Source organism: Lissotriton vulgaris, chromosome 4_1 (genome assembly GCF_964263255.1).
Source record: "Lissotriton vulgaris chromosome 4_1, aLisVul1.2, whole genome shotgun sequence".
Lineage (NCBI taxonomy): Eukaryota > Metazoa > Chordata > Amphibia > Caudata > Salamandridae > Lissotriton > Lissotriton vulgaris.
In genome coordinates, this window is record NC_141691.1 from 346,588,141 (window position 1) to 346,732,319 (window position 144,179).

Here is a 144,179-nt window from a genome sequence, read left to right on the forward strand (position 1 = left end):
TTGTTGATATAAGTCCATTCATTGACATTGTAAGTGTAGTAAAGCCATAAAGAGTATATGGTCTGGGAGTTGGTCATTACGAACTCCACTGCTCTTTAATGGCTTTACTAAAATCTGCGAAGTTTGATAGCAAACTTCTCAGCATATTAAACCCACACTAATGCCATTGTGGGATTTAATGTAAAATGCACTCATAGGGCATCTTAGAGATGCCCCCTGAAACGCGACCAGCCCTGGTGTGGTTCCTGAATGGCTGTCCGCCATTTGCCACTACCAGACAGGTTTCTAGACTCTTGGGTAGAGAGCTGTAGCACTCCAGGTCCAGAAACAAAGCTCATCCTGGGCAGAAGTGTCATGCTTCCTCCCCCAGGATGGGCTGGGTCCATGAAGGGAAAGCTTCACAGGCCTGTTGCCTTTGTGAGCTGTCCCCGCCTTTTGCTGCCCTCAGCAACTGGCTCCTACCAGTTCTGCCTCCACTTTGCGTGGGAGAATTGGTGGGAACACTAACCTAGAAGGAGAGGTGTGCCCACCTTTGCCAAACCCACCATTCAGGTGGAGGAGGAGAGGTGAAGCGCACATCTTAGTCCCCTCCGTCTTGAAGATAAGGGGACCCAACCAATCAGGAAGAGGCTCATACCCCCCTCCCACTAGAGGATTGCATAATAGGGGGTATGCCCACCCCAAGAAAGGCACCAATTGGTCCCGACCAGCTACCCATTTTACTGCCCCTAAATCTAGTATTTAGGGGCCACCCTGAACCTTGCCTCCTCAGATTCAAGGAACAAAGAAGAAGGACTGAAGAGCTGTGCTGACCCAGGAATCAGAGAACACCTACTGCTTTGGCTCAACTCTACCGGCCTTTCCCGACTCCGACCTGCCTACGGCGAAGAACCCAGCATGTCCAGCAGCCTCCCAGAGTCCAGAGGACCTGCCCTGCACCCACATTACAGATTATGTTTCCCGTGAGCACCGTATTTGCTCAACAAGGCTCCAAGACCAGAATCCGATTCTGGCGACTTTGCAATTCTGCACCACAGCCCAAGTTTGAGTGGCGCAACACCACAAAGAGGTCTCCCCAGTGATATGAACCTGGGATATGGTGATCCGGACCTTTAGTGAGTGAATACAATACATATTTAACAAACCCTCTGGATAAGTCTAACTGCTCGACCACACTACCACAAAGAGAGCTGTTAGTACTTACCAAATGTAGCCTCTGCTATACCTCTGTGGACTTCCTGGTCTTTGTGCACACTATACCTTACTTTGGTATAGTATATACAGAGCCAGTTTCCTATACTGGTCAATCAAAAGAGGCTGCTGCCAGGCTTTAGGTAACTTCAGGAAAGAAAGTTCTAATACTACTTTCCTGAAATAGTGAGAATACATCCAACTTTGGAAAGTTGTAAATTGTTGGAATTATTAAAACTATTATTTTGGTACTTTGAACTAACAGCCAGATTCATCAAAGTAAATGTGGCTCGCAAAGGGCCAGATTCTGAGAATCTGGCCCTTTGCAAGCGCTATTTTTGCATTTGGGATTCATCATCCCAAATGCAAAAATCGCAATCATAGAAATCTCTAAATTGTGATGAATTAGGAATCTCAAATTGAGATTCGTTAAATGCAATTCATGAACCATTTAAAAATTGCGAATTCCAATCTGGGGCCGCTATTTACCGTGAAGTTAAACTACGTGGTAAATAGCAAAAACTTTGAAAAAGTGCATTTTTCAAAGTTTCATGTTGCGCACACACATGCCCTAAGGGCACGTGTGTTCGCAACATATGTGCACACATCCATTTCAGGGGTGCAACAGGGTGTCCTTTGGACACCCCTGCACCCTTGAAATCGCAATCTCAATTTGCGAATCGCTAATTGCGATTAGCAAATTGAGATGGTCTTCCATTCCTTCCTATGGGCCTCTAGGCCAATAGGAATGAATGGGGAGATATTCCTTAATTGCGACTCGCAATTAGCGATTCGCAATTAAAGAATTATTTGAAATCGCTATTTTTGGTTGGATTTCTTGATGAATCGCATTTTGCTATTCCTTAATAGCGAATCAGTATTTTTCGCTATTAAGGAATCGCAAAATGTGTTCTTCATGAATCTGGGGGAAAGTTGCTAGCTTACTCCAGTCAAAAGTTAGACTTTTTTGTTGTTTAAAAAAACCTTCCCATGTAAATCTATGGATCTTACAGCACTACAATGGGGGAAAACAACTTTGACTGTTTTTCCATCACCAGGGCATTTAAATATATTTTATAATGCCCCTGATTTTTATCCCAAGGAAACCTACCCTTGGGGCACCTAGGGCAGACCTTAGGGGTTACTATGGTTTTAGATCTATTTTATTAATTTTTAAGAAAGGCAAATGATAGAGATCTACCCAACTATATCACCTGACTGGTGGTGAATCAACAAAAGGTAGACTATGTATGCATCACAGAAGTGGGGAGGAAGAGATGGAAAGGTATGAAGGCGGAGGAACGAGGAAGTGGTATTGCACTGGGGCTCTGCTAGTGACAATGCATGCAAATGTAGACTCGAATGGGTTAGCATGAGTCAGGAAATTCTGTTGCTGTTAAGTGCAATATCTGTAGATAGCGTGGAGAGGACAGTTCTTGATATTCCGCAGATGGGCACTTAAGACAACGTTGCCACATCTTACCAAACAGGGGGAAGCGGTGTGTAGCTACTGCCATCAACTTCTCCATCCCCAGTTTTTCCCATAATTTGTGTAGTCAGTCTAAATGTGTATGTGTGGCCTCTGCACCCCATCTATCAAGGTGTACCTGGTTCCCTGTGTCAGAATGTGCATTGCTAGGAGTCTGCCTGGGATCTCTGTAAATACCTGTTCCATCTGCCCCAGAAAAATGCGCAGCAAACAAAATTGTACCACAGCCTTCTTGGTCACCCCCGATGAGAGGTACTGGAAGTCGAACCAGCGGGACCGCAACCATCGCCAGTCACATTGCAGCAAATGGGTTTCCTGAAACATGCAGACGTCGCACTTAGAATCCCTAAGGAAGGGGAGGAAAGCTAAGCACTTAGCTGGTGCATTGAGACCCCGGACATTGAGTGTAAGTATGAAAAGCACCATTGAGACCTAGAAAAAAGTATGTTTCACTATATACTTGCAGCAGCAGCGCTCTGAACAAGCTCGGGAGTATAAACAGTACTGTCAGGAGCTAGGGAGATAAAAAGGAGAGAAACCTGAGGGAGACAAGGGGAACAGTGAATAGAGAATATCCCCTGCCTGGAGACAACAAGAATCCAAAAGAGAGGATCTATGTCTTAGGCAAGCACACCTGGAACGTTGTGCTGGCAAGGCTGTGGACGTGGAGCAGAGGGGGTTGGGATCAAAGATTCAGAGACAGCTGGCACTGGTTGGGTTGAAGAGGTTCCCCTAGCCTGTGAGGGCAAGCCCAATCTCAGGTGGGAGTCAGAGGTCATCAGAGGTCATCGTCCATACCCACATGATCACCATCCCATTGCAACAGCTGAAGTAGCCCAGAAACGTTTTAAGGCATGGAAAAAGTGATCTCTGGGCCAGGACCCCAGCCTTTCAGGGGACCCCAGATAGATCCAGCTCGGTTCTCAACGCGGTTTTGCTCTGACGACCTTGACTGATTTTTAAACATAGATTGTTAATACCGTTTTCCTCTAATTTGTTTAATACGGTTAATGTGTGCAAGACTATTACATACATTTTGCAGAGAAATGTTGTGTTTGTTTTCCAACACAATGCAACATCGATAAAAAAAAATCTTTCAGATCAAAAACAGGATCTCACATATCAGAAATGGCAGTTGGTGAAAGAAAATATTAGCAATATTATTTGTGAGCTGCTGCTATATTACAGTACTGAAAACACATCTTTATCCCTGGATATTAGATGGCAACACATTTAGGGGCAGATTAATAAGCCCCTTGTGTCACTTTTGCACCGTCATTGCGTCACTTTTGTGACGCAGTGGTGGCGTAAAAGTTGAGGCCCATTTACAACGTGACACATCTAGGGAGATGCGTCACATTGTAAAGCCCTGTGTGACATTATACCTACGTCAGGTTTAATGAATGAAGGGCAGGTGGTGAAACAGGGTGAGAGGTGAGACTTCATGATAAAACCACAGCCTGTGACCCTCAAAGTCGATGATTTTCAAGTTGCGTGTGACGGCCACAATAACTTCCTTCTGGTAGTAATAGTGGAGACAAGTGAGTTTATCCTGGGGCTGGCCCAGTGTATTAGCAGACCATCCTGAGTGGTGCGTGCGATCCAGGATGATGTCCTGGTCCTTCAGGGAGGCCCCATAATGTTTATGTTAGAGCAACAAGATCTATTCTCATGATCTTCAAGTTGCTAGCGTAGCTCCAAGTTCAGGTCAGCTAGCTCCAGTACCTCCCAGCGGTGCCCTCCAATTCCTCTTCCTGAGTGTCCTGTCCCCCCTCCAATAACGCCACTCTCTGGCCTACTGCATCCATGTCCTGGCAGATCTCCCTGATCTCAGCCATGATATCCCACTTGTTCTCTGCAAAGCTGACTCTGATGATCCCAAACAGTTGCTTCAAGAAAGCTGTAGTTATGAGTGATTTGCCCCGGGTCATATCCTCCATTCGTATGTTGTCTGTGGGCAGCTCTGGGGTAACCACTCCAAGTGTTAAATCTGTTTTCTTCGCTTCCATTTTAGTGAACATGTCTTTCACTGTGGTGTCCTTCTTTGTGGTGTAGTGGGCGAACATTGCTGTGCATCAGAGGGATCACCACACATACGGGGCACTCTTCCACCACACCAGTTGCCTCAAATTCCATGGGGGCACTCCGACACTAGACATCCCAGGGGCTTACCGTTGGACAATCCCCCAGGGACCACCACTGGCGGGAACCAAGGGACCCCCACTGTTCCAGGGAGCACCACCTTCAGGATGCGGCCTGTGCATTACCAGCCACTAGGCATAATCTATGTAGGTTTACCAGGCCTCGTCGCTGCAGGCAAGGCTCAACTGCAGCTCCACATAGATTTCTTTGTATTTTGTGTAAGTTTCCTACGTTAAGGGGTTGTGCAAACTTCCCTGCCGATAGAGTCCAGAGTACACACTGTATGCAGGGCTATCCTAACGCTCCCGCCCGGGTGCCAACACAGCAGAGGTCCGCGAGGTAGTGAGCGGGCCATCACTGAGATGGGCCACCCCACCGCCAGTGGGCCGCAGAAGGTCTTAACTCCTTCGCTGCGGGGTGTTTTCCATGCTGGTGACGAGCTGAGCTCGTCATGAGGCACAGCAGAGCTGCCCTCATGACGAGCTGAGCTCGTCACGGCCGCACCCGTTTTTAGAACGTTCAGCACAGCGGGGAATTACCCCCCCCCCCGTGTGAACGTTCCAACGGCCGTGACGAGCTCAGCTCGTCATGAGTACAGCTCAACTGTACTGCATGACGAGCTCAGCTCGTCACAAGCATGGATGAGGTTGACCACTAAGCCTTTCCATGTGGACCCCAAAATGGAGCAAAGGCAGGTAGCAGCATGGATGCGCTACCGCAGCGGGCATCCCTCACGCCTCTCTCTCCTGTCACGTGGCCTGAGCAATCCCACTACGCTGCTGCGTAGGCCGGACAGTCCTCCTTGGGCAGTGCCTGCAGCAAAGGAGCCCCCAACATCCGTAGAAGGCAGCAGGTGGGGGTAAGGTAACGTAGAGGCAGCTCCACTCCGGGCCCCATGTCATCAACAGGAGCAGCACAACAAAGTCTGCAAGGCCCAGTGCAGGCCCTGACCGTGGCCCACAGTTAGGGAGTCCCAAGCTGCGGCCACAAGCATCTAAACCCGCGCACGCCATCCACTCACTTGTAAGGAGGACCAGGGGGCAACAGCCACCGTGGCCAGAGCACAACACTTCAGGTGAGCCGAGGCACCACTGTGCCTCGCAGCGCACAGCCGCCGAGTCTCCACAGGCGCGGCCTTCTCGTTGCTTAGGAGCACCTCCTGGTTACGGAGGATGGCACATCGCTTCCCATATGACCACCATCAATACCCTCAGGAGGTAGCACAGGTGCTTCGTTGGTGGATTGTGGCAGATGTAGTTGCAAGAGTTCCCCTCTGCGTCTGCACCAAAGCGGTGGTGGGGAAATCTGGTGAAGCTCCGAGAGATGCGACTTACTCGGTCGCTATCTCGGACATGCCCCAGGGGTCACTTATATGTAATAAAAAGGTAGTGTTCGATTTTGGAAGTACTTTTAATTCCAAAGTTGCATCCACCACAGAAGTGCACACTTAAGTGCATTAAATACATTGAACTCTCTAAACCTACATTCCCTACCATATACTTGAGACTTACAGGTAGGTTGTATGAACTAATTGTAATTACACCAACTATCATATACCTTTTAACACCTTGGCTGCGGCACAAATTTCACTGCGGCGCTGGACATTCCATTCTTGGGCATGGTTTGGACGGCCCCCGGCCGTTGTGCACACATGCCCACCATGAGGTTGTATCTTTCTTTTTTCTCTTTTGTTTACCTTATTCTCACTGTGTAGTACATAACACCCGAGGTCCTGAAGAATTGCCAGACAGGCAAGAAACATTTTGACCTTTTTAGAGGGTTGACTTAGTCCACTGTAGACTGAGCAGTTCCTTTCTCCCCTCCCACCATTTTAACCAAGTGAGTCAGCCACGTGAATAAAGTCCCTTGTGGACTGACTTACCTTCTTTTAATCTCACTATTCCCTCACGATTACACCTCTACCAGACCCCTTACACGCACTCAAACCATTGGCTGGAACAAAAGATCTCCAACAAAGAGCGCCTACGGCGCCTGTCAGACATTGTAGCGCCAGTCTGACGAGGAGCAGGAGACCAATGATGAAGCATGACACCTAGGTTTCTGGGTGTGTGAGGTCTTCCAGTTCCAACAAGGGAACACTTTGTTCCCTGCTTTCGTTCTACCTCCATACCTTTACACATACTTCCTTTACTATCCCTGGGGAACTTTGTATTCTTTTGCTTAATAGTTGACTGGACACATACTCTGGACCCCGTTTAATATTGTCCACCATTGGTTCCCAATTTTGTACCGAGTAATTACTGACCTTCACTGGATCAGTCCATTTCCCCCTTCCTTTCTCTCCTTTTGGAACGTTCCCACTCAAATGTCAGATGAACTTTCCACAGCTGAGTGGAAACTCGTGATGGTGTAAGAAGTGTGATAAAGATCTCCTGTTTGAACCATCCGTCTTCACTATGTAACACTGGCAACTAGAATGGGAATCAAGCCCACGTGCGCAAAGCGCAATGGGTATAATCCATAATGATCTATGCAGGGGATCGTATCCCATCCTCGTAGCAAGTGTTACAAAGTGAAGAAGTAGGGTTCAACCAGGAGATCTTTATTTCGCTGCTTACACTATCACAAGGTTCCAGTCAGCTGCAGAATAGTCATCTGACCGTTGAGTTGGAACGTTCCAAAAGGTGACCCACACATACAAAGCACAATGGATTAGCAATCCAACCCATCGTCCTTATGACCATCGTTCCAGCTCAGTTTAGACCTAGTCATTTGAAAATCAGTCTTGGCCATGTTCTAATAGAAGTATTTCAGCCCGAAATTCTAAGCTAGCTCCTCTCTGAACTAGAACACAAGTAACCCAAGACCGAATTCCACCTGTTAGGGCCTATTAAGTTGGGTGTGGCTTGGTTCCAGTGGCACAGTTAGCAGGTACAGGTTGAAGTGCTACCCGGGGTGAGTGCCAGTGATTAGACAAGTTAGCAGCATTGCACCCATCCCCTTTTGTGTGTGTTGTTGTTCATTTAAGATCAACAAATGGGAGATGTAGAATTCAAGATAGTGGCCAAACAGGATTTGCCTATATGACAAAGCATTGTGATGTTGCAATAGCAAAACATAATAAGTTGGCTGTAGGTGTGGTGCATACAGAAAAAGTAATGCACACATACAAGTGACGTGGTAAGTGCACATGTTAGTGGTTGTCACTGCAGGTACATGGCTATGATGATAGGCTGCTTCAGTCCATAGCAAAGGAGAGACAGAATAGAAGAGGAAAAATGTGGGGCAGCAGACCGAAGGAAAGAGCTAGGAAGTGTGCTGAAGGAGAAACAAGATGATTTCTAATACTGGTTGAGCTCTAACAACTAATACATTAAGTGGGGGAGTAGGAAGGTTCAGGAGCCTGACAAAGGGTATGAGAGGGAAGTAGTACCAAGTACTGAGTGGGATACATGCTGCGTGAAAGAAGTAATGACGAACAGGGTACAGGCCCTGGGAAGGAGGCAAGTAATTGAAATATATATGCAAGTAGGACACGTAGGAGCACAAGGTGACAAAGACAGGGAAAGTATAGTCTAAACTCATAACTTGCTTTTCACCTTAGCTAATTTCCAAATTTGCTAAATGCATAGCACATTTGACAGGGAAGAGGCAAATAGAGTTGTTTTACTCGTGTCTTTCTTCTAAGGAGTAGCATTTTACATTACGATGTGAACACAGGAAGTTGGTGCGATCTCCAATTTAGGGAATAAAAGATTGGGGTTACGAAAAACACATTGTCCAGAGAGAGGGTTCTGAACAGTCCGCAGGAGAGCAAAGTTAATCTTTGAAGTGTGGTATCGGAGAAAAATGAACATTTCTCAGTATTCCTTTGAGATTTAATTCCTTTGTAAATTCACACTGTCCTTTGCAAGTGATAAATGCTTTAAACACGGGGAGTCAGAAGCATTATTTGCCAGTTACAACTTATTGTCTGTAACACAATTGACATTAGGTCAGATCTTTGATTTTGACAGCAGGTATGACTCATGCCACTGTCCCTATATAGAGTACTATTATACCCATAATGAATATTGAGCTGATGCTCACATTTCTGAAGATTAAGAAGAGTAGGTCCTATTGATCTTGCAAAAATACTAGTATAGTTTTCAAAGTAACTTTTTTCAAAATAAATTTGCTATAGAAAGAGGACAGTATCAATTTTTCATAATGCTGTAAACTCTGCCTCAAGCAACCGTTCGTGAATTATAGTTTTTAATCCTTATTTTAATGATTTGAGATGCGAATGAAATCCTTTTTAGCTGTTTAGAATACAAAGTTCTCGTTTGAGTTTTTAATTTCGGAATACTTCAATATGTAACCATTATTCTGTTTTATTTTGTTAGGTAAGTTGCAATTTTGTTGGCAGCGCTTCCTTGTTGTTGTTTCTCTTGTTTCCCATCTTCTGCTCTTGCACAGATCTCTCATTGTTGCATTCGAGGCGGAAGAGGGTGAGGAACGCACCCCTGCTGGCATGCTGTGAAAACCTGTTTATGTGCAGTTTGATTGTAGTTATTTCTTTGGACGATTTCATTCATTTATTATGTTTGGCATACAATACACCTGTTATTGTATTCCAATTCGTATGGGGCTTGGCTTTCCGCTTAAGAGAAAATGAATTTATTCGGTTCATTTTAACAATTTTTCAATACTGAGCATCTCTAATAAGCTCTCTTTAGTTTAGTTGTTTTGCTTACATTTTGATTTTCAGTGACAACCTACTTTCTGTCGCTCCAGTTTTCCCTCACCTCATTCTTTTGATAGACTTTCCATTGCTGAGGTTGATGGATAAGATAAGTCGTGCCCTCCTGTTCGCCTTACCCCATCCGAGACATGCCTGCTTCTGTTGTGATTCGGAGGCAGTATTGCTACCCTATGGAAGCATCCCCAATTGTATTATCTTGTGAGTACTTCTTGTTGCTCACATTGACCCCGTATGACTTAGATATGACATCAGGTTCAACAATGAGGCATAGCTAGTAAATGCAGGCAATGTCTAACAAAACTGTTGGTCCTGCATAAACAGTGAGTTCTGTTAATGCATTCAAGTCTGCATCTGCGGGTCTCCTACATCACCATTCTTTAGTTCAGCATGCCTGCAAAGGACAGGAAATGATCCTGAACAGTTATTTAGATATGGTATATGTTGTTGAAACATGGTTGAGTCCAGGGACTGGCTACAGAGTCTTCCAAGCTATTCCCACGCAGATTTCACCTCTCCAGTATGGAGCGGAATGGATTTGAGCACCGTGAGAGGGGGGGCTTTTATTAGTAGCGACCACTATCAAGTCACTCCTTTTTATTTTTTAATCTGTTTTTTATTTCCAAATACCACGGGGTGTGGATCAGATAGTGCACAGAGTACATGAAGTGTGATATATATAGTTATTGGGATATCATCTATACCAGTTGCTATGAAATGTAACATAAACAGGTGTGAGCAGCTTACCTTATTGCATCACCGCACCCAAGCCATTGATTATCAGGGATATGCACAAGCAAGGAGAAGAAGAGACCTGAATCGAATCGGTATGAGGAAGTAATCAAAGATAGAGATCTGATAACAATGTGTGATCACATATAGATATTAAATACCAGTAATAGATAAAAAAAGAAAGTCTGGCCCTGATCAAGGTGGTTTGTCATCTGATTTCAGATCAACTTGAAATCAAATAGTGTCCCAATCAGTCAACTCCACTAGCTTCTTTAGACGGATAGGTAACAGTGTTTTGGTTTGTACTGGATGAGATAGCTTTGTTTTAATGTTTTCCCTTCAGAATGCAAATCCAATATAAAAGGGCTGCATCATTGGACATTGGGCTATGGTAAGCCCCTTGTAGTTTCACAGGATGTAAAGTAGCGGATGAAGAAATCTGAGGGGGAGGAGCAAGATGGCGGGTTGAGGCCGCCATGGAGCAGAGTCACACAGAGAGACTCCCGCACTCCATCTAGATTTAGATCTGACGCTATCGATCTGGAGCTGGAATGGAAAAGGATTTTGCTGGAAATGCCAAAAAATGAAAATAAACGGAAATACGGGCAATAATCAATCCCGAATAAAACTTAAACAAGGACACTTACGAAGCAGATTGAATACCCTACACCGTTTTTCTGGATGTGGATATTGAAGGCAAGTAGAGTTGGTCGCTTGCTGCTCGCGTCTCAGCTTGTGCGCTGGAATTCTGGTCTGGGCTCCGTTCAAGGATTGGCAATCTGCTGCCTGGTCTGTCCTGCTCTGCTGTCCCAACGTCCAGGAGGAAGGAAGGCATGGCGCCACCCAAAACTTCTCCAAGTGGTGCCCGGGCTGGACTGACACTCATCAATGCAGCGGGGTCTTTGGCGGTCTCAGGACCTGATACGGAGGCATTGGAGGTATCGGGAGTAGCAGAGCAAGGCTCTATGGCGCAGAAAGCGAGCTCGACTAAACACGCTACTTCAGTAGGTAGGCCACTTATGAAGCTATTGCAATCAGGAAAAGTAATGGAACTTTTATCTTTTGCTGCTGCTGTTTTGCCGGGCTGTTTAATACTGGCAACATATTAACCGATGTGATACTGAAGGCCATTCGTGTGTGCTATAATGTGTCTAATGATTCTCTTCTGCAAGCAGCAGTTGACAGCGCTGAGAATGGTGGCTCAAAGGGAGATATAAAAGGGGGACTTACTGCATCTTTAGTCATGCAAGAACAAGGGCAGGATAATGTGTCACTCGCAGACTCGTCAGTTCCATCAACGGAAGTAGATAATGTGGCAAATAGGGAGGATATTGTAAGCATCCTGTCAAATGAAATTTTATATGGTCTGGTGAATGAGGGAATTGCACAGCCACCCACTCTGGCATTGAGCAGAGAAAGACGGGAAAGACTCCCTAGTGATGGACAGGAGCTTAGACAATTCAATTACTCTGGAAGAAGAGAGAGGGAAAATAAGTGAAGAGCTTGGTGAGCTTGAATCTTATAAAGACACGGAGGGAAAGGTAGACGATGAGTCACAATCGCTTAAGGTACCTATTGGCAGGAAGGTGAAAGCAAAGGTCAAAACAATGAAATTAGGGAAAAAAGGCAACTTATGGCTGTGATAATCTGCGGCAAAATTCAGCACCCTCACGAGCTAAAGTTCTTTCAGACTCTAGCCCTATCCACAAGTGTGTGCAGGCAAAAGGAGGAATCACAACCATGATCACATGACTAACAAGTACTAGCCCTACAGAGAGCTTCTTGACTAGTTAGTGCCCTGTGGAGAGAGAAAGAGAAGGCAGAGGAGGCAGTGAAGGGAGTTTTGCTCCAGTTGTAGGCCAATCTCAGATGACAACTTTGGCTTCTACTTCTAACTTCTCTACTGTCAAGGAGCTACAATTGAATGATAATCAAGCTGTTGATCCACAAGAAAATGTGGAGCCAACTCTTACACCGATCCTTCAATCTCTAAGAGACCAAAGACAGGAAGCTCAGGAGCACTTTTTACAGGCTAGAGCAGATAATCATGGTATACAACAATTATTAGAGGAGATGACGGCCAAAATTGGAAAACTCACACAGGTTGTCTTGGAGTTACAGCAGAGAGTTGTGGACAATGAGCAATTGTCTACTCTTACAGACCATCTTGCCCAAAAGCATGATACTCAGATTTTAGAACTGCAAACTAAGGTAGAAGATTTGGAGAATCGCCAACGACCACTCAATCTAAGACTGTTTAGGGTTCCGGAAGGGAAGGAAGGCTCCGACCCAAGGATATATGTGGTCCAGTTGCTACGGAAAGCTTTTCCTGATCTGTCAGATTGGGATTGGGATTCTCAGCTGCACAGAGTTCATAGACTTCCATTAATTCTGCGTAACCAAGGAGCCTGATTTCTCAGACCATTTTTTGTCTTTTTTGGGTATCTTTGAAAGCGCGACCTAGTTCTCTTGTTACTGTTGAAGATATAACCGTTTTTGTTTGATCTGACCTCTGTAAGGCCACAATGGACAGAAGCTGGAAGCTACGTCAACTAATAGACCAATAAAGGCTCTCGGAGCACAAGTCTTTCTACAGGAACCTGCGCATTTGAAACTCTTGAAAGATGGTCATACGTTCTTTTTCTTCAATGAACAAGAGACTAAGCAGGCAATATGTAAATGGCAAGCTGAGGCTGGAAAAAAGGCTCAAAGGGTTTAAGAAGTCTGAATTCAACAAGGAATAAGGGATTAGGCTGGGTTTCGTCAATGCTTTCTGAATTTTTTTTGTTTCATTTTCTCTAACATTCCAGCTCTCTCTTTATTTCTTGTCACTGTCATAGTCACAGTTTGGGATGGGGAGTGGGGGGCCGCCGTAGTGGCCTAGCCTCCTGGGGGCTGCCTTTCCAGCGGCAGCAGGTAAAGGGGAAGGATTCCTCCTTCATGTGACAAGGTGGGGGTGGGGTCTCTCGCAATTTCAGGGGCAATGGGGGGTAGGGGCAAGTTTGCAGGACAAAGAAGGACAGCATTTGGGCATTTCAAGGTGTGGGCAAGAGGACTTACAATGGTCCGTTGGTCATAGATAATTTTGTAAGAGTTAAAAAGGGCACTATGATTAAAAGCAGAAGTAATCCGGCTAAATATGTATTTTTTCTGTTATGGATAGGATAATATGTATGACATGGAATGTTGCCGGGTTAAATAGTGCAAATAAATGACAACTGGTGCGAGAGGAATTGAAAATATATTGCCCCCATATAGTTTTGCTAACAGAAACGCATCTTGCTTACAAAGACCGTGATCTTCTTAAACATCTAGGCTAAGAGATAATAGTATGTTCTACACAAACGGCGTCGATAAGAAGGTACTGCGATAATTAAGGATAAGAAGCTTGTATGTAAAATAGGAAGACATTGGCTGATCAGAGAGGGAGACGGGCATTGGCTCAGCTGGAAATCAAAGGTACAAGATATGTGTTTTTTTCAGTATATAGATCTAATGTGGATGAGGCTAGTATTTTTGACGCACTTAACATTGAAATGCTTAATTGGGAGGGGAACGAGTGGTTATGGAGGACTTTAACTGTGTCATGAATTATAATATTTATTCTACGAGACAGGGGGCTACTTCTAGAATGCGAGGGACTCAAGCAGCAATTTTAGAGTTGGCATGGCTGCAGTCTTTAAGAGACACATGGCGCCAGCTATATCCATTAATACTGGGCTTTACGTACTATTCTGCCCCTCATAAGTCATATTCGAGAATTGATATGGCCTGGGTCTCCGATAAAGTTATGGGGACTTCAGATATGGAAATATGTTCTCGGGTCACTTCAGACAATAACCCCATTATATTATCTTTTCAAGTCAAAGAGGAGGGTAAGGTAGCTAGATAATTTTCTTTTCCTAGATACAGACGAGGAATATTTGGTTAAAATTACTCAACAGCAGTAGTTTTTTTTTTTAAAGAGAATAGCGGGACAGTGTCCCCATTTGTTGTCTGGGATACTATGAACGATTTTATTAGAGGAGTAACTCAACAATATATATGGCAACAAAACAGAGAGCGAAAAGGGGAACTGGAAGCACTGATTCAAGCCTTACGTGACATCGAGCAGCATCATGCCGAGGCAGTAACGCAAGATAGGCGGGATCAGTTGCTCCTCTCATTAATAGATGCAAACACAGAGATGAGGTGAAAGTCAAAACTTTGACAATCCAGGTGGCTTTTAAACCCTCGCCAGACAACTTTCCCGGCCATGCATGAACCCACTCACAACTGTCATGAAGGCAAAAATTACCAGCTTTCTCACCTATAATCAGGAGATCATGCAAGGGAAGGACAACAGTCTTGTGAATAAAATAACAACAAGAATATTCAAACAAGTATTGAGCATTCCGAAATCTTCATTCCCTGCTCAAATACATATCGAGTTTGGCCTTCAAGATCATTAAGCAGTAGGGGCCGGAGCATTCATCAGGCTGTGTAATAAGTTGCGTAGCTCCAGAAAAGGAAGCCTGGAGGCCCTCCTGTGGCAGAAAATCGCAGTCGGACAACTTGGTAGATCATATTGGCACTACCTACATGACTCCCTAAAATTCCTGGATTCAGAAGAAATCTCGAACTTGAACCCATTGCAACAGGCACTCAAACTTCACATCAAAAGAAACGTCCGCCTCTGGTCCTTTCATTCGGACAGAGCCCAACTGGCCCAACATAAGCATGCCTGGACAATTGTATCATGTTTCAAGCCAGGGATTATGGCCCCATACCTGTCATGTACCTCCTAATCCATGCTGTAGAAAAAAAAGATTCATGGCCCTCAGAATGGGCGAATGGCCATTCTGTATCACCTGCCGAGCTGGCAACGCGTAAATACCAACGTAACAAGCAGGGGGTGTGGAAGTAGAAAGGAATTGAGCATGTGGCATGTCTTTGCCCTGCACTACTCGACGACCCAAAGATCATGGTAAAGAGCGAATGGAATAAACTTTGCGTTTGCACGTGCAGACAGGCCATTTTTGCATCAATGAATCCGGACAACCCAAAGCTCAATATCGGGTTCACCAAGTTCATGACAAGAGCAGCAAGAAGATTCACAATCAGAGAGAGCCAGCAAGTAAACACCTGTCAACAATAAAAGGGAGGACCAACCCCTCTGCTCCATCAAATTGCTGTCTACACAGACGATCTCTTGGCCTATTGTGTGTCCCAGGGCCATTAAACCATCATTTGTAGGGTCTCCACCATATTAATGGACCCGCGCCCACAGTAGTATTAACTTTTTATTCTCAATGACTCTGGTTCTGTTCTGTGACCTTACCAGATGTTAAACACAAGGGACAACAACGGCCCCCAACCGTTTTATAGTACTCATTATGAAGTTGTACAACTTAGACAAAGTTAATTATTTTTGCTAACAAAAATAGATTGCTAGGTCCTTTTTAATTACTTAGAGATTAACTTTATTTTTTAATTCACTGTGATGATACAAATGGACTACAACAGACATTCATAGGAAGATTATTATTTTTTTTCAAAGGAAAATAATAATTTTTTGAGAATAGACAAGTGTTTTTTGTACCATGTGTAAAAACTTTAGTAACACTAATACACGTTTATATTATCACTGATGCATGTTTACCATTGTAATGTGTTTTTAGTAATCAAACAATGAAGTTCTTATCTTATCTAGATGCAACAACTGCAGTGAAGAAAGTATTTAGAGAGAAAATTGCACCACAATATACTAAAAATCGGGTATCACAGTATAAATATGGTGAGCATATTGGTAAGGTCTTGGCATTTAAGGTGGCAAACGAGAAGGCTAAAACTAAGATAGACACTATAAAAGGGACAGATGTTAATCTGCATACTCACCCTCTAGCTATTTTAGAATAATTTTTTCTATATTATCGGACACTTTATTCACATACTTGTATGTCTGATAAGGAAGATACGCTACGGTATTTAAGAGATAGCAATCTTCCAGCCTTGAGTGAGGCGGAAGCTTCTGTTCTGGATAGCACCATCTTGATCGAGGAAACAGACTCGGCAATATCCGCATAGCTATGCTGGGGAAGACTCCATACCTATGGAGGTCTATAAAGTTTTTAAAAAGGTACTTCTCATACCGTTTAGTATGGTCATACATTATACAGGTGTTAGTGGGAGGGCACCCGAGTCATGGACCATGACACATATAGTTTTTTTCTTAAAAAAGGAGAAGTCTCCGGCAGAGTGCAGCTCATATCAACCTATTTTGTTGATCAATGCGGATGCAAAGATTTTTGCAAAAATACAGCAAATCGTCTAGCACCAATAATGCCTGGACTGGTGTTGGAGAACCATAATGGGTTTATTCTCAGTAGAGATACTACCGCTCATGTCAATATAGCAGTGGGTGCTTTCGATCTGGCGGATATCAGGCTAACAGACCTCGGTATGGTTCTCCTAGACGCCGAAAAAGCCTTCGACAGAGTGGGATGGGATTTTTATGGGTTACAATGACATCTTTTGGTCTAGGAGGGCAAATCAGACTATGGGTCCAAACTTTACACTATAAACCACAAGCTAAAATCTCCTACTTATGGCTTCATTCATTAACATTTCGAATCTTGCGTGGGACCAGGCACAGCTGCCCTTTCTCCCCACTGCTATTCACTCTATATATATAATATATACATAATGTCTCATTGCATTTGTTGTGAGTAATGTATATGGTAGATATTGACCATTATAAGATGGAGCTCGCATTTTTTGGGAGGGATGTAGTCCTCTGTCTATGCTCATTAAGAGGTGTAACCCTTGCACGATTCGAATGCTGACTGAGATAAATGTACCTGGTTGTGCGTGTGGACACACACACTGATGAAGGCAAATCGCCGAAACACGTCTGTGGTGTAGCTTGTAGTCAAATAAACTAACTCTGTGAGAAGGAACCTCCCGAGTGCTGTTTTCATTCCTGGGGATCTGCCGGAATTTGACGAGCGCAGTGTTTCGCGGTTTCCTTCGAGCCGCTGACAGCACCCGCCCACGAGTGCACAGGATTTCGAGGGGAAGGAGCGTTGGACGTAGTAGTCTCCTGTGCACCGCCTCAGCGCTAGCAGGAAGATCTATTGGAGGAAGGCCCATGCCCTCTGTGGTTAGTACGAGAGGATGCCGGCTCACCCCGGTCTTCACCCGGAGAAAACTCGGAACAGCGCGGCGGGTAAGCGGACCGTCATTTGACCACTTTTTCTGCATTTCTCGTTGGATATCAAAACGAGTGTAGCGGTTATTGAGGCTGAGCGTCAGGGAGTGTTCACTTTCCGCGGAGTTATTGCAAGCTACACCCATCTAATTGATGCGCCCGGATTCCATCTTGTAACGGGCACTTCTCAACCGGTGCAATGTTCTCAGAGACTGAACGCCGCACTGCGGCACAGGACATGTTCAAGCATCGTGATAGACGAGAAAAGGTCACCGATAACGTGCCATCAGTCGACCCACAGAATATGAAAATAAAAGAAATTATGGCTAAACTAGAAAAACTGCATAAACGCGAGACACGCAAGTGGTGGGAGGCCACCAGCCTCACTAGCTATGTGGAAGTAAAAAGGGTCCATACCCGGATCCGCAGCTGCTAACTGACTGGGAAATGCATACAGCCTCTTATACGGAAGGGACACTCAAGATATTAATTAAATATGCTTGGAGTGACCGAGAGAAATCGCTGGAAGAGATAAAAACTTTGGAGGACGAGCTGGAGAAGGAATCGGATAAAGAGCTTGTGCTCCAGCTCAAAACCCAGATGAAATCTTGTCTGACCAAATACGAACAGAAAATTCGTACAAGAAAGCAAGAAAAGTACGAAAGGGATGAGGACGACTACCTGCAAGGCCGCATAATAACATATGCCAAAAAATACGATGCCTCGCGCCAAGCACTTCAATCCAGCACTACCTCAACATCTGAAATTGTCACGTCAGAGTCCGACGTGACTGGAAATGAATCCGGAGATGAACATCAAAATGTAAGAGTAGCAGCGAAAACACTACAAAGAGCACGGTTTAACATCCCTAATGACAGCGAGAAAACTCCTTTTCATCAGGAATTCGATGTAGTCAAGGGAACCTGGCTACGAGGCGGCAAAACAAAACCACCAGATATGGTCCAACAACAACATACAAAAAAACAAGGCGGACAAGGAGATCAGGCGGCGGTAAGCGGCGGCGCAAAGGGCAGAGGCAGAGCGAAGCCCAACAACTGGGGCAATCGAACCCGCAGCAACAAAAAGTAAATCTTGGCCAGGATACCAACACAAGCCATAATCTAACGGTGGTCAATTTAACGGACAGAATTCTAACTGACTGCGAAAAGAATCTACTTAGCCTTGGACTCACCTTTTGCCCTAATACACCCCTTGAATACACCCAAACCCGGATTGATCTCTTTCGATTTACACGCAAGCTCAAATTACACAAACACTTCAAGCTACGACCTCACCTGAAAGAAATTGGTGACAAGGGTACAAGACTCACAGCTATGGATGCCCTTACGGGCAGAGAAATTGAAGCTCTAGAAACTCTCGAGGAATTGCGGGAAGAAAATCCTGGGCATAATCCATCAGAGATCCTCAATAGAGCACAGAGAGCGCAGGCCCTTGGAATTGAGCAAGATCGGGAAGAGAGCGGGTATAAACCTCCTTCAGTATTCATCCCACAGATGCCTTGGGATGCTATCGACGCCTTTACCGAGGCCATGACTCAAGAACTAATGCAGTATAGAAAAGTGAACCATCCCATGAAACACAACATCGCAGAGCAACAAAAACTGGTTCGACATAACCTCATGAAGGATAATAACATCATAATTAAACCTTCGGATAAAGGGGGCAATGTGGTGTTGCTACCAAGGTACTATTACAGATATGAAGCACTATGCCAGCTTCCTGATACCAACTTCTACACCAAGTGTACCAATGAAATATACCAAGAAAGTATCCGGAATTATAATAAACTTATAGGGAAATGGCATGAATGCAACATGCTGAGTAAGGACGAATTTCTCTTTCTCCGGAACAGCCAACCACTCACACCAACTTTTTACCATCTGCCTAAACCGCACAAAGACAATAAACATCCACGGGCCGCCCTATTGTGTCATCCATTGGCAGTCTCACTGAAAACATGTCCCGTTTCATCGACAAATTCCTATTCCCTTTGGTACTCACTCTACCCTCATATGTCCAGGATACCAAGGACTTTCTTAATAAAATCCGGAATGTGAAATGGGACGATGACTGCCAGTTAATTGTGTTGGACATCACAAGTTTGTACACAGTCATAGAACACCAGCATGGCCTGGAGGCTATACAGCATTTCCTGAACTTGAGACAATTAAGATTCACCAAACACAATACTATGATCCTCGAATTTACTGAATTTTGTTTGAGCAATAACATTTTTTTGTTTGAGGATCAATTGTTCAGGCAGGTGTCTGGAACAGCGATGGGTACCTGCTTCGCTCCCAGCTATGCGAACCTTTTCATTGGCTGGTGGGAGGAGCAGGTACCCAGGAGCTGTATTGTAGATGGCTCAGAGGGCAGGACTGAGGGTTGGTTCAGGTACATTGATGACCTGTTTATTTTCTGGTGGGGCACATCTGAGACAGCACAGGCCTACATCAACCTACTCAATGAGAATGACTATAATCTACACTTCTCAGGGACGGTGAGTCCGGTGACTGCGGACTATCTTGACCTAAAAGTGTTTTCAGAAGATCATCATATTCACAAAGCCCTACACAGAAAAACCACTGCTGGCAATTCTACACTTTTTGCCAGCAGCAGCCACCCCCTGCAACTCATTAAGAGCATTCCTTACGGAGAGCTACTCCGACTCCGGAGAAATTGCTCGAGATTAGAGGATTTTGAGGTGGCGGCAAGGGAATGTTTGAGTAGATTTGTCGCCAGAGGATATGGAGAAGTCCTACTGAACAATACCTTGAAAAAAGTAAGGGCTATCCCTAGAGATTCCTTGTTGACACCTAGATCCACCACAAGGAATGATCCCAAAGCATCACAAGCTGACAACGGAAAGTTTAGACTAATAACTCTTTTTTCCGCTGGAGCTGATGATCTGAGGGCTATGCTCCGTAGAAACTGGCACATTCTCAAGACAGACAACATAATCAAGGAGGACCTACCTACCCACCCACTCATTACCTTTAGTAAAGCCAGATCTCTAGGGGACCACCTAGTAACCAGTCACTTAGAGAAACCTCCTCCGAAGAGCAACACCTTAAAAACCATGAGTGGGTTCTACCCATGTGGAAAATGCAAGGCCTGCGCAGGGAGCAGAAGGGTCCTCTCTATTGAGGTGCCTGACACTGGTAAGAAGTTGCAAATCAAGCAATTCATTACATGCAGCACTCCCCTAGCAGTCTATTGCCTGACCTGCCCATGTGGCCTCCGCTACATAGGGAGCACCATCAATATGCTAAAACTACGGATCATGGAACACCTAAGAGCGATCGATAAAGCAGATCCATCTTATCCAGTCGTCCGGCATTTCGCCGAGAAACATAACAGAGACCGTAGTCAGCTGCAATACTTTGGCCTTGATACCATTAGAAATAGTGTTAGGGGAGGAGATCGCCTACGACGATTACGCAGGCTAGAATCACGCTATATTATAGATCTTTCTACGAAATGGCCTAAAGGTATGAACAGTGGGGAAGAGATGGTATTCCATCTAGGTAAATGATGTAGGTGTCCTCTGCAAGTCTCAATTCATAAAATATGTTTCTGTTTGGCGAACTTCTGTGGAACAATTGCACGAACTGTATATATTTTATGTGCTAACGATAATGAGTAGAACAATTGATCTGATGAATTTTGGATCAAATAATTGTTGTCGTACAGAATTCATGCACATGAATGTCTATTTATGGTTCCAAGTAATTGTTATAATGATTTATAGGATCAAAGGGCTCTTTGATTCCTAGCAGAGCATGACTTCTGTATTCAAACATGATCTAGACATGGCACTTTTCCTTGTTGATTCTTTTCTTAGTTTATACATGCTGACACAGACTTTTTTATCATTTTGGTTATATACCCATTCTAGTGTAAGAGTTGGACCCACCTCTAGTGAGCTAGAAAATTTCTGGAGGACTATTGCCGATCCACGGCTATATCAAATATTGCAACCTCAGCATATGGATGTTTGTTACCTCCCACTATAGCGCGCTTACCTATCTATAGGTTACATAATGTCTCATTGCATTTGTTGTGAGTAATGTATATGGTAGATATTGACCATTATAAGATGGAGCTCGCATTTGTTGGGAGGGATGTAGTCCTCTGTCTATGCTCATTAAGAGGTGTAACCCTTGCACGATTCGAATGCTGACCGAGATAAATGTACCTGGTTGTGCGTGTGGACACACACACTGATGAAGGCAAATCGCTGAAACGCGTCTGTGGTGTAGCTTGTAGTCAAATAAACTAACTCTGTGAGAAGGAACCTCCAGAGTGCTGTTTTTCATTCCTGGGGATCTGCCGGGATTTGACGAGCGCAATATATATATATATATATATATATATATATATATATATATATATATATATATATATATAGCCATTTATTCATGCTATACAACTCAGCGAGGTAATAAAACCATTGGAGTCTGCGCCACTTAAGCTTAAGATCACGGCGTACGCAGATGATATTGCGGTATTCGCAACTAACTCAGCTAGGGCGGTAGTATCTATAGAGGAAGTAGCAATTACATTTTGGGCTATCTCTGGATATAAACTCATAGTGAGCAAAACTAAAGTGATTATTAGCTTTCAACCGGAACTTCCAATCATGGGTGTATGTGCGGAAGCTACATACTTGGGAGTAAAAATTTCAGCCAAGATCGATGTGCCATTATTGAAGGAAATGGCTAAGCAGCTCAAAACCTGGCATAAACATCCCATAGGTATCCTGGGGAGATGTACCTTAATTAAAATGAAAATACTCCCCAAATTTCTATACCTTTTTCGATCAATTCCCTTTCGGGTTCCTAATACTTTTTTTAAGAAAGCTTGAGGGGGTATTCGGTAGTTTTATTTGGGCATATAAGAAGGTTAGACGGGCAATAGATCTGCTCACATTTCCCTATAATTGAGTTGGACTTGATTTTCCTGATTTTAAAGCCTATTTTTTGGATGCTTTTTCCGGCCGATTTCGCAGCATCTGAAGTTTGGATCACAAAATTCAATTTATCACCTGATTTTGGGAAATGATAGTTACTATTTTTATATAGGGCTAACAATTTAAATTACTTTAAGAGAGTCAAGTTTAAGATAGTCTTCAACAGTGTATATGTGGGGCGTGATATGTGGACCAAGTGTAAACTATCATTATATCATGACAAGCTCCCGCTATAGGGTAACCTTATGTTCCCCACAGTGTTTCATGACAACAATGGAAAACTTTGGGACAAGTATGGAATTCTATATCTTGGTGATTTATTTGGCGTAAGTGGATTCCTCTCATTTAAAAGGTTGCAACTTTGTTTTAAGCTACCAGATTATTTTCATTTTAAATATCTACAGATTAGAGAATATCTGGTAAAAAATTTGGCACTATTAACAATAACTCAGTCTGAGATTTGGGACTGCATTTATGGGAGTAAAACAAGGTTTTTAATCAGTAGAATGAACAAACACTTCCATATTTATAGACAGGATAACAGCGAAAAATTTGCATTGCGTGGGGACAAGTCTTGGGGGTTGGAGTAAAAGCTGAGGCGATTAAACAAGCCTTTAGAATTGTTAGGGGTGCAGTCCACTCTGTCAGTATGAGACTTCAACAACATCGTACTTTGTATTTGTTATATTATATGCCTGAAAGAGTGGCAAAATGGGCTCAAGGTAATCAATGGGGGGGACAAAATGCAGTAAGTGTGGCTTACACGCCACCAATATTGTACATATGTTCATAACTTGCCCAAAATTAAATATCTTTTGGCAGAACATCGGTCAAATGCTCCATTGGAAACTTGGACTAGACTCTCCTCTAACTGATCTGGAAATAATGTTAGGCTATGAAGGGGATAACCCAGCACTTACACGAATATATTCAATTGTGTTAAGAGTTGCTCGCCTTGCAATCACACGGCTATGGGTTTCCCCGACTCCACCATCGATTGGCGATTGGTGGATTATTATTAAACAAACATATGGCATGGAGTTAGCTTTGGCTAAAACAAGGGGAGCTCGTTCTTTGCTAACATTGGAGGCAGTTTGGGGAGCTTTGGTAATAGAAACAACATAATTAGCAGGGGGTGGAGTTGCTTTAGTTTTTTGGTCTCTATGTCATGATTTCGCTGTTTAGAAAGTTAGATATGACATGCTCAAGTGATATGTAATGTTTTATGAAATGTCTTTTTACTTTTATGTCTTAGGGAGTCTCCATGCTTTCATGCCTTTGGAGCTTACTTTCTCCTACTTTTTTCTTTATTTTTCTCATTTGCTCAAATCTAATGTAAGCTACTTGTTACTTTATTGTATGATATTTGCCCGTTTTCTGAAAATAAAAAAATATATATTTTTTTTAAAAAGGGATGTAAAGTATCCTTATTTCAGATGGTGTGAGGGATATTTTCAGGAACTGCCCTTGTTAGAAGAAGGGTTTCAGACAGATGTGAATAAGTGGGTGTCTACCATATTACTTTTGACAAACATGAACAACATGTTGGGCAGAAAATAATGTGGTATTGTAGAGGCATGCATTTTTTGCAAGAATGCAAGGTAGAAATAAAAAAGTTAATACATATATTGCAGCATTGGAAGGATTTGCCAACACCTTTGATTTTGGGCTGTTATCAGAATCTCTCATTAGGGACCCGTTAGTTAGGTGCACCAATAACCCCAAAACGCAGGACAAACTTTTAGCGGTCAACCCTGATTTAAAACAAGCTATGGATATTGCAAAAAGTGTGGAACATACGTCTGATTAAATCAAGGACAAGACAATGGGTAATGACACTAGACGTGATGTTAATGTGGTTAGCAAGCAAGAAAATAAACTAGAGAAACAAGAGAGTAGACCCATAAATCAGTTAGATTCAAGGTACAAACCTGAATGTTAAAGGTGTGGCAGTATAGATCACCTGGAGATTTACGATTCAAACAGGTTCTTACGGTAGAATCAGGAACCCATGAAGAGAGTAAATAATGTTTTCAGTTTCATGATAACACCAAAGGCATTCAATTTCCTTTTTGTGAAATTACACTGAACAGTTAGCCCATCAGGGTATTTGCTGACTCCTGTTGGCCTTACACATTAATAGATAAAGGCTTATTCATCACCCTATTTCCAAACAAGCTTAATGAACTGGAGGTCCCTGTCATTAAACCAGGAGGATATAATGGGGATCATAATCGGCTGGAACACATGATCATATTGAAGATTAGTTTTAAATGGAGGGACACAGTGGGAAAGATATCTGTAACCAAGAAAGGATCTAATATTCTTGGGTGACGGCAACAAAAAGATTTAGGCATAACATTAGATCCCAATAGCTCTAATCAAGTGCTTCTAATATATCCCTCAATGTGTGGTAATAAAGTGTGAAATGATTTCCCTGATATTTTCTCGAATGACCTAGGACTACTAAAGAACTACCAGCACAACATCAAATTGAAACATAACGCCAGACCTGTGGCCCACAAGGTGAAACCTATTCCCCATCTTATGAATATTCCTTTAAAAAGGAGTAAGATATATAGGAAGATTTGGGGGTCATCGAATCGATAGCGAGTTCCCAATGGTTGGCTCCACTGTCCATTGACTTGAGGGACTTGAATTCCAATATATGGGTGGGCAAACATCCACTCCCTGAATCCATGAAATACTAACATTAACTAAAGGAGCCAGTTATTTCAAGGTTTTAGAACTTGTGTATTTTTACCATCAGGTGGAACTATATCTAGTATTGCATCATCTCACATCCTTTGTAACCCCCTTAGGAGCCTACCAATACATATGCGTGGCATTTGGGCTGGCTTCAGCAGCTGCTGCATTCCAAAGTATTATGCAACATGTTTTGAGGAAGGTCCCCAATACAATATGATTCCAGGATGATATTATGGTTCAGGGTCAAGGTTCCCAGTTTTTCCGTTTTTAAAGAATTTTACAGATAAATACAGACATAAAATATGTTCTTTTTCTGTTTGCATTCATTTTTAAATGTGCATAAAAACAAAAATTAGGTTGTTTTTGAGTGACTCTAAATACTGTCAGTCATAATTGCCAGGCCAATAGCTGAGCGGATTGACAGGTACTAGGGTGAACAGAAAGAAGGTTTAGTAATGAGACTTGAGCAGCAGAATATGTTCACATTGTTAATACTCAAATGAGCATGTTTTCATGTGAGTGCATTGATTTATCCTCTATGGGTGTTCATATCATGAAAACCTGTCAGGGATTAAAATGAGTCCACATTTATTGAGTAAATGTGGAAATATACTAGCTTCAGCTTGATTTTTTCACAAAAGCAAAACAAATGCATAAAGATACAGATAAAATTTGCAAAAAATAAATATGGATAAATAACAGAAATGTAAAAAAAATAGATACTGTTAGACCTGACATCTTTGGCGGGGTTTCCCTGTCTTTTTGTTTCAGCATCCTGTATTTTTGACGCTGTGCGGGATTTCGTTTTTGCTGGTTTAGATGCTTTGGGCACTTTGCCACTGCTAATCAGTGTCAAAGTGAAGTGCTCCCTGTGTATATTGTTATTGTAATTGGTTATAGATGAGTGAGATGTTTGTATCACCAAGAAGTCCCTAGTAAAGTGCACTGAGTGTGCCAAGGCTAGTGATACAAATGCTACTAGTGGGCCTGCAGCACTGACTGTGCCACCCACATGAGTAGTCCTAAAATGGTGTCTCAGGCCTGCCACAGCAGTGCCTGTGTGCTGTCTGTGAAATGCCATGTCCTCCTGGTCAGTGTCCTGACTGACCAGGTCTAACCCTTCCCTTTCTGTACACATTGGTCACACCTATGGAAGGCCCCAGGTACCCCCTTGGGCAGGGTGCAGTGTATGTGAAGGGTAGAGCATGTACCAGAGCAGGTGACATCTTCTGGTAGTGAATTACAGCCATTTTCGTTTTTCACTATTGTAAGGCTATCTTGCCCATAGGCTATCATGGGGAATGCTGGCAACAGAGGTTACCTGGATATCTTCCCATAGGAGCAAGATAGGACATAAAAGTCTGGTATCCCTGAACTCAGAATTTATTAACACATCTTTTAGGAAAGGTGTTTTTAAAATCCTGTGTTTGAGAACAGCACTTTTAGAAAGTTGCTGTTCTCTTGTCTGACCTTTCTGTGTGCCTGGGCCTGTTTGTCAATTGACTGTCTGGTTTGTGAGTGGCAGTGGCTGGGTGGCTCCCAGAGGCTGAGTGGGCCATCCCTGGGCTGAATAGCTCCATCTGCATCTAGATTGGTGTGAGGGGGTAGCACCTGGGCCTGAATAGGGCTGTGCCTGCCTTCCACAATGCTGGCTCCAACTCCTGCTGGGTGGCTGACGACCCTGCCCCTCTCTCTGAAAGGAAAGGAGAGGCCAGGAAAACAAAGTGCCAAGGAACACCCAGAACTGGTTCAGACCAGGCTCAGAGCCCTCCTGCACAAAGAGAACAAAGACTTTTAGGGGTATAAGTATAGGACCCCAGACTACAGAAAATTAGATCATCCTAGAATCAAGAAGGAACCTCTGCCAAGAAGAAAGCTGGGAGACTGAAGAAGGAAGACTGTCCTGCTGTTGCTTTACTGGACTGACCTGCAGTTGCTTTGCCGCCAAGGAGAGGGGAAGGACTTTGCTTTGTGCTGTGTCCCCTTGCTTGAAGGAATCTCCAAGGGCCTGAAGAAGAGCTTGCTCCCTGTTAAGTAGTCCCAGGAACAAAAGGACTTCACTCTCAGCTTCCCTGAACTCTGCTGAGAGAGTTCTGTCCTTCTTAGAGTGCTTGGTCAAGTTGTAGTGCCTCTGGAAGTTGTACCTGTGTTGGGAAGCTGGAAGCCAAGATTGTAAAGACTTTCTGCAAGTTTTAACACATTGCTCGATTGCAGAGCGCATCCCCGACCGTGCAAGGAAATTCCCGCTGCTGCGAAGGCCGAGATCGTCGCAGTGCCTGTTGCCGCTGCCAGAGTCGTCGCATCCTTCGCTTGCGGGACGCACCAGTCTGGTGCGGGAAGATTACCATTGCTGCGAGTATTGTCGCAGAGCGTGTCGTCACTGGGTGGAATCGTAGCACCGCTTGCTTGCGGACCGCATCATGTTGCTGCGAGAGTCGACGCAGAGCCATCGCATCGAGGGGCCGCAAGAGGAGAAGATCAATGCTGAGCCGCGCATCGCAACACGCCCGCTACGTCCAGCGTGGTTGTCGCATCGCCTCCCCAGGGTCTCAGGAATGACACATTGCTTGCTTTTCACTGCTACAGCTTTCACTTGGAACTTTTGTTGCATCTAAAGGTACTGTTGGCTAAAACGTGACACAACTGTGAATTATTTTAACGCAACCTTAAAAACTCTTTTGAAACCATATTCTTGAACTTTGCATGTTGGATTTTTGTTGTTTTGGTCTTGTGAAGTTTAGATTAAAATACCTTTATTTTTCTAAACTGTTGTACAGTCAGTTTGTGGTGTTTTCACTGTGTTACTGTGAGTGTTGGTACAAATACTTAGCACATTGCCTTTGATAAGCAGTGGCTATCTAAAGAGTGTATCCTCCTTACCCTGACTAGAAGCAAGGGTCCCTATTTGGACAGTGGTACCTACCTCTGCCAACTAGAGACCATACAACTGGGTGCTCTATTCATGGTAAAGATGGAAAGAAGCATAACACTATCCTAAAAGAACTGTTATCCTGGTTAAGGGAGGAAGGGCTCACTATAAAGAGAGAGAAATGTCAAATTGGTGTAGGATCAGTGGAATACGTAGGTCACACAATTTCTCATGGTGGCATTAAGTCCAAATTCAATGTGGTTGAAGCCACATGAAAAACAGAGACTCCCACTAATACTGAAGAACTTAAATCTTTGCTGGAACTCTCAAAGTACTATTAGAAGTTTGTACAAAACTATGCATGCGTAATCTCTTAAGGAAGAAAGTGTCATTTGTAAGGGATGAGGTGAGTTCTAATGCATTCAAGTCAGTGAAGCTAGGTATAATCAAAGCCCCATCATTGGGTAAAATTGATCCCAATAAAGATATTGTTTTAACAACAGACTCCAGCAATGAAGGATTAGGAGCTAGCTTAACTCAAATAGTAGAGGGCACAGTACAGGTTGTTGCCTTTGCATTTAGGGCAGTGAAGGATTCAGAGAAACACCATTGGGTGGTTGAAACGGAGGTCTTGACATGCTTTTGGGTGGTAAGACACTTAAAATATTTCCTTTAGAGGCATTCCTTTTACTACCAAGACTGACCAGAAACCATTAGTGTACACTTTCACCACCAAGGGCTTGATCAAGACCACACCTAGAATAACGAGATATTAGGCTTAGTGGGATTCAACTTCAGAGTGCAGTATGCCAGGTAATGGTAAACAAAATATTGTAGCACATTTTCTTTCACATGCTCCGATGGACTGTACCACAAAGGTTGAGGATGCAGAAGAGAATAATGTTGTACTTAAATTAGTCAGTGTGCACAGGAATGAGTGCGAAGATTACATGAGAGATGATGAAGAAATGAGATTGACAGAGGTTGTGGTGGCAAAAGAGAATGATGTTCTTAAGTGACTCAATGTGAACAGGAATAAGTGGGAAGATTACATGAGAGAGAATGAAGAAATTAGATTGTTGACAAGATACATACAAGAGGGGGGGCCAGATAGTAAAAATGTGATCTCCACCAAACTATCCAAATATTAGGAGGCACTATATAAGCTAAACATCGAATGTGAAATGGTACACCCTGGTAAGACCATAATTTCCCCCAAAGGTGTTAGAGGCACAATCATCAAATTAGTTCACAAAGGTCATTTAGGATGGCGCCTAACACAAAACAAGGCACACTCGGAATATTGGTGGCCAGCTATGGATACTATGGTGGAAAAAAGTGGTGAAAGAATGCCTAGAACGCATAAAAAGTTACAAAACACACCAAGCCAGGAAGCCTCCTCTTTCCCTAGTGGAGGTTCCCAGCACACAGTAGACAAATTAGACTTAGACATCATTGACCCATTAAATCCTAAAACTCCAAGACATAGGTACTCAGAAACATTTTATCGAGGGCCACAAAGTTTGGTCTATGATGTGACCTAGGGCTGCACTGATGCCAGCTGGGGGAGGGCTGTAAAGTGGGTACAGGGGAAGCAAAGCATGGATATTTAGTGGCTGTCTTTAAAAATGAAGGTATTCCTAAAGTTAAGGGCCTGGTTACTTCCTTTCCCTAACTGCAATTAACCTTTAAATAACTGTTTGCTGTATATTTAACTTTTTTTCATGCCAGTCCTGAGTCCAGTAAAGGGCAGCCCAGTGCTGTTGCCCAGGGGGCTGCATGTAAAGGTCAGGACGGCTGTACTTTGAGTATCACTGCTATAAGAGAAAGGTTTACTCTAGTATTGGATGATTAGCATTCACATAGGATCAAAACTAAATGTGTTCAACAGATAAATGCAGAATCCCTAATCAGCTTCCATAGAAAATTATTTGGGGAGGATGGTAGCCCTGAAATATTAGTAACAGACAATGGCATACAGCTCACCTCTAACCTGATGAAACCGTTTCTAGAGGAGCTACAAATCAGTCATCACAAGACAGCCTTTTATTGTCCCCGAGTCAATCGGTTAGTGGAAAGGATGAATAGAATGGTGAAGGGATGTTTACAAAGGGCAGAAGCTACTGTTGTGCCAGCCAAAACTGCTTTTAAAGATACTGTTTTGGGTTACCATATTGCTCCAAATTATGTCACAGAGGTTTCTCTTTTCCTGTCCTTGAAGGGCAGAAACCCTGGAAGCAAAATTACAGCTTCATGGTTAAGGGAAAAAAGTAATGGCTACAGTGGACAGAGAGAAAATATTGAGAAAAATATCCATCCCCCAAAAGAAATACAAAAACAGATATGATGAAACTCAACATGTAAAAGGAAAGGGACTTGGTACGTGTTTGTCGGCCCAAACACCAGAGGAGAGAAAATTCCAGGTTTTCTGTGGCGTTCAAAATATCTTGAGTAGGTAGGAATGTTGTATTAGATAATGGCCAGGCCTCGGGAATGGATAAAATAATATCACATCATTCTGTTTGTGCAAGTTCCCGAAATACAGGTAATATGGGTACAGGTGGACAAGGAAAGAAAGATCAGGAGAGTGTTAAGAGATCTGGAAGAGTAAGTTACCCTCCTCTTTGGCATAAAGATTATATTATTCTATAATGTCCTGAACCCTTGTACCTATTGTACTGCTTTCTTGTATTGTAAATATATCTATTCTACACCTATACATCGTGGTGTATTGTCTGCTCCTATATACTCCACTGTGTAAGTTAAATCTCCTTTTCCTTAAAAGGTTTATTGTTATTAGACTATTGCACTTATAGGCTATACATTATAGTTCTACCTTGTTTGATTTACTGTGTTGCTTTTCTCTTTGTTGTTCCTACCTCTTCACCTCATCTGAAGGTTGTATTTTCTGTTATCTTATTTCCTTCCTTTAGGTTCTAGACAGTTATATTTTGTTATTGTTCTTTCCTCCCTTCTAAGGGAGGTGTGTGGTAATTACTGACCTTCATTCGATCAGTCCTTTCCCCCTTCCCTTCTCACCTTTTTGAACGTTCCCACTTAACTGTCAGATGAACATTCCACAGCTGACTCCAGCTGATTGGAACCTTGTGATGGTGTAAGAAGTGAAATAATGATCTCCTGTTTGAACCGTGCTTCTTTACTTGGCAAAAGTAACACATCATTCTTGCCTATCGGTGTACGTGAAAAAATGTACTCCTCTCCCCTGGTTGAGGTAGGGGTTAGAAACTATACCTGCAAGCCCTTGGACAAAGAAGTGGAAGACAACTAAAATGCCCACACTGCCGTGCGAGGTGAGTGACTACACCTAAGCCCACCTTTGTAGAAGGTGAGATGTAAGAAATGTAGGGGCATATTATCAAGGGGGTTTATCTCCGCTTTTTTGGCTTTAAAAGCCAAGAAAGCGGAGATAAAATTATCTCCCTATTACCAAGCTGTCGCTAACACCAGTTAGCGACAGCTAAAAGGAGATAGCGACCATCTTGGGCCCCGCTTTGCATGTCAGTGATATTTATCACTAATGACATGCAAAGTGGGCGTGCCAAGATGTTAGCGACTGGAAACAGTCCCTAACATCGCTATCTCCTATTACCAACTTTTGGAGATATTCGCGCTAAGCGCAAATATCTCCAAAAGCTAACACCTGCCCTGAGCAGTTCTTAGCCATGTTATCCAATGGGAGGTGGATAACATGGCTAAGAGCATTTGCTCGATAATGCATGAATATCGCTGACTTTTCATCGATATTCATGCATTGCGGCCGTTTTTTATCGCATTTGCGATAAACCTTGCTAATAGCAAGGTTTATCTGCGATAAAAATCGCCGATGTGCGGCGATAATTTTTGTCTCTAAACAAGTTAGAGACAAAAATTATCGCTAGTTGTTGGTAATATGCCCCGTAGTGCCACCCTGCATTTGGCAAGGTAAGGATGTGAAGAAATCCAGCCCTCCCTTCAGGTAAGATGTGGAGAAATATACCCCCATTGTTCGTTCAGCAAGGTGAAGGGAGAAATATACCCCAGGCCTCTTTCCAAAGCAGGGAACAAATATACCCCCACCTATTATTTGGCAAGATAGGAGAGCTCTACAAACCATCCAACTAATAAGCAGGGTGGCTGTATGTAAAAAGTGTTCCTTCGCCCTTAGTCAAGGATATGATTGACAGCAGAATTGCTTCTACTGTGCAATGCACGGTAGACGGGAGGCTCTTTCCTTCCTTTCACAAGCCATCGAAAATTCACATGTACAAATAAAAACAGAAGCACAAACCAGCAGACACACACACATTCAGACATCACATACATTATCATACCCCACCCAACCACTATCTAGCGTCCATACACCTAACATAATATGCCCAGGCACTTCGCACAAACCTACCATAAAACGCATCAGATGCCTACACATATTAATTATATTTACATTTACACAACCATATCCTATGCCCATAAAAATGTCATAGCACGCACAGCATGAAACACCAAAGCATGGTATCAGACCACACCATCATGCATCATTAGACAGCCATGTACACATCAGACAGACACATGTACACCTTATTAAATGCCTTGATAACCACCTACAGATACCCACACACAACCATCAGAAACATCATGAAATGTCCACACACCTACCTTCAGATGCTCATACACCTACCATCAGGTTCTCTTACACATCCACTATCAAACTACCACACACTTATCATGAGACACCACCACTCCCATGATTAAAAGTCTACTCAGCTGTCTAGGTCCCTGGAAACTCCACGGAAACAATTTGAGAGGTAAAGCTACTATTGGTGTTCAACGGCAATATATCAAAGAACGGTATAAGGCACTGAGTAGCATAGCATGAGTTGAGATGCCAGACACAAGCACTGGCGGACAGCCTATGCTGTAGTGGAGTCTACATAGTGGATGTCTTGGCGGAGGATAACCATGCAGCAGAAGAATTCAGTGGCTTCACCAGGCAGTGCCCACTAACCCAGTTAACTACGCAGAAACACATGCTCTCAGTATATTAAAAGAGCACATCAATGTGTAACATGCCTCTACCGCTGACATGGAGCTCTGCTGCAGCTTGGTGTTTTTCTCTCTCCTCCCTACCTCGCTCCTTATCCTCCTCCCACAGCTTGCCATTGTCACGAATTGTTCCTCCAGTATTTACATGTTTGCACCAGCATTGACATAGCCAATAGCGGTTGTCAGTCATCTTGAAACTTTATTTTTTATGTTTCTAAGATGGCTGCCAGGCTATATCTATGTGCTAAGTGGTGGTCATCTTAGATGTATACAAATAACACTCAAGATGGCTGTCCACTGCTACCAACGTTGCCATTGCATACAATACAAAGTATTAGGAAAGCCAACAGGAGCAGAACTTGCCACTTTACAACATTATTTTTTATACTTCCAAAATGACTGACAGGCTGCATCTCAATGCAATGTGGCAGTCATCTTGAAAAGTTCACCATTCCTGGAACATACTTTTTTTTATTTCTAAGATGAATGTCATGTTGTAGCAGCAAGTCTGTTTTACAAGTATACAAAATAACAACTCAAGCTGGCCACCCACCATTCAAGGCTTTACATTGTCAACCTGCCCTGTCAAAGCAAATATCAACAGCAAACTAACATTGACAAAGTGGAACTGATTGTCTTTATCAATGTTTGTTTCCTTTATCATCAACTGGACTAGATATTCAGATTTGATCTCAAGCATGTGTATCTATTTGTTACCATACTAAGAGAGCACAGGAAATAGTTTCAATTCTTATTGAAGAGTCGGATGTACTAACCCACTTCTTCACCATTTATTCTTTTTTCAGCTCTTTGATGTTTCACCATAGCCTTGAAACCATTGACATGCAATCCTCAGAGAATAAAGCATAAGGCTGTTTATTTCTTGAAAAAAAAATCTTTTCCTTTCTGAAAATTGTGTGGTTTGAATTTCACACGTTCATTATGCTATCTTTCTCCTTCACAGCATAAGTTTTAATATAAAATGCAGGATCAAGGAAAATCTTTCTCTTTCTCCCAGCCTCCAGACCCTTCCATACTCCACCTCTTCTTCTTTATCTACTTCGATGCCTAATACAAAATCTTCCTCTCTTCTGCCTGAGAATGTAGTGTGCCTTAGAAAGACTCCTGCATCGTGCACACAAAGTGATTAAAAGTTCATAAGATACAAGAACACATAAGCTTTTTTTTTTAACTCCTCTCTTCCACTGTAACAAATACTTCTTCACGAACTAGAGTGCTTTAATGTTACATGCAACAGCACGGTATCGTTTATATAGCACAACTAATACAATTACTAACAACTAATACAATACTATATAGCACAACTAATACATTTATTAACAACTAATACAATACTAATAAAATTACCAGAATGTAAATATCACTTTTTAAAATAAGAGCCTTGAACTATTGCTTTCCTTGAACTTTCATCTCTATGCCATCTTGCTATATAAGTGGAGCCAAAGGCCTTATCGAATCAGATAGTATTTGCCGGTGACTGGACTAAGAGGCTTCGCAATGCCTAGAAATCTGGCTTGTGAAAAGAAGTTTATCCTACTCTCATGCAGTCTCGTTTGACATGGGAGACAGAACAAATATGATTGTTTATAGTCCATAAAGGCATTTTTGAAAAAACAATTTGTGGTACATTCCTATGACTTCAATTAGAACCAGGTGCAACTTTAATGGGTTGGGGAACTCAGGGGCGTATTATGAGCCCCTTGCGACACTTTTGCGCCGCTGTTGCGTGACTTTTTGTAACGCAGCGGCGATGTAAACAAAGCGCCACATTTTGCCATTTTTACAAGGTGACTCCTCTAGGCAGATGCGTCATCTTTTAAAGCCCTGTGCCACATTATACCTGCGTAAGGTATAATGTATGCAGGGTGAGCCTTCCCATGCAACAAAGCCTTGTAGGAGTGGCGCAGTGAAATCGATCAGATTTCACTGCGCCATTTCTAGGATGTCACTGAGTCAAAACCGTAAGCCTGCTTCATAGCAGGCATCAGGGTGACGCAGTGCTATGTGTGTGGGCCCGCCTCATGCATTTCTAGAGTTGCGTTATACTTGCAACACAACTTCAGCAATGTGTGACTTTTGTGCCAACAGATATGTCAGGATTCCTGACGCATCTGTCACTCCTTCTGACATGGAACGCTATACAGTAAATACAGCGCATCCATCGTGTCACAAGGAGGGCGCACTGGAAACTGTTGCATCGCTGTTTTCACGCAGTGATGCAATCAGTTTCATAAGTAGGCCCATCAAAGTGAAAGGTTTTTACACTGGTGGCACATGGTCTCTATAGAAGTCAAAAATGAAAATCATATTTTAGAAAACTTCTGCAGGTTTATTTGGCAGTTCCCTCCCAAAAAAAAGTCAATTCTCAGAACTTCAGTGCATCGACATTTTTACAGCAAAAGATAAACAAATCATCTTTGGGATTGGAGTTCAAACTAATGGCAGGTAATTGGATTAGGCAATTAACATATTTGGATACCCAAGTTTCCTTCTCAAACTCAGCCAGAGGGAGCATGATTTATAAAGGATTCTGGACATCCTCGATCATCTGCTTAGTGTACAATATCCATTCAAGATATTTTATTTCAAGAAAGTATTAAAAATGTCAATGACTTTTCTCAATATGCTTTAAAAAAGCATAATCAGTTCCTTCCACAAAAATTTTAATTTCCTATTAGCAAAATCTAAACTCTGATTTCATTACTAGAGACAAGAGTGCTAAAATTATCCTGCCTTGGTCATCCTTTTTTCTAGTGTTTTGTAAAAAAAAACATCATTTTACCCCAAATTAGTTATCACAGAACACCTTACATCTTTCTTTTTTTCGTCCTCTAGTAGTCCCTCCATGTTTTTTAAAGTAAGTTCTTATCCAAACCTGTGCAGAACTCCGCTTCCAATGTGGAAGAAAAGGACCCATTGCCTCGGCTAGGGGGTCAGGTTTCCAACTATTTAGCCAGATTTGAAAGAATGTTGGAATGAGTGCTCCCAGATGGTTGATGTACTGCTGTAAGATTGCCTTTTCATACAACAGATCAACAGATTTAATTTCTTGTGATAACATAGGTACCAAAGGAATATGCAAGAATCTAAACAATTTATGTGCAGAGAAGTCTTCTTCCTTTACCATACGCCTCCAGTTCAGAACTCGATACAATGAGATCCTCATCAGGACAAACTAGTGTTTGACTCTAATAAAAGAACTGAGACTAAAACAAATAGTATTCTCACAATCTGGAGCTTTAGTTGACCCAGCCACCAAAGACCTTCTTCCTTTGTTTCCAGGTCTATTATAAGCATAAACTTAATAGCTGAGATGCCGACTGAAGTGGTAAATCTTCAATCTTTCCAAAGTGCTGTAGGTGAGAAGGCCAGGTAAACAACCTAGATTGAAGAAACTTTAATGGATATTGAGGAATAAATATGATGAGTAAGGGGAAATGTGCTTTGAGCCCTTATAAGAATATCGTATTCATATTTCAACATGCACACCATGACATCTAAGATGGGATACCATTGGGCCGAGAAGTTTGGAGAAATGAGCCAAAGAAAGGCTGAATGGAAGAGCTGTGAACAGGAGGATTGAACCCAGCCAATTGAATTGGATACACGTTCTGTGCTTGTTGAAAACTGATACAGACAGGTAAATGTTCTTTACATCCAAATGAACCTACCAGTCCATTGGTTGAAGAGCACCCCAGAAGTATTTAAGAGTATATTGTCATCTGATATGGAGTGGTGAAACATCAGCGCAAGCAGTAGGTTGTCTATTGGAGAACCATTTGAAGGATGTGAAAGTTTGGTCTTCTCTTTTGGGTTGATGTTAGTTTGGTGGTGAGCAGAGAAATAGGGATGGCTAAATTGTCATTCCAATCCAGAGATATGGGTGGTTTGCACTGGATTGTTCATGAAGTTGAGAAGACAGGGTGAGGATGTGCCTTTGGAGTATGAAGATGGCTGGATGATCTTGAGGCCTCCTCCCATCTTATGGTCCACACCATGGATCCAGTAGCTGGTGATGAGAGGGATGTGTAGGAAGTGCGTGGATTTAAGGGTGAGTCATGTTTCTATGATGAAGAAGTTGTCAAGTTTGTGATATTTAATGAGGTGTTGTGCATGGAGTACAGTTAATCAAACATTAATTTGCATGAATTGGAATGTGTGTTCTGTAATTGAGGTTACCAGGTTGGATCTATGTGTTGAACGAATGCTGTGTGAGTGTTTGGGTCCCCTAGTTATGGATGTGATTGTGGGGATTGGCAGTATAGGACTCAAAGTGAGGTACCTAATTGTATCTTACCTTGCAAGTTTCAGTGAAACAGAAGTCTGGCCCAAGGCTCTTTTAAAGATGGTTTTAGCTGGAAATCAATGATCAGTTCCTGTGCATGTGCATAATGGAAAATGTAGTGAAGCCACTTCCTGTACAGCTAGATTAGGGGAGTGGAAGTCCTCTTTACTGGTTTCTTGTTTCAGAAGGGTTTTGCCGGGAAAACAGTGATGTTCCCTTCTGTGCAGATGGATGATGGGAGATGCAGTGATGTCACTTCCTGTGGAATGTTGAATGTGAAAAGAGAATTAATGTCCCTGATAATTGTAACTCTGTTTTGGCTCTCTCAAATCTGGCATCCAGATCTCTTACAGTTGTCAGTGGAAGTTTCAATTCTCTTACCCAATTTCAGTCATTGGTTTTAGAATCCTGCAGGTTGTTTTCAGAACATGGTCCTGTCAGGTAACCTCTGACTAATACCTTGGGAAATATCATGTCTTCCTGGAATGTCCCAGGATATTCACCAGAGTCTGTCAGAATCATTGAACTCATGAATCCCTGGAACTATCAGCATTTATAAATTTGCATGGTCAAGCTGAACATGTTGATGTTCTAATTGGCGAACTTGAAGAACGTCACGATGTTTGGTATTTGGGTCCAAGGCAATTTAAATCTGTTCCACCAGCAAGGTCATCTGAATCTGAACAACACAGTATCATACCAGAATACCCACCGATGTAACTTGAAGTAGAACCGAATGACGTATTTTGTGGAGAAAGACAAACTCTGAATCATAGAATGCGCAACGCCAGAAACAAAATATCAGGAGCTTCTATTTTCTCAGAAAGTATCTTTGAATTTACAAGTTCTTTTGAAAGATTGTGTATTTAACGAGTTTGGGAAAAATATAAATATATTCATAATGATTGCATTGGAGACTGTCCTGAAACTAGTCATACATTCTGTTAATACCAGCATGCTGGGTCTCCTTGACATGTTTTCCAGTATCCTCGACAATAGCCACCTAGAAACTCAGAGACTGATGATTGGTTTCTTAAATTTTTCTTGAAGACAGTCTCATCTATGTCTGCCTCCATTTCTTCCTCAAACATAGGATCATTCATTACAATGAAAAACCTAAAGACTTCAGGCCACCAAGTCAAGTAATCTTTGAATAGAAATATAAAATCCAAAGTAATAACCAACATTACAGCGGTGCAGGTACCCACAAAAAACACAAAAAAGAAAAGTGTGTGGCTTTCAGTTTCAGCTCGACTGAGTTTCGAGGCCCTTGGGGATCAAGCCTCCTGAACAGAAAAAGAGATAACTTTAGAAGGCAAACTAGGGAACATATACATTTCTTCACTGTAATATAAGGAAATCTGAAAGCACGCTTATATCTAACTGCAGGAGCAGCAAAGACGAGACTAAGAGTTAGTATCCTATTTAAGGAACACTAATGATACTCCTGTATAGTTTACTCGGTAGTTATATCCAGGAAAGAGGTGGGTATTCCAGTGTTTTTATTGTTCGTGCTTTCAATATGTTATATTTCTAGTTTCTATTCAATTAAAGTAACAAGAAAGGGATGCATAATATGAGCCCTTGGTTTGGATATACGTCACCCATAATGGTCGTATTCATGTCTTTAGTAAACATAGACTTTTCTGCCATTAATAACTTGGAAAATCATCATTCAAAGTGGTACATTCTGGAACATGAACAAGCCTTGTTATGCAGTTTGCCCAAGGGGGGTAACCCATGTCCAATGAGTACATGGGCAAATAGCTCCCAGCATGGGAAACTGCCCAGCACTTGAATCGAATTGTGGTTCAAAGTTGGCTGTTTGGGGGACACATTACTCTTCCGCATGCATGAAAGCTATCCCGTTCTCTTTATTACAAGTGCCATAGGAAACAATGCAACTGTAAGATGGTGGATGGGATATGGTCGCTTTTGTGGCGAAGTTACCTACTCTCCAAATTCTAAATCAAGCCCTTAGGGCATATTAGCAAGAACCTCGTTAAAATTATTGACTTTTTAGCCGCAGGAAACTGCCGCTAAAACGACGATATTGAGCTCGCTAATATGCATTATAGAATTCCAATAGAAGCCCAGGTTAGATGTGCAGGACATCTAACCTGGGTTTCTATTGTAATTCTATAACGCATATTAGCAAGCCCATTAATGTCGTTTTAACTACAGTTTCCTGTTGCTAAAACGGCGACAATTTTAACAAGGTTCTTACTAATATGCCCCTCAGTGACTACGAAAATGGGACAGAGAAAGAAGCAACGTTAATAAATGGAGGTAAAGGTACCACTGTGTACCGGTCCTGCACATCCTATATTGCTTCCCACCGATGTTCAGTCACAACTCAAGGTGTGCAAAGCTGCAAACATTAATTAAACGTTCTAAAACTTCAAATACAAGGTTGCAACTTCCTTAAATTGCTACATTTCTAAAATGTCGTGAAAATACTGACCTGCAGTAATTTATTTAACTAAATGCCAACTTGCAGAGAAAATTGATGCACAAAGACTGGGTCTGATTTGAGTATAAATTATTCCAAAAGAAAGTGAAAATGATCTCACCAAGAAGCAGTTAGTAGTTAGCAGCTCCAACGCCTTGAGACCCTCGTGGGTGATATGCACGGGCTTTATAAATCCTTGATTTGATGTGATCTCGCGATATGCAGAAATACGTCATACAAGTGATGCAAGCAAACTGTGAAACTTTGACATTTCATAAAACACAAACAGAAAATTCGCCAAATTTTGTTTGATACTAATAGCTACAGCCCATCTGGCTAGTGATGTTTGCAGATGTATCCACTAACTGGTACAGTTGGTAATGTCCTATGGAAAAGTAGATAGTCCTTTTAACTAGTCAATAATTTGGACAATTCATTACTGGATGAGGTTGAGAACAACTCATTTCCATTTTCAGTGCTTGGACTTTAAAAGGAAAACCTACAAGTAGGTGTGTAGTCCACATAAAAAACACGCTCTCTGCCTTGTGATGTTGGGTTGCAAATGCGTAGCATTCGTGAAAAGGTTACAAAATGTTACTTTGATCAATTCAATAATCTCTTCCTTCATGTCTATGTAATTGTCTTCATTCGCAGGAAGCCCATCTGGCTTCTTACCATCACAATATGGCAGGTAGCAAGGGATTACGTCACATTTCAATTCGCTACTCAATATTCTCTGATTAACATGTTGTTTTACCATTTTCCTAGATATGCAGATTTCTCTTAAATATCTATGGGCCAGATGTAGGTAGGCAAATATCGGTCAGTAACGGCCGAAAATACCGAATTTCGGCCGTTACCGACCGGTATTTGGATATTGAGATGTAGGGGCCCAAAAAAGACCGATTCGGTAAATACGAGTCGGTAATTTACTGAATCGGAATTTCCCGATTCGGAATATTCCGAATCGGTATTTACCGATTCGGTATTTTCAGATTCAGAAATTACCGAATTCTTATTTACCGAATCGGTAAATAAGAAATGGAAAAAAATGAGTTTTGAGCTGTAGCAAACTTCTAAAATACCGAATTTCATAAAATTCGGTATTTAAGAGTCGGTATTTACCATGGATTGAAAGCAGGTGGTAACCAGGTGCAGGTTATAAAAAAGGACCCAAAATGCAACATTGTGACCACAATGGCGGCATTCTACGTGATAGCAAGGCGGCTAAGGCTACAGGCAGCAGGAGAGAGGGTCTGGATGAGGGAGGAGTAAGTCTACAGGCAGAGGATTACGCTGTTCCAACTAACTGAGCCAGAGATATTACAAAGGTACAGATTACACCCCCAAACCATCCTGGACTTGATCAGGGACCTGTCCTGCACCCAGTATTGGAGCACCCAATCCCAAGGGCGCATGCCATCCCACCCCATGTGCAGGTGCTCTGTAGCCTATACCTGCTTGCATCTGGGAGTTACCAGGGGGTCATTGTTGTGGCAGGTGGGGTGTCTCAGAGCGGCCTGTCCCATTTCTTCAGGAAATTCCTAGAGGCCATGATGCAGAGGATGCATCATTACATCTGCTTCCCTGACACACATGCAGAACTTCTCAAGACCAAGACTGAATTTTATCAAATTGCACATTTCCCACACATCATCGGCTGTATTGATGGCACCCACATCCCTATATGCCCACCTGCTGCCACAGAGTACATATACAGAAACAGGAAGTCAACCCACTCCATCAATGTACAAGTAATCTGTGATGCCAACAAAATAATCACAGACATTGTGGCCAAGTTCCGAGGAAGTACCCACGACTCCTACATCTTTCAGAACAGTGGGATCTACAAACGCCTGACAGCAGGGGAATTTGGCAAAGGATACCTGCTAGGAAAAACACTGTAACACACCCTGATAGATATAGCAGATGTATGTGTATGTGTGCATGTGAGTAATGGTTTTCTCATTTACATGTAGGGGACAGTGCATATGCCGTCTGCTCATTCATCCCCCTACCTCAACCCTTCAACCCGCAGCCAGAGACGATACAACGTGGCACACAAATCCACCAGGAACGTTGTGGAGCGCACCTTTGGCCTCTTAAAAAGCAGGTTCCACTGCCTCCACAAAAGTAGAGGGGCACGGCAGTACTCAAGAATAATCTGCTGTAAGATGATTGCACCTTGTGCAATGTTACACAACCTTGCTACAAAGAGCGGCACAGAGGTGGATTTGAGCGACTTTGAGGACCACGATGATGAACATGCACTGCCTGAACCAAACACAGCAGGAGTTGCACCACCAACCGATGGCAGACAGAGACGGGCATAGATCACACAGAACTTTTTTTGAGTAAGTAAATACACACAGACAGGTGGAGTATGCACCCAACGTAGTTTAATATTTGGCACTACGCAAGTACTCAAAAGAACAAATGTGCAACACAAATGTCATCCATTCAATAATGGTAGTCCTGTCTCACTTCCCCATTTAAGTTCATGAAAAGTGGGCTCTATGAGTCATTTCCAGGCACGCCTACCAGTGCCAGATGAAAGTGGCTGGCTGTCCTCACTGGGTGTTTGGGGTGTTGGCTCACCATGGCGCCTGCTGCTCCTCCGTGTCTCAACTACAGGGGGGCTTGTCATGCTGCTCCTACTGGTGCTTTCCTCACTTTCCGGTACATCCAGAGCAGCAGTTTGTGCTTTCTGTGCATTAAGCAGCACCTCTACAGCACTGGTCACCCTTGCAAGGTCCCTAGACACCTCATTGCTGCTGTGTGTTAGTCCCTCTTGCATGTTGATGCATCCTCTGCATAGTTTGTTGCTGCGCATGTTGTTTGTCCTTGCGCCTTGCTAACCTGTCCTGGTCCAGTTTACAGCACAGGAGCTGCACTGATTGTGTCATGTCCCGCACACCTGTAGCCATCTCCCTCATACCTGATGCCATGTCTTTATTCTCATCTACCAGTGCACTGATGCCCTTCCCTATTTTTTCCATATGTGTATTCAGGGTCCTCACCTGGCGATGCACAGACTGGATGGCCTTCCCCTGCATTCTTTGGATCTTACCCATGCTACCCTCTAGCGCACGGAAGACACTGGGACCCTCCACATGTTGTACAGCACTGCTATCTCTGGGCCTGCGGCGTCTGATATCTATACGGCCAACCTCTGCACAGGACTGCTGTGTGGCAGTGCTTCCTTCCCCAGCCAGGGTTTGAGTGTCTTTACCCTCCATTTCACCTGCTGAAGTCTCCATTTCTACCAGTGGAGCAACTGCATGCCTCCTGCTCTTTTGAGTTGCAGGTGTTGTTTGCGGCAGTAACACAGGCAGTTCAGGTGAGGACAGTAGCAGAGGAGATCCTGAACGTTCTGGGGACGCCTGCTGATGTGGAGACATTTCAAGGTGTTGCGATGGTGGCAGTGGTGTTTGTGCACCAGTGTCCTCTGTGACATTCTCTGCATTTGTGCTTGCCTCCTGGCTGGCATCCCTCTGTGGTGCTGTGCCTTCCTTCTCCCTGGTACGCCTGCGAGATGTCTCGCCTTTGGACATAAAAGCGTAGCTCTGTGCTCCTGTCTCACTACTTCTACAATTAATTTTTTTCACTCAAACACTGTACATATTGCCTCAGCCTCATTATGACTGATATGTTTAGCCTAACTTCTTCATTGCTGTGCTGTATGACATGGTAGGTATTTCAAATACTGCATGTCCCATGATGCATTGATCCTGTCTAATACTACCTCTACTGCAGTGGGGTAAACTTTGCCACATAGGGAAAAGGGAAGGTGATAGGGTGGGGGTGATTGCTGTGCATGTGTCCTACCTTTCTTGGCAGCAGCTCTGGCTGAGCTGTCTGCATCTCCCACTCCACAGACGCTCTCTGGTTCAATGGTGGACCCCACCAACTCCTCCAGCTCAATCAGGGGTGGTGCATGGTTGTTCCCTCCTCCAGTTTTGTTTGCCTCTTTGTGGAGCTCTGCTATTTTCTTCTTGGTTATGCTCCTGAGGTCATACCACCTCTTTTTCAGGTCGTCTATGTCCCTTGGAGTCACTCCTACAGCATTCCCCTTTGTGCACTGTGTGTGTCAGGGCTAGTAATGCAAAGGCACACAGAAAAGGGAACTCAGGCCTGCAGTGTAGGGCCTGCGCTCAGTTTGCTAATTTAGCATGTTGTCCTGACAAGTGCAACCACTTGTCAGGCATTACTTTCCCTTTTGCATTCACAATGGGCACCCCTGTGGTAGGTCCAGGGTAACCCCTGGGCAGGGTACAGTGTAAGTAAAAGGCAGGACATATACTAAGGTTTGCGTTATGTCCTGACAGTGAAACACACTCCATTTCATTTTTCACTGCTTAAAGGCCATCCTGCCCATAGGACAGAATGGGGAGGCTGAGTGCTGCATTTGTTAGCCTAGTTTCTTATAGGTTTAGAATGGAGAGGTGAAGTTTAGTATAGATAAACTCACAGTATCATAACACCTCTTTCTATGAAAGTGGTTTTGTCACTGTGTGCTCAGAAACCACTCTTTTAGAAAGTGGCTGAGTTTTGTGCTTTAAGCATTTCTGTGTGTCTCTGTTGAATGTGGATTGACTGTCTGGATCTGAGAGGTGAGAGGAGCTGGGGGATTTCTTGACCCAGGGAGGTTTGAGATGGCACCAGGCTGCCCTGCGTCTGGAGAGGAGGTGGAGGAGAAGCCCGGGGGGTAAAAAGGCCTGGGCTAGTGCTATCAACCAATTGACCCAACTCCTGCTGAGTGATAAGGATCCAGACCCCCTGTAATAAAGGGAGAAAGGTGACACTGGGCGGGAGACACCCAGAACTGATTTAGGGAGGGGTCACAGACCCCTGAGCACAACAAACTTCAAAGACATTAGGGGTATAACTATGAGAGCTGTAACCCTGGAACATTGGAATGAAACAGAAATGGATTGAGACTGAAAAGGCTTGGACCCATTTTGTGGTCAAGAGGAACCTCTGCTAAAGAAAGAGCAATTGAAAAGACTGCTGTGGAAAGACCAATCCTTGCTTTGTGATCTGGGGCTGGTCTGCAGTTTGCTGTTCTAACCAAGGGAGAGGCAGTTGGGACTGTGCTTAGAGGTGCTGTATCCCCCTGCTTGACAAAGACTGTGCTTTGTGCTGTGTCTTGAACCCCAAGGGCCGGAGGTGAGCTGGCTCCCAGTTTGGAAACACAGGAACATGAAAGTTTCGGGAGAATTGCCAAGCAACACAGTGTGTGTGTGCTTTTGCAGCTTGAGACCCTTAGAAGTTGTGCTTTTTGATCATGGGCACGCAGGAGTAAGCTGAGTCTCGGACGCACAGGGTGTGTGTCCTTGTGCAAACTAAGGTGATGGTGAGGAGCACCTGGTCGATGTGTGCTCAGGGAGATGAGGTGAGACTCAAGTGCGCAGGGTGCATTTTGTGGTGCAAGCCGAGGCGTTAGTGAAGAGCACCTGGTCATCGTGTGCACCAGAGAAGAGGCGAGTTTTGGACGTGCAGAGTGCCTGTCGAAGTGCAACTAGAGGAGCTCGTGAGGAGTGCCTGGGTAGTGTGTGCACCGAATTCGAAGTAAGGGGTCCATTAGGAGTCGGGCGGTGGCACCACTGCGGTGGTGGCGGGGCGGAAAAACAGCTTTCTCCGCCCGAGAGCAGCGGAACTCACGTCTGCCACATTAGGATAGGTAAACATAGGTCAATTCCCATCTGCCGCGGAGCGACGCGCACCGCCATCAAAGAGCGCCGCCACTGCGGTGGTGGGAGCCAATCGAGACTCTGCGCCGTGCCGAATGACGTCCGCCCCGCTCGACAAATTAGGATGGCCCAAACAAGCTGACGCACCGCAGCGGAGATACCGCCCAGCCTGAGCAGTCGGAAACTTGACAGCGGAGCAAGATAGCCGAGACCCGGTCCTGACCGCCATGAACCCAGCCCTCCATATGCATCCGGTATTGTTCCTCCTACAACACTATCGTCAGACACTCATCGACCGCCAACCAGCAGCAACGTCCCAGTCCAGGTCCCGTCACCGCCGCGGTCAACACATGCGCACTATGCAGAAGACAGGGCAACTCCAAGGCATGGGCAGGGCACAAACGCCACAGGGACACACAGCTCCCAACCACACAGCAACGCACCCCTTCAACCCACAGGCCAGGTGTCCATCCCATGCACCCCCATGCACACCAACAAGCACTGCAACAACAAGCACCATACACACTCTCTGCACCACACAACACACAACCAGGGAGACAGCTACTGCAGGAGTGGCGGACAAGGAGCACACAACACCACTGCCACACAAACTTAGGGCTCACAATCCTTGCCAGCACACACACACACACAAACAAACACACACCCTGGGTGTAGCCACAAACACAACACACACACAGGGATGCCTCAATCCATGCCTGCACAAGAACAACACACAAACAATACAGGAACCCATACTGAACTCCAACACAAACACGCATACCCTGCCAGCCAAACTGAGGAAAATCAATGGGAGAACAGAAACAACAGGACTACACAACAACATCACTCAGAAACAAAACACACACACCATAACACAAATCACACAAGAAGTGCATCTGGACCAACACACACAGCCGCATCAAACCCATCACAGATGCATATGAAACCTCAATCAACAAACACCACAAGACATCAGGGAATGCACATCAGGCAATGCCAAGGCCACATACACACAGCACCGCATGCACGACAACCATTGTCCGCATAACAGGCATAATTGACACAAACGCATCACACATCACAAATCAGCACTGCACAAATACAACACCACACCCTGGAACTGAAGCAATACCACACCCTACATCCACACATCGAACACAACAACTACACATACACCACTCTGGGATACAAAAGCACAGCCACCTCCACCAGAGCACTGGCCAGCACACACAGCTGAAGTGCACATGACTACTACAGAATGACCAATAGCACAAGGACAGCACACATAAACCATTGGGGCAATGTCCAGAGTGGAACTACACTTATGGCCCAAGAACTGCACCACAAAGCACAAGCCCACATATGAAGTAATGGGGAGGCACACGCACATGGAAACAAAGGGGAAAGCTGACATCTAAGTTAAACAGCCTGCATGTCAGTAGCAGACATGTAAGGGGTGTACCACACACAAATAGAGGGACTGAACACCCACAATGGCCAGGCACAAGTGGCACACATAGGGGACGGCCTGAAACCACACACACCATGCCATACAGGAGTGCAAAAACCACCATGTGCCTGCAATGCATGACAAACACAAACATAATGCCAGTGTGGAGCAGCAGGGCCACACAGATCACACAAAAACACCCAAGACACATTGAAGATCAATCAAACACAACACTGATGTGGAACTCACACACTTTGTACACTCCAAACTGACAAACACAACAAGGAGGAGTCACACACAACACCATGTACAAACAAAGACACTGCACAGTGCACTACAAACAGCTCAAACAAGTGCATACAATCCTCTACAGAGGGCAAGACAAAACAAACAACAGGAATGCAACTCCTGGGTGACACATGTGTATCTCACACAATACAGGGGCACACACACATCCACTACAAACAAACACCCTTCACACTGCACACCTCTGCTACACCCAACACCACGCATCTCATATAGGCCATGGCACCAGGACCAAGGCCCAAAACAAGATGACCATAGACATACAAGACTGGGCACACAGAAAGCAATCCACACACATACTTCATTACATATCCCAGCCAGCTTCGATACATTTGCACAGCATCACACCCTGTGCTGGCAGTGTCCCACAACCAGACATGTGAACAGTGTAGGCAACAACTGCAAATCACTAAGAAGATGCCTGCATGCCAGGTAAAATAGCCATCACAGATCACACATTTTGCAGGCTCAGAATGGACTTCAGACCCTGTCACCCCTGCCCAAAATTATGATGGCTGCAAAGAGCCTTGCAATGTTGAAGTGATACATGGAGCATGGTGCACAGGCAATCAAATGTGAACAGAAATAGAACTTTAATTAGCAAGGACACTGACAAAACACACACCAGAAGTTACTGTATTTATTCACATATTGCACAGATGCTGCGTTACAACAATAGTATACAATAGCAAGGCTCAAAATGATGCAAAAATGCTATATACCATGCACAGGTGAAACACAAACAGGAAGGCCAGTGTCCATAGCACAGGTGAGAGGCCAACACAGCAGACCAACAGGGCCAGTGCCATGGCAGGTGAGAGGCCAACACAGCAGAGCAACAGGGCCAGTGTCCATGGCAGGTGAGAGGCCAACACAGCAGAGCAACAGGGCCAGTGTCCATGGCAGGTGAGCCAGCAAGCACATGAGAGGCTGCATAGGGGAGAGTACAGCACAGCAGAGCAACAGGACCAGTGTCCACGGCACAGGGGAGAGGCCAACACAGCAGAGTAACAGGGCCAGTGTCCATGGCAGGGGAGAGTACAGCACAGCAAAGCAACAGGGCCAGTGTCCATGGCAGGTGAGAGGCCAACACAGCAGAGCAACTGGGCCAGTGTCAATGGCAGGGGAGAGGCCAACGCAGCAGAGCAACGGGGCCAGTGTCCATGGAAGGGGAGAGTACAGCGCATCAGAGCAACAGGACCAGTGTCCATGCAGGGGAGAGTACAGCACAGCAGAGCAACAGGGCCAGTGTCCATGCTTGTAAACAATGGTCCGGACTAGCATACCCGTAGGAGGCTCAGGCGCATGAGGGGGATGTCAACTCACTCCTGGAAGTCATGCAGACTTGGACCTGGCTGTGTGTTGGTGACAGCAGGCCCACTTAACTGGGGTGACAGAGCCCCAGGTGATGTGGGGCTAACAGTGGATTGGCAAGCTGGAGGGCTGTGTGGACCAGGTGGCATTGTGGCATGTGGAGGTGGAGTCATGCAGACGTCTGACACAGTGTGGGTGGGAGAGGTTGGAGGGGTGCCCTTCCACTTTTTGGGAATATGAATTGTCTTCCCTGTCTTGGGGTTGATAGGAAGTGTTGATGACCCAACAGGCACACACACCAACTGTCCCACATCAGGTACAGACACTGGCACTACCTCTGGTGATGTGCTGGATCCTGCGGAACGCTTGGTCTGGCTACGCATCAGGACCTCCTTCCCCTCTTTGCCTGGTCTACCCCCTACAGTGCCCTGCTTAGTTTTTTTGCCAGGGGTGGTGTCTACAGTGCCCTGCTTTGCCTTTGTGCCAGGGGTGGTGTCTACAGTGCCCTGCTTTGCCTTTCTGCCAGGGGTGGTGTCTAAAGTGCCCTGCTTTGCCTTTGTGCCAGTGGTGGTGTCTGCAGTGCCCTGCTTTGCCTTTGTGCCAGGGGTGGTGTCTACAGTGCCCTGCTTTGCCTTTGTACCAGGGGTGTTGTCTACAGTGCCCTGCTTTGCCTTTTTCCAGGGGTGGTGTCTACAGAGCCCTGCTTTGCCTTTTTGCCAGGGGTGATGTCTACAATGCCCTGCTTTGACTTTGTGCCAGGGGTGGTCTCTACAATGTCCTCCTCCACCTGCTTCAATGGACTCGGAATTGGGGTAGAGGTGGTGGGTGGATGTGTCCCTGTGCTCTTCCTAGGTGTGCCCCTGATATGCAACACCTCCTCAATGGACACAGACACTGCATGTGTACGTCGTGTGAAGATTCAGTGACAGGAGAGTCTTTTTCTGGTGATGCCTCTGCGGCATGTGAGCCTGATGTCTGCCTCATTGATCGCCTGGCCTTGATCTACCCTGACTGGCTCTGGTCTGTGCATTGTGGGGTGGCCCTGCTCTTCAGTTGGGATGGTGTCTGTGGGCGGGAGTGCCTGAGTTGTGTCTGTTGTGTGCTCCTTGTGCTGTATCTTTTTGGTGACGCAGGCCAACCGTGGTCACTGTCACCTGATGTGGCCACTGACTGGGGGGTGGACAAAGGCACCTGAGCTGCAATGGGAGCTTGTGCCTGTTGAAGGGCTGACGTCACTGTGGATGACAACGCCTGGTCTGTAGGGTGTAGCCCACTCATGTCAGGGTGTATGCCCTCCATACGGAGGCGGTCTGGCCCACACAGAGCTGGCACAGGAGCTCTACACACTCCGCAGTGAGGGCAGCAGGGAGGACAGGTGCAGGGGCAGCGGTGCCAGGTGTGAATGTGACTCATCCCCTCTTAGTGACACGGATACGGGCAGCACCAGAAGAAGTGGATGGGAGACTGGGCACTGGCCGCTGGGTGGTAGATGATGATGCAGACTCCCCATATCCTGTGCCTGCCAGCATGGATGCATCCCCGCTGGCATCAGATGAGGTGGTACTCTGTGTCTCAGCCATGGATTCCTCCTGCATACTTCTGTCCCCCTCAGATGGGCTGGTGGGCTCTGTATCACTGGCCACCGCTGCAGCTGTAGGGCTACTCTCGGCACCACTGGGTTCGGGCTCATGTTTCTCCGTGGTCTCTTGCGAATCTGCATGAGAGAGAGATACAGATTTGTGTAAGTGTCATCATCTGGTCACACGAATTCAAGACAATGCACTACAGGAGAGGCCCAAATCTACATGGTAACCACCACCCCTGCAATCACTGTGCAGAAACACACAACAAAGACCACAACAGTGCCTGCAACGCTGAATATCTGCCATGAGTGAGCCATGTTGATGCCACACAGCACTACACCCTGCCCGTAGATGAAGTGTACAACACACACAACTTGGCCTGCCCACATCTTGGGACATGATGAGGGTACAACACTTCTTACCACTAACAGACCTTCAGGGAACAGGAGAGGACAACACACACACCTATTAGGACATCACAGTCCCCAATGCCACGTAGGCCATAGCAAGCACAATGTGTTAATCTGTGGCACGTTATTAGCAGATGTTGGGGCACCAACGATCATGGTGCAGGCAAAGTTGGCATACATGCATTCACACTCAGCAAGTGGACACTGCTGTTCACCCCATAATAGATCACCCACACCATCCCAACACTGAATGACCATGTGGAGCCCAACACATCTGGCAATGGGAAAGTACAGCAGGGAGTATCTGCTCAGTAAGGCCAGGGTGGCACAATACCTCATACAAGCACACATCACAGCAGCCACTCACTTGACACAGCACAGCACAGCAACACACGCACATAGCATGGTTCACCGCTGCCACAGGCCCTTTACACATGCATCCACTCCAAGCCAAATTCATGCTCCACAGATACTCACCAGCCCTGCCTTGCTTGCCATGCTCCTTCAGATGTGCATCCAGGTCTGGATGAGTCACTGCCAAGATGTGGCCCATCACTAGAGTCATGCTGCGCCGTGCCAAACGCCCTGTGCGTGGTACCATTCCCAATGTCATCTCAGCCACGGTTTTTGCAAGCTGACTGATGTCGTCCCAACTCTTGTGGCAGTGTGTGCGTCGGCGGTTGGATATCCCCAGGGCTCGCACCTTTGCCGCAATGGCCCTCCACACGGCCTTACGCTGGTTTACATTGAGCTGCATGTATGAGTGAAAAGAAGGGTTAATATCCAGTTCCACAATGTCAGGTACCAACATCAATCAGTACAGTAGCAAGACCCAGACTCAGGACCTATTGTAACCTCCCTCCCTCCCAAATTGGGGGACCCCTCACAAGGGCACGTAGCATGGCCCACACAGATGTGATTGCATGCACACATTGGGACATAGAGGGTCCAGGATAATCTCACATATGCAAGATGCATTAACATAATATGCATCAACAGAAGTGTGTAAGTCTGCAAGTACACTGGGCACAGATGTGGCATATCTAATATTCAATGGGAAGGATCTGGTGCAAGGAACATGTAGGTCTGGTGGTGTTTTTCGTTTGTGTGGGCAGCCACTGGTCCGACTCTCTGGGTCACACTGAGTCAGACAACAGGGACACACAGAAATACTCACACAAGCAATTCACTCCCCACTCACACATACAGGTCCAGGCATGGCAAAGAGTGACATTGTGACACACACACTCCCTCGCCCTGGAGACAGCTTGTCTGTCAGTGTTTGACACAACCCCACACCCTCAAACATATACTGCAGCAGCAAAACTACACGTCTGACACCCCCCTGCCCGACAGCTACCTTCATGGTGACTTACCACGACATTGGGACCACCAAACAGCCTTGGGTACTGTGCCAGCACCTCGTCCACAAGGACCTCTAGCTCCTCGCTGGTGAATGGACTGGCACGGATCTTCTCTGTCCTTGCCATCCCTGTGGACATGGAACACCTGTGGCGGAAGTGAGTGGTGAGGGGTCCCAGGCAGCAGGCTCAGGAGGCAGCAGCAGGAGAGGATCCCAGGCAGCAGGCTCAGGAGGCAGCAGCAGGAGAGGTTCCCAGGCAGCAGGCTCTATGAGCAGTGGAAATGTGAGGCTCACTCCCACAAACTTATAGCCCCTTGGGGGCGTCTGTAAGCTGCAAAGCAGCACCAAATGGTTTTCCAGGTCTGCCTCTTTCAAAATCATCCAATGACCGCCTACGCGCTGGCGGTGCACACCTTCCGTGTTTTTCAAATGTGCAAATGCCACCGCGATCATCGCTCCCATTGGCTGTAGGCAATGCTCCATAGCCAAATTATAAAAAACAACAAGGGCACCCAATCGAGTCAGCACAGGACCTCGGGGAACATATGAGTAAAGACAACAGCGGTCCTATGCAAGGAGGGATATAGTCAAAAGGTAAATATAGACACAATGGAAACTATATTGTAAATTGACTTGCCCAGCCGGGCAGAGGTCTAATATTTAATTTAGAACCACAATATTAGGAGATACCTTCAACAATTTCTTGGAGATGGACACAAGCCTGTACCCAGACGTTTACAAATTGTCATGGTTAGCGGAGTGGATAGAAGGTAGAGAAAGGTTTTTAGGCAAAAGCTATTGTTTTATGTGCATATAGCAATAACAGAATTCACATTTACACCATTACTTGAAATATAGTAACAGATACACAACAGAGTATATGGTGTAAAAGTTGTAGACGGCGTTTCGATCCCATTACATAGTTACAGGGATCATCATCAGGACTGAGTAAAGCCTAATAATTCCTAGCCATGATAGCCTAAAGGAAAGGGGGGAGAAAAATAAGGAAGTTTGTCCAAGAGAGGACACATTTTAGTTATCGCTACACACTTACATTTGTAATTTAAACATAAGTAACATTCAGTGTTGCCTTAAGGGCCTATAACAAGGCTTTGTGCACGAGAAGTGAAGTAAAAGAATTTAAAAACTTTGCTTTAAAGCTAATGCATTCATTCAACGTCAGTGTTTTTTTCTTATTGTGCCTGAAAGAGAATAATGACCTTCATACTACCGTGTGCCTAGTTCGTGCCCAGGCCGTGTGCTAAACACCAGAGTTTTGGCGAGATCCTGCAGTAGTGATGGGTGCATGTCCTAAGGCGTGCATAACATGCATGTAACGCACAGGGACTTCTACTTCGGCGAAGAAAGAGCAGCACGTACTCGGTACTAAAGAAGTAACAAGGTTATCGGTGAGAAGTGAGGGGTCACGATCGCCTACCAAGCAATCTACAAGCTTACTGCATTGGGCGAGGCGTACACAGTGGGTGCTGGCCGGTGGCAGGGAGTAGGAGGAAGTCGTTATCTGCAAAGGGACCGGAGGGTCTATAAGTAATCAATTAGTTCTGAAAACAGGAATCAAAAATTGGGCGCTGGCTAAATAACTCACCCGCGGAGGAACCGGATAGTCCCAATTTAAACGGGCAGCTTAAACAGTGATTACGTTTCTGGCAGGGTTGGGTTTCAGGCAGGTATGCCACAGAGATCAATCTCCTAAAATTACGAGAGGGGCCATTAACAAGGTAATGGGAGTCCAGGTCGTTCGTGGTGAAGCGCGTAAGAAAAGAGCTTACCCCGTGGAGTGGTTGAGGCGCCAACAATGGGCTGATTCCTCATGAGCCTGAGGGAATCAAACAAGGGGGAATTTAGGCTTAGTAAGCAAAGGGGTACAAAATGCCTCAAGGGATTGGAGAGGGGCGTGGTGGGTAGCCATGCGCTTACCTTAACAGACGACTGCAAGTGTTTCCTGGGCCGGTGCACAGGCGAGCAACCAGGAAGTACATTTATACCTTGGTGATTGTAGGGAACGGTCACATGATGGGAGTGCCGATAGGGGATGCACCCTGATTGGGAAGGGCAGTCACATGGTCAAAATAAAAATAAAAGAAGGACATGGGGGCGGCCATGATGGGTGGGAAGGGCAGTCACATGGTCAAAATAAAAATAAAAGAAGGACATGGGGCGGCCATGAAGGGTGAGTGAAGGGTTCCTAGGATTACAGTGAAAGTGAATAAAGTGAGAGTGTGATAGCATAACGTGACGCTAAAACCAGTGAAGGACAATTTAAACATGCACAGTTCAAAGTTCCACATATTCGACTTAGCAATTCATTATTCAGAGCCCAACTAGCACAATCTATGCAAGGTTAGTCCAATCCTCCTGCTGATTGAGTCCGGAATTCAAGCTATTAGTCCTTAAAATCCATTTTAGTTCTTCCTTGTTGAGAAGCTTAGACAAATCTCCCCCTCTGGGTGGGAGAATGATTTGGCTGATCACAGTCCATCTTAAATCATTCTCGGTGTGTCCTTTGTCGATAAAATGTTCAACGAGAGGGGCTTTTTCAGTTTTGCATCTGATCCTACTGCGATGTTGCGAAATTCTCAGTTTAATATTTTGCTTGGTCTGTCCCACGTAGATCAAATTGCATGGGCACAAGATGGCATATACCAGGTTATAGCTGTTACAATTGGTAAAAGTGCGCAAAACATTTTTGACCTCACCAAAGGTAAATTCTTTAGATTCAATACACAAATCACAAACCACACAGTTGCCACATTTAGAGTGTCCCCTAAGAGGGGGAAGTTCCCATAAGTCTCTGAGGGTGTTCGCTGGTTTGGTCGAGGGGAGGGCAGCCCTTACGAGATGGTCTTTGAGATTTTTGCTTCTCTTAAAAGCAAACATGGGAGGGTCAAAGTTTAAGTCCCCAGAATTAAGGATGTGCCAGGTTTTTTTATACTCTTGCTAATCTTATTGGATACTGCAGAGAAAGTAGTGACACATACTAGTTGGTCCGATTGCTTTTTTCTTTGGGTTCCAAGAGGGATTCACGCGGGCAGTACCACGCCCTTTTCATAGCGTTTTTGACTAGCCGATGTGGATAACCTCTGAATCTTAGTTTGTCTGCCAGTACGTTCGCTTCCCTAAAATAGTCCGTCTTGAGAAAACAATTGCGTCTCAGACGTAAAAATTGGGAATAGGGTAAGCTATCTTTCAGGGCTCGCGGGTGACAGCTACTGTAACTCAGTAAAGTGTTCCTTTCCGTAGGTTTACAGAATAGGGATGTAAACAATACGCCGTCACTGTGTTGTATACAGAGATCCAGGAAAGGAATGCTAGTTTTACTGTGGGTTAAGGTGAACGTTAGACCATTACAATTATTGTTAAGCCAATGTTGGAATAATGGCAGGCCTTCAACAGGGCCTTTCCAGATCATAAAGACACCGTCTATATAACGTTTCCATTGTACCAATCCATGGTGGAATGGGTTCGTGGCTGGTAAGATGATGTCACATTCAAGCCAGTCCATGTAAAGAATGGCCAAGGTCGGGGCAAAAATTGCACCCATCGAAGTTCCCTTCACCTGCTGATAGTATTCACCATCAAACATGAAGAAGTTCTGAGTTAAGCAAATTTCAAGTAATTGAATGATGAAAAGGGTAGGTACAGTGTGTGGGCGTGGTCGGGTTTTCGCCGAAGTAGAAGTCCCTGTGCGTTACATGCATGTTATGCACGCCTTAGGACACGCACCCATCACTACTGCAGGATCTCGCCAAAACTCTGGTGTTTAGCACACGGCCTGGGCACCAACTAGGCACACGGTAGTATGAAGGTCATTATTCTCTGTCAGGCACAATAAGAAAAAAACACGGACGTTGAATGAATGCATTAGCTTTAAAGCAAAGTTTTTAAATTCTTTTACTTCACTTCTCGTGCACAAAGCCTTGTTATAGGCCCTTAAGGCAACACTGAATGTTACTTATGTTTAAATTACAAATGTAAGTGTGTAGCGATAACTAAAATGTGTCCTCTCTTGGACAAACTTCCTTATTTTTCTCCCCCCTTTCCTTTAGGCTATCATGGCTAGGAATTATTAGGCTTTACTCAGTCCTGATGATGATCCCTGTAACTATGTAATGGGATCGAGACGCTGACAACTTCTACACCATATACTCTGTTGTGTATCTGTTACTATATTTCAAGTAATGGTGTAAATGTGAATTCTGTTATTGCTATATGCACAGAAAACAATAGCTTTTGCCTAAAAACCTTTCTCTACCTTCTATCCACTCCGCTAACCATGACAATTTGTAAACGTCTGGGCACAGGTTAAAGGTATCTCCTAATATTGTGGTTCTAAATTAAATATTAGACCTCTGCCCGGCTGGGCAAGTCAATTTACAATATAGTTTCCATTGTGTCTATATTTACCTTTTGACTACATCCCTCCTTGCATAGGACCGCTGTTGTCAATGCTCCATGGCCATGATGCACCGCGGGTACCCGGGGTGCGCTACCGCAATGGTGCATCATTCAAATATATCCAATGACTGCCTACGCGCTGGCGGTGCACACCTTCCGTGTTTTTCAAATGTGCATCATGCCTCTGCGATCATCGCTCCCATTGGCTGTAGGCAATGCTCCATGGTGGTGATGCACCGTAGGTGCCCCGGGTGCGCTACCGCGATGGTGCATCATTCAAATGTATCTAATGACTGCCTACGCGCTGGCGGAGCATGCCCACCGCCATGTACACATGTCCATATGCCAATGGCTTCCGCACTTGTGAAGGGGTGGTGCTGGTGTCACACCGCCGGGGACAGGCGGTAGGTACCGCGATTCATGCGGCGGAGCATGCCCACCGCCATGTACACATGTCCATATGCCAATGGCTTCCACACTTGTGAAGGGGGTGGTGCTGGTGTCACACCCCTGGGGACAGGCAGTAAGTACCGCGATTCATGCGGCAGAGCATGCCCACCGCCATGTACACATGTCCATATGCCAATGGCTTCCGCACTTGTGAAGGGGGTGGTGCTGGTGTCACACCGCCGGGGACAGGCGGTTGGTACTGCTATATTCATGACCATTAATGGCTATGTCAATCCTGAACACTGTATCAGTACACAACAGCAACATGGTGAAGGGCACATCATTGTACACACAATCCCATAGTTCCATGTCATCCACAGGTGGACGCACATTCAGTGCGACACACTTTGGTCCGTGGTCCCTGCCATGTTACTTATGCAGTTCATGGTTGATGATGCTTGACACTCTTGAGCTGGTGGTCATGATGTGGTACAAATCCATTTGTTGTGGGTCAGTGATGACCTTGACAAGTCTTGTGTTACAGCATTGTATCGTATCAGACTGGTGCATTCACAACAGCTCATGCACACAACTGAACGTTTATCTGATACTGTGATCATTGTGTTGATGGATGTGTGCAGAGTTTAGATGATGCATTGAGGTGTGTCAGGTACAGCAGATGAGTGTGATACAGACATGGTAATTTCCAAAACATTGGCGGATGTTGCTGCACCTTGCCTGTGAATTGTTATCTCCAGTATGTGTGCTTTCACATTCTCCGATATGTTTGTGGCACTTGTGTATTTACAGTGGAAAGGTGTGCCCTCTGTGTGTATCAAAAGGCCAGCCATGTAACCTGATGTGCCATGCATCTCTCAGGCAGTCAATGTTTTTCCATGACATCATTGATGGTATGTGCTGCGGCCATCTCATGATGGGTGTCACTGACATTTTCAATTTTACTTCTCAACTAGGAGGAGGCCAAATCTCCTACGTCACCTGACAGTGCTGGAGGACAAGGAGAATATTGCAATAATTAGGAAATTCTGCCTGGACAGACCAACACTGAAGATCCTGTGTGATCAATTGGAGCCCCACCTGCAGCCTCGCCATCACTACCCTACGGCATTCACACCCACATACAAGGGGATGGCAGCACTCCACTTTTTTGCGACAGGTTCCTTCCAGGAGACCGTGGCTAGCGCTGGAGGGATGTCACAGCCCATGTTCAGCATGGTGCTGAGGGATGTTCTTGCTGCCATGATGCTCTATCGGAATTGCTACATCCATTTCCCTAGGGGAGGAGAATTGGCTGCTGTGAAGGATGACTTCTATCCCCTTCAGCACATCCCACATGTGGTTGGTGCCATCGATTGCACCCATGTAGGTCTGGTGGCACCACAAGCGACGGAGCACATATATAGGAATCGCAAACATTATCATTCCATCAATGTGCAGGTGGTGTGCCTTGCGGACATGACCATTTCTCATGTGTGTGCGAAGTATCCTGGCTCGGCGCATGATTCGTACATCATGAGGAACAGCATGGTGGCCCGGATGATGGAGAATATGCATCCCGAGCCTGCTTTGCTTGTGGGTGAGTATGCCTACTGATATGGTGTGCTGTGTGTTACCAGATGCACTCTGGCTGTGCAACATTGCAATGGGTGTTTGTCATTCACACGTGACTCTGCATATTCCAGTAGGGCATGGCTGTTGAGCCCCCTCAGGAATCCCAGGACCCCTGCTGATATCCGCTATAATGACGCCCATGGCAGGACCCGGACGGATTTTTGGCCTGCTGAAGTCCAGATTCCGCTGTCTTGACAGGACAGGAGGTACACTGGCACACTCGCCTGGGAAGGTATGCAAGATCGTTTTGGCATGCTGTATGCTGCACAATCTGGCCATCCACAATGGGATTCCCCTCCTCCTGGACGATGGTGAGGAACCAAGGCCACCACCTGCTCAAGGACCTGAGTCTAGTGATGAGGACAGTGGAGAGGATGAAGGAGTAGACCTGTGCCAGCAGCTCATCGAACGCTACTTCACTTGAAGGTGGGTGACGAGGTACAACATGTACATTGTGTGGTGTGGTTGCTGTTGTTGTGAAGAGCTATGCGCGGATGTAACAGACAGGCACACGTTCAGTCACCTGTGTGTGGTAAAAGTGACATTGACGTTACATATGTGAACGTATGCTGGACCCTATTTGTTCACACCAGCAGCCCATTGTGTAGTATGCCTGTAGTGTATTGTGTATGTTTTGTGTAGTGTTATGCCTATGATGCCACAATGAGACTAGTGACTGTTGTTCTGTTGTGTATCCCTAGGTGCTACAGACAAATCCTGCTCTGTACATCATTGGACACATCATGGACATTGTCAACATTGTAAATATTGCACTAAAAATAATACTGTACAAAATCTGGTGCATTAGGTATTTTATTTTGACAGTGGACATGTGATTTATGCGGGAATATTTACATGACAGTGGGGAATGAGCAGTGAGTTGACAGTCCTGTTCGATGAGATGCAAGAGTAGAGTCCACATGGATGTGGTGACCCAGTCCAACAGACAGGTGCCATTGTCAAGGAAATGTGGGTAAAGACAGTCCAAACAGTCAATGCAGTAGGGAAGAGGGTTGTCATCACGGCTGGCTACGTGACTGGCGTTTGGCAGGTGCTTTGCCTACGGAGACTCCCAGGCTCTTCTTTGGACGCCCCCTAGATCTTTTTGGCGGTGGGGGGCCTGCTGAATGGCCACCGGCGTGAGGGGATTTGCCCCTCTCTGTTGGCGCAGGGGAGGATGGTGCACTGTCATCCTGCGGCACAACAGGAGGGGACGTAGGTGGTGGTTGGGACACAGGCCTTTCCCTTTGCAACGCCACTTGCTGGCCCATGAGGTCCACCATCTGTCCAAGGCGGTTGTCGATGGACCTCATCAGCAGGATGAGCTCCCTTATTAGTTCATCTGACTGGCCACTTTGTCCCTGGACCTCTTGGTATGCCTCCACTACTCTGGCCCTCCCACCTGCTCTGCTGCCACGGACCTCTTGCCTCGCCACTGTCGGTCCACGCACTCTCTCCCTGCCCTCCACAGTAGTTGCTGTGGGCTGGTCATCCCCTGATACAGGGTGGGTGCTGCAGGTGGTACTGGTGGTACTAGTGGTAGTGGCGGTGGTGACGGTGGTGGCTGCGGTGGTGGCAGAGGCCGTGACAGCAGGGGTCTGCTGCGCTGTTGTTGCAGCAGGGGATGTGGTGGGGAGGATGGGGGCCTGGGACCTCTGGGTCTGTGGCACACCAGATGGGCCGGCCTGGAGCTCTTCGTCCAAACTGTCCTGGGTCTCTGCATCTGAGAGTCCATGTGCCGGGGGTGGAGACTGGCTCTGCTGGTCGTTGGTGTGGTCCTCAGCAGTGAGTTCATCATCATCTGTGGAGTAGATGGGGAATGGTCAGTGTTGGGCACTGTGCCAGTATTGTCTCAGCTGTGTGTAATGGACTGTCTGTACACTACACAAATATGAAGTCAGCAGTAGTACAATTGATGGCGACACTGTGTGTAATTTCATAGTGCAGAGGAACATCATTTACTCATACATGTTGGATGTCAATGCATTGCATGCAATTGTTGCTGCTTTTCGGGATGCAGGTCTCCCACACACACATCAGGAAGAGTTAAGATAGCTACCTACCTGTTAGGTGAGGGAGAACAGTGCAATGGCTGACACATGCTCCTGGGTGGGGGAGGCCTCCATGCTGCTGGAGTGTGGGCCAGGGGGCATGCTGGGAGTAGTGATTCAGGGCCTCCCACCCCCAAACAGTGCTCCAATACAAGATGGATACCTACCTGTAAGTCTGTTTGGTGAACAGTGCAATGGCTGACACATGCTCCTGGGTGGGGGAGGCCTCCATGCTGCTGGAGTGTGGGCCAGGGGGCATGCTGGGAGTAGTGATTCAGGGCCTCCCACCCCCAAACAGTGCTCCAATACAAGATGGATACCTACCTGTAAGTCTGTTTGGTGAACAGTGCAATGGCTGACACATGCTCCTGCGTGTGGGGGGCCTCCATGCTGCTGGAGTTTGGGCCAGGGGGCATGCTGGGAGTAGTGATTCAGGGCCTCCCACTCCCAAACAGTGCTCCAACACAAGATGGATACCTACCTGTAGGTCTGTTTGTTGAACAGTGCAATGGCTGACACATGCTCCTGGGTGGGGGAGGCCTGTATCCTGCTCACCTGTGGGACAGGGAGCATGTTGGGAGTGGTAGTGCTAGACTCCCTCCCCCATACAGGCCTCCTAAGCAAGATGGCTAGCTACCTGTTGTGTGAGGGTGGACAGTGTAATGGTGTTTTGGTTTACAAGGAAGTACTTCTTAGTGTGTTGTTAGGCATTTGTTTGTACTTACCAGCCTCCGCTACCCCGGCTACTCCTGTGAGACTCTAAGGAAGCAGTGTGGAAAGCACCTTCTCCTCCCATGGTGTTAATGGGGACACTGTGAGTGTTTGATTGATTCAGATGCTCCGTCCATCACCACCCTCTTTTGTACCGCTTTTGGCCGCCATAAGTGTGGCAGGGTATGCTCAGACGTGAGTCCCTTGCTCACTTTGCCACTGGATTCAAGCAAGCCGGGCAGAAGACGGCTGGAATGCCAGAAACCGGTCCTCTGAAGTTTGTTTCCGGTCCAGGAAAGACATGGCTTGGCAGTTCGGGCTGGACTGTTCCCATGAGGCACAGGGTCAGACTGATTTGCATATAGCCATGTCTGAACTGGGGTGGCAGAGTGGGCTAAAGAACGGTGATGGATTAAACCCAGATCTTTTGACTGGGTGTGAGTGTTTGATTGATTCAGATGCTCCCTCCATCACCACCCCCTTTTGAATCGCATTTGGCCGCCATAAGTGTGGCAGGGTATGCTCAGACGTGAGTCCCTTGCTCACTTTGCCACTGGATTCAAACAAGCCGGGCTGAAGACGGCTGGAATGCCAGAAACCGGTCCTCGGAAGCTTGTTTCTGGTCCAGGGAAGACATGGCTTGGCAGTTCAGACTGGACTGTTCCCATGAGGCACAGGGTCAGACTGATTTGCATATAGCCGTGTCTGAACTGGGGTGGCAGAGTGGGCTAAAGAACGGTGATGGAATAAACCCAGATCTTTTGAATGGGTGTGAGTGTTTGATTGATTCAGATGCTCCGTCCATCACCACCCCCTTTTGTACCAAACAGTTGTGGCTCTACTCTTACAATCTCATTGACCATGACTGTCAACTCACTGTCTGTGAATTTGGGCATTTTTTGTGTTGTCATGTTGTGTGGTGGTTGAGGTGTTTGTGGGTGCAGGGATGTGGGTGCAGAGGTATGGTGTTGAGGTGTGAGGTGTGTTGTGTGCTGTGGGATTATTTGTGCTGGTGTAAAGGTGGTGGTGATGGTGGTGGTGGATGTGTGTGTGTGCTGTGCTGTTTTGCCTCTCCTGTTAGATGTGGGGTATGGCCTTCTATTCTGGATTGTTGCAAAGGATTGTGGTTTGTGAAGGGGGTGGCTTTATACTCAGCTGTGTGGGTGTGTCCAAGTAGATTTTGGGTGTCAGGTGTGTTGTGGGAGTTGTCCAGGGTTTTAATTTTATTTTTGCTTTATTTGTTTTATTTGTATGTCTGTTTTGTATTTGGGGGATTTGGCTGATTTTATTTGTGCACTGTTTGGCATCACTGTGGTGTTTTGGCATCGTCCGCCATGTTTTTCATGTCCCGTCCGCTGCGGAGTCTATGCTGCAGCTCTTCCGCTATTTTTCCCATTCACTCCTGTGTGCGACCGCTGCGGTCGGTGACAGCGGTTCCGACCGCGACACCCTCGGGGTTATCTTAATTTCCCGTGCGGTGTGTCCGCTGTCCTTGCGGCGGGTTGTAGATTTTCCACAGCTTTTACGACCGCCGCAGTCGATTTGTGGCCATCACCGCCTTGGTCGGACGGCTTTGCTTGGCCCGCTACCGCCGCAGTCGGTCTTTAGTGGCGGTTGGTCCTAATGTGGATGCCGGTGTATCCGCGGTGCAGGCAGGCGGTTGGTTTACACCTCCATGGCGGTCGGGGTGGTTTTCCACCCGCCATCCTAATGACCCCCTAAGTCTCCACAGTGCTGAGGGCAGGTCTCATTGTCCACTGAGACCACCAGAAGGAGGGCCAGGTCATTGAGCCCTCGGAGTGAAACAGCAGCTCCTTAAACAGACAGCCCCGGAGGAGCTGAGCCGCCGGCCCAAACTTGCCGTGCCCATTGACGGAGTTCCAGATCAAGGCCCAAGTCGTTGAAGGAAGAGAGGAGAGTGGGATCGTGCCTCCCCAGGTAATGTGGATCACCACGTGGAGTGGGGTGCGGGCCCGGAAAGACACTCTCCTGGCCTCTCACTTCTGTAAGCTGCGCGACCCTGTTGCTTTGGCTTGGATCTAGGCCCTTGCTGACCCAAGGAGAAGCAGTACTTTTGTGTCATCATAGTTCCATATTGGGGGCACTGTTAATGGAGCACCTAAACTGTCATATTACACTTTGCATTATTGCTGCTAACGAACTATTGAACTGTCGTATGACGCCTGACCTTATTTGTGCCTGAAGAACTACATGCTTGGTGAGCTACGCACTGCATTATTTTTCCCTTGCAGAGTACATGATTGTAACATGTCGCATTGCATTATTTCTTCATCACACAGTACCTGATTATAACATGGCGCATTGCATTATTGCTTCATTGCACAGTACATGATTGTAGTGTGACGCATTGCTTTGTTTCTTCCTTGCACAGGGCATGCTGGTAGTGATACGCATTGTATTATTCCTTCTATTGCAGAGTACATGACTGCGGTGCTACGTATGGCATTGTTTCTCTATTGCACAGTACAGGAGTATATTGTTAGGCATTGCAGTATTTCTTTTCTTTTGCGACGTGTGTGATTCTAGCAATATGACTTGCCTAACCTTTTGGAAACAGTTAGCAGTAAGCTTGCCTGTTGGTTAGAACCGGTGGTTGGGATTAAAACCTGCCAACCCACCGGAAGGAATACTACCCATTCTTATATGTAGGTTTTGTATTGTGTGGTCATATCGTATATCTTCTTACATAAAGATTATACTCGTTTTATAAAAACTTGAGTGGAGTCTGTTTGTGGTGACATCATTGGGTTGCTGTGAATGTGGTTGCACATACTGTACACTCGTACCTTGGAGATAAGCCTGGCTGCTCATGCCTAGCTACTAAGGGGGTGAGCAGGGCTATCTCAGACGGTATGCTTACTTAGCCTAACGTTGAAACGAGGGGTCCGGATCTCACACGTGGCAACAGCGGTGTGGGACAGGGACTCCCGCCTTCAGCATTTGGTGGCAGTGGTGAGTGATAAGGACCACCACTTCCAAAATAGGTAAAGTATTTGTGTATAGCTAGGCAGGTGTTCTGGTACAAAAGGAAAAGGTGTATGCCACTGACCAGTGGAGGAAGATCAGAAAAGCTATGTTTTGAGTTTGTTAGAGTTAGAGGTGAGCTTAAACACAAAGGCCCTCATTACAATGTTTTGGCAATACGCCTAACATCTAGGGCAGCGGTCCAACCACTGGATTAAGATACTGGCAGTCGGAGCACAGCAGGCAGGAGGTAATACGGCTGCCTCGGACAGGCTTTGGGACCTTGTTGGGGTGGCGGTCAGACAGTAATCCCCACAAAGAAGGAGGTGCTGGTGCAGGCCCAGCAACAGGGATTATGAGGTCCATTTCTCACAGCCTTTTCATGGCGGTCCCACTGCCATGAAAAGGCTGACGGAAAGGGACTTTGGGAGCCCATAGATGGGCACCATCACCTTGGGTCTGCACTGTGTTGCCAGGAGGGCAAATGTGGTGCCCCCCAAAAATCCATGCGCAGTGTGCCAGGCACCACATGGTGCATGGCACATGGATATTTAAAAACACCCCTTTTCTACTGCAGCTTGTGATGCAGCCCTTTTCCGGGCCATAACGCAAGCCGCCGCAGAAAAAGGCATGTTTCCAAACACCTACAAGGCGTTTGTATCATAATATGGCAGGTGGGACTGCCAACTAATTGTCTCGCAGTCCAAATAACATTGGAAACCATTACTGGGTAAAAATCACAATCTTTTTATCTTCAAATGGTGATTTGAATCACATAGAATTCTTTGAACTTATAAACATTGATGAATGGCTTTTGTTAGAAATGAGGGTCTCTCGTTGTCAATGGTTTGAACCTTTGTCCAAGTAGGAATCCGTCTTCCTAGTCAGAGTAAGGGGGATACACATCTAAAATAACCTCTGTTAGTAATCTTTTTCTAAACCTAACAAGACCAAAACTATAAAAATCCACAATACAGTAATCAAATTATGACTTTCAAAAGGTAGAAACAGTTCTATTCAAAGCAAATTGCGAATGCAACATTTTTCACACAAAGTACCTTGGATACATGGCGTGCAAAAACAGAAACTGCGTAGGAAAAGTGATGCGTCAGTTCCGTATGCAGAGGGAAGGTGTTGCATCAGTTCCTTACTATAGGGGACATGATGCGTCCGTGTCTTACTGCCACGCAGGGGTGGTGATGCATCAATTCCTTACTGAAGGGGAGGTGAAATCTAGGTTTCTTACTGGGGGGGTGGTGATGTATCGTTTTCTTACTGCAGCCCCAGCATTCCTCCAGGCGTTGCACCCAGATGCGATGCATGAGGATCAGGGATGCACCAGTTCTCGATGCAGCGGCAGTGACAACGCTGCAGTGGTCTCTCCAGCTGCCGTCCATGATGCATTGGTTTTTGCAGCCACACAGCAGGGCAAATGTCAGAATCGGTGCCGTGATCTCAGCCAGCGCTGTGTCAGTTTCTTCAGAGATGCATCAAAAACAGGTGCATATGCATCGATCTTCACGTAGGTTTTTTTTGTTTTATATAGCGCAAACTAGACCCGAGACATCAGGTATTAGAACGCTTTACATAGCACCAGTTTTGGCACAGAAGGACACATTCATTTTTGTTAGGCATGGGGAGATTACGTGATTTACCGGGATCACAGGATGTTCAGCGTTGTTGCCGCGACTCGAATCCGGATTCCCAGCTTCAAGGTGGACCGCTCTAGCCATAAGGCTACATCCTCTCCCCATTTCCATCTCCCAACAGCAGGAGCAATCTCCAGAGGTCCAACACAGTCACAGGCACCTCTTGGCAGGTCAGAACTCCCAGCAAAGAAGTTCAGGGGAGCTGGTGGTGAAGTATTTGTATCCCTGAGACTTCGAAACAGGAGGAAAGATCTACTTCAAACCCTTGGAGGTCTTCCTCAAGCAGGAGACACAGCATACAGCAAAGTCTTTATCCTCTCCATGGTAGAAACAGCTACTGCAGGCTGACCCCAAACAGCACACAGCAAAGGGACAGTACTTCTCCTTCAGTTTCTCCAGCTCTTCTCCTTGGCAAAGGTCCTCTTAAATTCCAGAAGTATTCTTAAAGTCTGGGGTCTGGCTGGCAGAGAAGCTCTTTACCCAGCCAAAACCAGTTCTTTCCTCTCTGGTGCAGCTTCCCGGCAGGAGGTGAAGACAGCATTGTCCAAAGCAGACCAGGCCCATTCAGATGTGAAAGAAATCTCTTCCCCCTACTCTGAATGCAGCCCAGGTCCATTCAGCCCAGCCCTGACCCGCCCTGGAAAGGCAGGACATACCTCACCTCCAAGTGGCTGTCTGAACCAAATGCACATTCCCAGCTTCTGTCACTTCAAAGCCAGACAGTCAATACACAAACCTGTCAGAGGCACACTGGATGGCTAAGAAAGAAAATATCCACTTTCTAAAAGTGGTATTTTCGAACCCATAACACAAAAATCATCCTTACTGAAAGACGCATCTTTATGTCCTGAGTTCAGGCATACCAAACTTCACTTTACTATCTTGTTCCCATGGGCAGTTATACTTATAAGATGTTATAAGTAAATTCCCAGTTCTATCCTGAGGGACAGATAGCCTTTCAATAGTGGAAAACGAAATTCGCAGTATTTCACTATCAGAACATGCCACACACATCAAGGTATGTCCTACCTTTCACATACCTTGCACCCTGCCCATACGGGTACCTTGGGCCTACCTTAGGGATGACTCACATGTTGGAAAAGGGAAGGTTAGGGCCTGGCAAGTGGGTGCATTCAACCTAATAGGGCGTCCTAACCATGTTTTCACATGGTGCACCTGTTTGAAGGTGCGCCATGGTGCTGTAGGAAAGTGGATTATTAGTAGGTGGTGGTTTGCACCTTGAGCTAGTAATTATTCTACAATCACTTTTAAGTACCAGTCAAGTCTCAATAAATTAATCCTTGCTCGACCCCTGGCAGCTTGGCAAATAAGCAGCTAGACTTAACCTAGGAGACAGGTACATGTAAAGCATCTAAAATAACCAAAACAGTAAATTAGTAAAAGACACAATACAATAAAAATCCAACACCAATTTATAAAAATATAAATTATTTTGACTTTAAAATTACACCAAAACGATATAATTCCAATGTAAGGAACCGGAGAGAAGAATAAATTAAAAAAATGTGCATTCTGGTGCCAAAAAGCATAACGCTGGGCAGAATAAACCACACAATTGTCTTTATACCATAGTCTCAGAAATGTTATCACAGAGACCCTCAATCACACGGTCTCAGCCTGCTGCATATATTATCTCTGCTTAGTGTGGCTTGGTTGATAGTGTGCTCATTTGGTCTTTTACTTGAGTGCCCCACTCTCCAAGTGACACTACAACCTCCAACAGGAGGGAGACTGTCTGGATGTCGAAAGTGGTGAGCGGTCTAAAACTGTATCTTATCCTGTATGTCAATCGTTATTGGGGGAAGAAAATCTGGATAGGAATGAGACTAAAACAGATTGGTGTACTCTGGACAAGTTATTGATCTCGGACTCCCTGTGGTAGCGTCAACATGTTTTGGCCATTAACTGCCCCTGTGGGTCTGTGGTCTTCGTCGGGATTGAGGGTATGGAAATCCCAAATCATTACTAGGGTATACCACTGATAGTGTTGGTAGGTGTATTAACTCACCCCTCTTTATCAAGGAGCACACTCTGTTTAAGATGGAATGCTGTTACAGGTGCCGTCTATGGCCCATAACAAAAAGAAATTCAAATTACACCATGGAATGGGGATTAGAAAGCAAAGGTATTAGCTTGGCTGAAAACCATCCTGTGCAGAGCTGTTACATGTCTCTATCATCCCAAATCCTGAAAAAGAATAAAGCACCACTCTGAGCTAACTGGTGAAAATTTTAGGATGACCACATTGGAGTGTATGTTGAATAGGCAGAGTGCTAGGTCAAGGTCAAATGTTTACTTTTGAACTTACTATTTTTCTTGGAGCATTTCTCTCGACATCAAGTTCTCTGGTTCCTTGAATCCAGAGTTCGATTTGATGATGATGGCCTACTGCAGCGTGATCCTTTAGTGAGCCTCTGGAAGTCTTTGTCCTCGGTGTCGATGGTGAAGAGCTCCGAAGCTTTCAGTGAGGCAAACCCTCACATATGATCCCCACAGTTCTACATCTCACTCCCTCGTGCATGTCAACAGTCAGTGAATGAGTGTTTTAAAAAAATGATTGGGAATTATCAACTGGCAAATGCACACTGACCAACAAGTGGGCACTAATGCTGATGACAGCAGTGATGTCTGCTCTTTCATTTGAATGTATAACCAGTACATACCAGATATATATTGGGACCACGGGATGACCTTTGACTACCATGTTTTATTTGGATTTATGTGTTTTTATTCACTTTGCCTTGAGACTCCATTTCGTGTCTCCTTGTAGCTTCAAAGTGGGAGTGTTTGCTTTTTACAGCCTTGCCAGGAAGAGAACATGTTGGATGTGCATTTAAACGCATGAGAGAGAAAAAGGCATGGAATGTACTGCTCTGTCTTGGAGTTTAGTGTTATGTGTAGTGGTGCTCATATGTGCATAATGTTGTACATTGGGAAATAAAGTGTGTGATGCTATAGGCAGTGGTGCACAAATGTGCCTTGTGTTGTACTTTGGGACGTTTTTACTATTGGCTTTGACATGCCCTCGTGCCATCTTGAATTCTGCCTCTATCTGGCATGATCTTTGCACACGCAAGCATGCCCCCAGATCACTCATGCTGTTTAGGCTATTCACGTTCAAGATTGTTTTTTGTACTTTTGGAGATGTTTTCTACTTTCGCAAGCTTCACTCAGATAATGGTCGGGAACATTTGGGAGCACTGAAGAATACGTAGGAACACTTTTTCCTTTGGAATGCTTGTGGGAGTTTGGCCAACTCCAGTAATTTTCCTTGGTGCAGAGGAGGTCTTCTCAGGAACTTCTAGTACATTGAGATTTTAAAACTGGGTCTGCGGATTTGGAAAGTGGGATTTTGTTTTGACCTGAAGGGGACAACGCGTCTTATTCAGTGTAGCAGTTCCCGGCTTGCTGAGTCTCTTGACTCCCACTTTGAATCCCCTTGTCTGGTGTGGGCTAATACGAAGTTATTGAAACCGGTGATGTATTTTCTCTGATTATTGGCATTGTGAATTGTGAGTGTGTCTGTGTGCACAATCAAGTCTCCAGTGGTCATAGTCATTTGATGTATTCTGTGTATATGTCATGAGATCTTTTCATGCTTTCCTTTAATTTTTTCTCCAATTACTTGTATTTAATAGGCCTATTTCTTGCAGTTGACATCCAGTATTATTATCATTATTATTATTTGCTTGTATTTTATCCCTTGCATTTAACAGTTGCATTTGCTTACTTGTAAGTGTTTCATTACTTTGCATGTTGTTTTATTTGACATTTGGGAAAACCTTTCTGTAAGTGTTGCACATATAAAACCCCATAAGTTATTTTGAAAACTGCCTTTCGATGTGCCTCATTTTATGAGAGTGAAACCCTTTTCAAGGTGTTTTCTTGCATCACTGTGTGTGAGCCTTTGTGGGGGAGATCTGTATTTCTATTATTTGGAAGTGCGAAGCAGTACATAGGGCCACCTTCACACGAGAGACAGTAGTGAGGGTACTTCGCTCATCACACAAGCATGACCAGTTGCCTGTGTGGTACAATTGTCATCCAGATTTACTGAGAACATGAAATGATTACTTACGTCACTCAGCCAGGTGTCTACTCAAAAGGAGAGAATTGGATGTCAACAGGACTTTGCTGTTTCCCAGGTCAGAAAGAAAATAGACACAGCACAGCAGCATGCACATACTACCATGCTTACACTAACAATGGCTCATCTTGTGTGTGGCGCATGGTCCAACACTAATATGGTTGGTGAAATGCATGTCTGTAACACTCAAAGTTGGCAATATCAAATGTTTGAGTATGGCCAGGACCTACCCCCTTGTTGCTCCTGTTGGGCCCTCAACTGCCCATCAGGGTCTGGGTAGGCCACCACCAGTATGCAGGCCTTCAGGGTGGTCAGGGTCTGGCATGAGCCCCTGATACATTAGAAGGACTTCCCCAGCCAGACCTCCGCGATATTCTGGGTCCAGCGCTGCAGGTCCTCCAACCTCTTTCTGCAGTTGGCCACTATACTGGTTGTAGACCCCCAGGGTCTGTACCATACAGGCAATGGCTCTCCATTCTTCTGTTGGGCATTGACCTGTGTTGATGCAAACAGATTGTAACTAAAAGTTTGAGGATAACTGTCAGCTTGATACCCAACATTTGGACAAGCCAGCAGAAGCCTTCTTCAAGAGTGAATATATTACATGTGTTCATGTCACATGCTATGCAAAATGTGGTCATTTGATGACCAATGTCACCCTAGGTCATGACCTACACTGACTGAGGTACTCCACTAACATCATTTCAGCCAGGCCCATCCTCCATGGAATGTGATGTGAGACACATAACATGACATAGAGCACACCACATTTTTATCTTCTGAAGGGTAAACTACCTGTGCATGATTGTCCAGACACCTTTCCTGCCAGGCCCATTGCATTAATGCATATCGTCCATAGAGGCGAGTACCATAGTATACACAACATCCCAAGACTAAAGTCAAAAGGTAAGGGCTGGTAAATGTGACACTGAGAGCTACCTTTGGGGCTGTGTGGGCATGTGGACTACCTATTGGAGTGTCCTAGTAAGTCTACATATGTTTCTGTTGTTTGTACAGCAATCACAGGACACCCCTTTTGCTACATGAGGCACTGTAACAGGGATGACAATCAACATACCATTGCATGTTTAGTCTGAAAGGGAATATTGTAGCCAAGCAGATGATTCACATTTCTACATCTCTTCAAAAGTAACCCATTATCGACACTGTTCATGTCACAGATGTGCAATAGGCCTGTACAGTGGAAGCCACACTATTGGGAAAAATGTCAATAGACCTGTGTGAGTAAGGGGACAGTCATTAGTGGCAGACACACAGTGACACTGTGGGTCAATGGAAAGAAGTATCAGGTCAGAGGTCACCACAGTCACCAGGCCTCATTTAATCCATATAACATCTATCAGGGCTACTATTTTACAGATAACTCTCTCTGGGGACATCCATAGATCAGCAAGTCTACTGGGACATTACTATATGCATCAGTTCTCCTGCCACAGTAACTGTGGCCGAGGCTGCCCACATATCAATGTCAGGCCTTGCTCATTGCAGGCGGAGGCTACATATCCCACATGAACCTCACAGTTCCATCAATTCAATACTGAAATGCTAAACATCTGTCCATTTCATATGGGAACATATCATGGTTTGGCGCTCTGGAGGGGTCTGCGAGGTATAGCTACCTCACAAACAACTGTTCTACAAAGTCTGATGTGGGCTGCATGATCAATGGGACAGTATACTTGCATAACATCATCCTTAAATGCTTCTAACAGTATATAGCTCATTGTGTGAACCTATACATAACAATGCGCATGTACCATGATGTGATTTGAGAACTCGTGGTAGCTATTATGAACTTGAGCACTGCATCGAGATATGCATGTAACACAAGTAGAAATAACCCTCATCACACATTCCAATGGTGGCCTTCTTGGCAAAAATGTTCAGGGGCCCATAATCCATTACATATTTGCCCTATGTAGGTGCCACACAATGTCTGCAATTAAAATAATGCTTGCACTCTGACACGCAGAGGCACACTGCAGCCTATGAGAATAGAAAGGAAGAGGGAAAATGGAGTTCAATATGAATTTGAGACACTTACTTGCTCCCATGGTGAGCCATAGAGCAGAGAATACAGGGGAAGGACCTCATCTGCCAGGGTATCCAGCTCCTCTGAAGTGAAGAGATGGGTCCTGTTCCCTGTAGTAAGTGCCATGACTTCTCCCAGAGGTGGCAAACAGCAGCTAAATAGAGGAGGTGTTGATAGCAGCAGTGTCAGGTTGCATGAGGTTTTTTTCCAACCACTGCGTACATGTACTCCAAAAAATAATCATAACTTTGAACAAGTCATGATTCAAACAATTCTAAAAATATACCCCCACACAGCTATACAAGGCTGTTACCATCATTTCAATCAAAGAATATGGAGACATCTCCAAAAATCTTCACAGTAGATTTCTGCAGTATTGGAAGTTCCATTGGATATAATGGAACTTGTAATACAGCGGATAGGATATCCATCATGTTTTTGATAGAGAAACCTGTCTGCCAAACTCGTAATCAGGCCCTAATTGTGAATATTGGGCAAACATCCAATTTGCATTTGAAATGAAAAAAATCATAGCACTAGCTCTCACAGAAGTACCCAACAACTACAACCTACTAATAAAAAGCCCTTTCTACCAAACAAATGAAGACAAACATAGTCCTCTAATGCACTATTTTAAGGAAACTTGGGCTGACAGACTACATCACTCCGGACACACATGCAAACCCAAATTCCAAGCACCACGGTGGAATGTCTGTGACAGCACCTTGGCACAGGGAGCCAAAACAGCATTGGAAAGATAGCTCAATGTCTTCCAATCCACACTATGTAGAATTCAACTTACACTATACAAATTTGTAGAATCATTACAGAAAGAGAAAAGCTACAAAAAACTAAGAATGGAGCAATCTGTTAGTCTAATTGGCCATAAATATAGCAAATAAAACAAAAGTATGTATGACATGCTTCAATTTAAAGTTAAATGTTTCATAAATAACAGAGGACTAGATTAATTTAAAATGCTAGCCAAAAGCATAGTTAACCTGCCTGAGTCCTCAAAAAGTACAAGATACTTGTAAACCAACATACCAAATCCTTTTTTATATAAGAAATATAATATTTTATGAGATCAGTCAAACACCTGCTGAAAAATAACAATATTATAATACAATTATATATATTTTTTTATGTAACTAACATCAGCCAAAATAGATAAAACAATACTCAATCTTTCACATAAAATAAAATTAACACATAATCCAAACAATTCCACACAGCAATTGCATATTTTTGATAGATACAATTCAATACTACATTTCCAACCCAAAATAAATGAAAGATTTAAAAGGTATTGTTGTATAGCTGCAGATGTTTCTTTGACTCCACATATAAAAAAATAGTAATCCACCAAGAATTTGATAAATCAATCCAAAAAGCCCCCTCTCACCCAAAAAAATGCAAAAATATAAGGAATCTAATTGAAATCCCTCAGAGTAATCTGGAGTAACAAGGTTCCATAAAAAATCCTATAAAACTGTTTAAAAAAAATAACCACTCCAGAAACCCCTCATGTGATCCCAACATTATAGCAAGAACATATGGCTCAATGTGATAAAATAGAAATTATAAGTCTACAATTAGTGGACAGTGCTTCACAGCAAATCTGTAAACAAGGCTGTCAACCACTGTGAATGATCTTCACCAAGACTAGCACCCGCATGATAAATGTTAGGAAATAAATGCTCCACATATTTCTCATGCTTCTTCCATCTTCAGAGAATAAGTACAATTTGGAGATACTTTACTTGGAAGCTGTTATCCAAATCTTTGTTGCTCTTGTGAATTCTCAGATCGACTATGCCAACGTACTTTATCTGGGTCTTCCGACTGGCCCACACAACAGGCTGCAACTATTTCAAAATCAGTCAGCTCGGCTGGTCTTTTGTCAGCTTTGTCACTGCCACAGTTAGAGCCCAATTGCGAGTAACGCGGTCCGAGGACTGCAGGGCTCATAGATTTGCAGCAGTGGCGGTCCAGCCACCACCACACTGGTGATCCGACTGCCCCATTATAGAACTGCCATGGTACCACTGCCACCGCCAGGGAACCGAAATTCCCTGGAGGTGGCGCACTAGACCTGAGGTGAGTTTCCTTTCTGCCGTGGTTTTCATGGCGGTTCCACTGCCATGAAAACCGTGGTGGAGACAAAATAAAGGGTGCCTCACGCCATGTGTATACACACAGCAGGGGACAACATGTACCACCTTGTATGCAAGCATAGCAGATCCTGCACGGCATGGACCTTACAGCCCATACAGTGCAGGAACCTTGTGTGGTTTTCCCATTACGGTGCCTTTTAGAAAGGCACAGCCGCCTTTAAAAGAGGCACCGCAGCGGGAACCTCCACGGTGCCCTCCCACCTGACCACTTTTAAGTTGTAATCCGGTGGGTGGGTGGTAGTGACTCTTGGTGGATTGGGGGCGTGGCAGTGGTATGCCAACTGCCCATGCACCGCCAAAAGTCATAATCGGGCCCTAAGCCTCTAAACCCAGTAGCTCAGAGGACTCTTCAGAAAGCAATCTGCATTATATTTAGGGCTCTTCATAGCAAAAGCTTTCCCTTTGTGTCCTCCAGAATGCGTCTTTACTCTCTCAATTGCCATACAAGGTCGGCTTATCATAACTTACTTACCGTGCTTACCTACAAGAGGGAAAGGCTCAGAAGGGCCAGCTTCTCCTTTCTGTTTCCTAACACCTGGGACTCTCTCCCTCCGGATATTAGAACATCTCCTAACTGAGTGAATTTTAGAAAGCTTTTAAAAACCTGGTTGTTCCAACACCCTTATATCTAATTTAAATACTAGTTGCTGTCTTTTTTTTACCCTAGCGTCAAGAGACCTTACTGTGTACATGTGCTTTATAAGTGACCCATAACATAACATAACATAACATATGTACTGTGTGTTTCAGTCATTAAAACTCTGACTTACTATTATCAGCTCAATTCTATTCATAAGAATGTGATGTACCATATACCTGAATCTGAGCATAATGTCTCTGTAGCTAGAAAGTTAGTTGATTCAGATATGTGACACTAATGTAAGATCTTCACAGTAAGTGGTTTCATTACATAAAATTCATTTAGACATTCAGACTAAGGGCCGGATTTAGATCTTGTTAGAGGGGTTACTCCATCACAATAGTGATGGATATCTTGTCTGCTGAAATATAAATCCCACAGGATATAATGGGATTTATATTTCTATAGGATGATTTTATTTTTTTAAAGGTTCAAGCTTCAACAACCTACTGTCAGAAATACTTAGCTGAGGAGAATTTTTCGTGAACACAACAGACGTCTCTGGTTAGTTGATGAGTAGGGGTTCCAGGTACAAAACAAAAAAAACGACTTGGGAGACCCATTAAATAAGTACCCATGCTAAAACGTTGGTGGCGTCACATCGTATGGTTCATACTTTCTCAGTAAAACTGGGCATTTGTTGGACAATCTAAAAGTCAAAACTACAGAGACTGAATCCATACACACCATCGGCTTTTGTTGACTTTAGTCGTGGCTAGCTCATAGTACACCATCTGTACCCCTAACCTAGCAGGGTAACAGGTAGTATGGACAACTTCAGAACATGACAACCTTGACTTCTCAGAGAAATCACATAAACAGATTTACAGCCTTTTCATTTGATAACTCATGCATGCCCAAAGAGAAATATTAGAAATACTATAATTTAATTTCAAACATTTATTGAAGCAATAAGATTCTTGTGTAAAATGTGTGCACTGCAATTATTAATAGAAGGAAACAAAACAGAGTAATCAGCATCACAAGAATGTAAAAGAAAATGAAATGTTCGCTCTATTTGGCTGTTACAGAGATTATGTACTTATATATGAGTATAGTTATGCTCCTACGTAGTGCTCCCTGTCCTAGTGAGTCTAGGGTGTGTGAACCTGCCAAAATTCCTTGGGGTGGTCGAACTCCCCAGTTACATGTTGGTATGTTTTATCTGGGATGTAGAGTTGGGCACCATCCTTCTCAGGAGGTAAATAGGATTTAGTTGGGCTGGAATTCTAGCATGGCTGACCTCAACAGTGTCAGCAAAATGCGCTTCCACCCAATCATGAGGAGTGATGTCATTTATATAACAAACTTCGCACATGTTACCATGCCAAAGGCCACCATTGTTGAGTCTATTCTTGCAAAGCTCTCGCCGAGCAGACAACAATAAACATCAGCATTTTGCGCATTGAATTTAATCCTCATACAGAATGTTCAAGGCTCTGATAATACTTCTATGAAGGCACTCAAGTATATGCAAAATCATTTCAGAGACTATTATCCAGTACAGGCATGCAAGCAAATGTGTGTCAAGTGTCAACGTTCAAGAAAGATGTGAACTTTAAACTTGAGCATGGAGAATGATGGTGTCCTCACCCTGGCCAAAGGCCAGATTGAGGACACCCTGGCATTATGCCAGGGTGTCCTCACCATGGCATTTTAATGGTGTGTCTTTTCTACAAGATGTGTATGCAGGCAAAACACTATATACGTTGCTGACATATCCTTCTCCCTTGATGGGGTTTTAGATGTGTAGCTCATTCACATTAAGTTTTTATGATGACCAAAAATATTTGTTTGCCATTTTTCGAACATTTTATTTTCACTGTTACTCTTTGCTTTAATGAAATGTGTTAGAACTTAATTGACAATTCAATTTACAGTGATGTGAAGTCTTTAAGTGTTGTTACAAATTATCATTAATGCACATTGAGTCATGAAGGTTGTACATACACTCACTATTAGTTTTATTAATGCTCTATTTAATCCTGTTGTATGTATATTTATATCATATGGCCGATTCTCTGAAAAATGAATACTTTGATGCTGGATGAGAAAGTTCAATTTGAACAGCAGCTATTCAGAGTACTTTTGCAGACAACAGTCCATCAGGGTATGGAAATGCATGGCCATCAGGTAGATAGTTGAATTTTCCAGAGTTTAACAGTAGGACACCACTTCCTGCGGCTCTTGATGGCAGTTTGATTGGTATTTGCCTCAACTGGGCCAGATGAACAGCCATTTCTATGGCGTGCCTCGAGTGGGAACTGGGGGGTTGGAGACAGATGCCTTCATGGTTGGCAGTGCACCACTTTCCGTGGTGCTGCCAGCTTAAGATGTTTCACAGGTGGAGCTGATAGCAGATGGTGTTTGTCGACATAAAGCCTCAGCTAGTATCTAGAAGTCCCCATTTTTAAGAAGGGCGACCGCAGTAGCCCGTTATGTTACAGGCCAATCTCTTTACTAAATTCAGTAGTTAAAGTGGTAGGGGGTGTAATTCTTAACAGGTTATCTACTTGGGCTAAAGAAAATAACATCCTTTCACCCATACAATACGGGTTCAGACCAGATCATTCGACCATTACGCAGTGCCTGAACCTATACCTTATTCTAAGTAAGTACACACTGGCGAGACAAGGCACTGTTTACATGGCCTTTATGGACTTGTCGTCCGCTTTTGACTGTGTAGACAGAAGCCTATTATGGGCCACTCTGCTGAGAATGGGTGTAGAGAGGAACCTTGTCAATTTCCTCACTGATCTGCATACAGATACAAGGGCGAACGTCCGTTACTCCCAAGACCTTAATGTAACGGATGAATTTAAAATAAATCGGGGCGTCCGACAAGGTTGTATCTTGGCCCCTTTTTTATTCAACCTGTATATTAACGAACTGGAGGAATTTCTTTTAAACGTAGAAGCAGATTACCCCTTAGTTGAGCGCAAAGGGGTACCTGTATTACTCTACGCCGACGATGCTGTTCTTATTTCTAGAACAGCAATCGGCCTCCAGAAACTATTAAATTCCTTCCACAAATTTATGGAGTCACGTGGTTTAAGCATAAATAACTCTAAGTCCTACGTTATGAAAGCAGGTAAGGGTATCCTGAAACCTGACTATTTCAGTATAAATGGGGAGAAAATTCCATCAACCAACTCCTTCTCTTACCTCGGGGTCCGGTTAGATCACAAGTTATCATGGGGCCCAGCAGTCTCCAAGAAGAAGGGAGAAACAACAAGGGTCAATGCGGCCATCCTTGGCTTTGCAAAAAAAATCGGCAATTGCCCTTTGGCCGCATTGCTTAAATTGTACCAGGCAAAAAGCGTTGCTGTTGCCTGTTATGGGAGTGAGCTCTGGGGCTATCGTAAGATTAAAGACCTAGAGGTCACAGAAAATAACTTCCTAAAAAAGATCTTGAGACTGCCCAGGGGTACTGGGAACTACTCAGTACACGAGGAGCTGGGGGTCCCCTATTTAGGCGACAGAATAGCAGTAAGCCCAGTCACATGCTGGTTGAACTGCTGGCTGAACAACGATATTCCATTAACACATGCCCTACTGAAAGAAGCTTTACAGCTAGAAGGGAGATTTAAGGTACCGTGGGTGAAGTATATAAAGGACAGCCTAACGGCAATTGATCGACAGGATCTGTTCTATGCCCCAAACACAATTACAAAATCTGATGTGAGCCTGGTTAAGAATGCCATAGTTTTGTTAAGATGCACCGACAGAGAAGAGGTCGAGATTCAGAAGGTCAGTGTTAGGAAACACCTATTGTTAAAAACATGCTTGCAAACGGAACCTTACCTGACATGGCCTATGTCCAGCTATGAACGGTTTCTGCTAACAAGGTTCCGCTTTGACCTCTATCATCTCCTATTGGCAATCCCAAGTGGTGCTCAACGGGGCGAAGTGTTGCCAGCTTGTGGCTGCGACGGAAAGTCTCCTCAAGACCTGGCACACTTCCTTTTTATTTGCCCCTATTACTCTACTCCACGGAAATTATACCTTAAACCGTGCCTTAAAAAAATGAGTTTCAGACAAATTAAACCCGCACTTTATTACTTACAACTACTGAATAGTGATTGCACTTTGTTTGTATGTAACTTTTTTTAAAAAGCCATCTGCTTCAGGAAAAGCATGGAGGGCTAACCACGCTGCAAAAAATCTTAGGTGCTTTTTAAGATTACAGTTATTTATATTTTTAATCATATATTGCCCATGCTCATATTGTCTGATATATTGTACTGTTTACTGTGTCATTATTTGCCATTTGAAAATGAATTGTGTGTAATGTTTTTAAACTGTGTGCTCATAAAATGCACTTTTATGATTGTAAAACCTACAATCGAATAAAGATTATGAACTGAACTGAACTGAGTACTTTTGCAGACAACAGTCCATCAGGGTATGGAAATGCATGGCCATCAGGTAGATAGTTGAATTTTCCAGAGTTTAACAGTAGGACACCACTTCCTGCGGCTCTTGATGGCAGTTTGATTGGTATTTGCCTCAACTGGGCCAGATGAACAGCCATTTCTATGGCGTGCCTCGAGTGGGAACTGGGGGGTTGGATACAGATGCCTTCATGGTTGGCAGTGTACCACTTTCCGTGGTGCTGCCAGCTTAAGATGTTTCACAGGTGGAGCTGATAGCAGATGGTGTTTGTCGACATAAAGCCTCAGCTAGTATCTAGAAGGCATCTTACATCATCCCAAAATGTAGGGGGTTCACCTACTCAATTGATGCTCCTGAAGATCATTCTGGGCACTAAAAAGTTAAATCATATGGCCCATTGGATCCTTCTGCCACTAAAATGTACCCAACAGGTCTCTTCTCATGCTGATGATATTAGTGACAAGTTCAACACACTCAAACTCTCTTCCTGCAGTGTATCCTGCTACAGTCCTTTGCAAACTTCCCTGTGATCATGACTGGGTGGCCATAGATGTTGACAGTCTTGGCTGTAGAGTGGATATTGTCGCTATGGCTGTTGCATGATCCAAATCAGATGTGGCCACCATTGCTGGGCAGTCAGGTCACAAATCAGTTGGCACTGTTCTCAGTGGGGACAAGACCCTCTGTTTGTCTGTAATTTTGCATCCTCAGTGTTAAACGTGGAATCCTTTGTGTGGATTTCCCTAACTTTTTGCCTTCTGACCTCCTGCTTTGCTGACATTGTTTTTCCTGGGGTTAGGACTCTAGGCACTTTGCCACTGCTAACCAGTGCTAAAGTCCATGTGTTCTGTACTCCAAACATGGTAACATTGGCTTATCCACAACTAGAAAATGGAATGTATATATATGTCATTAGTAAAGTGCCCTCCTTGTGCCTTTGGTATGTAAAGTAAATGCTACTAGTGGGCCTGCAGCACTGATTGAGCCACCCACTTAATCAGAACTGTCAACATGGCTCAAGCCTACCACTGCACAGCCTGCATATGCAGTTTTAAAATGCCATATCAACCTGGCATGGTAAACAACTTGCTAGGCCCAAACCATTATTTGTATTACATATAGGGCACCAATAGGGTAGGCCCTAGACAGCCTATGGGCAGGCTGCAATATATTTTAAAAAAACAGGACATTTACTTTTAAGTGGTACATGCCCTGTAAATGAAATACTCTGAAATTCACTTTTCACTACTGCAAGGCCTAGCTCTCTCACAGGTTAACATTGGGGCTGCCTTATGACATTTTATTAGTGTAGTTTCCAAATGGACAAGAAGGGAAAATCAAAATTGGTGTCTATAAAATAACAGTTTATAAACACAACTTATGATTAAGTTTGTTGTTAAATTGCAGTCCTGAAAATGCCACTTTTAGAAATTTGGCATTTACTTACTTTAATCATTTGGTGCCTGTTGCTTGTCTCTAGAATACAGGTCTGGAGTGGGTGACAACTGGCTTCCTGAATTACCTCTAGATAGCCACACACAAAGGAAGAGTAGGTGTGACTGTGCATTCATTTGCATGTTGATGGGCTATCCTGAGCCATTACAAAAATGGGGTTACCCAATACTGTATCTTTATCAAAAGAGAGAGAGAGGACTAGAAAGCTATTCCGTATCCCCTGGGTTTATATGTAGAATCAATAGGGACTAGCTTATTTGTGAATTAAAATAGACTCCAAAGATGTATGGCAGAATGCAAATCATTATGTTTGTTCATGAAGCCCTCACCCACCCGAGGTCCTCCAGACAGCAAGAAGTTCACCGCAGATGCCGACCGAAAGTATTGGCCACTGGCACTGCCAGGAATACTCCATTGGGCATTTATGCCAAATTGCCAACTGATGCTTTGAGAGGGAATCCCCCTCGCACACGTAGAGCACCTTAGCGAGTGCTTCACATTGACCAATCACACACTCGCTTAAATTAAGATAATTGCACCACCACTATTTTCGTCCTGAGGAAAGCCAGTTTTAATCACAAGGCCTGGCTGAAACATGTAGACCACACATGGATGCAGGAGAACCTAATATATACTCCTAATACATCCAGCAGCCTTCTTTTAATGCTAACAGTGACCCAGTTATTAAAGTATAATTTTACTTTGGGTACTGGGTTCCCTGTTTAGCTTTTAAACGTTCACCTTCACTTCACCACACTGCATTCTCAGTAACATACCTACTCCGCTGTATCCAGGCGTCGAAGCACACCCGGGACACACTCGGTGTCACTGGGTGGGCCCGATGATGAAGCATGCCACCAACCTTGTTGGTGGGTGAGGGCTTCATGAACAAACATAATGATTTGCATTCTGCCATACAGCTTTTGAGTCTATGTTAATTCACAAATAGGCTAGTCCCTATTGTTACCCAATACTGGTCATGGACCTGGGTTCAATGTGATACAAAAAACAATGGTCCTAGACCTGTACTTTTAAGAAGATATATATCAATTTCACACTCATAGTTTCAAAAACAATTTCTTGAGCATTAACAATATTTAGCTTGCAGTAATCAATACAGTATTAGGACTAAAGAAGTGCAACAATCATATTATACTTCACCAAGAATTCATTTCATCTCATTAGGTAACCAGTAGATTATTTACTGTTTCAAACAAGGAGAGGAAGGGAAGGTGGGTTGCTCCAATGGAGCGTCCGGAAAGAAAGGTGCTCTGGTGTGAAAGAGGTGAAACAGAATTTCAAATAGTGAGATAGGGGATATATGAAAACATTCAGATACTGGACTGATAAAAAATCCCAGTCTTCTTCAGCCTGGCCACGTAGAGGCAATCAAGGTTCTTTCATATACAATTTACAAATACATAAAAATGTATCTTTGTGTAGCACGTTAGATTTGGACTCGTGATCCAGGCTACTTATAGGGGTGTCGACTTTTCGACCCGACTTAGGGCTATGAGGGTAATTCAGAGCCTTGGCCTTGTGGGTCTTCCTCAGGACTGTGTGGGGCAACCGGCAGGTATGATGGCCGTGTCACACACCCGCAGGGTCTTGCGGGGTGTTGGTTCCTCACTATTTAGTTAGCCATAATGGCTGTGTTCATCTGTTTATGAAGTTTGGTCGTTTGTTCGATTTCAGTGCAATAAATGCAAGAGCTTGAAGCTTGCAAAACCGGCATCCGTGATCCGCACAAATTTGAGCCAATGGGAACCAGTGCATTTCATGTGACGACGATGCACTGCCGCTTAGAGGATATCCTTGTTTGGCTTGATGACTACACATTGCCTTCATCGGAAACAGCTTAATGACAAAGCAGGACCCGACTGGGAGGTTGGATGACGACGCATCGTCTTCATTACTAAGGGACTTAACGCCAACTGTGTGACTCAGAACTGACGTATCTTGCTCTTGCTGACAACTCACCCTCTGGAAAGATACTATCTTCAGTGGAACCTCCGAGGTTCTTGTATCCGACCCATACTCCAGTCTGGTCAGCCTGAACTTTCAGGTTTACCCTATTGCAGCGCGACCTCAAGTAACCACTGTGCACTGATTGCTTCTTAGCACTATATTGCAGTTTAAACTTTAAAAATGAATGTCTACAGCTTTACATACTATTAGAATTTTGTCATTTTGGTCCTGTTTGGCTTATAAATATTTTATTTTTCTATACTAATGTAATGTCTTCTTATGGTGTTTTTACTCTGTTCCTGTAATTAATGTGTTACACAAATAGTTTACACATTTCCTCTTAGGTAAGCCTGCCCGCTCTGTGCCAAGCTACCAGATGGTGAGCACAGGTTTATTTTCACCCCGACCTCTTGTCCATTAAAGCTAAATGGGTTTCAAAAATGTGTTGTTCTAAAAATTGGGTCATGTTTTTAAAATGGGAAGCACAGTGATTGGAGTGGGCACACCTTATGGTGGTATGAGTAACTTGATATATGTATATGTTTGTATAGCACAGAAGATGTTGTGCGTTGCGCTAAAAGTCTGATAACACACCTATTTGACTGGGTGTCTGATGTGAGCTGTGATGTGAGAAGAATAATATTACATAAGAAATGGTTTGAATTGTCACAGATATATTGTAGTATATTTGGTTGAATAGGTTGCCATCTCTGAAGACATTTGTTTTAGGGAAAATGTGTTCCAGAGTGAGACGAAGGTGGATTTGTGAGTGACAATGAGATTGTGGTTGTACTTACTAGAGTCCGCTCTGCCTACAATGCCCACAAAGCTTGGGGTGTGATACATGGCCAATACAAGGGAATGATATTTAAGAGCCTGGGAGATACATCACCAGTCCCCATAGCATGTTGGAGTGTCTCTTTTTCTGAGAATCTGAGCTGTCTAAATGGTTATGAAATGTTGTGTTTGTATTTTTGGAAAATTAGCTATTATTTATCTGTAATTATGCCATATACCAAACAAAAAACTGTGACTTAGTACTATATTTTAAGTAAAATTAGTCCTTGCATCGATTTTTGATGAAAGGATGCACTGTGTGATAAATACAAAAAGGAAAAACATACATTTGCTGTGAACAACAGCTGCTTGAGTTCTGCTTGTTTGTGAAGTCACGCACTATAATTAAACAGCAAACGGCAGCGTAGTTATGCAACATGGCATAATTTCGGGACTTTCACTTAACATGCGTAATACAAAATTCACAAATTATGCCGGCATAATATAAATTTCTACTGAATGTAGCTAGTTGTCTTCTGCCAGAGATGTAGCACAATAATTGCAAGCAGGCGCTTGGATGCTACTGTGTGTTGTTAGATGGCAGTGGTTTGTGTGGTTTCACAAGCCTCTGTTGCACTGGCAGTTGCAGGTGTTGTGGATGAGTTGCTTATGACCAGCTGTGTTTTGACCGATACATCAACTAAACCTCAATAGATAGATCTGCCATCGTAAACCCCATCTGTCATTGCTGCCCTCCACTGGGTTGGTACCGCCATCCCTTGATGACAGTGGACTAAATATGACAGGCAAATGTACGTCATACAGAGGCTTCTCCATTGATAGAGAATGGGGAAGCCGATGGAGAGAAGGGGTCAATGGACCACCAATCTTTCTTCCTCCACCACGGCAGATGGCAGATGCCAGGAAGTTAATCACAAGCTGATGGATGGATAAACCTCATCATGGTAGAGCATGGGCACTAACAGATATTTTCCTGGGGACCACAAATTACTGCCTGTGGTCTGCCCAAGGGTCGCACTGATGCCAGCTGGGGGAGGGTCGGGTGATGAACAGTGGGCATAGGGTGATGTGAAGCACATCCATGTTGTGGGCAACAAACCGAGCATTCAAGTAACTTCTATCTGCCACAGATGTTCTATTCTCATGCACCAAGAATTAAAGTCAAAGGGCCCTATTACGATGTGAGTCGGAAAACCTCTGACTGCAGGTTCAGGCTTTCCTACTCACATTGTAGATTTCAAATCCAGCAGCCTTATTATGTTAAAGGCTGTCAGATTTGAAACCGCCAGTCGGCCTTAAGGAGCCCGTCAGCTAGTCGGAGGCCACTCATAATACCCTTTGTACGCCTTTTAGGCCATGGGGATTATGATGGTGGTTTCCGACAAGCTTTTCATGTCACGTTTTCCGACATACAAAGCCTGTCAGAAAGTGACTTTGGTGACTCTTATCAGGCCCACCATGCCTCTGCAGGCTCCGGTTGGGGGCCTTGGGGCCACCTATGTTGTGTCCCTGTAAATCCCTGCACAGTGTGGAAGGCACCATGAGGTGCCTTCCACATTTTGCAGAGATTTACACAGGCTTGCATTTCTCCATGGGAGCTTTTGCTATGGTCGGTGTACAGCCACAGCACAAGCTCCCATTGGGAAATGGGAGGATGTGGTGTCAGGACCTCCAACCATAGGTCCGTTGGTCAGAGACCGCGGTGTTGTCTGGAGGAAGCGAGTCTGCCCGACATCGTAATTAAGCCCAAAGTATTAACATCTGCTGTAAAATGTGAGAGGGAAAGAGATACTCATCTGGTGGCTGAATTGTAAAATGTGAAACCAGAAAACCTCGCATCAGACCTGGCTTCCCCATTTGACCAAACTGTATGATCCTAGGCAACTGGATAATTTCACTTTGCCTCCTTTTTCTGCATTACCACATATGAGAGCCTCTTGGAATAAATGAGTTCAAGATGTGTGCTATACACAACCTTCTCTTCCATTTTATTTAATATACTATAATGTTAGTCCAATTATCTAACAACCAGAGCTACGCAAAAGGTGCACCTGTCAAATGACCTGCATCTTGGTTCACTAATTACATATTTTTCAGAATTAGGGCGGCATAAATGTTTCAAAGATTATGTTTGAAAACTATCGCTTCCAATAAATGCCCCTCAATACAGTGATATAACACAATCTAGTAAGATAAAATGCTCATGCATGTTAATAAAATGCACTTTTTTGAAGTTTGCAGAGTTTGTCAAGTTTTTCTTAACATGTTTTGTGCAACATGTCTTTAATTCTAAAGGTGTTGCTAAAGATAACTTGTCTAGACCACTTAGTTAATGTGTAAATACAGCATGCCTCTTTCACAGCTTCCTGAATGTTCCTGCTCTGTCAAGTGAACAGAAGACTAGTGTTGCTGTTCACCAGGGGGCCGCCATTAAAGGTCAGGAGGGCTGCTTGCGTCCCCTGGCCGTACTTAGAGTATCCCTGTGGTAAAGGAACAGCGGTTCATCTGCCTAACTCTCAATCAGGTACCAAGTCCAGAAAATGGAAGCAAATAGGTCTACTTCAAGTTCTATTGTAATGAAAGTTTATGCTGACAAACATTAAGTGCCTGTTTTGTTTCTTTGAATAATGATTGTGAACATTGGTACATGTTCAAATGCGAGATGGACAGGGATCATTTTAGAGCGCCTGTCAGCATTGTTAACATGTTATTATGAAACAGAGAATACAAGATGGAGGATGTATGTTGCTCCCAAATAAATTACAATTATCCTCCCATCCACACTTCTGCTATACTTTTATAGTCACCAGGTCGTGTCTGAGGGAAATACTGAAAGTTTCGCACCAGAGCTGATATTGCATTTTGAAATCTGCCTTGTGTAACATGTCACCGACACCTGTAGTGCAATATAGGAAAGGCCTGCATTTCTAAGAAAGCATTCTGAGCAGGTTATCCATGACATTAATTTCCTGGTTTGAGATCCAAAGTTGGAGAATACAGTCATTTTGATAAAGAGTGACCTTCTACCCAAATGCCATGGATTGGAAACCTTACCCGGCCCTCCCAGCCAGCTTAGAAAGATCTGCAGCAGGAGTCTCCAACCTTATCTGTACTGTGAGCTACTTCTGTTCAATGAAATGCATTGAGAGCTAGTAATATTATTACTGTTGTATAATTTCAATTTTGTTTATATGTATAATAATTCAACTAAGCAACAGCTTTTTAATTTAATTAGCTGGGCTGCACAGAGGTGAGCTACTCAGAGGTAGATTTACAGTAGCTCACATGCTGCTGGTTGGAGACCCCAGATCTACACCAACTTAGCTCTGCATCAACCCAGGTACAGTGCTTCCTGCATGTGTAGCCGCATTGTGCCCTTTCCTCAATGCTAGTTATAAGCTCAATGTCCTGTTTTAAATCTGCTTGTTTTGGGGCTGACCTTGCATGCATGGAAGTCCATAGTCTGTAAAATAAGTTTAAAGAGACCAACACTCTCCACTCACTTTTTTTTGTAACATCGTTTTTATTGCATCACCAAAATAATTTTACAGACGTTAATTCCATTGTAGAATTAGAAAACATAGCAAGAAGACATATGATCAATTCTTCCCCCCCACCATGTCTGGCATGTCTCCAGAAAGAAGACTAATCTGCCATTACGCTGAGTCCATTCCTCGCTGCATAAATCAACGTCCGACATCCTGTTTACAAGAAAAAGTGGGCTGCTTTTGTGATTTTCGCCCCACCCCCACCCCTAACAATCACCTTCCCCCCACCACCTCAAAAGTCCCGAACTCCCCCCCCCCCTCGTGGCAGCGCTGTGTAAAAAGATCCTAGTCAGAGTAAGGTCCAGTGTGTGTAAGAAGGTCCTATACATTCTCTAAGGTGTGTTCCTGGGTGTGTGAGCGGGGTCGGCTGCCATCAATTCCTCCTCCTCCTCATCCCCCTCCTCAGTATCCTCTCGGAGCGCCTGTACCATCATTTCCCAAGCTGTGGCTCTCTCCATAGCTTTCTCATCATCCGTTCTCCTCGCCATCTGGTACCTCAAAGTACTTTCACACGCTGCCCACTGCAGACATTCACCATACCATCGCTTATACGTGGGTCCCGCTTTCGACTTCCAATTCCTCGTTATCTCCCGCTTCGCAAGGATCAACCCCAAGTCTATAAATCGGCTGGTATTTTTAGTTTTAGACGTGTGCGGAAACCAATGTAGTATCCCCACTGCCTTGGTGTACTGTATGTCCCTATCCGTAGCATTATTCAGGGCCTTCCCGATTTCCTGCCAGTAATCCCCCAAGACAGGGCAGTCCCACAGCATGTGACCCAAATCCGCCCCAACTGTGTTACACCTGGGACACGACGCTTGTTCCATCCCAAAGTATTGCCGTATTTTCCCAGGCGTGAGGTACGCCCGATGAATAATGTAGAAGTGTATGAGCTGGAACCTGGCGTTCCTCGAGCTTTTCCGTACCCGTTGTAGCAACTGACCCCAAGTTGCATCAGGGATCTACATTTAGAGGTCCAACTCCCACTTAGCCTTCAAAGCCCCGAGCGGCTGCAAGGCCTCCCGTAACATTCTGGAGTACAGACAGGTTACCGCCTTAAAGGTCCCGGCTGCCATCATCGTATATTGACACGCCATGGAGATCGCCGGTTCCTGCAAACCCTCCCCCCAGTGATCTTGCATAGCGCCTGTTACCGCCGCATGCAACAAGTAGTCCCCTCGCGGGAGATCGAACCGCTCTTGCAATTCCTGAAATGGGAGCATCACACCATCCTCGTACAAGTCGCCCAGCATTTGAACCCCAGCCTCTTCCCAGCCCAGTAAGCGCGACCAGTCCCCTCCATGAGGGAGGGCTGTAACCATCCCCAGCGGAATTTCCGGAGCATACATAAGGCGGACCCCCGCTCGTTTGCGCGCCCGATTCCAGCAGAGTCGAAATGTCTGTTCCTTTGGTCCAGTTGATGTACCCATCCCCCAGCCCGAAACGCCTCATCACCTCGTACAGATAATCCCATTCAAGGCTATCAAAGGCCTTCTCGATGTCTATGGAGAGCACGAATGGAGTAGTATCTTCCGACCAGTGGGCCCCCATCAATCTTGTAAGCCTGCGGATATTGTGGGTAGTGTTACGCGTAGGGATAAAGCCGCACTGATCTTTGTGATCAGACCAGTCATGTGTGCCAGTAATATATTTGCCAGGATTTTACTCAGGATCTTGTAGTCCGTTGTGAGCATGGACAATGGACGGTAGGATGAAAGGGCAGTGCCCTCTCTGCCAAGTTTTAATAATGGGATCATAAGGGCCTCACACATGGAGCTTGGGAGCCGACCACGCGATTGCGCTTCATTATAAACCAGTAGGAGTTGCGGAGCTAGGTACTCCAAATATTTACTATAAAATTCTACCGGGAGACCGGCAAGCCCCGGAGTCTTGTTCCTAGCCATCTGCTTCACAGCACTCCCTATCTCCCCGATCGTAATGGGCCGACCCAACTCCTCTGCCTCCGATTCCTCCAATTGCGGTAGCTGTAGCCCTTCTAGAAAAGTGCCCAGCTCTTCCTCCCCGCCCGTCTCTCCACTCTCGTACAAACACTCATAATACTCCCTGAATCTATCCAGAATCCCTGCTTGGGTGTGGCACAGCTCCTCCCCCCCCGCCTGAATCGCCATGATGGGCGTGCCCCGCCTGATCGGATTGGCAAGCCACGCCAGCATCGACCCCGCCTTATCACCTTCTGCATGTGCCTTTGTCATGTACGCTTTATGGTCAAAGCTACGCAGCCGTTCCAATTCCACGACACTCTCCACTCACCACCTAAAAAAGGAGAGCTGTCCAGGAGATTGAGATTGTATCCTAAAAGTACTGAGTCTCTATTTCGCCTGGATTCATGCTTTTTCTTCGAACCAACATTTGCATTAACTTTTGTTCACCTTGTCTGAGTCCTGCACTTGCCCCTCCCTGGTATCCAATACCTTCCATTTGGCATGGTGTGTGCAATGGGCCATCATCAGCAAAACGTTTTGTATGCTGAAAGAAATGTCCCCGATCCTCACCTGGGTATCTTCTGATCCTCTCCTACTGCAAGTGGTTCAACTTCAAGAGCACCTGAATGGTGAACAGACAAAATATCGACTCCAAAATATCGACTGGACATAATATTGAGTTTTAAATATAGACTGGACAAAATATCGACTGGACATAATATCGACTACAAAAATATCGTTTTTCAGGTAAGTGAAGTAATATCGACTTATAAAATATAGATAGCAAAAATATCGAATTTTTAATAATATATAATATTTTATAGTGTATTTTTATGTAATAATATGTGTGAAAAGTGTGTATTAATGTTATAAAATATTTTATTAAATGGATTTTGTTTTTTTAATAATTGCGTTATGTAATTCTGTAGCGGGTTGTGGGTTTATAGGGGAATAGGGTGGGAAGTAATTTAATAATAATTAATTAATTAATATATGTTTGTAAATATGTATAATTAATAATTAATTGATAATTAATGATAATTAATTAATTAATGAATATAATTTTGTACATATTTTGAATTAGTAATTAATTGGTAATTGATTAATTGTAATTAGTTAATTACATTAATTAGAGTACATTTAAATATATATAATTTTGTGTTATTGTTAAGTAATTACTTGGGAAAAAATAATATTATTTATTAAAATAATTACAGCTAATGTGCTAATATATTTACTTTATTGTTATTGTTGATTAATAATTATTTGGTAATTAAATAATATTGATACATTTTGGGTAAAGGAGTATTTTTAGGGTTCAGGGTCAGTTTTCAGTTTTTTAGTAAAGGGGCATTTTTAGGGTTCAGGGTCAGTTTTCAGTTTTTGGGTAAAGGGGCATTTTTAGGGTTCAGGGTCAATTTTCAGTTTTTGGGTAAATGGGCATTTTTAGGGTTCAGGGTCAGTTTTTAGTTTTTGGGTAAAGGGGCATTTTTAGGGTTCAGGGTCAGTTTTCAGTTTTTTGGGTAAAGGGGCATTTTTAGGGTTCAAGGTCAGTTTTCAGTTTTTGGGTAAAGGGGCATTTTTAGGGTTCAGGGTCAGTTTTCAGTTTTTGGGTAAAGGGGCATTTTTAGGGTTCAGGGTCAGTTTTTAGTTTTTGGGTAAAGGGGTATTTTTAGGGTTCAGGGTCAGTGTTGGGTTTTTGGGTAAAGGGGAATATTTTAGGGTTCAGGGTCAACAAATAAGATTGTAAAAAAATATTTTTATTATTTTTATTTATTATTTAATTATTATAATTTAATGTAAATATTTTTAAGTATATTTTAGTAATTAAAATTTAATATTAATTTAATTTAACACTGTTTTTAATAAAGTCGATATTTTTTACATCTATATTATTGTTAACAATATTTTGTACTCGATATTTTTGTACTTACCTGTTTGTAGATAGAAAGTCGATATTTTGTCTGTCGATATTTTGGCAACGATATATTTGCAGGTCGATATTTTGGCAGTCTATATTATTTCAGTGATCCCACCTGAATATTCCTAGAATGTCAAAAGCAAAACAAGATACCAGGCCACTGAATGCTAGGTGTAGATATTAGGCTTGTGTTTAGAACTTGACAAGTGTACTGAGAATTGCCATCTCAAGAAGAGGCCCCTCATTTATAAATCATTTTCTGAAATGATGGTTACCCTCTTTTACTTCCAGTTGCATGCTACATAATCTGGGACCTCCAAGCAACGACATGGGATGTAGAAGGCTCTATTGCTGTTCTTCACAGTTTTTTTTAAAGATGTACCAGTGTACCATTAAGTATACACTAAGTAGGCGTTGCAAATCTATCTTCCAAGAATGGATTGAATTACAAAGTATAGTCCAAGAACCCGCAAACCCTAGAGACGGTAGGGTTTCTACGAAACAGGGCCAAAGTGCCTAAAAATATGTTAGGGATGGTTGGGATAATCGTGATTTTTTTTATTTAGGAGCTACCCATTCATTCTTTATTCGGTTTTTGTGATTCTATCTGCTTGTGTGTGTCTAGATGTTTCTGCTCACACCAAAGCCTAACAGTCAGGAACATTTGTAGAGGTATGTTTATAACTCCTACAGTATTGATTGCAGGCCTTTATTATGTATCAGGTGCACTGTTCATGTTTTTCCTACGATACACCTTTAAACAGGTATGCTGGGTGCAAACATGAACAATGCGCCAGATTACAATAAATGCACTGCCCTCAGTGCAGCCATAAACTCGGGCTGCACTGGTGGCAGTGCATTCAGTTAAATATAGAGCCTGCTTTAATCAGCCACTCCGTGTTTCACTGTGCAGGTGGCACTCGCCTGCACTTTAGAGATGGGACAGAGATCCATCCCCCTTGCAGGCAGGGGCAGTGAGTGACTGTGCCCACTTACAGGGGAATGTCTGGGGAGTTCATAGGATCCCCCTTCTCCATTACAGAGGGCTCCCCCAAGGGGCACACAGACAGTGTTTAACAATGATGTTAATTCTACTTATCTAGACCTGCTGACATATCTCTTTACCAGACTGCAAGTGGCACAAAACATGGCAGATCGACAAATCATGAACTATCTGCTCCATAAGTCAGTTGCTTCTAGTCTAAAAACTGCACAAAACCTTTGATAAATGGCCCGTCCTACCTGTAGAAGGAGAATATGTTTATATAAACCCCATTGCACCCTTCTCTTACACAACTCCAACCCTTTGCAGATCATCCACATTCGGCATTGGACATACTTTTTCCTAATTGAGTGGTACAACCTGGAATTCAATGCCCTTAACCCTGAAAGGCACATCCTCCATGATCCTCTTAGGAAAACTGTTAAAAACTTGGCTATTCAAATCTCTCTAAACTCACCTAGGCCTTTTTTTCTTCTTAGCGGCCTAAACCACATTCATTTGGCAGGATACTCTCCCTCACCAAAGACCCAAGCACCACTAAAGCCAACCTCCAGGAAGGAATGAAGGACGTCACGGAATGGATGAAGCTCAGTCGGCTGAAACTGAAATCAGACAAAACGGAGGTCCTCATCCTCGGACAATCCCCATTCGCCTGGGACGACTCCTGGTGGCCCACAGCGCTGGGCTCCGCACCGTCACCCACGGACCACGCACGCAACCTGTGATTCATCTTGGACTCCTCGCTCACGATGACCAAACAAGTCAACGCCATCTCGTTTTCCTGCTTCAACACCCTGCGCATGCTCCAAAAGATCTTCTGGTGGACCCCACAGAAACCAGGAAGACAGTCACGCAGGCCCTCGTCACCAGCCGACTGGACTACGGGAACGCCCTTTACACAGGAACCATAACCAAACTTCAGAAACGACTTCAGCGCATACAAAACACCTCCGCACGACTCATCCTCAAATCCTCAACATCCCTCGCCACAGCCACATATCGGCCCATCTGAGAAATCTGCACTGGTTCCCCGTCAGCAAGAGGATCACGTTCCGGCTCCTCACCCACGCACACAAAGCACTCCACGACATGGGCCCCGAATACCTCAAAAACCGACTCTCGTTCTACTCTCCTACCCGCCAGCTCCGCTCAGCCAGCCTCGCCCTCGCAAACGTCCCACGCATCCGCAGAGCCACCACCGGAGGAAGATCGTTCTCTACCTGGCCGCCAAGACATGGAACTCCCTCTCCGCACACCTACGACTGACCCAGGACCATTTCACCTTCGGGAAACACCTCAAGACCTGGCTATTCGAGAAGTAGCACCCCCCCTCTCCCTTCAGCGCCTTGAGACCCTTGCGGGTGAGTAGCGCGCTGTATTGATTGATTGATTGATTGATGCCCAGGTTATGGTATTAGTGCACTTCATAAATATCATTCATTCATGGCATCCTGAGTGGCATAATCTTGGGTGAGAGGTGAAACGGACAGCCATTACTGCCAATGATTAAATGCGAGTGCATATTAGCACCTACATCAAGCCATTACATTTACCCTGGTTCTGAAGTGTAGGAGATCAGATACAGTGATAGGAGGCAAATAAACATCAATTTTAATGCCAGATAAGGTGAGCTTAGAAGCAGAATTTCTTTTGTGGACCATTTTCATTTTAGACTGATGTTTTTCATCCATGGCTCAATCGACTCTGGGGGGCATGACATTTCTACAAATCGACCTTTTCACACCTATATTTATTTTTCATCTGCATAAGAGTCTACATAGATGGGTATACATGGAGATGTACCAAATAGATTAGACTGATAAAATGCTGAAAAGAAGAGGGAAGACAGGAGGTCTTGGAAGACTATGGATGTGGCTTGGTTGGGTGGGGAGGAAACGTTACTCTGTCCTACTCTTTCATTGGAGACAGTGAGGGAGGACTGTACCCATTTATGTAAATAGTTTTTTATATGTACCGCTCATTACAGATACAGAGGAAGACTTTAAGATCCACCATTGAATATGCCAGAGAGATCTCGGAGGGTGAATATGCTGATGCATACTTTGCTGTTGTTTTTATAGTGCATCGTCCTATTTTATGAACCAGCAGTGCTAAGCTCCATGATGTGGGCCGAATGCTAAGTGGTTGTCCTCTGGTAATTAGTGTGCCGTTTTTTGGTGCTGGAACCAAACACAGACATATTTTTTAAACTTTTATAAGGAGCCCAGCTATTGTTCTTTGTGTGTTGAAAGCTTCTCAATCTTGGGAGGCATTCCAGGGTTTCTGCAAGTATTTCTGTTTCGATGTCTATGGGTTACCTTGTAGTTTGCTAGGTTTAGGTATATTTAGAAGCCGTAATGGATGGCATCTATGGGGAGAGGGGGCGGGCACACGTAAAAATAGAAAATAAAAACATTTTACTGGTTGAACACGATGTCCTCCGCTCCGGACTTCCATGGGAGCTGTGAGAGCAGCGTCCTGATTGGAGGGAATTGCCTCACTCAGCGCTCCACCTTGGAGGCCAGCACTGATGCTAACCCAGCTGTCTTAAGACAGCTGGGTTAGAGATATTTAATGTGCGCATGTGTGGCTGGCCATCTTAAGACAGCCAGATAAAAAGGCGTGTGCACTTTAAACATAAGTGCATAGACAGCCCACCCTCCTTCCTGCTGCTCTCACTCGGCAGCGACCCCCTCTCCCATCCTGATGCTTGGCCCGGGACAGGGATGAAAAATGCAACGGTAAAAAATACCATTTTTTTTTTCATGTGGTTTGGGGTGGATTTTAAGTGGGGCGACACTGCTCCGCTCCAACGGAGGAGCCACCCCTGTTTAGAAGGGCGAGAATGTTAGTGACCGAGGCTGGAGAGAATGAAAAGGCATTCAGGGTATCCTGTGGGGTGTCCTCTTGGTGTCTGAAGCTGTATGAAATGAGATGGTAATGGAATTTTTTTTTTTTTTGTATTGGTGCTATGAAGAAGGTGCAATGTCTTCCAAGGAAATTCCAGGTCCTAGCGAATGCTGTTTTCTGCGATTGGGCATGAGATGTACTTATGTGCAATCTTGAAGACTTCACTTGAAATGTGGGTGGCTTCCCTGAGAATCAATGTATTATTTGGCGTCACGTCATAGATTGCTTAATAGTATACAGAGTTTCATTTTCTATGTTTATTATGTCAATTTGATTAGTTGTTCTATGCGTTGAAGTTCCCATTTTCTGGAATTCTGATCTGGTAGCTTCAGAGCCAGCTGCTGCCCATGCAGGTACCAGCGGTGGAGCGGTGGGGCCTGGTGAGGTGGATTGCAACAGATGACGATGAGAGAAATTGATTATTGATTAAACTTTCCCACACTATCAAAATCTACCCCACCCAACCCCACCGCTCTTACCTGCATGGGCTGCAGCTGCTCAGGTCTCGATGAATAAAGCCATTTTACAATCACAAACCCCTCAATTTGCACAATGCCAGGATTTGTGACCACAAAAATGAATTTTGATATATTTAAAACCTATTTTAAAAACATTTCCGAGTCACAAAATGGATGTACCACCCTCTATTGAATCGCACTAAGGGGTGGGAAAGATTGCTTCCCTACTAATTGCACTCCAGTATTGTATATATCTATGGTTAGAATTACAAACCATTGATCAGTTACCATCACCTCATGGGAAGGTGCTCCTTCTGCGTAAACATTCTCCTTTACGAATGGCATTGGTGGTCTTAGGGAAGTGGAGACAGAGGTTCAAAAGGCCACAGACTGCTCCTCCTGTTGTTTTTCCAAACAGAAAACCAAAAAAAATGAAGCATCTGTTCCTTTAAGGGACATGGGCTGCTTTAATAAAACGTTTGCTTTTTGGATGTGCAAAATCAGGGATGGGGGTCTGTTGTTCCTTGCTGGCCACCATCCATGTCTTTAAGGATTTATTATTTATTATGCAGGTCGTTCAGCAACACCTTGCAACTGAATATTTTGTGATGTGACCCATTAGTACATAGATTACATCATACAATTAATGACTGGTCACAAAAGGTAGATGTGGAATGTACAACCACAGTTTGAACAAGTCTTTTGCTAACACTGGTCGTTACTGTTGAATGAAGGAGGATACTATTTTTCGGTTTCATTGAAACGGCTTTGGTAAATACTCCAAGAAGAGGTTGCTGTACGAATGAAGGAGGTCACATAGACAGGTCATGTAGCTAAAGGTTATGGATTTATTCATCAGGTTACTTCTTCAGTTACAGGTTACAGGAAGATGATAAGACTAAGATCCATATTATGCCTCACCAGTAGCAGTCTCCTTGCTGCTCAGCCCATCCACTCCAACTGATCCTTCTTCAAGCACAAACACTCTAAACATTCCAATGACCTCACCATTGGCTGAGCAGCAAGGCAGAGAAAAACAGTGGGGAGGATGCATTAACCAACGAAAAGATTACAACAGTTGCATTACTGTGTCAAGCTCGATATAGGCAATGTTTCTGTCCGTGTTGTCAGGTATTGGGATCCCTGGATAAAGATTCAATCAGTCAAGACATTAGTTCCTTTCTTTGTTGGTGTTGACATTACAGACAGCGGGTAGCGCCTTGTTTCCTCTAAAAGGGGATAGCCTTAGTCATTAGAGATCATTAGTAGGACGTGCTACTACTAACGGGGACTAGTCTAATAAGACTTTTAGAGAAAAAACTATAGCATTCTATCTCCGTTGCTGTAGAATTGAAGTAACCATGAAAAAAACCTACTTATCATTATTATAACAGATGGATTGTTATTGTGATATACCAGGATATTAATAATGCATACAATATATGAACAAGGTCAACCTACCTGGGAGAGAGACTGCTAAATAATCGTTCTCCTTTTCAGGCCAGGGCTTCCAGATCACATTGGTGCAAAGTAAAGGACAGCCAGCACCTAAACACTGATTAAGAGTAGGAAAGAAAGACTCTTGCACAGGTGACCTAGTCTACTCCTGAAGGGAATGGAAATCTACCCAGCAATCATTGAGGTAGCAGCAAGGATAATGCCTCTTACCTCAGAGCATCGATTACAACATCCACAGTTGAACAAGGTAGTTCCTATCCACACAGTGGCAGTAAAGAGGTGTTCCTTCTTCCGGCAGTCTAGCTGCAGGGTAAGATTCACTCAGAATTATTATTTTTTTAAATAGCAGTCACCACCTTGACCGGGCAAACTAAACAAATACTGTACAAGTAGCTTGATGTGTACATGGCTAGACGGCCTGAGAAACTGCCTGCTTCTTGCACAATGCCTACAGGCGGAGTCTGACAGAAAAGACCAGTAGAGTTGCAATCTTATATTTTGTCATCCAGGTGGCAAACAGGCACAGGCAGCAATCAGTCAGAACGCAAGTTCCCTCAGGCACTCTCTGAGCTGGCAACAATCAGAGAGCACCGGCTGCTGCACTCTCCTCCAACTAACCTGCATGAATCTACACACGTCACTGGTGATAACATTCTTTCTCTCTCTGCACCACTCATACTCTCTGTCAGGGTATCGTCATAAGTACATAACAAACAATGAATGGTGCGATAGTGTTCGATTACTTAAATTTGCCTTTCAAGTAGACATTTGTTTAAAAAAGAACAGCTTTCCAACACTGAATACATTCATAAACAAAACAATAAACCTTCTATATCAATTCGTACCTCCCCGTGCTGTGGTAGATGTCAACATGACAGGGCTATGTAAGAACATTAGGGGCTTGGCGTAGCTCGCAGAGTTTCACTCCATGGAATTCTGAGGAATTGCTTAAAATCTCTGTGAGATTTTGTGGAGTTCTGTGGGTGGCAGAATTTCAGTACGTCGGGCTGCACAAGCAAATTTTTGTGTCATAATCGGGAGCTTGACCTGCGCTGTAAAATCAGCATGAACTGGACCACACTGAGAGCGCAAGAGGGCAGCTTCTTACGGCGCTTAAGTAGACTTTCTACTCAAGCAACAGCTTTCTCAATGCGAGCGGCAGCTTTCTCAATGCAAGCGGCAGTGATCTGCTGCTAACGCCAGTGTTGAGAACTTGCACCGGGACTCGACCTAGCGCTCAATTTACTCGCTTGCGCTCTCAAACGTAAACTGGCAGCTGCACATGAGATAAACTCTGCCAAGCAATTGTTGCTGGAGTTTTTTCAGAAATCCACACTCCAGACAGGGATTGGAGAGGGCAAAACTCTGCAAACCTAGCCGGTGGAGTGGAGTTTAACCCTCTCCCCCCTAATAGGAACATTATTAAATTGTGGCTAGAATCACTCAAACAAAAAATATCAAATTGATAAAAAACCAACACTGAGTAGCAATACTCTTCATATTGTGGAGTGCAGATTGAAAATGTTTGCAACCTGACATTAGACTAGCTTTCTTAGGGTGGACACAGGAAAATGTCCTATTCAAATATCTTTTCATCGCTCTCATGGACTGAGTTTAATCTAGTAGCTGTGCATGACATTCATGTAATTCAATGGAGAGGTTTACAGCATGTATCAGTACTGCTTTTGAGACTTTCTTGTTTACTCCCACAATATAATTTTATTTCCTTTTGGAGGTCACAGGTTCATTTTCTTTCTGAATGCAATCATGGGGGACATCATGTTTTTTATCTGTCCTGCACCTTTGCTCTCTCACTCCTCTGCTCCTTACATTTTAGGTCTTGCCTACTGGACAGTACATGTGCTGTCTTTTGCTAGATTAATTGTTAGCTTACAGTGGGCTTTGCGCCCACCTGTTACTTACCAATGGATGGCTTCATTATCACTCCTATTTGCTTGCATCTTATTTGTTAGGTTATACGGGCTTTCCTTCCTTTTCTTGAGTTTATCCCACCCCAGGGGCCTGGGCGCAATATTTGTGTAATTCCACTGCTTCCTTTTCAGATACTACTGTCTTCTTTTTCGTTTAACCCCTTTACTGCTAAGGCAATATTTTTGCTGCCATTCACTTTCCATTGAAATCAATGGAAAGTGCATGACGAGTTACCCTTGTCATTAGCGGCGAAGAGGTTAAGGACTCTACAAAGGAGCATGTATTTTTCAATTGTCTCCCTCGTGTACTTCTCCCCCTCTGCTGCACTCACTTGTGTTGTTCTTTTGCTGCACATGTGTGTGTCCCTTCCCTCCTCAGTGATGCCTTTGTGTGCTTATCCCCTAATGGTGATTTTTCGACCATGTGCTCTCTCTTCTCTGTGTGCTCCCTTCCATGCTCCTATCTCTCCATTGGCTTCCCCCACCCATGCACTCTGTGTTCCTTCTACTTAACTGTTCCCTTTGTGTTCCTTCCCCCACCCTAGCCACTTATGGTACTTCAACCCTCTGTTGCTTCCCCATCTCTCTGTAATACTTCCACGCTCCCCTGTTCATGTTGCTTCCCCATCTACCTCTCCTCTGTATTGCTGCCTCCACAGCCGTGGACCTTGCAGGTAAGAGCTGTGGGGCCGGGCTGGGGGGGATTCGACAGACGACCATGAGGGAAAATGAAATAAATAATTTATTTTACCTCAACGCCTTCTGTCGAAATACCCCACTCGGCCCCACCGCCCCCACCCACCTTACCTGCTTGGGCCGCGGCCGTTCTCTCACCATCCAACTGGGATCAGCAAACAAAAAGAAAAAAGCATTTGCGTCATCTTGTAGGCGTGCACATGCTTGGTGGACGCACTTACAAAATGACATAACCAGACACATTGTAGGCTTCTTTCCTTCTTTAAAACTCATGCTTCATGTTTTACCAAGAGTGCTGTATGGCATGGTCATAACCGCTTGCAAATCAAATAGGTCAACAAGGTGAGAATGTTGGCTTGTCCAATGCTTGTTTACTCTGGTCACAGTAACAACAGCTTTCCATTGCATATTTACTGAGGTTTGCTTATGCGTATATACCTATTGTTGTGGCCCTAGCATACTCTTCTCCCTTTGTTTTTATCTAATTTCTGCCCTCTTTACCTTCCACCTTCTCAGTTTTCTTTCTCCATCTACAATGCTTCTTGTTTTAGATCTGATTACATCAGTGCTTAAATTGGGATGGTGATAGCTAGGGTTCGGCACTGGCACTCATTGGACAATACCTGCACTCATTTCTGACAGCCCTCCTTCTGGTGGCGCTGTCTGCCTATTTCTTGGAGTCCTTGATATAACATGTCTCTGCTTGTAAGATACCTTTGAGGGGCACTTGGGTGGTACTGAGTAAACCTCTTAGGAGGGCAGTGCCTATGCACAGGTGGGAAGGAATAAAGCTTGACATTTGTACTAAAGTCATCTTCTGGGAGAAACGGCTTGAAGAGGAGGAATTGGTCTTCCCTGCAATCTGCTTCTTTAATGAGGGGTCTGTGTCAAGTGTAATCCCTGATAATTGGGCATGGTCAGCTCGCTGTGAGAGGAAGCCTGATAGGTTTAATTGTTGGTCCAAGCTTGAATCTCAAGTTGTTTATTTATTGCTGTTGTCAAATTGGAGAAATTCAGCATTCATGGGTTTTAGCTTCTGGAAGTTAGTTGCCACCCATGATTGAATGTGCTCGAGGCAGGATTTGAGTTTCTGTATGTTGCTGGGTGAGAATCTTTTTGGGTAACGTTGCTTATGGTTTGCGCATTGATGGATCTTGATGCTGTTGATGGTAAAAGAATGGATCTGACAGGCATGGGATGGTGGAAGTGTTAACAGTGCAACTCATGTGCGAATAGCATTGATGAAGTTGAAGCCAGTCAGTAATTGTCCTTTACCCGCCTCGTGAAGTATTGCCTTTACTCAATACCATAAGGTGAAGACCAATATAAATTACTGCTGCTCAGTATTATGAGGCGGAGTTTGATCCTCACTTTAAAAGAAATGCAGGCACTTCATCTGACTGTGCCAAGTGCATTGGACTTATCAGGGGGGCAAAAATGTTAGGGTCACTGATTTATATTAATACATTGACGTATATGAATGTAACTAGATAATATTGTGCCAGCAGAGAGTGGATTCACACATTTCCGGATCCATTCTCAACAGAACCTGCCAAAACATTTTTTCTGGCAGTTTAAGAAGACATGCTTTTGCTCCTAAATTGAAATTCACTCTTGGTGTTACCTGTTTCATGCCTGACTCTACTTTGCTCATAACACCAAGATCAGACAAGTTGCACAAGTTTTATTGAAATCCACAGTTGAAGGTGGTTACTAAGGGGATCGTGGGAAAGCCCTCCGGGCACAGCCGCGTTCTCATTAAATATATTGCACCACCCTTACAAAAATAAAATTGAGAGACATCTGTGATTCACTTTTGATGATCAAGAAGAACTCACACCTGGCACAGAGGTGCATACGCTCCCAACTCACCCTACATGAATGACATAAGGAAAACAATTAACTATTGCACACCCTTCCCGCAGATAAGGTTGCCCAAGCCATATGATTCATAAGAGACGCAAACAAATAAAACGTTTCGGTAGCATTGCTAGGTGTGGGGGTGTCAGAGAGGTCTTCAACGCCTCTTTGAGTTAGGTTGCATCGAACAGATGGCAAATTGTATTAAGTAAATCCTTCTTGAGGGACTTTTAAAAACCAGCCTAGAAATCACAGGTCTCTGACCCTGTAAGTTATAAGTGCAGGGAACTGACCGGAAGCAAAGTCTGGAACACACTGGCACACTTCCCAGTAAGGTTCTGCAAGAGTATTTTAGAAATGTTTCAGAGGACACAGCTTTCATCATCTGCATTTACGAGCAGACGCCCTGCTAAATGAGTGGAACGTTCGCTGCTGGAGCATGGCAGGTCAACAGTTCAAACCTCCCGAAGGTCAAGTTAGTAAAGTTCCATACATTGGGAAATAAGAGGATATTATTTTTAGAGCTTACGCACATACATGCAATCTAAGGCGCTGTCCAAAAAATAAGCCATCATCTTTTTTTTCTAATTTACCATTTTCTACAATTTTGCAGGTCATTTTGTTTCTCATTTTTAATTTTTCATGTCACTGCAATACTAACATGGCTGTTATGTCGACATAACAGCGTCCATTTTCTGAAAAGTTTACATTCTGCCGATTAAAAAATCAATTTTTCCTCCTTTCACCGTTGACATTAGAACTTAACTTCAACTCAACTTCTGTTTGTTTTCATGTTTTTTTAGCACGGAATTTTTAAACTATTTGCCTCTATGTGCTTGAAAGAGCAACTTTCGAGGGCTAGGGGTCATGATTACAATGAAGAAGCTGGGGGCGAGGAGAGCAGCAGACACTGCTGCACTCAGAACATGGTATCTTGCCAAGGGCACTGGGCCATTAGATGAATGGTTTTATGGACCCGACAGGATGACGTACCCCGAGTCTGCTAGTTACAATGGCACAGCAGTATCAAACATGTCTTGTACTCAGCGGTAGTTTCCAAAAGACACCCAGCAGTGGTGTTTCTAGACGGCACCGGTCAAATATCCCAATCTTATAGTTCTCTTATGCCCACTACTGGAGTTCTGACTGCTCACAAAACTCAATCCTTGGTCAATGTTTTCACAATATTAGAAGGACCACCTAATTTCTTTGTTTTCAATTACTTTCCGCATTTCATTTTTCAATCAACATCTGGAAATTAATTGAAAAACAAACAATGGAAAGTAATTGAAAACAAGAGTGATGACATACATGCAATTTGAATTGGAAAGTTCAATGTGAACAAGGAAATTAGGTTGCCTTCCTAATATTGTGCAAACATGTACTCAGCAAAAGACCATATTGCGACCAGAAGCAGTGCACCGACAGAAAGCTACCCTTTACCAAACATAAAGATTTATCACACTATTATCCAGGAAGCACGGAATATATGTTTCATGAGTTGTAGCAAACACATCAAGCACTCACTGTCCCTTGCCGTTCATAATGCAGTGCCTCAAGCTCACTACTCTGGTGAACTATTGTGCACACTTGCTATATGTGACTTGCCCTTTTCTTTCCATATTTGTTGTCAGTAGCCCAGTTCGGAGTTGGGCTACTTTTCTGCACACACTCTAGCGGCGGCATGATCTGGAGACTTGCACTCGTCATGCTGGTGCCGCATTCCTCTGGTGCGTTACTCTCTTGCACATTCACTGTGTCACTATCTGACCCAGAATGAATGAATGAAAGAACATTTGTAGGGTGTCAGCTACACAAGAACACCCCAACAGTGTCTAGCATAGATAATAGATAAACCCACTGGAGAAGTTAGTTGACCTGGAAAAGCCAGGTCTTTAGATGAGAATTAAAGCCCTGTTCTGATGCGTAGCTCTGCATGGCTAATAAAAGTCCATTCCACCACCTAGGAGCTAAGGCACAATTGAGCTGCCACAAGATCAAGCAGATCCCACTCTGGGGCATACTAAGAAGGAAATGGCGGAGTGCAGGGCTGCAGCAAATTGTGCAGCACTGCAATCCGCCATTTCTAAAATGCAGGGATGACCCTTTTTGCAACAATATGGCATATCCCTTTGTCTTCCCTAGTGGTGGCGCTAAAAATAACTGCCTAACACCAATCTAGGGACTCTTGCTCCATATTGCAAGGGTGTCTGCATTGCAGAGAATGATAATTCATGTGTAGGAAGGTGTTTCTTCCTGCGCATAAACAATCAATAATGGCCATTAGCTACTTCTATGTGTGCTGCATTCTGGGGGACACCTTCCTTCTCATAAACTATCATTAATGGTGCAGCACACATAGAAAAAGCAAAAACAAGGGGAAATACAAGTATTTTTCCTTGTTGCACCATTCTAACGCCTGCTATTGCATGGCGTTAATTTTTGGTACTGCCGTAGATTTACAAATCTGTGTAAATCTGGGGCAGTGTCAAAAAGCAACGGGTATTGCGGTGGAACACCCACAACAACACCCATTGCACGCCCAATTCAAGCATATATCTGCGTGAAAGGGTACCATATTTACAAAGCTACAAAAAGTGGCTCAACGTTACTTTGTAAATATGGTGCACGGCAGGGCGCCACTGGATCGTTGGTCAAAGTGACGTTCCGGTAACGCAGTCCCCTTGTAAATATGCCTCTTGGGGCGCCTGTAAAAGAAGCTGGCTGGAGGATCCACGAGATGTAATAGGTTAATTGGGAGTAATCCTTTCCCTTAGTATTTTGGGCCTCTCTTGTGATATGCTCTAAAAGTCACCAGCAGTCATTTGAAGATGATGCCTTTTCATATTGGGAGCCAATGAAGGGCCTTTAGATGAATGGTAACTACTTCCTTTCTGGATAGCTTCAGCAGGTGTCAAGACGCAGCATTCTGCTCAACTTGAAGGCGTTGAATCGGGCATTCAGGTAGGCCTAAGTAAAATATGTCGGTTTAATCAAGCCAGGAAGGCCTCAGAGTATGGATCATGAGCTACTAGGTGTTTTCCGGCACAACTCTAAAGATCTTTAAACTTGTCAGCACCGAGAAACAGGATCCCACTACGGTCTTAACTGCTGCCTGGAAAGAGTAATCTTTGTCCATTTTATGGCAAGATTTTTAACTACATGCACTGGAGATGCTGGGGTCCAGAGCTCACACAGCCCCAGGCGCTCAACCAGATAAAAGGAGAAGCTTTAAAAAACAGTATTTCTGTCTTATCTGAATTGGGTTTTAAACAGTTACTCTACATCCAGCTAGCATCCTGGGTTGGGGTATCTAAGTGCCTCTTGTAGCTCAGAATTTACAGCCTTAAAGGAAAATATGAGCTGGACGCATCTGCATAAGATATCACCTTCAGGCCAAAGGGCTGTATGATGTCCACCAGCTGCCTAAGGTAGACATTGAACAGGTTTAGGGGCAGAGGCATAGTCATCATGCCAGTGCTCATTCCTGCGGACAGTAATTGAGGCTGCATTTACTGTATGTGCCGTATCTGCACTATTCGCGGTACAAAAGGGGGTGCTGGCAGTGATGCATGTCTCTGGTGCTCAAAGACAATGCATTCTCATCATATGTGTCGCGCCTGGGGCAAATACATTATGAGTGACGTGGCTTCATGTCCTGTGCCCCATCTTTACTGATTTGGGGTATTTTAACCACTTTTGCTTTGCACTCCATGCCCAATGATAGTGTAAACAAGACAAGGTGGAGGTGTCTCACTTAACAGAAAAACACTTAGGGCCCGATGTAGGTGCCCTAATACCGGTCGGAAACGGCCGAATTCGGCCGTTTCCGACCGGTATTACGTTTTCCAGATGTAGGGCATGCATTTACAGAATCGGTATTTTGCCGATTCTGTATTTACCGATTCGGTAAAATTACCGAATCGGTAAATACAGACTCGGTAAAATACTGATTCTGTAAATGCAGATGTAGCTGGCACATGTCAGAGTGCCACAGGGCTTTAAGAATCGGTATTTTACCACCCAATCCTATTGGGTGGTAAAATACCGAATACAGGTGTGCATGCACATCTGTGCATGCACACCTGTGCAATGTGACACACAGACATGCCCTTAGGGCATGTCGGTGTGCCACATGGCACACAAGTCCGGAATTGGAGTGCTAGAGGGTGTCAAAGTGACACCCCCTGCACCCTTGCAACAATCGGAATTTACCACATCGGTAAATGCCGATTCGGTATTCCACATTGATTCCTGTGGGCTTAAAGGCCCATAGGAATGAATGGGGGATACCGATTCGGTATTTACAGAATCGGTAAATACCGAATCTTACCGATTCGGTATTTACCGGTTCTGAATTACCTACATTTCCCCCCCTTTAATTTACCACTTCTTAAATACCGAATCGGTATGATTCGGTATTTAAGAAGTGGTAAATTAGAATTACCTACATCGGGCCCTTAGTAAAGTAATTATGAAGAGGACTCAGATATGATGTAGAGGTTGGAGACATAGGTGTTACTTTCATACATCGTCTACTTTATGCAAAGTCGGAAGAATGAGCGGCTTAATCAGTCCTCTGCATTAGGTGAAAAACTCACATATATTGCAGACAAAAATGACATATGGATTCCAAGATCATCATGTCTATCAAACATCATTTTCCATTACTTACAGAGGGATGTTAGCTATGAAGATTTGTACCGGCAAGAGGTGTCATGGATGACAAAGGGAGCACGTGCAATACACAACATGCATAGGCCCACAAGATCGGGTAAAAAGTGGAATCATAGCTGTTACTTTCCCAAACTTTGAGCTGCATTTCTTATGAAAGAAAAATCATGAAAGGCTTAGTCCTCCTGCAAGAGCAGATGCGCATGACAGTATTACATTTCATATCCTAGTGCTGAAGCTTCTCATGATCCTCATTTTATGCATGCCGCGTGAACCCAGTTGGGACTGTCTACACAACATCCCTTTATATGTTCTTCCAAGTGTTGCTCTTTATGAATCCTGGACTTGCTGGGAATGACATACAGGTCATGCTTAGAGACCCAAGATGAATAGGGACAATTTTAAATAGAGCACACAGAACAGTGTTTGGCTCGTGAACTATGTGTACATCACCCCAAAGATTTTGCCTTCCTCCTCCTCTATTTCTGACCTCGTTTTTGTTGGCTTTCGGACTCTGAGCACTTTTTCACTGCTTTCCAGTGCTAAAGTGCATGTGCTCTCTTCTCTAAACATGGTTTCGTGGATACATCCACCTGTTTGGCGTATTTAGCTCACCCATAAGTCCTTAGTACAGTGTGCTATATGTGCCCAGGGCCTGTAAATTAAATGCCACTAGTGGGACTGCAGCACTGCTTGTGCCACCCATTCAGGTAGCCCTTAAACATGTTTCAGGCCTGCCACTGGAAAGCCTGTATGTGCAGTTTACACTGCCAATTCGACTTGCCATTTTAAACCCCTTGCCAAGGCATAAACTCCCCTTTTATTACATATGTCACCCCTAAGTTAGACCCTAGGTAGCCCATAGGATACTTAAAAAGTAGGACATGTACTTTTTATTTCTGCATGTCCTGGTAGTGAAAAACACCAACATTTGTTTTTCACTACTATAAGACCTACTACTGTCATAGGGTAACATCGGGAATTCCTAATGCACATTTAAGCTATAAAACCTGATTGAGAAGGAGTAGCTCTGTCATATCTTACATCATTAGAATGGTAATGATAAATCCTCCTTATTGGTAAAGTTGGATTTAACATTACTATTTTAGAAATGCTACTTTTAAAAAGTTGTGAAGCAGCAAAGAAACGGCTCTTGTGATGGAGTGATCACTACAGATGCAGAAAGGAAAAGAAGGATTAAATTGACTTAAAAGAGCAGTTGCATTCTCGAAATAAGGAATCTAACTTCAGTCAGCAATATGAATTGCTAAAGCTAAAGCTGCTACTGCTTTCTTGAAAATAAAACAGCAAATGTTTTACAACAGACTAAGTCCCCTTAATTCATAGGTTAGAATCTAGCCAGCGATGACAAAATGAACGCAAAAAGGATGTCCCATAGTTAGATGTCTGGACAAGAACCCTCAAATCTACTAGGAATCAAAACGCATGAACAATTATAAAATCACCAGGAAGTCCTCCTTCAAAACAATGTTCTGGCTTATAGGGATCCCTTTTGTGTAATTGAGAGACTTGTTTCGGTTTTCCTTTTCTTCTTTTTTCAAGCCAATAAGTAAAGTGGTATGATCATACCACTGGGGCACATGTTTTCAAAGGGAGCCCAGATTATTAGTTTAATCAATTGAAGTCTGTTGGTTCTGTAAAATGTTGGAACTGGGGAATATTGATGTATTTTTCAGTTTTTATTGGATAAGTTGTTTTAGTATTGTGTTGTAAAAAAATTCACTTTGTTTTAGAATATACTTTAGGTCAAAGAATTCCACCATTTGCTGATGTGATTGGTCTTTGATGTTTGAATGTTTATGGCAGTATCCCAAAAAGGATTGAAACAAATGTGTTTTGAACTATTAGTGAAAAATAAAACGTGATCAAGCTGATTAAGTTTCATGACCACATAATTACAAATAATTTCTTGTCAAGAAGTGATGTCAGTACAGGCGTTTTCTTTATTGATTCACAATTATTCAGTGGCCTAGCTTTTCTACCAAAAAATGGCCCAACCCCACCCCCCCCTTCTGTTTTTTAACCTTTAAGAAATTTGGCATTTCTCTGCCCTTAAAGCTCTGTTTGCCTGCAGCTTGTTTCCAATGCATGTCTGGGTGGTTGACTGACATACACAAAAGTAGGTAAGGTATGTGACCCGTTCTCCACTGCCCATCTGCATCCTAATGGCTCATTCTGAGTAGAATGGGAGGGTGGAGTCAAGTCAAGTCAAGTCAAAAATGTATATAGCGCACTACTCACCCAGAGGGTCTCAAGTCGCTTGAGGGAGGGGGGTTCGCTACTTGTCAAATAGCCAAGTTTTGAGTTGTTTTCTGAAGGAGAGGTGGTTCTGTATGAGGCGGAGGTGGGTGGGGAGCGAATTCCAGGTCTTGGCCGCTAAGTAGGAGAATGATCTTCCTCCCACGGTGGCTTTTTGGATGCGTGGAATCGCGGCGAGGGCTTGATTGGATGATCGTAGTTGGTGGGTAAGGGTGTAAAAGGTCAGGCGCGTGTTGAGGTAACTGGGTCCTAGGTCATAGAGGGCCTTGTGTGCGTGGGTGAGGAGACGGAACGTTATTCTCTTGTTGACGGGGAGCCAGTGAAGGTCTCTCAGGTGACCGGATGTGTGATTGTGGCGGGGTATGTCTAGGATAATTCTGGCGGAGGCGTTTTGAATGCGTTGGAGTTTTTTCTGTAATTTGGCTGTGGTTCCGGCATAGAGGGTCTTTCCGTAGTCCAGTCGGCTTGTGACGAGTGCTTGGGTGACCGTCTTTCTTGTTTTGGTGGGGATCCATCGGAAGATCTTTCGGAGCATGCGTAAGATGTTAAAGCATGATGATAAGATGGCGTTGACTTGTCTGGTCATCGAGAGGGAGGAGTCTAGGATGAATCCCAGGTTGCTAGCATGGTCCGTTGGTTTGGGTGCGCTGCCCAGGGCCGGCGGCCACCATGAGTCGTCCCATGCAGAGGGGGATGATCCTAGGATGAGGACTTCCGTCTTGTCTGAATTCAGTTTTAAACGGCTGTTCTTCATCCACTCGGCTACGTCTTTCATCCCTTCGTGTAAGTTGGTTTTGGCGGTGTTTGGGTCTTTGGTGAGGGAGAGGATCAGCTGTATGTCGTCAGCGTATGAGATGATGTTGAGGTTGTGTTGGCGTGCGATGGCCGCGAGGGGGCTCATGTAGACGTTGAAGAGGGTGGGGCTGAGTGATGATCCTTGTGGTACGCCGCAGGTGACTTCGGTGGCCTCTGATCTGAAAGGGGGGTGGCGGACTCTCTGGGTTCTTCCGGCGAGGAACGAGATGATCCAATCCAATGCTTTTCCTTGTATCCCGACGTTGCTGAGGCGCTGTACAAGGGTGCTGTGACAGACCGTGTCAAACGCTGCGGAGAGGTCCAGGAGGATGAGGGCAACTGTTTCCCCGTTGTCGAGTAGTGTTCGGATGTCATCTGTTGCTGCGATGTGGGCGGTCTCGGTGCTGTATTTGGCTCGGAAGCCAGACTGTGAGGGGTCGAGGGAGCCGTTAGATTCGAGGAAGGCGGCGAGCTGACTGTTGCCGGTTTTCTCTATGATTTTGGCAGGGAATGGGAGGAGCGAGATGGGGCGGTAGTTCTTAAGTTCAGTGGGGTCTGCTGTAGGTTTTTTCAGGAGGGCGCTGAGTTTGGTATGCTTTCAGCTTTCCGGGAAGGTAGCGGTTGTTAGGGAGCAGTTGATGATATCTCGGAGTTGGGGTGCGATGATGGAGTCGGCCTTGTTGAAGATGTGGTGGGGGCATGGGTCGGTTGGCGATCCGGAGTGGATGGAGTTCATCAAGCGGATGGTGTCTTCGGTGTTGATCGGGTTCCAGGTGCTGAGGGTGGTGGTGGGGGGCTTCAGTTCAGAGGTAAGGGGAGTGGGCTGGTCACAGAAGCTGTTATGTATGTAAGTGATTTTGCTGTGGAAGAACGATGCTAGAGAGTCGCAGAGGTCTTGAGAGGGAGTGATGTCATTGGTACCGGTGCTGGGATTGGTAAGCTCTTTGACGATATTGAAGAGTTCCTTGCTGTTGTGGGCGTTGTTGTCGAGTCGATCCTTGAATGCTGATTTCTTGGTGGATCGGATCAGTTGGTGGTGTTTGCGGGTGGCGTCCTTGAGGGCGGTCATGTTGTCTGTGGTTGGGTTTTGTTCGCCAGGCTTTCTCGAGGGATCGGCAGTTCTTTTTGGAGTTCTTGAGGTCCTCGTTGAACCAGGGGGCTTTTTTGCTTCCTGGCTTGTTGTGATGGTTTTTCAAGGGTGCTAATTCGTCAGCGCAGTGGGTGATCCATTGTGCGAGATTGATGGCTGCTTGATTTGGATCCGATGATCTGGCGGGAGGATTTTGGTTTAGCAATGTGGTGAGCTGGTCGGTGGTTATTTTGTTCCAGTTTCTGCAGGAGACTTGTTGTGGGTGGTGGTGGGTCGTGGTCTTTCTGAAGTTGAAGTGGACGCAGCTGTGGTCCGTCCAGTGGAGTTCTGTGGCGTGATTGAAGGAGACGTGCTTGCTGGAGGAGAAGATTGCGTTGAGCGTGTGCCCGGCGTAGTGGGTGGGGGTGTTTACCAGTTGTTTTAGTCCGAGATTGGCGAGGTTGTCCAGAAGGGTGGTGGTGTTGCTATCGTTGTCCATTTCCAGGTGGAAGTTGAGGTCTCTTAGGAGAATGTAGTCCTCGGAGGGGAGGGCGTGTGGGCTGATAAAGTCAGCGATGTCTTCGCTGAATTGTGTGCGGGGTCCTGGGGGTCTGTAAATGAGGGTGTCTCTAAGTGTGGTATTGGGGTCGGTGTGTATCTGAAAGTGAAGGTGTTCGGCTGCTTTGAGGGTGTCGTCGGAGCTGGTCGAGATGCGGATGGTGTTCTTGTGGACGATGGCGAAGCCTCCTCCTGTTTGGTTGATGCGGTCTTTTCGGATGATCTTGTAACCGTCCGGGATTGCTATGGCAATGTCGGGCGCTGATGAGGCGTTCATCCAAGTTTCTGTAAGAAAGGCGTCGTCCGTTGTTATGGTGTTGAGTAGGTTCCATAGTTCAATGGCGTGTCTGTGGACCGACCGGGTGTTGAGCAGGATGCACTTCAGGTGGTTGTTGTTTGAGCTCAGTTTGGCGTTCGTGGTTGTATTGTTGGTCCTGATGCAGCAGAACTTGCAGGATTGGCAGGTGAAGGGTCCATGGGTACGTCCTGGGGCGGCTTGGAGGCAGTCGTGGAGTCGGCCGGTATTGAGTGCAGAGAGGGTTGCAGCATCGTACGTTAGGCGGGTGGAGAGGTTTTTGCGGGGGCCAGGGGGGCTGGTGCTGGGCGCGATCCAGGCACGGACGGGCGTAGAAGGGCTTACTTTTGGCGCGCTTTTGGCACGCAAAGGGCGCGTCCGCTGCACGTGAACGCTGTGCGCAAATGCATCTGTCATAAGCGGAGAGCGGAGGGGGTGGAGCGAGGGAGGAGCAGCTGGGAGTCGGGAGCGGGGAGGCGATGTCCAGGGAAAGGTTGAGGGAACGGGGTGGGGCCGTGGGGGAGCAGCGGCAGGGTGCTAGGACCAAATGGCACGGTCCAGAATCTCCTAAATGTAGTGGGGGGATCGGGGGCACAACCAGGCACAATGCAAGGCAGAACAAAAAAATAGCAACAAGATACGATACCAATATCTATGCAAATACGATACCAGGCACAGCAATATGACCACAGGCGATCTCGGGGGCACAACCAGCAAGCAAGCAGCAGGGCTGAGGGCAGTATCCATCTCCAGGCAAGATCGGGGGCACAATCAGGCGCAAAAGGGTCCAGGGAGCGAGTGGAGCGACCGTGGCTGACTGGGTCAGGACGGTCGCAGCGCTTCCGCTCGTGGGACTATCTATTTGTTGTTAGTGGGAGGGAGGAGCAGCTGGGAGGCGGGAGCAGGGAGGCGATGTCCAGGGAAAGCTTGAGGGAACCGGGGTGGGGCCACGTGGGAGCAGCCTCAGGGTGCTAGGACCAAATGGCATGGTCCAGAATCTCCTAAATGTAGTGGGGGGGTCGGGGGCACAACCAGGCACAATGCAAGGCAGAACAAATAAATAGCAACAAGATACGATACCAATATCTATGCAAATACGATATCAGGCACAGCAATATGACCACAGGCGATCTCGGGGGCACAATCAGCAAGCAAGCAGCAGGGCCGAGGGCAATATACGTCTCCAGGCAAGATCGGGGGCACAATCAGGTGCAAAAGGGTCCAGGGAGCGAGTGGAGCGACCGTGGCTGACTGGGTCAGGACACATACACTTGAATAGGCAGACCCCACACAAAGGGCTGATTACACCCCTCATAGTGAGTCTGGTGCCAGTGCTAGGAAGAAAGGACCTATATGCACTTAAAGAGCCTACTTTGGAGTCATTCTCATTTCAAAGGCACATTTGGCTATAAGTGTTGGGTCTCTGTCCCCATCAAATCAGGTACTTCTGGATCTGCAAAGTATCACTGTCAGAAGAACAGTGTTGCCTCAAGGACTGTCAATCTGCTGGACTGCTTCTCTGGAAGAGATGCTCTTCTGCTGTGCTGCCCTGCTGAGGGAGAGCTCGACTCTGCCTTGAACCCTGAGTGATCTCAAATGATTTGTTGGCTTGCATCCTGTTACTTGAGGCTTGAGGATATTAAAGTCTCATCACCTGCACCTTTGCCTGGTCCATTGGAAGTAGACCAAGGTGCTTGTTTAAGTGAAATTGATGTATCTCCAATCTGTGGGTAGCAGAACTGGTGCATTGACCCTATTGTGGCAGCAGAATCAACGCATCACAGAATTGGTGCATCACCTTAAAAGAGTGAAGTATTGGAACTAACACATTGCTGTTGCTGCTGTCTGGGAAGGTCATCGCCTCCTCTCGACTGCATGGAGAAACTCGGTGCATAGTCTACAGAACAAACGCTTCTCAGTTCATCTTTGAAACTGCCCATGACTCACCTCGACTGCAGGATCAACACTGACGCATCACTTTGCTGCACCCCACATATCACTGTTGTGAACTGCATCAGGGTACTTTGTTCAGCAGGCCTTGCATGGCTCTTGTATCTGACCCGCGCTCCACTGTGGTAAGCCTGATACCTTGACTTTGACCTGGCTAGCGTGACCAGATAAACCCCATAGGCGCGTATTGCTTCTAAGAGCTACTTTTACTTTAAATATTTAAAAATTCATATCTCACTACTACTTGTTGTATTTTTGTCATTTTGTCCTTGTTTTATTTTCAAAACCCAAATAAATTTCTCTAATGCGCTGTGGAGTCCTTTTGTGCAGTTTTCATTGTATTACTACATGATGCAGTTCATGCAAGATGTAAAAGGTAGGTGGTTGCGACCAGCAATGAGGAGAAGGAAGGCGGCAAAGAGGAGACACCAGGGCAAGAAGGAGGGGGGTAGGCAGACACAAAAGAGCAGGTAAGTGTTTTTTTAACCCTTTTTTTAAAAAAAATCGGTGGGGCAGAGCGGAGGGTTTTTTTTTTTTAACCCTGTGGAACTCTGCGGAATGCCACTCCGCATTCTCTGCCCAGGCTTATTCCAGTGCACACCGTGTCACTGGAACCAAGCTGTACCCGGCTGATGAGCCCATTACTAGGTGGAAACCAGTCCTGGGTTGCTTGTTTTCCAGTGCAGGGAGGGCCAGGCTTGGTAGGTTGAGCAGGACTACTCCCTTTGGAGCAGGGACAAAACTGGTTTGCATATAGCTGGGTCCAAACTGAGGTGGCATGGTGTGCAGAATAACAATGGATTGGGATGTGGCCCCAAGTTATTCCCAGTGGCTGAGATTAATTCAAGCAATCCATTCATCGCTTTTTTGAAAACTAATTTTGTCACTCTAAGTAAGACGGGTATGCCCAGACGTGGGTCCTCTGCACACTGTGTTACTGGAACTAAGCTGTACCTGTCTGAAGAGGCCATAACTGGGGTGAAAACGGTCCTGGTTTGCTTGTGTTTCAGTTCTCGGAAGACTAGGCTGCTCCCATTAGAGCAGGGTGAAGACTGATTTGCCTAGAGATGGTTCCAAACTGAGGAGATATAGTGTGCCGAATTAACAAATGATCATCACTGTTTTGTACACAAATTTTGCCACTCTAAGAAGGATGGGTAAGCCCAGATGTGGGTCCTGTGCACACTATGTCACAGGAACCAAAGTGTACCTGACTGATGAGCTAATAACTAGGGTGAAACCTATCCTGGGTTACTTGTGTTCCAGTTCAGGGAGGACCAGGCTTGGATGTTCGGGCTGGAATGTTCCCATTGGAACGGGGTCAAGAATAATTTGCATATAGGTGGGTCCAAACTGAGGTGGCATGGTGTGCAGAATAACAATGAACTGGGATGTAGCCTTGAGTTATTACCAGTGGTTGAGATTAACTCAAGCTTTCCATCCATCACTGTTATGTATACCACTTTTAGAAAGTTGGTATGTACTTGTCCGGACCATTTGGAGTCTTCAGCCTGTGTCCGGTGTAACATGACAGGGTGTAGTTGGCCTCTGTGTATTTATTCCAGTCCATGAGACAAACGCAAACTAGATTTTGGCAGCATGGGCCATTAGGAGCTACACTGTTACCTGACCCACTTGTATTTCAAGAGGGCTGCCTCCAACACACTCACAAAGTACCTGCCACCAGTCATTTGTCAGCCGAGATCTCTTTCAGGACAAAATGTAGAAAGGCCTTGAAGTTTCTCCCACTTCAAAGGCTGACACCAAGTATAAACATTGAACATTCAGAACAACTCTTCTGTTCACTCATGGAAGAATTCAGAAGGACCGCCTTTTACTCCAGGGGACTGCCTTGCTGCTGGAGCTCTGCCTTGTTTTTCAGGGGACTGCCCTGCTGCCACAAGAATACTGCCCTGCTGCTTCAGGATTTCTTTGTTTCTCAGAGAACTGCCATGGAACTTGAAGCCTGCCTGCCTGACTTCTGAAAAATAACTGGACCATCTCCTTTTCCGAGGAAAATCCGAGGGATCCCAACAATCAGTTAGCTGACCTCCTGTTCTGAGCTACAGGGACACAACAAGCTCCAGAGGCACCCTTCAACTATGCAGTTGACTTGACGCACTGGACCTGCCTGGACCTGCAACTGGACCTGCCTGAGCTCTACTGGTCTCTGCTGGAGTGAGTTCCTTATCCCATAGGTGCCTCCCTATGCCTTTTAATCTTGGCTAATATCAGAGAGAACTCCTTGTGACCTAACTGAAGGTTCCATCAAATCCAGTATGAAGGGACACAAAGCCTTGAAGCACAGCTGCAAGCTTCATCAGAACTAAAAGTGAATGACACGAAGCCCTGCACAGCCTAGAGGCACGGTAGAAAGCTTCATCAGAACTGCTGAGTGATGCAAAGCCCCGCCACTCAGCCTCATCAGAGCCGACTATTTGAAGCATTGAAAAGCAACGCCGCCCAGACCTCACACCAAGGACCTGATGTCGACCTCTAAGAAGGCCAAGCTTGTTCCTGTGCCCGGCTGAGCTCTATTGAGATTTTGTTATTGTGAGTTTGACATTTTACCAGTTCAGCACAGCCAGATACGCTCATTTGGCACTTTGCACCTTTTGGCACTACTTTTATCTAAACCAATAAAATACAAAGTCTCAGACTCTACTGATTGGATTTTTGTTGTTTAGGTCTCAAATTATTTCTTAAATCACATTATGTCTTTCACTGCAAAATGGCAGCCCCAGTCTGTTGTTAGATACCCCTGTCCAGTCTGCTATAGCGCTGAGGAGTCTCTAGCCGACTTCTTTTTTCTTTTTGTCCTGGTTATATTCAGTCAAAGAAGAAATGGATACTGCCTATAAGTAGGCTGATGGGTGTAGGCAGTATCGCACCTCACTTAGTCTACTGTGCACTGAAACCAGAGAATTTACAGTATATGAAGTGGCCAAGTATTTGAGATGGTGCTGGGCTATTTGGGTGAGAGTTCTGGGATTATGAGGGTTGCAAATTCGTAGCAAAGCAGCTGGACATTTTGGAGAAAATACCTTAATTGTTGTAATACCAATGTGTATAGATAATAATTGTGGAGAATTAGAATGCTCTGCCTTGTTGGCTATGGTAATTTTTAATTGTTTGGTTGTTATGTCTTTTTCAGAAACATATTCCCAAATGTTTTTTCTGGGATTGCACATTGCACTTCATTCATACTTCTGTATTTTAGATGTTATAATGCTTTTATGATTCTGACCAAAAGCTATAATGTTAATTTTATTGTTCTAATAACTTTTTTCTTTATTTATTTATTTCAAAGATATTGTGTGCACTTTTATGGTTTTAATTGATCCGAATAAAGTCAAATAAATGAAAGAATTGAAATCAACATCTATTTTTCTAAAATGGTGTGGGCTTTCACTCCTTCAATCAAAAACCCAATGTCTTACAAGTGCTAACTTCAGATTGGGAGCAGATTAAGAAATATTGTTTATAATCAAATTACAAAGAATATCATCTTGAATGGTTAAGTCAGATTTTAAGTTACTATTCCCAAAATTTCTCTTTTAAAAAGTTGGCCTTTTATTGCCTACACTTTCTGGGGCCTTTTTAAGACTTTTCAGCTGCCATGGTCAGTTAATGTTTCTACCATCAAGAATGTGTATTAGGCCCAGCCAGTGAACGATGGGACCTGAGTGTAACTGAGAGAGGGTTTCCTGGCAGGTTTGCTGGGGAGGAGCTGTGCCATGCCCTGATTATATTTCAAAGGACATTACCCGTAGCAAATACAAACAAACTTGACAGCAGGCTTGCCCTGCCTTTTGTCCACCTATACAGTTTGGAGCCAGGACCAGGGGGATGGGAAGAACTGCCCACACCCAGTTATGGAGGGCATGTCAGAGAATACCCCCACACAATGACAAACCCCATGTGTAAAACCGGGACTATCAGAACATTCCTGCCGCTATGGAAGGTTCAGAAGAATGATTGTCCTGCTGCCAGAATGACTGCAATGTTATTTGAAAGACTGCCTTTCTGTTTGAAGAAGGAAGATTGGTCTTCCTTACTATGATCCTAGACTACTTAAAATTACTCTACGGGTCAGTTGGATGACCTCATGTGTGAGCTTCTGGAGCACAACAAGCTTCCAGAGGCCTCCCTGCAATTGCCCAGTTTACCAGTACCAAATGGACCTGCCTGTGCCCTGCTTCTTGAAACAACAAAACAAGGGTCGGACAGTATTGAATTCGCGACAGAGTACACAGACCTAGTGTAATAAATCACTGGGTTGGACAACCATTTGTATTGACTGACTTATTTTTTATATAAAAGTTTTTTTGCAAGAAATTTTTTGGCATCAAAAGATACACCACAACATTCATAAATATACAAGAACAAATTCAATGGACTAAACAAAAATTGTCAAAACAGTGCAAAAAACAAAGGAATTGTCATACATAAATAACATGGACAACTGTGAAAAGGCCTCAAATTAGTCACTTTACTGAGGCTCCAATCCTGGATACAAAATAGACAAGGGGAATGTTATGTCTAAAAAGAAAACCTCCTTGTAACAACCATCACGAGATACACAATAGATACCACATCAGGTGCTTAGGCTAGGAACAACATAGGAACAGTTAAACAATTCCAAAGTGGGTTTTGGTTGAATCCTAGCGTGCCCTAATAATTTTGTATCTCGGAGGTGAAAACGTCGACGCGTTTCAAACCCAATATCATTCGACGGGTTCTCCTCAGGACAGGGACTGGGGGGTCGTTGTCACTGTGAAACAATTAAGACACTGTGTAAGCGAGGAATTTTTAATTTGCTCATCGCGTGGACTCATCCACTTAAAAATCAAAAAAGTACCTTATTAGTGAGATGGAGGGGTCACTCCCTGCAGGAGGAATGAAATATGAGATTTGCATTAGATACCGTCTACCTATGTCGTGAGAGTGCTGTGCACGAGTTATAACACAAGATCAAAGCGTACCTTGACAGAGGACGGAGTTGCCGCTGAACAAGGACGAGGTGCCGGCCGTGATCTATTTCTCGGTGTGTAGATCTGGAATCTGGGGAAAGGGTTGGAACTTAGTATTTCTCTTATGGCCGAGATACTGCACTTGTGAAACGTAGAGTAGGTGAAAAAAATCCTACCTTTTTTAACGTGGCGATTTGTTCAAATTAAGCGCGTGGGAGGCGGCAGCCGCCGCACGGGCTGGCGTGCTGTTAAAGAGAAGGGGGGCGCACGTTAAGACTGACATTATGATAATCTTGGATTAATGTACGTACACACAGGGGATGCATATCCCGAGCGGATGACTTACTTCTCGGTGGAGAATACGAGCTGCAACGGTCCGGCACACAATGACTTCTGACAGACAGCTTGTTGCTGGAGGGGGCGTGTCTCCCTGTATTTAAACAACCTGTGGTCCCGGTGCATTATGGGATTTGAAGTTGTTTCTGGGGAAGGTGTGCGCAGCATACGACTGTTAGAAGTACATGAGTTGATCTCATAATCCTGTTGTTAGGTACGATACGGTCACAAGAGTAGCAACGGCTTAAGCAGACTGACAGAGCGAACAGACAGATAATTTACAGATTGCTGAGTTCATTCAGATCGTTCAAACCTGACACAGCAGTGTCGAATTTCAGGATGAGGTATGCCTCTTTTTGTGCTAGTCTTGCATCAGGGTCCCCTCCCGAACCCGGAACATTTTTTATGCTTGCCAGGATGGTCCACTTGAGATCATTTACGGCATGATCTTTTTTCAGGAAGTGCGAAACCAGAGGCCCAGTGAGCACTTTGTTGTTGATACGGGATTTATGCTGGATTATCCGCTGGCGCACTTCTTGTGTCGTCTTCCCTATGTAAATTTTGCCGCATGGACAGGTTATGGCATACACTGCATATTTCGTTTTACAATTTGTAAAGTCCTCATGGCGCCAGTGTTTTCTTCCATCGGTGAAATGCGTGCCTTCGATCGTCAAGCCGCAGACTGAACAAGTTCCACATTTGTGATGACCTTTCACTGGACCCATATTGAATAGTGTGCTTTGTGTCTCTTTTTTAATTGCACCCCTGGTAGATGAGATTTGCTGTCCTATACTTCGATTTTTCTTCAATGCGAACAAGGGCTTGCCGATCTCTGGGATGATTTCTTCCACGAGGTGCCAATTGTTCCGAATGATTTTTTGTACTGGATTCGTGTGTGGTCCGAATGTAGATACGCATACCATTCGATCTGTAGGTGACTTGACCCTTTTCTGGAGAAGGTGTTCTCGAGGTGTCCACCTCGCTCTCATCATGGAGTGTTTGACGAGTTTCTCTGGGTATCCTCTCTCTCTCAGTTTGTTTGTGAGGGCTTCTCCATGGATGTTGAAATCTTCGGTTCTTGAACAATTCCTCCTCACCCTCAGGAACTGTCCGTAGGGGAGGTTGTTCTTCAGGGTCTTAGGATGGTAGCTTCTGTAGTGAAGCGAATTATTCTTATCAGTTTTTTTCTGGTATAGGGTCGACTGGAGACCATCAGGTGTAGCTTTGATCTCAACATCCAGGAATGGCATCACATGGCAGTCATAAGACAGGCTGAACTTTATATCCGGACTTCTATTATTCAACCAGTCATGGAACTCTTCTAGAGTTTGTGGTGTACCATTCCAGATACACCACACGTCGTCTATGTACCTCATCCATTGCCCAATATGGGATTTGTACGGGTTGTTGTTATACACAAACCTCTCCTCATACTGGGCCATGTACAGTATTGCCATCTCGGGTGCGAACGGGCACCCCATTGCTGATCCTTTGATTTGTAGGAACATTTCCTCTTCAAACATAAAGAACCCTGTGAGGACGTGGTCTGGTGTCCAAGTACATTTCGATAGTATCGGGATGCGACTCGGTATGGGAGCCTATCTCCAAATTCGTGGACGTGTTTCTGAAAGAATTCATCACGAAGGTACCATCGTACCTTCGCGACACTATGGATTTCATCATGGATGGATCATGGATTTCATCAACAAAGTGGAAGGTTTGGATTTTGACCCAAATACTCAACTCCTGGTCACAATGGACGTGTCGTCCTTATATACTCAAATCCCGCAACAAGACGGAGTGGACGTAATCGAAATGTACTTGGACACCAGACCACGTCCTCACAGGGTACCAACCGAGCTGATTGTCAACTTCGCGGCCCTTGCTCTAAAGAAGAATTTCTTTATGTTTGAAGAGGAAATGTTCCTACAAATCAGAGGATCAGCAATGGGGTGCCCGTTCGCACCCGAGATGGCAATACTGTACATGGCCCAGTATGAGGAGAGGTTCGTGTATAACAACAACCCGTACAAAGCCCATATTGGGGCAATGGATGAGGTACATAGACGACGTGTGGTGTATCTGGAATGGTACACCACAAACTCTAGAAGAGTTCCATGACTGGTTGAATAACAGAAGTCCGGATATAAAGTTCAGCCTGTCTTATGACTGCCATGTGATGCCATTCCTGGATGTTGAGATCAAAGCTACACCTGATGGTCTCCAGTCGACCCTATACCAGAAAAAAACTGATAAGAATAATTCGCTTCACTACAGAAGCTACCATCCTAAGACCCTGAAGAACAACCTCCCCTACGGACAGTTCCTGAGGGTGAGGAGGAATTGTTCAAGAACCGAAGATTTCAACATCCATGGAGAAGCCCTCACAAACAAACTGAGAGAGAGAGGATTCCCAGAGAAACTCGTCAAACACTCCATGAAGAGAGCGAGGTGGACACCTCGAGAACACCTTCTCCAGAAAAGGGTCAAGTCACCTACAGATCGGATGGTATGCGTATCTACATTCGGACCACACACGAATCCAGTACAAAAAATCATTCGGAACAATTGGCACCTCGTGGAAGAAATCATCCCAGAGATCGGCAAGCCCTTGTTCGCATTGAAGAAAAATCGAAGTATAGGACAGCAAATCTCATCTACCAGGGGTGCAATTAAAAAAGAGACACAAAGCACACTATTCAATATGGGTCCAGTGAAAGGTCATCACAAATGTGGAACTTGTTCAGTCTGCGGCTTGACGATCGAAGGCACGTATTTCACCGATGGAAGAAAACACTGGCGCCATGAGGACTTTACAAATTGTAAAACGAAATATGCAGTGTATGCCATAACCTGTCCATGCGGAAAAATTTACATAGGGAAGACGACACAAGAAGTGCGCCAGCGGATAATCCAGCATAAATCCCGTATCAACAACAAAGTGCTCACTGCGCCTCTGGTTTCGCACTTCCTGAAAAAAGATCATGCCGCAAATGATCTCAAGTGGACCATCCTGGCAAGCATAAAAAATGTTCCGGGTTCGGGAGGGGACCCTGATGCAAGACTAGCACAAAAAGAGGCATACCTCATCCTGAAATTCGACACTGCTGTGTCAGGTTTGAACGATCTGAATGAACTCAGCAATCTGTAAATTATCTGTCTGTTCGCTCTGTCAGTCTGCTTAAGCCGTTGCTACTCTTGTGACCGTATCGTACCTAACAACAGGATTATGAGATCAACTCATGTACTTCTAACAGTCGTATGCTGCGCACACCTTCCCCAGAAACAACTTCAAATCCCATAATGCACCGGGACCACAGGTTGTTTAAATACAGGGAGACACGCCCCCTCCAGCAACAAGCTGTCTCTCAGAAGTCATTGTGTGCCGGACCGTTGCAGCTCGTATTCTCTACCGAGAAGTAAGTCATCCGCTCGGGATATGCATCCCCTGTGTGTACGTACATTAATCCAAGATTATCATAATGTCAGTCTTAACGTGCGCCCCCCTTCTCTTTAACAGCACGCCAGCCCGTGCGGCGGCTGCCGCCTCCCACGCGCTTAATTTGAACAAACCGCCACGTTAAAAAAGGTAGGATTTTTTTCACCTACTCTACGTTTCACAAGTGCAGTATCTCGGCCATAAGAGAAATACTAAGTTCCAACCCTTTCCCCAGATTCCAGATCTACACACCGAGAAATAGATCACGGCCGGCCCTTCCTCCTTGTTCAGCGGCAACTCCGTCCTCTGTCAAGGTACGCTTTGATCTTGTGTTATAACTCGTGCACAGCACTCTCACGACATAGGTAGACGGTATCTAATGCAAATTTCATATTTCATTCCTCCTGCAGGGAGTGACCCCTCCATCTCACTAATAAGGTACTTTTTTGATTTTTAAGTGGATGAGTCCACACGATGAGCAAATTAAAAATTCCTCGCTTATACAGTGTCTTAATTGTTTCACAGTGACAACGACCCCCCAGTCCCTGTCCTGAGGAGAACCCGTCGAATGATATTGGGTTCGAAACGCGTCGACGTTTTCACCTCCGAGATACAAAATTATTAGGGCACGCTAGGATTCAACCAAAACCCACTTTGGAATTGTTTAACTGTTCCTATGTTGTTCCTAGCCTAAGCACCTGATGTGGTATCTATTGTGTATCTCGTGATGGTTGTTACAAGGAGGTTTTCTTTTTAGACATAACATTCCCCTTGTCTATTTTGTATCCAGGATTGGAGCCTCAGTAAAGTGACTAATTTGAGGCCTTTTCACAGTTGTCCATGTTATTTATGTATGACAATTCCTTTGTTTTTTGCACTGTTTTGACAATTTTTGTTTAGTCCATTGAATTTGTTCTTGTATATTTATGAATGTTGTGGTGTATCTTTTGATGCCAAAAAATTTCTTGCAAAAAAACTTTTATATAAAAAATAAGTCAGTCAATACAAATGGTTGTCCAACCCAGTGATTTATTACACTAGGTCTGTGTACTCTGTCGCGAATTCAATACTGTCCGGCCCTTTTTTTGTTGTTTCAAGTAAGAGTGGCCCAGGCTGGTCAGTGACAGGGCCCAAGCCTTCCCCAGTTTCCCCTTGTGCCCTGCTTCTGGCATCTTCTGGAGTCAGTTATGATCTCCAAGAGGTGCTCCTCAGGCCCTGGAACCTTTGTTGGTATCAATGACAGCTCCTTCACCAGAAAAAGGTAAAAACCCTGAAATATGGTCTCTTCTCGCCCGTGACAACCGCCAACGTGAAGCTCCAGCAACATCAGTAAATGTCTAAGATGCTCTGCCTGCTCTTCCCATGGAAAGCCTCCTCCTCTAAGCCTCCTCCAACGAGGATGGAACTCTTTGCCTCAGACTTGAGAAAGTAACTTTTCAGCATTCCTAATCTGGTTGCTGTATCCGCCCCATGCTCCATCACTATCAGCTTGAATTTGTGACTTCCCCTGGTCTAGCATGACCAAAAAACCAAGAGTGGCTATTTTTGCTTCTTGATGCTATTTTCACAAAAAAACTTTACAATTCAGTGGGCCTGATTCACAAAGGTAAACTTAGTGAGTAGTATTGAGAGGTACCTTTACGAGTGCAGACTCTGCAAACTAGTGGTGAAGACTCAGCGCATAAAAAGTACAGCAGTCATAAAGATACAACTAGTAAAATTCCTTTTGAATTCTGAAAAAATGTAAACTTTCACTAAGTATAAATTTATCTTTGTGAATTGAGGCCAATGTCACCAATTCTACTGATTGTATGTTCTAGTATCATTTTATTTATTAAAATGTACTCTATTTTTCACTTTTTTTTGTGTTTTCCCGGTATTACAGTTTGTGTGCTGCATGAATACTTTGCACATCGCCTCCAAGTTTAGCAATGGGAGGACAGTTGTGTGTTTCTACGTATATGGGAAGGTCACAGACAGAGGTAGAGGTATTCAAAATAGGTGTGAGTATATTGCTGATGGGTTGGTGTCCTCTGGAGTACATGTGGTAGTGGTAGGGGTCCGATGGAACCCCTGTGTAGTAGGACTTCATGGTAACAGTAGTTTCTTCTGGGGTGATCATGGGCCAAGTGATTAGCATTGATTCTTTGGATTAGATCGAGAGGTGTTTGGCTAGGACAGGGGAAATAATTAATAAACAGGAACAGCATTGGCATCACTTAAAAATAATTAACCTTCGGGTCAGTCGAGTTCAAGCTCTATGAAAATGCCCCCCAAAAAGTTATCTGACATGTTATGTAACTAGCGTTCATTTAAAGTGCTCCAACAACTTAGGGTCATTCGAGTTCACATTATATAATAAAAAATGTCTCACAGTCCCCGGGGAGCTGCTGTGAATGTGGTTTGAAATTAGAACCCTGAGACGAGGAAGAGGACAGGAAGAGGCAGTGAGGCAGGCACGCAGTGATGTAGGGGGAGAGGAATGTTGCTCAGCTTTGTCAGTTAGAGGAGAAATATTGATAAACAGGGGCGGTGTCAGCATCACTCCTTCTCCACATACCTAAAAACTAAAATGTAACCTGATTTTTGTGTAATGGAACTGGTGCTTTTTCAAACCGCTTCCATACCTTTGGGTCAGTCCAGTTCCTGCCATATAAAAATGCCCCCAAAAATTAATCTGACTTTGTGTACTGTTACCAGCACTCATGTAAAGCGCTCCAACACATTTGGGCCACTTGAGTTCACATTGCCTAAACAAGCATCGAAGAGAATGCGACAGGAGTTGCCAAGCCGTGCCCTTAACTGTGCTGCAAGGTTGGGCTGCTGAAGTCCCGGAAACCAAGGCTCGCTAAATCAACACGCAGCGAAGCTGGAGGGGTTAGATGGAAATCTTCGCACTTTGATGTCAGGGAAAATTGAAGAGATGATTTCAAAAACAGCATCTGAAGCATCTGAAATTTCATATCAGTATTTAAAAGGGTGCAGGAAGATTATGTGATGAGCGCTGAAGCTAAACCACTTAGGACAAGCAAACAGTGATACAAGCAGGAATCAAAGATAAAAATAGTCCCCCAAATCAACACCGAAACACAGAAGCATAATGCTAACAGCAATTGGGGAGCGCCCTGTGGGAGGAAATCAAACACAAAAAGCAGGGACAAAGATAAAAGATTAACCAGTAGCAAGCAAGCAAGCACTTTTGAATGACAATTTAAAGCACAAATAAAAAGGTAATGGGTGTGCTATAAGCCCGCAAAGTGAATACTTTATTAGATAAAAAGGGGAACCCAGTAGTTAGCTAAGGACCATGGGTATCAACTAATTTTAAGGAAAACAAAGGTCCAAAGCATAAAGGAAATTTTGCAATAATATTATATAGATCACAATAGGCTACGATATATTTCTTTCCCTTGTCCAGCCGGACAGGGAATTTATTAATCAAATTAATTATTAAAGGTTAAGATACAATTAGCAACAAGGTATTTCTACAGTAAGGCACAGTCCTGTACCGTACAGAAAAAGAATAGGAAAGAAGGTAGTAGAGGGAAAAGTGTTTCAGGCAAGGGAAGTGAGCAATCAGGGCACTGTTTCAAATCAAAATTATCAGTGTTTCCTTGAGTAACACATACATACAGTAATGTACATTGGTTAAACGTATGTCTACTCAAAGGAGTCGACGTTTCGATCCCGTGCTCAAGTTATATAGGGATCATCTTCAGGACTTTAAGAATTATTTTGCCTGATTTAAAATTTATATATGCCTGTTGGGAAGGAAACAGGGGAGAAGAAAAAGATAACAGCATTTAGGTCAATTTCAGAAAAGGTAACGAGGGACGTCAGCTTAGCCGTCTTTAGCATTGTATAAACAATCTTTCGGAACCACAGTGGTGAAGTGTTGCCTACTGGCATGGACATTAAATAATATAAAAACATTTAAATAGCATCTTTCGGAACCGCAGTGGTGAAGTGTTGCCTGCTGGCGTGGACATTAAATAAAAGAAAAGAAAAACATTTAAATAGCATTGGTGTTCGGTGCACTGGTGGTAATGAAGTGACTAGCTGGCTCCTCTGTGAATGTGGCGAGGAGACCAGTGTGCACGTGTACCGGGAGAGAGACAAGATTCAATGAGGGTTAAACCGTGCGGCCATGGTGTAATATTTTCCTTCGAATTACAGGCTTAAGGAGCACTGGATGGTGTAGGGTTGCGCATTTGGGAGTGAGAATTGCCAAGTGCATACTGTCAGTGGCTTACCTCCGCTGAGGGTGATAAGGCTTAACTGAAGAAAGGATATGCGCTAATTGATGAATTCCTGTTGGAACTTGCGGGCACAGACCTTAGGGTGCGGATACTGTGGATGAAAAATGGGGTTGTAATACTTGTGCAGGGAAGCTATTAAGAGGGGGATTTGGAGAAGCGGAACATACCGTGGGCTTGGCGAGGTGAAAAGCCCACGGTATGTTTGAGTCTTGGCGCGCGGGATTTGCGGATGCTGGGGGAGAGGAAGCAAGGGTTAATTACAGTGCAGGAACGCTTTTGTGGTGGAGGCTAATAAGGCGCGTGAAATTACCCTGGGCTCAATAGATGTGAGGCGCATTCAGGATGTCCGTTGTGGCTTAGGATGGGATCAACTGTGGGCTGGATGGCCGTTGTTGCAACACGGTCGGTTCAATCACGGATCCGCTGAGGAAAGGGTTGACGGTAATTAAAATAGAACATAGGGGAGCGTCCATCCGGCAAACCAGTGAATTGGGGACTTACCGGAGGTTTGAGAGATGTCTGGATGCGGTCGGGCGGCTGTGCCTGTCCGATTGCGAGCATCGATGGGAATGGCAGACATCTTGATAAGGAAATCAAGAGGTCACATGACATGAGCCTCGGTGGGGCCCAGTGTGACTTCAGTCTAGTATAGCCGCCATCTTAGAACGGTGCGCAGATCATCTTGCTGTGCAGATACAGACGTGACACAATAGTGATTTAAAAAACATTTGGCGCAAGTGTTAGTGATATTAACATTACTGGCATTTGGGTGCAGGTGCTTTTTGGTTTTTGAACCTAATGAATTGGATTGTGAAGGTGTGGTTCCCTGTTGGTGTAAGTGGCAACCGTAGTCACATAACTTGTGAGGGGGTGCTCAGGGCGTCGCAGGTGACAAGGAAAAACGTGTGAGAATACATTAGAGACATTTCAGATGTTATAATGACTCTGAGTCCATTTGTTTGTTGTACTGTTCAGGGGCTCTTTAGTTCAGATTAACCAGTGTCTTTCAGAGGTATCCTGCTACAGAAGTGTTGTCCAGTCCTCACTTCTGTTCAGTCCTGTGTGGATGGTATTAAATTGAATTATGGTCTTTAATTCCTCTCGATTCAGGAGTTGGCCCAGGTTGCCTCCTCTTTGTGGCAGCTTGACCGCTTTTAGGATTGCCCATTTGATATCATCAGCGGTATGGTTCAGTTCTGAGAAATGTTCAACAAGGGGAGCATTTGGCGTCCCGCATCTGTTGGGACTTCTGTGTTGGCATATGCGGGTCTTTGATTTTTGAGTGGTTTGGCCCACATACATTTTAGGGCAAGGGCAATGTATTCCATAAATGACATTACTGCTGTTACAGTTGGTAAAGCTTTTCATTTCAACAGTGACACCATTGTGACAAAAATTGCGAGCCTCAATCGGGAAATCACATACATTACAGCAGCCACACTTAACTTGCCCCAAGATTGGTGGTAGTCCCCAGGTGGATTCGATGGTTGCCTTTGCAGAGGGGACAGGTAGGGCTGCTCTGACCAAGTGGTCTTTTAGGTTCTGGCTTTTCCTGAAAGCAAAAAGCGGTCTTTCTAAGTTTATTGGACCTGCGTTTATCGTTGGCCAATGCTTGAGGATAGATTTTCTAATTTTATTCGACACAGGGGAGAAGGTGGTTACACAGGCTATCCTCTCTGTCTTGTCACGTGTCTTTGGTGTAAGGAGAACCTCGCATGGGCAGTTCCAGGCTCTTTTGGATGCATTTTTTACTAGTCTTCTAGGGTAGCCGCGTGTTTTTAGTTTATTGGCCAGGGTGTTAACTTCCCTGAAGTAGTCTGCCTTGGATGCGCAATTACGCTTTATCCTCAGAAATTGGGAGTATGGCAGTGAGTCTTTCAAAGCCCTGAGGTGGTTGCTATCATAGCTTAGAAGAGTGTTTCCTTCTGTGGGCTACCTATATAGGCGTGTTAGCAGTTCACCTTCATTATGAAAGATCGTCAAGTCCAGGAAGGCTATTTGTATTTTATCATAGGCAAGGGTGAAGTTGAGGTCTGCGCAGTTGTTATTTAACCAGTGGAGAAACAAATGCAGTGTAGCAATATCGAGGTTCCAGATCAGGAAAATGTCGTCTATATAGCGACGCCAACGTGCTATCCCTGGACAGAATGGATTGCCATCCGACAGGATAGAGCCAGTTTCAAGTGCATCCATGAACAGGATAGCCAGGTTGAGAGCAAAAATTGCCCCCATGGACGTGACCTTTATTTGTTGGTAATATACATTATCAAAAATGAAGTAGTTTCTAGAGAGACATAACTCAAGCAACTGGAGGATGAAGAGTGTTGGGACACTATGAGGATGGGGACGTGAGTCAAGGGTTTTCTGGATAACCAGAAAAGCAGCTGTCTGGGGGATGTTTGTGTAGAGCGACTCTACGTCCATGGTGCAGAGTGTGTTAACTGCAGGGTCATAGGGATAGTGTTCTACCAAGTTAATCATCGCCATGCTATCCCTTACGTAGCAGGCTGTAGATGGTACGAAGTCTTTTATGAAGAAATCCACATATGTCCAAGTGGTTCTAGAATTCAGCCACAGGCTGAGACTATAGGTCTCCACAGGGGTTTGTCAATATTCTTATGAACCTTCGGGAGGGTGTATATGACTGGAAGGCGGGGGCTTTTTACATTGAGGAAGCAATGTTCCTTTTTGCTCAAGTAGCCCTCGGCGCGAGCATCCGTTGTTAGTTTAAGTATGATATCTTGGATATCTTTAGTAGGATTGCCAGTAATATTTGGTAATGATCCGTATAACCAAGTTGGCGTTGAATTTCACTTTTATAGGAATTGATGTCCTGGAGGACAATTCCACCGCCCTTGTCTGCACTCTATATTACAAGTGAAGGGTTAGTTTTTAACGTGCTTATGGCATCTTTCTCATCCCGGGAGATGTTGTAAGGAATATATAGTTTCTTCTTCTCTAAGTCGCATAGATATTTTTGGACTAGTTTTTCAAATGTTAAGATTTCAGATGGAATCTTGCTGGCAGTTGGGAAAAATGTGGACGGGGGCGAAATGGTGTGTTGGAATTCATTGAGGTGGATGGATGCAGTTGAAAGAAGGCCTTGAGGCGGATTAGTCTGAAGAATCTTAGTAGTTCAGTCTGCAACTCCATGTAGTTCGGACGGACGGTGGGTACAAAGGATAAGCCTTTTTTGAGGAGTTCTACTTCTGAGTCCTGCAGTATGTGCTTCGATAAGTTGAAAATTGGAATTATTTCAGATGGGGGGTATAGTGGGCGGGAAGTGAAGAATCAATACCTGCAGTATTGTCTACCACTGATAGAAGTTGTTCCTGGTTTTGCGCTCGCCTGGGGCATTGAACCATCGTAGAGGTTTCTTTACCTGGCCCCTTTGAGGTGTGCTGGGTTGGCCTCTAGATAAAAAACTTGGACTGAGCCCCTCCTCCTCGTCTTGAATTACTGCCTCCTTCATCTGGGTCTGAACTATCAGAGGAATCCTCTGAAGAGTCAGAGAAACCTACTATATTTTGTTGTTTGTTATATCGACCCCAGGGTCTACTGTTAGGGCCTATTGGTATCAAAGTCTTTGTGTAGATAGGGGTAGGTATTCTCTACGTTATAGATCTTAATATCTTTCTTGACTTTGTTTGATTTTTTGTTTTGTTCAATTCGGTGGAAATCTGCCACTGTTTTCTCTACTTGGTTTAGTAGCTTCTTGCACTCTGCAGTGGGATCTGAATCGTTAATCTGCTTCAATAAGTCGTTAATTTCTGTTTCTAGGGATTTTAGTGTTTCTGTGGCTTTGTCTATGCCTAGTACAAGCCAATGCCTAGAGCATGTAGCTCCAATGTAACTAAAATTAGAGATGTATTTTGGGTTATTTGTAAAAATACCAGGGATATTACGGACTTGGAGACCTACCGGTATAACCTCAGCTTTTAAGTAATCTGTTAGCATTAGCACCATAAGCTGTAAGTGAACTTGTTTCTTTTTAAGTTTTTCAAGTTGCTCAGGTAGAGAAGAGTTGGTCACTGTTGGAACATCTGGGGTATCGGACAATAAAGAAGGCCCAGAGCATAAATGCCTAATGTAATCTGCGGTATAAAGTGGAGCATGGGCTGACATCTCTTGAGGGGTGAAAGATAGGTTTGAAAGAGAGAGTGTGAATGTAAGTACTCGGGCACTAGGGTGGCCGACCTCGTGGAACGAGGGTAGGAGGTTACAGAAAACCCCTGCAATCCAGCGATTGCGCTCAATTTATTAGAAAAACAAGGGGAACCCAGTAGGTAGCTAAGGACCATGGGTATCAACTAATTTTAAGGAAAACAAAGGTCCTAAGCATAAAGAAAATTTTGCAATAATATTCTATAGACGACAATAGTCTACTATATATTTCTCTCCCTTGGCCAGCCGTACAGGGAATTTATTAATCAGATGAATTATTAAAGGTTAAGATACAATTAGCAACAAGGCATTTCATTACAGTAAGGCAGAGTCCTGTACTGTACAGAAAAAGAATAGGAAAGAAGGTAGTAGAGGGAAAAGTGTTTCAGGCAAGGGAAGTGAGCAATCAGGGCACTGTTTCAAATCAAAATTATCAGTGTTTCCTGGAGTAACACATACATACAGTAATGTACATTGGTTAAATGTATATCTACTCAAAGGAGTCGACGTTTCGATCCCATGCTCAAGTTATATAGGGATCATCATCAGGACTTTAAGAATTATTTTGCCTGATTTGAAATTTATATACGCCTGTTGGGAAGGAAACAGGGGAGAAGAAAAAGATAACAGCATTTAGGTCAATTTCAGAAAAGGTAATGAGGGACATCAGCTTAGCCGTCTTTAGCATTGTATAAACAATCTTTCGGAACTGCAGTGGTGAAGTGTTGCCTACTGGCATGGATATTAAATAAAATAAAAACATTTAAATAGCATATTTCCGAACCGCAGTGGTGAAGTGTTGCCTGCTGGCGTGGACATTAAATAAAATAAAATAAAAACATTTCAATAGCATTGGTGTTCGGTGCACGGGTGGTAATGAAGTGACTAGCTGGCTCCTCTGTGAATGTGGCGAGGAGACCAGTGTGCACTAGTACCAGGAGTGGGACAAGATTCAATGAGAGTTAAACCGTGCGGCCATGGTGTAACATTTTCCTTCGAATTACAGGCTTAAGGAGCACGAGATGGGGTGGGGTTGCGCATTTGGGAGTGGGAATTGCCAAGTGCAAACTGTCGGTGGCTTACCTCCGCTGAGGGTGATAAGGCGTAACTGAAGAGAGGATATGCGCTAATTGATGAATTCCTGTTGGAACTTGTGGGCACAGACCTTAGGGCGCGGATGCTGTGGATGAAAAATGGGGTTGTAATACTTGTGCAGGGAAGCTATTAAGAGGGTGATTTGGAGAAGCGGAACATACCGCTTCCCAAATGCGCAACCCTACGCCATCCCGTGCTCCTTAAGCCTGTAATTCGAAGGAAAATGTTACACCCTAATTGCTCACTTCCCTTGCCTGAAACACTTTTCCCTCTACTACCTTCTTTCCTATTCTTTTTCTGTATGGTACAGGACTGTGCCTTACTGTAATGAAATGCCTTGTTGCTAATTGTATCTTAACCTTTAATAATTCATTTGATTAATAAATTCCCTGTCCGGCTGGACAAGGGAGAGAAATATATAGTAGCCTATTGTGGTCTATATAATATTATTGCAAAATTTCCTTTAAGCTTAGGACCTTTGTTTTCCTTAAAATTAGTTGATACCCATGGTCCTTAGCGACCTACTGGGTTCCCCTTGTTTTTCTAATAAATTGAGCGCAATCGCTGGATTGCAGGGGTTTTCTGTAACCTCCTACCCTTGTTCCACGAGGTCGGCCACCCTAGTGCCCGAGTACTTACATTCACACTCTCTCTTTCAAACCTATCTTTCACCCCTCAAGAGATGTCAGCCCATGCTCCACTTTATACCGCAGATTACATTAAGCATTTATGCTCTGGGCCTTCTTTATTGTTCGATACCCCAGATGTTCCAACATTGACAAACTCTTCTCTACCTGAGCAACTTGAAAAACTTAAAAAGAAACAAGTTTGCTTACAGCTGATGGTGCTAATGCTAACAGATTACTTAAAAGCTGAGGTTATACCGGTAGGTCTCCAAGTCCGTAATATCCCTGGTATTTTCACGGATAACCCAAAATACATCTCTAATTTAAGTTACATTGGAACTACATGCTCTAGGCATTGGCTTGTACTAGGATTAGACATAGCCACAGAAACACTAAAATTCCTAGAAACAGAAATTAACGACTTATTGAAGCAGATTAACGATTCAGATCCCACTGCAGAGTGCAAGAAGCTACTAGACCAAGTAGAGAAAACAGTGGCAGATTTCCACCGAATTGAACAAAACAAAAAATCAAACAAAGTCAAGAAAGATATTAAGATCTATAACGTAGAGAATACCTACCCCTACCTACACAAAGACTTTTATACCAATAGTCCACACTTAAACCCTAACAGTAGACCCTGGGGTCGATATAAAAAATGTCAAAATATAGTAGGTTTCTCTGACACTTCAGAGGATTCCTCCGATAGTTCAGACCCAGGCAAAGGAGGCAGTAATTCAAGACGAGAAGGAGGGGCTCAGTCCAATTTTTTATCCAGAGGCCAACCCAGCACACCTCAAAGGGGACAGGTAAAGAAACCTCAACGATGTTTCAATGCCCCGTGCGAGCGCAAAACCAGGAACAACTTTTACCCGTGGTAGACAATACTGCAGGTATTGAATTCTCACTTCCCGCCCACTATACCCCCCATCTGAAATAATTCCAATTTTCAACTTATCTAAGCACATACTGCAGGACTCAGAAGTAGAACTCCTCAAAAAAGGCTTATCCTTTGTACCCACCGTCCGTCTGAACTACATGGAGTTGCAGACTGAACTACTAAGATTCTTCAGACTAATCCGCCTCAAGGCCTTCTTTCAACTGCATCCATCCACCTAAATTAATTCCAACACACCATTTCGCCCCCGTCCACATTTCTCCCAACTGCCAGCATGATTCCATCTGAAATCCTTACATTTGAAAAACTAGTCCAAAAAGATCTATGCGACTTAGAGAAGAAGAAACCATACATTCCTTACAACATCTCACGTGATGAGAAAGATGCCATAAGCACGTTAAAAACTAACCCTTCACTTGTAATAAAGAGTGCAGACAAGGGCGGTGGGATTGTCCTCCAGGACATCAATTCCTATAAAAGTGAAATTCAACGCCAACTTGGAAATACGGATCATTACCAAAGAATACCCGGCAATCCTACTAAAGATATCCAAGATATCATACTTAAACTAACAACGGATGCTCGCGCCCAGGGCTATTTGAGCAAAAAGGAACATTGCTTCCTCAATGTAAGAAGCCCCCGCCTTCCAGTCATATACACCCTCCCGAAGGTTCATAAGAATATCGACAAACCCCCGGGGAGACCTATAGTCTCCGCCTGTGGCTCAATTCTAGAACCACTAGGAGCATATGTGGATTTCTTCATAAAAGACTTCGTACCATCTACAGCCTGCTACGTAAGGGATAGCATGGCAATGATTAACTTGGTAGAACACTATCCCTATGACCCTGCAGTTAACACACTCTGCACCATGGATGTAGAGTCGCTCTACACAAACATCCCCCAGACAGGGGCTCTTCTGGTTATCCAGAAAACCCTTGACTCACGTCCCTGTCCTCATAGGGTTCCAACACTCTTCATCCTCCAGTTGCTTGAGTTATGTCTCTCTAGAAACTACTATATTTTTGATAATGTATATTACCAACAAATAAAGGGCACTTTCATGGGGGCAATTTTTGCTCCCAACCTGGCTATCCTGTTCATGGATGCACTTTAAACTGGCTCTATCCTGTCGGATGGCAATCCATTCCTTCCAGGGATAGCAATTTGGCGTCGCTATATAGACGACATTTTCCTGATCTGGAACCTCGATATTGCTACACTGCATTTGTTTCTCCACTGGTTAAATAACAACTGCGCAGACCTCAACTTCACCCTTGCCCATGATAAAATACAAATAGCCTTCCTGGACTTGACGATGTTTCATAATGAAGGTGAACTGCTAACATGCCTATATAGGAAGCCCACAGAACGAAACACTCTTCTAAGCTATTAGGAAATGGAAATTCTCCATTCTCAGGGGTCTTCCTAATATCAATAAAGAACTTGGCACAGAAGCTGAAATATAAAAAGACATCTTTAATAAATGTAATAAATGAGGCCACGTCACACAGAAACAGTAGTAACTGAATGAGGCAGTCTGAGGAATACAGAGGACAGAGGCCTTTTATATGTTTAAGGGTTACATGACTCAGCACAAAAGAAAGGGGCAGTCCTAGCTTTTGCAAGCATGCAAAAACCCCAGCATTCCTTATTTGCAGGTTGACTAATTCCATGTATACACGACCAAAGCATTGTATGATGACAAACCCACATTTCAGTTGTCCAGCCCATAATTAATCATCAAACAAACCCAAGATAAATATTCTTCTTTAGACAAGCTGGACAAAACCCATAATATAAGGGCCCGCAGCCCACATCATAAATAGACCATAAAGAAGGAACAGAAACAGATAGGAGCAAGATAAAGGGGTGTGTGCGTGTACAATAAACTCAACAATGTCCTGCTCTTTGATCCTAATCTTGATCAGCTACTGGGCAAGAAACTGGTCTAACAAGGTCAGCTTCAGGCAACAGGGTCAGTTCACTCAGGTCATCCAGCAGTAGGCTAAAGTCATCAGCCTGTGTGAGGGCAACTACAAAATGGCTGCCATGCACAAAATGGAACCCATGGTTCAGAACGAAATCGTCAAATACACAGTGAATCCATCGGTGTAACATGACAAAAACACTCATGCTTGCTGAGCTCACTATTTACGGTTCGATGCTACCAAAATTGTAACGGAACCATAACCTTTATGACCCAGGTTCAGAATTCACGGAACCTCAGACCCTCCTTTTGCCCTTACATAGGCAATAACCTAAACTCACGTCAATCTGAATCCAGGTCTATATTCATCAGATCATCAAGATGTTGCTGGAGCATAATCCTATTACTTAGTAACTCTCTTGGGACAGGTCTCCTTACACACGTAGTAGCGCAAAGGCCACATATGGCAGGACCAAATAGGGAATACCTCTATCTGTAGTATGTGGCATAAGACCACACACCCAACAATTAGTGATGTTCACTACTAACTGGTGTTGATGTAGAAACTGTACAAAGGAATTATTAATAAACTCTGACCTCCTAACCAGTTCATGTTCAGGTAAAGTATGGAAAGAATGCAAAGGAGTAATAGTAGGAAGAGACATAGGTTGGGAGGTGGATACAGATGTCAATTGGGTAGAAAAAACAATCCCACCCATAAAAGACAATGTCATGTTTAAAAACACTAGAAAACACGTTATTTAGAACATATAGACAACAGGAGAAAGTAATGACCACCATTACAAAGAAAATTATCATTTTCACAACCCGAAGCAGAAAGCAAATCCTAGAATTATCTAGTAACATTTTCATGGCTCCTATGCATTTCAGTAACTTATTATATGTTCAGGTGAAACAGTGGCAATCCTTATCCATGCTCTGAGGTGAAAAGGGAATACTCTTCCACAGAGAATGGACTTTATTCTGCTTTTGCTAAACAGAATAGTACTTTAAAACAATGCCAGCCAAACAATAAAAATGAGTCTCCTAACACCTATTCTATGCACTCGCACGGAAACCATTTGTATAACCAACTATGCCCAGAGTCCGTTCAAAAAGCCTCTCTGGCAGGCTTCTATTGTTCATCAAATCTTCTTTTGTTGTTGCATGGGCCTCTTCATTTAGGGCTTTCATGATCCGTTGGAGTGCCCTCCTGGCAAACACTCATAGCTCATTCAAAAAGTCTCAAGGTCTCAATGCAGTGCACCAATATTTCCTGTGCTGCAGGCACTACAGATAGTGTGCTCTTCATTGATCAAGGGCACAGATCATCTTATGCAGACCCAAGTACTATTAATCGGGAAAGAGCAACAGACTGTCACTCTCAGCAACACTTTCAGGCTCCAACACTCTCTATTCAGTGTCAGAGGATGCTCGGGCTGCTCTTTAATGGGCACCATAATGTAGTGCCTTTTGCCAATCTCAAATCCTCCAGGGCACTACATTTCCGTTGGAGCAAAGGAAAAGGGGATGTGTTGCCAAAAACTCAGGCCAAGGGGCTCAAGGGACTGCACACTGTCAGAGGTTAACCAGCACATGACAGGAGCTCTTTTGCTCTGAAATTCTGGTTCTGTGGCAAAACCAGCTCCTCCTTCTTTTCTGATGTTGAACGCCTTCTGATGAAGCAAGTGCGATGCTTTAAACAGTTCATTGTATAACAAGGGGACTGCAAACAGGTGGCCTGGGATCTTCAAAGGAGTGGTCACACGCCATGGGACTATTTTGGTCTAGAATACACTGTCATTCTCAAAAAGCAATACAAATATAAAGGCAGTAGGCAAAACAGTGCCTCTATGCCTTTCAATTGGGTGTCCGTGTGAGAGCATATCCTCCATCATCTAAGGGTAGATAACTACACGAGAATTCTATCTAAATGGATGTCTTCACATATGGTGGCATTGTCTAATGGGGCAAACACATTTTTTTCTCAATGATTACATATAGGTGTTCCTAAATTCCTTATCTAGAACACCTCAAAAGAGAGATCACATAATACATATTATCAGGGACATGTAGATACCTCCCTTTAATAATTGTGCATCAGGTGGACTATGCAATACAAAAGCTAATGATCAAGATGTGGAAACAAAAGACAAGAACTAGACAGTCCTGGTATTTCTATTATTTAAAATACATCTGGTCCATCAAAAATTAAAGCAGCAGAAAAAAGGAACTAAAAACCAAATTAGAATAGGCATTGAATTTTTCATATTAAAAAAAACGTAAGGTGTCTCTTGTTGAGGTGGAAAACTTATCTTACTATAGTATTGAGTCAGGTAATCAGTCCATCACTACCCTGACAGTTAGACTGGGAAACATCAAAGTAGGCCTAAAGAAAATTCTTACAAAACAGTCTGGTCATACAAAAGGAAATTATACATAATATGGGGGTCTCTGGTACATTACTGCAATTTGGAAGTGTGAACCTGAACAATACATCAATAATATTAAAAAAAAACTGACCAGTGAAAGAAATATGGAAAAGAGAAATGGGAATAGGTCACAATTTATAGGAAGAACAAGAATTACTTGGGTGATAGTCAAGCATGTGACACAATACCAAGAGTGTGAGTGATACACAAAAAAATCACAATAGGTTACAAATTTAACTCTACCGCTGGCCGCTACACCATATACGGTAACATCAGCTAATGTTGCAGTTCCTTCTTCAGGGAAAAAATGAAACCTGGTTTCCTTTATGGTACAAAGCCATACACTACTTAGGAAGCAGAACAAAACTGAGTAATGTAAAATAGAAATTAGGTCACCATGTACAAGAGTCACAGATCTATAATTTTATCCTTACGTCCAATCAGGATACATAAATTTAGGGCTGCCTGTTTCTTTAAGGGAAGGGGGGGGCAAGTGACATATTTTGATCCTGTATATCTCTTTTATTTTACTTCAAATACCATTAAAGCCAAATTTGACATACACTGATGAAGTGTTGTCTGTCTTTCTGTGAAATTTATTGTCAAAGCAAATCTACCTAACTGTTTGCAGGATACACATCGTCATGTATATCCCTTCACAACACAGGTAAACTTGTAATAGTACCATGACACAGGTTCAGAATCCACGGAACCTCAGCTATGATAGCAATCCACCCCAGGGCTTTGAAAGACTCACTGCCATACTCCCAATTTCTGTCAATAAGGCGTAATTGCTCATCCAAGGCAGACTACTTCAGGGAAGCTAACACCCTGGCCAATAAACTAAAAATGCGAGGCTACCCTATATGACTAGTAAAAAATGCATCCAAAAGAGCCTGGTACTGCCCACGCGAGGCTCTCCTTACACCAAAGACACGTGACAAGACAGAGAGGATAGCCTGTGTAACCACCTTTTCCCCTGTGTCGAATAAAATTCGAAAATCTATCCTCAAGCATTGGCCAACGATAAACGCAGGTCCAATAAACTTAGAAAGACTGCTTTTTGCTTTCAGGAAAAGAAAGAACCTAAAAGACCACTTGGTCAGAGCAGCCCTACCTGTCCCCTCTGCAAAGGCAAGCATCGAATCCAACTGGGGACTACCACCAATCGTGGGGCACGTTAAGTGTGGCTGCTGTAATGTATGTGATTTCACGATTGAGTCTCGCAATTTTTGTCACAATGGTGTCACTGTTGAAATGAAAAGCTTTACCAACTGTAACAGCAGTAATGTCATTTACGCAATACTTTGCCCTTGCCCTAAAATGTATGTGGGCCAAACCACTCAAAAAGAAAAGACCCGCATATGCCAATACAGGAGTCGCATCAGATGCGGGACGCCAAATGCTCCCCTTGTTGAACATTTCTCAGAACTGAACCATACCGCTGATGGCATCAAATGGACAATCCTAAAAGCGGTCAAGCTGCCACAAAGAGGAAGCAACCTGGGCCAACTCCTGAATCGAGAGGAATTGAAGACCATAATTCAATTTATTACCATCCACACAGGATTGAACAGAAGTGAGGACTGGACAACACTTCTGTAGGAGGATACCTCTGAAAGACACTGGTTAATTTGAACTAAAGCGCCCCTGAACAGTACAACGAACAAATGGACTCAGAGTCATTTAACATCAGAAATGTCTCGAATGTATTCTCACACGTTTTTCCTTGTCACCTACGACGCCCTGAGCACCTCTTCACAAGTTATGTGACTACGGTTGCCGCTTACACCAACAGGGAACCACACCTTCTCAATCCAATTCATTAGGTTCAAAAACCAAAAAGCACCTGCACCCAAATGCCAGTAATATTAATTTCACTAACACTTGCGCCGAATGATTTTTAAATCACTATTGTGTCACGTCTGTATCTGCACGGCAAGATTATCTGCGCACCGTTCTAAGATGGCGGCTATACTAGACTGAAGTCACACTAGGCCCCACCGAGGCTCATGTCATGTGACCTCTTAGTTTCCTTATCAAGATGTCCGCCATTCCCATCGATACTCGCAATCAGACAGGCACAGCCGCCCGCCCGCATCCAGACATCTCTCAAATCTCCTGTAAGTCCCCAATTCACTAGTTTGCCGGATGGACCGCGTTGCAACGATGGTCCTCCAGCCCATATTGATCCCATCCTAAGCCACAACGGACATCCTGAATGCGCCTCACATCTATTGAGCCCACGGTAATTTCCCGCGCATTATTAGCCTCCACCACAAAAGCGTCCCCGCACTGTAATTAACCTTTGCTTCCTCCCCCACAGCATCATCCGCAAATCCCGCGTGCAAAGACTCGACCTAGTCTGCAACTCACAATGGACACACCGACAGATGCATAGCTCCTGGTTGTCCTGACACCCGTGCCTATAAATCGCCGAAAGGCTTTCACCTCGCTAAGCCCACGGTATGTTCCACTTCTCCAAATCACCCTCTTAATAGCTTCCCTGCACAAGTATTACAACCCCATTTTTCATCCACAGCATCCGCGCCCTAAGGTCTGTGCCCACAAGTTCCAACAGGAATTCATCAATTAGCGCATATCCTCTCTTCAGTTACACCTTATCACCCTCAGCGGAGGTAAGCCACCGACAGTATGCACTTGGCAATTCCCACTCCCAAACGCGCAACCCTACGCCATCCCGTGCTCCTTAAGCCTGTAATTCGAAGGAAAATGTTACTCCATGGCCAGACGGTTTAACTCTCATTGAATCTTGTCCCACTCCCGGTACACGTGCACACTGGTCTCCTCGCCACATTCACAGAGGAGCCAGCTAGTCACTTCATTACCACCAGTGCACTGAACACCAATGCTATTTAAATGTTTTTATTTTATTTTATTTAATGTCCACGCCAGCAGGCAACACTTCACCACTGCGGTTCCGAAAGATGCTACTTAAATGTTTTTATTTTATTTAATGTCCACGCCAGTAGGCAACACTTCACCACTGCGGTTCCGAAAGATTGTTTATACAATGCTAAAGACGGCTAAGCTGAAGTCCCTCATTACCTTTTCTGAAATTGACCTAAATGCTGTTATCTTTTTCTTCTCCCCTGTTTCCTTCCCAACAGGCGTATATACATTTTAAATCAGGCAAAATACTTCCTAAAATCCTGAAGATGATCCCTATATAACTTGAGCACGGGATCGAAAGGTCGACTCCTTTGAGTAGGCATACGTTTAACCAATGTACATTACTGTATGTATGTGTTACTCCAGGAAACACTGATAATTTTGATTAGAAACAGTGCCCTGATTGCTCACTTCCCTTGCCTGAAACACTTTTCCCTCTACTACCTTCTTTCCTATTCTTTTTCTGTACGGTACAGGACTGTGCCTTACTGTAATGAAATGGCTTGTTGCTAATTGTATCTTAACCTTTAATAATTCATTTGATTAATAAATTCCCTGTCCGGCTGGACAAGGGAGATAAATATATAGTAGCCTATTGTGGTCTGTATAATATTATTGCAAAAATTCCTTTATGCTTAGGACCTTTGTTTTCCTTAAAAAAAAAAAAAAACACAAAGTGAATACAGCATGTCTCAAAACGTCCTTAAAGGAGAATGTCTCAAAATGGCCTAAAAACAAGCAGGTTCAATCACTTCAGTGAGCCAGCGGGCTGTACATCACGCTTTCTCACGTAGCCTAGCAACAGAGACGCCTCACATAATCTGTAGGGGACCATCACAAACTTGGCGATAGACGACGGGGTACTGATTGCTCAACAAAATAGTTGCACGAGGCAGAGATCACTTTGTAATCGTTCTGTGGAGGATGTAGCATGTTTGAAAACAAAGGGTCATGTGCAGCGTGAAATCCCACACACGACCAAGTAAAATGAACTGCGGCCTTCATTAGCTCTAAACAAGATAAACATTAAAATGTTTAAAATAAAGAAAGTACATTTATGTTTTTCTTTGGCGACTTGGGTGAGCATCACATCATGTTTCAGACAGAGAAGAAAAATACAGAAATGTATGTCATTTTAGTCCCTCCTATACAGGTAATACATTATCCATTTTCTGGAGAGCCATATTGGTTATAAGTGAATGCTGTGTGTGAGAGACACAGAAGGGCATGGTGGTTTCGCTCCAAAAATGCAGGGATGTGCCGAATTTACAATAATGCGGCACGCAGCTTCATTTCTCCCTGTGCTGGAGCTAAAGAAGCTGCCTGGCGCCAAAGCAGACACCCTTACATTATACTCCAAGGGTGCCCATTCCTGTATATAAACAATCTAAAATGGTGGAAGATGCAAATCGTCCTTTTTAAATGATTGTTTATGTCAACAATGCCAATTTGCTATTTCTGTCTCTGCTGCACAAATAGAAACAGCAAAAATGAAAGGAAATAAGAAACAGCAAAAATGAGAAGAAATAAAGTATTTCTTTTCATTTCGCCATGTTAAGACCAGGTTTTCTGTGGTCTTCATTTTGGAACTGCCTCCTATTTACGCCACCCTTGTAAATAGGTGGCAGCGTCAAAATCAATCAATCAAGCCCACCACAACATCCACTACCCGTACCTTTCATGCTAAGTTTAGCGTGAAAGGGGATCTTATTTACAGGGCGGTGTATATAAGGTGAAGGAATGTCTAGGGGCTTGTAAAAATTCCCCTCAATGATCATCAGTAGGAAGGACTTTGACTCGGAAGACTATGACTCGGAAGAAAGAAAATTACTGAAAAGTAACCTAGTCATTTTCTCACCCAGTCACACACATTTCTATTTGCTTTTTGTAGGAAACATCTGTGAATCTCTTTGTAAACGGCTCATATTTGTATAATAGCCGATAACCAGATTGTACGACTGCCATAGCTCGCACTGGCCATCTCCACTTAGATCAGTAATCACTAAGATATTCTCAGTTTGATATTTAACAAAGATGTATGGTTAATATAAGAAGATAATGCTATGCTTTTTGTAGAACAAATCTAAGACTCCCTCAGCTTACAGTGCTTTGAGAAAGAATCCACATTAATGGCAGTCGCCAGTCAATAACGCACCAGAGTTGACTGAATTACAAAAAAGTACTTTAATCAACTGTTTACAGCTTGATAAAAGTACTGCAGTAAATGAAGGATATCCTAAATCAAAGAGGGCCTTACCAGAAAATGTGATTTCGCTTTCCAGACAATGAATGCTGAACTTTTTTACCATGCATTTCGGATTTGACATGAAATATTTAATTAGAAATAGTGCAGCTTCTTAATTGATGTGCACTAAGCACCTCTAGTTTCTAGCTATCCTCTGCGATTGAAGGATACTCTATTGCACTGACTCAGACTCAGGGTCATTGTAAACAAACAGATATTGTTTGGGGAAAATCATCAGTTTCAAAGCTTGTCACGTATACTCGTATGTATCGCCTCACTGTGGAGAAGTGTGGCTCAGGGGTTAGAGGCGGCAGACCCAGAAGCTGAGATCGCCCCTGGACCAGGGTTCAATTCCCCTGGGTCTTGGGCTAAAAAAATTCCATGGACTTGATAATTCTCGCTCCGGTGCCTTCTCGACTCACGGGTTCACACTCTGCGACTCTGGGCAATAGCTTGCTTAATCTCCACAACGGCCCCTCGCAGCGGGATGTCTGGCTTTCACCTTGTGGATACCCTGCCGGGGTTATCTCACAGGGGAATACCTGGACGGGTTCCCTAAGCAAGCGCTTAGATACCGACCTCGGTCAGTGATTTGCACTATATAAATACATGTACATTTACATTTACACTGACTGGACAAAGAGCAGCAGCCTGTGTCTTTCTGTCATCTGTGCATAGGAGCTACTTTATAGCCAGACCCTCAAATCCTGAGACTGCAGACTGAAGATAGGTTTAATCATTTGAATGCCACATAATGCCCTGCTTTCTCTTTGCGCTGTCGTTTGGACGGCTTATTTTGATAAACATTATAAAAGGTTTCCTGGCTCGGGAGAAAAAAAGCATGCTGCAAGGTGAACCTCTCCTCGTCCTAAGCCTAAGGGCCAGTTTCATGTCAGAACATAGACACCTGTAGGAATGTGGCAGACAATATACAAGCTGTGGGGTGGGGTGTACTCGGCAGAATAGGCACAGGCAGGATTCACTCCTACATGCTAGGTCCCATCGAGGTCTGCATATCTTTACATCACTGTCTAAGGCTCCGACAGGCTGCGCCAGTGAGAGTGGTGACATGAGCCTGGGTGAGGCGCTGTCCTCTTGCCAAAGCGTAGAGTGAGAATGTTCCCACCACGGCCAGGTACTGGTAAACTAGCAGGGAAGGCTGTTCTATGAAGGTAGGTAAGTGTGGAGCCACATGTGATCAAGACTGCCAGACTCCCCTACAGGACTCCTGCTTCCAGTTGATGCGAGTGCATTAAACTAATGTTCACACACTACACTTGTGTGTGTGTGGTGACTTCCCTTTTACCGTGAACATATACAATCATGGAAGCAAGGGTGAGGACAAGGAACACAAAAACAAATGCATTTTTGCCAGTACTTGGAGACTGCGGCTCATATCTGACCAACAGGTCCTTGTTATTACAGGGGGGTGTAGAAGAGCTCCATATACCACTACTTAAGTGGCCTCTTCCCCTGTCCTATTGTTAAAAACTATTCACCAGGTCTAAGAAGTCTATGATAATGATTGGGGATCACATTCTGCTCAATGACTACCATTCAGGTTTCACCCCCTTCTCAAGGGCACTCTGAGATCCTGCTGCCATTATGGCTGGTGACAAAGGGAGAGGCGTGTCCCCACAACATCTCATAGTTCAAGTCAGCTGAGGATGGCTACCTCCTGAGCAAGCTGTCAAGACGTGGATATCCTCAGCAGTGTTGAGATGCTCAAAAGGGCTGACCCCAGGCAAGAGCAATTCCTTGATGTTCTCCATAATGGGCACAGGGCTTTGGAATGGCCATGTGAAAGACAAGGAGCACTCGAACAATAGCGGAAACAAAATAAGGGTTAGGTAATGTTTATACTAGTCTTCACAAGGCCAGACTAGATCCACAAATCTCAGTACCTGCAGCATGCTTTAAGGGTGGTGCTTGCGTAGCGCTTGTTTTAAAGATGAATATGCTGTTTTGAAGGCTGTAGCGGAAAAAATAAATATGATGAGGACAAATTTACAAAATGAAGCTCCATGGCAATTCAGGCTTTATTTGAGCAACAGTCTTAATACAAAGTATAGGAATTCACCACTGTCTCATTTGCAGCAACCTCTGGTTACATATTACTCCGGGGAAGTCACATAGTTCTAAATCACCATGTTCGTGGT